The 144179-nt window shown below is 35.3% G+C and overlaps 2 protein-coding genes, 1 long non-coding RNA gene and 1 pseudogene across 9 annotated transcripts; 2 read left to right on the top strand and 2 right to left on the bottom strand.

Moving 5' to 3' along the window:
• Positions 1–32415: 32415 nt before the first annotated feature.
• On the bottom strand, positions 32416–58107 carry LOC138327560 (centriole and centriolar satellite protein OFD1-like). Of its 2 annotated transcripts, none has more exons than XM_069273740.1 (29): positions 57825–58107; positions 56182–56388; positions 55504–55572; positions 55178–55208; positions 54858–54965; positions 53598–53740; positions 53211–53300; positions 52755–52838; positions 52337–52443; positions 51716–51835; positions 49341–49414; positions 47309–47400; positions 46791–46868; positions 43337–43404; positions 42698–42741; positions 42261–42412; positions 41603–41714; positions 41374–41422; positions 40560–40872; positions 40138–40246; positions 39641–39763; positions 39114–39201; positions 37962–38095; positions 37081–37248; positions 36456–36592; positions 35491–35631; positions 33935–33988; positions 33717–33766; positions 32416–33188 (listed from the first exon to the last, which is right to left on the bottom strand). In XM_069273740.1, exons 1-29 carry the CDS (start codon positions 57918–57920, stop codon positions 33155–33157), a joined length of 3075 nt encoding a protein of 1024 aa, XP_069129841.1. In that variant the 5' UTR covers positions 57921–58107; the 3' UTR covers positions 32416–33154. The 2 variants fall into 2 exon arrangements, with proteins under 2 accessions (XP_069129841.1, XP_069129842.1); XM_069273741.1 differs by having other exon boundaries at positions 39114–39197; positions 39652–39763.
• Positions 58108–63814: 5707 nt separating this feature from the next.
• Positions 63815–137691, top strand: LOC138327558 (cyclin-dependent kinase-like 5). 6 transcript variants are annotated; one of them, XM_069273734.1, is made up of 22 exons: positions 63815–64136; positions 67259–67358; positions 70816–70850; positions 92857–92902; positions 93285–93323; positions 103155–103291; positions 103893–104013; positions 105830–105889; positions 106099–106189; positions 106548–106737; positions 115274–115354; positions 115701–115873; positions 119505–120501; positions 122338–122469; positions 122756–122852; positions 123243–123401; positions 124707–124757; positions 126224–126247; positions 130808–130988; positions 131490–131562; positions 131782–132015; positions 134345–137691. In XM_069273734.1, exons 2-22 carry the CDS (start codon positions 67322–67324, stop codon positions 134657–134659), a joined length of 3273 nt encoding a protein of 1090 aa, XP_069129835.1. In that variant the 5' UTR covers positions 63815–64136; positions 67259–67321; the 3' UTR covers positions 134660–137691. The 6 variants fall into 6 exon arrangements, with proteins under 6 accessions (XP_069129835.1, XP_069129837.1, XP_069129838.1 ...); XM_069273736.1 differs by lacking the exon at positions 93285–93323; XM_069273737.1 differs by lacking the exon at positions 123243–123401.
• On the top strand, positions 108456–111557 carry LOC138327557 (uncharacterized). The gene is made up of 3 exons (XR_011209066.1): positions 108456–109535; positions 110755–110865; positions 111417–111557. It is a non-coding gene; the product is annotated as an uncharacterized lncRNA (long non-coding RNA).
• Positions 137692–138375: 684 nt separating the features above from the next.
• LOC138326800 (neuroligin-1-like) lies at positions 138376–141774 on the bottom strand (annotated as a pseudogene).
• Between the last annotated feature and the right edge of the window lie 2405 nt (positions 141775–144179).

Here is a 144179-nt window from a genome sequence, read left to right as displayed (position 1 = left end):
CGATCTTTATACACAGGTCCGTCTGTATTGGTCGCTTATATAATTATAGAAAGACAGGCGATCTTTATACACAGGTCCGTCTGTATTGGTCGCTTATATAATTATAGAAAGACGGGCGATCTTTATACACAATGTCCGTCTGTATTGGTCGCTTATATAATTATAGAAAGACAGGCGATCTTTATACACAGGTCCGTCTGTATTGGTCGCTTATATAATTATAGAAAGACAGGCGATCTTTATACACAATGTCCGTCTGTATTGGTCGCTTATATAATTATAGAAAGACATGCGATCTTTATACACAGGTCCGTCTGTATTGGTCGCTTATATAATTATAGAAAGACAGGCGATCTTTATACACAATGTCCGTCTGTATTGGTCGCTTATATAATTATAGAAAGACAGGCGATCTTTATACACAGGTCCGTCTGTATTGGTCGCTTATATAATTATAGAAAGACAGGCGATCTTTATACACAGGTCCGTCTGTATTGGTCACTTATATAATTATAGAAAGACAGGCGATCTTTATACACAGATCCGTCTGTATTGGTCGCTGATATAATTATAGAAAAACAGGCGATCTTTATACAAAGGTCCGTCTGTATTGGTCGCTATATAATTATAGAAGGACGGGCGATCTTTATACACAATGTCCGTCTGTATTGGTCACTTATATAATTATAGAAAGACGGGCGATCTTTATACACAATGTCCGTCTGTATTGGTCGCTTATATAATTATAGAAAGACAGGCGATCTTTATACACAGGTCCGTCTGTATTGGTCGCTTATATAATTATAGAAAGACAGGCGATCTTTATACACAGGTCCGTCTGTATTGGTCGCTTATATAATTATAGAAAGACATGCAATCTTCATACACAGGTCCGTCTGTATTGGTCACTTATATAATTATAGAAAGACAGGCGATCTTCATACACAGGTCCGTCTGTATTGGTCGTGTTTTAAGCTTATACTTATATACTGTATGTACCATTGTCTTGATTCTCCATTTACTAGGAAGCATTTGGTTATTTTTGTGATTATACATAACTAAAATCTAACCAATCAACTTCACTTTCTGGCTTATTTCAGCGGAGATGAAAAAGCCTAGACGCCCTCGTGTTTTTTTTTTTTTTTTTTTTTTTACGAGAAAGATAATGGCATGACTTTTACACTTAAATGGGAAACGTCTGTAGTCGAATTATAGCGTCTAGAGAGGATGGACTGAATGAATGCAAATAAAAGTTACTGTAAAAAATACGGGGATCATGAGAGAGGGGCACAACATCGAAAGTGCCAAGAAGGGGCAAATAAGCATGGATCCTTCGAGAAAGGGGAAGACAAATTGACGAGACGGAACATTCAGAGAAGGGACAGAGCATCGTAAGTTCCGGAAGGGGGTATGTTACAATGAATCCCACAGGAAGGAATCAATTTGGGAGAAATAATAACATGAATTTTGATTTTGGTAATAATGGAATGAATTCGAAGGAACCGTGTTTTGGTATAGACAGGAGATTATTTCGGTTTTATTAAAGACGTGTAACAGGGTGCAGGATTTACAATAAATTTAATACCTGCCTCTGCCAGGGATCGAACTCGGGACCTCTGGATTACTAGTCTGATGCTCAACCGACCGAGATAAAGAGAAGTTCTAAAGATTGCGGCTAGTATTGACAAGGGTTACACATGCAATTAATTCGAAAGAACTTGATTTAGTAAAGACATTCCATGAATTAGAAATGTCTTATTTTAGAATAGACATTCAATGAATTCGGTAAGACTTGTTTTAGTAAAGACATTCAATGACTCCGAAAAGAGTTTGAGTAAAGATCGACATAGAATGAATTCCATAGGACTTGTTTAAAATCAATACAGGATGTATATTGTAAGAGAAGCATCACGAAAACAGAAATCAATGAGATTCTGCGAGATGTGTACTTTGTAAAACGAACCCCATCAGTAACACGTTATTGTACATGCGCTATATTCTTCTCCTTTCAATTGATATATGAGGAAATAAAAACTAACAAAATAATTCTACAAAGGCGTATTTTGCATAGAAATGTGTTCATCTAGATTCTGGTATTTATTCAAAGGAGCAAATCGATAAAAGATTGAAATAAGACTGAACATGTTTAGTTTATTTTATGCAAATTTAAACATTGAAGTTAAATTTCATCCGCCCTAACTCCCGGTAATAATTAAGATATGCTGGTTTGTGTTTGCTACTCGCAGAATATGGCTCATTTGTAATGCACATCTTATTCTAGATTTAAATGCTGTACCAGCAAATTGAGATTTTAAAATATGAAGCCGAAAATTAACCGTAATAAATGGCATCTGTGATTCTTAAAAAGTGAAAACTAATTGCAATATTCTCTGACTACAGATCAAGTTTAATTTGTTTGTGATCATGAAAAACATGCCTCGTTCTGGCATATATTGCTTTTGTTTTAACGGGGCGTACTGATCAATTGTAAGGCCAACCGCAACATCTCGGAGAATTTTCAAATCTATAAAAAAAATATATATAAAAAAACGAAGGTTATGACAGGCAATCTGAAAACTTATCGTTTGTTTGTCTGACAGGGAAATTTGCAATGGAGCGTAATCGCTAAAATAATCTGTTCTCTTCCGTATCTTAGAAAAATCACGATGTCATCCGGTTGGGTTACCCTTTCAGACATGGTTATAAAATTAGGTGGATTAAAATCCTCATTCTGATATATCGGAGTTACTTCCCTTCGTTTTACTCCGTCAATCTTTTCGGAAAATTCCGGTAATCTCCGAAAATTATCGATCGAAAATTGCCGGAATTTATTGCGATAGATCAGCGTGTCCCTTCCTTTATAATCTAGCTGTGATGTGCCATGTGAAATAGAGTTAGGATCAATTCTGACATACGACCAATAGATATTAAAAAATACAACAAACCGATGACGGCATTTGTTAAAGATCGCATTCAACAAACTAGGTCGACGCAGTAAAATTCGTGAACGTTTATACTCTTCGAAAAGAAATTGCCTCCGGAGAAATAATAATGGAATATTTGTATACATCATACGCGCAAACTGGTGTGGAATCTATAGTAACGACGCTAATTTCCATTGACATCAAACTCATATTTCGTGATTTAGTGAATTTCAGAGGTCAATTTTAATACAAAGGTTCTTAGAATCTTGTTTCTAATATCTACAACATATCAAAGATACCATTAGAATGGATCAAATTTGTCAATATCGCCAAACGTTATAGAGATCATGGAAACAAAAACATCGAGTCACTACGGTTCAACCGAAAATTAGAGTGAAAAAAACCCAGTCATTTACATCGGGACTGGGTGTACAGAAGAAACATTTACATATATTAATAAAGAGAAAGACGATGGTGATAGACGGCTGATACAATTAAATATATTTTCCGGAAGATACCGGTACGTGGAAATATCAGCTATCTGAGATACCTTATACGTGAACTACCCAAATGTCCCGCGCGGCCGATTACATATAAAGAGATATGTCGTGTCACGTGACGTGCATATCGGCCGATTACATATAAAGAGATATGTATTTGTTATTTATTGTTTACAAATGAATGTGGATATAAGAGTTATCTCGATACTGTAAATATTGAAAAATATAGAAAAGCTCTAACGAAGATTAGAACATCATCACATAGATTGTACATAGAAACAGGTCGGTGGCACAAGCCTAATCCAATTCCAGTCGATTTGAGATATTGTTTTAATTGTGCAAAAATTGAAGATGAATATCATTTTATCTTGGAATGTCCTATATATGTAGATATTAGATCAAAACTGTTAAAAAAGAAATTTTGGTTGAGGCCTAATATGACTTAATTTATAGATCTCTTGACTTCAGAAAATAGTAGCATTGTTAAAAATTTAGCTATCTTTGTTCACAGAGCTAATGAAGTTAGAAATTCAATATTATTTGATAATTGATATATTTGTTATGTGCATCCTTTCGCTGATTTCTTTTTTTTATATTTATATATATATATATATAGTGTACATCCTTTTTCCAGAAAAGTCTGTTTACCATTGTCATGTCTGTATTTGTTTTGCACAAAGGCTTTTTAGCCTATTTGCTAAATGAAATAAAAAGATATATAAAGAGATATGCTTGTAGGTTTTGACTGTTTCATGTGACAAGGGGTCTAAAAAACAAACAGTAAAAAATACAATAAACTTACGGATCCAGAGTTACTGTGATTCCGAGTAAAAAATGGTCATGTGCAATTCGCATGCCAAATATTTTATAATAATGGAGAAAGCCAAACGATCTCTCTAGAGCCATGTATTTGTACCAAGAGCCTGGTGGTGTCGCTCGACCGGATACTTTATATATCGTAAAGTCCCCCCCCCCCCCTAACACTTCCCCTTCTTTCGTCCCTTGTTTTCACAGATCGATATATGTGAAGTTATTATAGCTAACAGTTTCATAATTATCTAATTCTCGAGGACTGCAAGAAATATTGTAGAATAGTTTGAGGCCACCAGTACAAAGTAGAATACAAATTTGATTTGTAGAAAGAGCGCAATGTGATTAGGCTGTTATATAACTAAAAACGATTGTCCCCAGGATATCTTTCACAATTTGAAATTCGAAATATACATTTAAAGTGATTTCATTGTACGTAAGTTGTACGTAGGACGTACCAAGTATAAAACAGATCGGATTCCCAAAGGTCCTCTGACGAATGGCAGAACCTCTATTCTAATAATAACTTCACGACCCGTCAGCCAACAATATTAATTTCCTGGCTTCGAAAAATACATATAAAAACAGAAACGCATGTCTTCTTCTTATTTAGCTAATGCATTCAATCTACATAAGTCACTACCAACGTCTCAGCGGATGTCCCGGAGGTGGTGCTCTTGTTCGGAAAATTTCGTTTGTAGCTGACTTAATTTGATTGGTTTATTTGATTTCCGTAAACTCCCGAACTATGGACTCGGTTTGGGGCTGATTGATTGACTAGTCTATACTGTCGTGATGGCCGATTTGACATTTATCAGATTAGAATCGACAGAATAAAATAGACGTACAAAGTAATATGTCAGAGAACTCGAGGCGGTATCACTTCACAATAATCCGTTTTACGCGGTCTCCGGAACTTTTGTCCCAATTCTACATAATGTTGTCATCAGATTTTATTGTCACTTGATGAGTTCACGTTCAGATCTGATCTCGTCAAGATTGCTCGAAACAAAAAAGTACAAAGTAAAAAACGTAAAACTTCAGCACATTTGGTCATCTTACTTCAATTTCACCGTTAAATGTCCAAGTGCCTTGATTCTCCAAAGTAAATAATGAAAAAGTTTTTGCAATTCTGCCGACAAAATACCTATTTTTTTTGTTAAATACACTAGTATCAATGAATTGTGTATTTCAATAAGTACAATGGATCATGCCGTTAATTAATTAAGAAGAATAATAAAAAGTTTTGATAATTGCACCTTATCCATGACCTTTCATATTTCATTCATTTATATTGCGTACAAAGATTAAAATGAGTTTTTTGTATAATACAAGTATTGTTATTGAATTCCCAGATGATACAGAATAGCTCTCCGCGTGACTATCGATATATAGATAGTTTGAGAACAGATCAAGATATGCTCTCGTAATCTCTAACCAAAGTAACATTTCCACAGGATGTTTCATATAATCTCTACGCAAGGGAATTTCCCCGTCATATCGACCATCAGACACCGTAAACCACGGCGTGACGTCACGATATGAATCCCCAGGGATATATATATCACCTCTGGACTTAGACGAGGTGGACATGTTGGCGACATTAAGGTGCTTATCTCGGCTCCATAAGACACATTCGCCATCACCACCGTGCTTATCAGTGTTAGCCTATATGGACTAGGTATAGCTGATAAGTACACCAAGGAGGTGATTAAATATTCATATTAATCAGCAGACTTTTCTTTCAATAATTACAATGGGTAAGTAGAAATACGACATGTGAAAATCCATTTACTCGTAAATCACCTAATATAAACGTTTTCCTCGACAATAAAACCGTCAACATTGGCTTTATCTGCACGATAATGGCGGGGTACCAGAGGCTAAAGAGAGGAAGCTACAGCTCTATCCGTAGTATCGGTAGGTAGTGGTAAGGATATCTGCTCAGAGTTGTTTCCCTTAGTTTCTTCCTGTTGCTTACGGTAACATTGTTCATTCGATACTGTTGTGAAATTAGTTCACTTAACTTTATGATCAAAACATAGAGGGAATACGAAAAGCCATGATACAATGTATGTCACCGCAAGCCTGAACCGCCTCCTAAACGACCTATGAAACTGTGAACTCGAAAAGGAAGGGATTAATTGCACGTGGATGATGGAACCGTGTTATCCGAAGGAGTGGACTCGCTAGCGCTGGACCTGACTGATACATGTAGTCCTGGATTCTGGAACCATGCCAGGAAACCGGACATGGTAGTGTCACATAAGTAGACGTCATATTTGATTAAAGGGACAAGTCCAAGAGTACATTAAAATTTGCATATATCCGAAACAACCTAGTTCTAATAGAAATTAGATTAGTTGGTTTAACTGTGATATGCCAGAAAAGCCAACTGTAGTGAAATGTATGTGAAATGTTCAAACTCGCTTGCTGTCCGCCATTACACATTGTGGTCGGACGTCTTGTATGTCGAACTCTGTCCCTTGCCTGTGTAGAAATGATTTTTTTTGTCTAGAACTACTCAGATCGCTCTTACAGTAGTGTGTTTACGTTATTAGGTGTATGATCTTGTCTAAAATAATGTACGTATGTAATGTGTCTAATATATGTAATGTAATGTATTTACACAGGTGTGTAAAGTATGTACGAAAATATATCACATATTAGCCTAATGTAAGGATGTGTAATGTATGTATTATTGCTAAACTTGTAGAACATTATTATGTAATTGATGTATCTCTGTTCTGTCATCTCTATATGTATTTGTTTGATTGACCTCCTGTTACACACAGATCGTGTGTCTGGAGTGAATAAAATGAATTGAATTGAATTGTCTAAATGTAATCTCACCAACTCCTCAGTGACTATGTATTGCATTTGATTAATGCGCGTGACTTTGGCTCGGGTATGGGTACAGCATACATGCTATACCTGCTTAATCGTATTGTCAATCAAACTACTTATTAATGTCGTGAAAGGAGAAGGTACGTTAAGACTCGAATATGGCCTCAAAATTAATTCTCCAGTAAAGAACAACATATTTTGCCATATAACAGCTGAATACATTTGCTAACACATTACATCTCGAAAATATCCCGCATGTGCCAATTATGTTCACTGTGACGTCATCAACATGCAGTTTCCCGCCATTTTTCACAAAAATCATACTTTTTGAGTGTTTTTTTTTTCTTCTAAATATGAATGTGGCCGCCTTCGTGGAGCAGAAACAGATTTTCACACGTTGTGTAATGTGTATCATGTATTTACGCATATCCATGCAACATGTAAAGTTGCTCCAAGGTGGCGGCCAAATCCATTTCAAGCCTTTTCTAACCTAAAGATGATGAATTTCTAGCAAAATTTGGCGAGAAGAGGAAAATCATCAATTTGATGACGTCATAGGTGGGACACATCGTGTACATGGTTATAAAAAATTATGTTTTGATGAATGGCAAGTATGAGAGTATTAATTGATATGAAATTGATGGGGATCAGAGTTCATTTTTTTCGGCCTAAAAAATTAAGGCCAAATACTGGTCCTATCATATCTACTCCTTTGTTAATATTTCTTGTCATATTTTTCATAAGGAATAAAGCACAATGCGTTTATGTCATATTTTGCTTCATGGTTATGTTATAGTTTAAGGCTCACTGAATTTTGACATTTCGCAAGAATCGAGAGCAAGTTGACCTCTACCCATAAGAAAGTCCTAAATCTTAGTAGAGGCTATGATAGGACAGTGTCCTTTACACACACGAGAGACCTAAATCTTAGTGGGTTATGATAGAGCGGCGTCCTCTAACAAAAAATAGTCAGTAAATCTGAGTAGGCTATGATAGGACGGTATCACTCTACACACAAGAGAACACAAGAGAATCCTAAATCTGAGTAGACTATGATAGGACGGTGTCCTCTACACACAGAAGAGTCCTCAATCTTACTACAGGCTATAATAGGACGGTGTCCTCTACACACAAGAGAATCCTAAATCTGAGTAGGCTATGATAGGATGGGGCAAATTATTTCTGTGTATGAGTTTAAAATCATTGTACACATTACATTTGTCCTTATAACGGTAGAGACTACAATAACACAATACACCTTAGTTACACCGGCGGCGATATAATGGTTTAGAGGATCAGACGAATTTGTACATACTATGTATCACTATCTACATTAACATCAATGGCGTAGCGCCCGTGCATGCTTGCATGCTCAAGCATGCAAAAAATAATTTGACTTACATTTTTATACAGTCAGAACAAACACAACATTTGAATACACGTTACGCTGCTGAATATAAATTACGTATAATTACATATGATATGTCCAACTGTATGCCTGACAAAACTTTGTGCACATTTGACAGACTGGAAGATTGGCCATTCTGGAAATTTATTAGAATAGTCTATATATTTCCGGTTACCACGTGCATTTAGTTGTTAAATTGGATTGTTTGAATCTTGTCGAAGACAATATTAGACTTCTTCACCAAATTCCCTCAAGCAAATGTGGATTTTGAATCGGGAAACACTTACGAATACCACAATAAACAACATCACATGAAAAGTTAAAAATATTCTAAAAACATATAACTATATTAAAATGATAGCAAATCAACTGAAATAGCAATTGCAACATGTTCTTGGCCAAAGTGAATTTTTCAATTTTAGTTCACATCCGGCCCGTTAAAACGCGTGTTAATCCATGATTTTCGGTGTCTACTCACGAAATAGTTGACTTTTATTTTTATAGAATATGAACAGATTGTTGATTTAGAAAATATTTTTCTGTTGTTGTAATTGTTAGAAATAGAACAGAATATGTAGAAAAATAGGTCATAAATACTATGTTTAATTTTTTTATTGAGGTGGTCGAGGACTGGTCCCTTCTTACGCAATTTACGCCATTTTGACAGTGGTCTTTGACTCGCTGTCATAAACAAACCAACACGTAAACTTAATTTCAATTTTGTTTAAAAATATTCGCCATAAGTTTTTCATCAGTTGAAATTACACAAAATTCTCCCATTGCTTACTATTTTAATTTTTACAGACAAAAATCCGTTGTTTTTTGTTCGAGCACTTGTCAGGGGAGTCTAGTATAGTACGATTATATGTATATAAAAAAATCACCATTGTTCTGATTTTGTGTAAAGTTTTGAATGGTTATCACTTAAATATCGTGACCTCCATTTAACCATTGGTATATACGTTAAAAGTTACCATAGCAGTAAAATGGTTACTACATTGTAACAATGTCCCGTCAGCTTCTGGGGGGCTTCGCCCCCCATACCCCCTACCGGGGCTTCACCCCTGGACCCTGAGCAGGGGGCTGTCGCCCTGCACCCCCAGGCATGCAGGCCTATCCATACATAGCTACGCCGCTGAACATCAACTTGTTTTTAATATACCGTTTGGCCCTATTTTATAAGTCTATACTTCACAACAGCGTAGTCAATATCACATTGTTTACGCATTCAAACGTGTGACATGTGCCCACTTTGGAACGTTCCGACATCTTTCACATTTTCCGGTAAAATGTAATTTGGTAGTTACAAGTATACGCATGTCAGTAAAATTAAGCGTTACCAAGCCCTCCTCTTCAGAACCATTCCTATGGACCATTCCTTGGAGATTTTAAGCTGACATGTCACTTATGATGACAATAGAAACTCTCTATGGCTTCAGAACGAGGCCAATCAAAACCGAAAACATGACAGAAAGTGATACTTGACGGGAGTCATGTTTGAATTATTCCGAATGTTATTCAAGCTTGCAGTCAACGTTATAGTTGTCTGGTTTCACAAACGTGAATGTTCATTTATAAAAGACAGCATCTCAATTATATTATAGACAAATTCAAATAAATAACATCGATGGAAATAGTTGTTTTCCTGCTGTGGAGCCGATTGTGTAGAATAAAAGACAGGATTAGAAGAAGCTAACAGTGGCCATCCCCAGGCCTATTAACTACCCCGCCGTGATGTGATGGCATTCATCCTACCAGATTACAACAGCCTTTCCTTTTATGCAACTCACGTACCGATGTCAGCGGTCCTTGTTAGTTGTACCATTGTTTAACGGTAATGCTGTTTGGCGCGTTCTGTTTCTCCCCGAGATCCTACAACTGTGGTACGGCTTATTAATGCTGTGTCTCAAGTAAAAATCCAAATGTCAAAGCATGAGGAAGCTTTGGTATGGTGACAAGCCTCGCCTGACCTTTCTTCTTTCTATATATCTGCTTGATCTAACGCCATTTGGTTTCTATTGTAATACGTTTTACGATATTGCTGGGTTTAGTCTAATAGAAACTGAATCGCTCTCGATATCTGACGAGTTTAATATCCCTATTGATATATCACTTACGTATATAGACTAGACTGGATTCCCTGCCGTGGTTTTTCTTTTCTCCGCTAGGCTTCGCTCCGAAAATATTAGTGGATATGAGCACAGCCTAGCGTAGAGAATTGGTACTAAGGCAGGTAATCCAAGTGCATGATGCCCAATGCTTTTATCGTATGGCGATTCAATGGAAATGCTTATTGAAATCGAATGCATGATTTATGCATATAATATACATATATCGAACAATAGTTTTATCCGTCATATAAAACCTTGACCATCAACAAACCTGTTGGTTCGTGAGCGGAAAACATTAATGAAATTTAATAAGTAAATGCTTAATGAACAGGAAGCAAATATACACTTGAATAAGTTTGAAAATTAAATTAAATATACTTTTATTAGACACGAAATAGTAGTGGTTATTTATTCACATATTTAGACGTTTGATTACAGATTCAGTAACGAGGTCTGGGGAGTCAGAAGAAGTTGCATCCTTTCACGGGAAAATAGGGGAAAGTGGAGCATTAGTGTTTTCTATGTTTATATTTGACAGTCTTTTATACAATAAAGATATGTTACAATAGTATCAGCGAGGCGGTCGATGTTTTAGCGTGTGGTAAAAACGTTTGTTCGTAATCTTCATGTGTTTCTTTCTGTCAGATTTTTTTTCCGAAAGTCGTACTGGTTAACGAGACATATATGATCATTACAATATTGAAAAAGACAATACAAGTAACAAAACAGTATTTAAAGATTGAAATGTTTTAATTATTATCATTGCTTAGATTATCACCGTTATGGTTATTGTATGTGATGATATCGTTATACAACCAGTGGACATTTTATGTGACGTTTTGATGACTAGTACGATGTGAACATTGTCACCTTCATCAGGCAACGTTTTGATGACTAGTACGGTGTGAACATTGTCACCTTCATCAGACAACGTTTTGATCACAGGGACCTGGCACGAAAAATTTTAACCAACAGTATACATATATATATTATAGTATCAAGGGTATGAACTCGGCGGTCGAGAAAAATGGACCTATTTTTTCAAAACCTTGATTATTTTGATAAAATGGCTCTATACACCATTAACGTATATCTTACCTTAAAGAGAAATAATTTATTTTTCCATTGAGTGCTTGATGAAAAAAATTGGCCAAGTATTGACGAAGTTATGGCTTGATGAATCGGGAAATTTACGAAAAATATGCTAGGTAGACATTTCCCTGTCCTGTCGAAATGTCGTCTCGCCTCTAATGGGAACCTCAAAAACCAAGCCAAAATCACAAAATCTACGCTCTTATAGAGCCCATTTATTAAAATAATCCCGATTAAAAAAAATAGGTCCGTTTTTCCTGACCGCCGAGTTCATACCCTTGATACTATAATATATATATATATACTGTTGGATAAAGTTTTCGTGCCAGGTCCCTGTGGTTTTGATGACTAGTACGATGTGAACATTGTCAACCTCATCAGACAGCGTTTTGATGACTAGTACGATGTGAACATTGTCAACCTCATCAGACAACGTTTTGATGACTAGTACGATGTGAACATTGTCAACCTCATCAGACAACGTTTTGATGACATGTATGATGTGAACATTGTCAACTTCATCAGACAACGTTTTGATGACTAGTACGATGTGAACATTGTCATCTTCATCAGACAACGTTTTGATGACTAGTACGATGTGAACATTGTCACCTTCATCAGACAACGTTTTGATGACTAGTACGATGTGAACATTGTCACCTTCATCAGACAACGTTTTGATGACTAGTACGATGTGAACATTGTCACCTTCATCAGACAACGTTTTGATGACTAGTACGATGTGAACATTGTCACCTTCATCAGACAACGTTTTGATGACATGTATGATGTGAACATTGTCACCTTCATCAGACAACGTTTTGATGACTAGTACGATGTGAACATTGTCACCTTCATCAGACAACGTTTTGATGACTAGTACGATGTGAACATTGTCACCTTCATCAGACAACGTTTTGATGACTAGTACGATGTGAACATTGTCACCTTCATCAGACAACGTTTTGATGACTAGTACGATGTGAACATTGTCACCTTCATCAAACAAATGACCAGACTTAGGTGTAAAAAATGCACGAGTTGATGACAGTCATGAAGAATTTACAGCACACAGCAGTGCTGAAATCTAGATCATCGATCCTCGACTTTTGAGCACTTAATAAACTTATGCTGCCTGGTCATTTTGTCTGATCAAAGTGACAGTGTACACACATCATGCTAGTGATATGTAGGCAAAATAGCCAAATATTATAGGCATGTTTAACAGGCTATATTTTATGGTGTAAATTTGACAAAGACCTCTTTCCTGTTTTGGACAACATTAAAGATGCTCCACCGCTGACAAATGGGATTTTTTCACTATCAAAAACAGGAGCAGACGACTTAGTATTTTTCTTCAGTTACAAATGTTACTTACTTTACAACATTACCACCACTGAAAAGTTTGAACTTCTAATTTTACTTCAAGTTAAAGTGAATAGTCGGGCAAAGGAAACCAGTCTAAATGCGTTCTTTGGCCTTCCAAAAGTCATTGTATACCATAATGATGGTCAAGTTCTGCTTACGGTGTCCAGTTTTGACCATTGAAATTTTGGGGAAGCCCCGTGTAAATTTAGCACAGTTCTAAATATAAATTCGCAAAACTCTTTGAAAACGAGGCTGCGTGGAAATGTCAACATGGACATGTGTTTCTCAGTCGTGTCGGTTTCGTTTCGTGTGATAAACCACTAATGCGGTATGCAAATTGTTGTTTTGAGATGATACATTTGATGCAAATGAAGTATTCTTACATTAATGACAATGCTTTGTAATAATTTTTCGATAAAAGCATCTTGTACATGGAAATCGACACAAATATTCGGCCGATGCAGAGATGGGGCCCCGGCAAGGGGCAATTATTGCAGCATCGCATTCGTCGTATTTTACATCAACCGAATCATGAAGGTTAAGTACAAATAATCGTAACATAATTTCCCATTTAAAACCACACGAAAACGTTCCATAGAACGTCCATGCATGTAGCTGTCAAAGATGTGAAAATAAATTAGCTCATACATAGATATTTTACAAGTACAATATATGTGTTCAATTATTCGTGTAGTTTTTTGCAGAGATTTAATTAAATTATCTATGTCTCTGTTTTTTTTTTTTTTTTTTGTAAACAATATTTGAGTTCTGGAGAGAGATGACATGAATGTCCAGCTGGAAGGAAAGAAACTTTAATGATGTATATGTATCGTACAATGTATATATGTAAACGTACATTCCATGTAGCTGCTATAGAATTACAACTAGGAAATTCTCTCAAACATTGATAATATAATTCTTCACATTCATGTAATCATGTAGGCCTATGCTGTGAGAATTAACACATCATATATATTTCCAGAAAACATATAGGCCTACATGTATGTTACTTTCCTTTTCTGTTGTTTCCTGTTCTTTTTTGTGCTCTGGAGAAAAAGATGATTGAGTTGAAGAAAAGTAATTAAGAGAAATGTGTACCACAGTACTTTGTCTGTAGCCGAGGGGTTCTATACTGTTTTAATAGTCCAGTAATTAATAATTAAATTGAAAATTTCAAAATTAAGATGAAATTGTAAATTCCATGCATTTTTGAATGAAGTGGTTCCCCTCCTTTGAGAGTACACAGTGTGTATACCCTTTTTGGTTTTTAGGAATAATACCTGAATAGGAACCTGAAATAACATGACAATCAATCAGGTATGTGTGTGTGGGGGGGGGGGGGGGGGCTAAAAGACAGAAGAATCATGAGGTTGGGAAGTTGTAACTTGAGTGGGGGCTGAAATATAGAAGAAATAGCTACAGATAACTGGAAGTGGAAGGGTGCTTTATCATTGATCTGGTCATTGCATATTTGGGGTTTACATGGCTTTTTTTTTGGTTATTTAGTCTCATTGATTTTGGAGCAACTTTGAATCCATATGGTACTGTATATCTTTCTTTTTTCCATGTGTAGCTATTTCTTCTGTATTTCACCCTCCGCCCAAGTCACAACTTCCCAATAGGTACCACTTTTTTGTTTAGAACTCAAATCAAAGACAGATGTACATAGTACTACATACTACATTTTAGTCTATATGTTTGTAATCACTGTTACTACAGTATTAATACATAAATGGTCTATGTACAAGTTACACATAGACAATAAATGTGAAATTTGGTTCAGACAAAAAGATTTTTAACATTTCAGATAACTTTTTTTTTTGCTAGTTTTATGGTTTTATTTATATGTTGAGTCTACTCTCTTGTAAAGTAGAATTTAGAAATGCTAAGACAATGGTATCTTTATTGCTATATGTAAAAAAAATCCTTATATTTTAAAAGTAATTGAAAAGCTATCTCACAAGCCCTGACAAACAAATGGGCCGGCATATGGATGCAAGAATTATAATCATTGGATCTAGAGGACTAATATAAACAAATATTTCTACAAAGTTAAACAATGAAAAAGTATTGCATCATAATTTTATTTAATGATTACGGTTGAAAGGAACATTTAATAAATTAATACTGTTTAAATGTTCTGTTCATGATCTTCTAGGTCCATATTGGAAATGTTTACTTTCAAGAGCACTCATATCAACATTCTTCAGTCTTCATATGATGCTAATTGTATGTATATGTATACATACACTTGTATACAGGTCCAAGGGATGAACTTTCTGTATTCATGTCACTATGCATGCATGGTGCCTGAAAAAAAGAACCAACAATTTTTTATATCTGTTGAATATGACAAAAATTGAAATGATCAATTTCAAATATATATAAATGAATAAATGTAGGTTCATTCTACAGTTTTTTTTTTATTTTAGAGAAAACATTTTATAAGTTGTGAATGTGTCACTGATGCATTTGATAGAATCAAATATTGTTTCAAACAAGAGGCCCATGGGCCTTAACGGTCATCTGACTATTAGTACAATACGACATAGTCGTTTAAAAGATTTTAGCCTATTTGACCTCTGTGACCTTGATTGAAGGTCAAGGTAATTCATTTGAACAAACTTGGTAGCCCTTCATCCCAGCATGCTACCAGCATGCCACATGCTCAATATCAGTACCCTGGGCCTTCTGGTTCTTGAGAAGACGTCATTTAAAGATTTTAGTCTATTTGCCGCCCGTGACCTTAAATGAAGATCAAGGTCATTCATTTGAATAAACTTGATAGCCCTTCATCCCAGCATCCTACATGCCCAATATCAGTACCCTGGGCCTTCTGGTTCTTAAGAAGAAGTCATTTAAAGATTTTAGCCTATTTGACCCCTGTGACCTTGAATGAAGATCAAGGTCATTCATTTGAACAAACTTGGTAGCCCTTTATCCCAGCATGCCACAGGCCTAATATCAGGTCTCTAGGCCTCTTCGATATTCACAAGAATTTGTTTAAATGATTTTAGCCTATTTGACCCCTGTGACCTTGAATGAAGGTCAAGGTCATTTATTTGAACAAACTTGGTAGCCCTTCATCCCAGCATCCTACAGGGCAAATATCAGTACCCTGGGCCTTCTGGTTCTTGAGAAGAAGTCATTTAAATATTTTAGCCTTTTTGACCCCCGTGACCTTGAATGAACGTTAAGGTCATTCATTTGAACAAACTTGGTAGCCCTTCATCCAAGCATGTCACAGGCCCAATATCAGTACCCTGGGCCTTCTGGTTCTTGAGAAGAAGTCGTTTAAAGATTTTAGCCTATTTGACCCTCGTGACCTTGAATGAAGGTCAAGGTCATTTATTTGAACAAACTTGGTAGACCTTCATCCCAGCATGCCACAGGCCTAATATCAGGTCTCTAGGCCTCTTAGTTATTCACAAGAAGTTGTTTAAAGGATTTTAGCCTATTTGACCCCTGTGACCTTGAATGAAGGTCAAGGTCATTTATTTGAACAAACTTGGTAGACCTTCATCCCAGCATCCTACAGGCCAAATATCAGTACCCTGGGCCTTCTGGTTCTTGAGAAGAAATTGTTTAAATATTTTAGCCTTTTTGACCCTCGTGACCTTGAATGAAGGTCAAGGTCATTTATTTGAACAAACTTGGTAGCCCTTCATCCCAGCATGCCACGGGCCTAATATCAGGTCTCTAGGCCTCTTAGTTATTCACAAGAAGTTGTTTAAAGGATTTTAGCCTATTTGACCCCTGTGACCTTGAATGAAGGTCAAGGTCATTTATTTGAACAAACTTGGTAGCCCTTCATCCCAGCATCCTACAGGCCAAATATCAGTACCCTGGGCCTTCTGGTTCTTGAGAAGAAGTTGTTTAAAGATTTTAGCCTTTTTGACCCTCGTGACCTTGAATGAAGGTCAAGGTCATTTATTTGAACAAACTTGGTAGCCCTTCATCCCAGCATGCCACAGGCCTAATATCAGGTCTCTAGGCCTCTTAGTTATTCACAAGAAGTTGTTTAAAGGATTTTAGCCTATTTGACCCCTGTGACCTTGAATGAAGGTCAAGGTCATTTATTTGAACAAACTTGGTAGACCTTCATCCCAGCATCCTACAGGCCAAATATCAGTACCCTGGGCCTTCTGGTTCTTGGAAGAAATTGTTTAAAAGATTTTAGCCTTTTTGACACTCGTGACCTTGAATGAAGGTCAAGGTCATTTATTTGAACAAACTTGGTAGCCCTTCATCCCAGCATGCCACAGGCCTAATATCAGGTCTCTAGGCCTCTTAGTTATTCACAAGAAGTTGTTTAAAGGATTTTAGCCTATTTGACCCCTGTGACCTTGAATGAAGGTCAAGGTCATTTATTTGAACAAACTTGGTAGCCCTTCATCCCAGCATCCTACAGGCCAAATATCAGTACCCTGGGCCTTCTGGTTCTTGAGAAGAAGTTGTTTAAAGATTTTAGCTTTTTTGACCCTCGTGACCTTGAATGAAGGTCAAGGTCATTTATTTGAACAAACTTGGTAGCCCTTCATCCCAGCATGCCACAGGCCTAATATCAGGTCTCTAGGCCTCTTGGTTATTCACAAGAAGTTGTTTAAAGGATTTTAGCCTATTTGACTCCTTTGACCTTGAATGAAGGTCAAGGTCATGTATTTGAACAAACTTGGTAGCCCTTCATCCCAGCATCCTACAGGCCAAATATCAGTACCCTGGGCCTTCTGGTTCTTGAGAAGAAGTTGTTTAAAGATTTTAGCCTTTTTGACCCTCGTGACCTTGAATGAAGGTCAAGGTCATTTATTTGAACAAACTTGGTAGCCCTTCATCCCAGCATGCCACAGGCCTAATATCAGGTCTCTAGGCCTCTGAGTTATTCACAAGAAGTTGTTTAAAGGATTTTAGCCTATTTGACCCCTGTGACCTTGAATGAAGGTCAAGGTCATTTATTTGAACAAACTTGGTAGCCCTTCATCCCAGCATCCTACAGGTTAAATATCAGTACCCTGGGCCTTCTGGTTCTTGAGAAGAAGTTGTTTAAAGATTTTAGCCTTTTTGACCCCTGTGACCTTGAATGAAGGTCAAGGTCATTTATTTGAACAAACTTGGTAGCCCTTCATCCCAGCATGCCACAGGCCTAATATCAGGTCTCTAGGCCTCTGAGTTATTCACAAGAAGTTGTTTAAAGGATTTTTAGCCTATTTGACCCCTGTGACCTTGAATGAAGGTCAAGGTCATTTATTTGAACAAACTTGGTAGCCCTTCATCCCAGCATCATACAGGCCAAATATCAGTACCCTGGGCCTTCTGCTTCTTGAGAAGAAGTTGTTTAAAGATTTTAGCCTTTTTGACCCTCGTGACCTTGAATGAAGGTCAAGGTCATTTATTTGAACAAAACTTGGTAGCCCTTCATCCCAGCATGCCACAGGCCTAATATCAGGTCTCTAGGCCTCTTAGTTATTCACAAGAAGGTGTTTAAAGGATTTTAGCCTATTTGACCCCTGTGACCTTGAATGAAGGTCAAGGTCATTTATTTGAACAAACTTGGTAGCCCTTCATCCCAGCATCCTACAGGGCAAATATCAGTACCCTGGGCCTTCTGGTTCTTGAGAAGAAGTTGTTTAAAGATTTTTGCCTTTTTGAACCCCTGTGACCTTGAATGAAGGTCAAGGTCATTCATTTGAACAAACTTGGTAGCCCTCCATCCCAGCAACCTACAGGCCAAATATGAGTACCCTGGGCCTTCCGGTTATTGAGAAGAAGTCGTTTGAATAAAAAGTTTACGCACGGCGCACGGCGCACGGCGCACGGCGGACGGCGGACGGCGCACGGCGCACGGCGCACGACGACGGACGGTGCATGATGACAATAGGTCATCCTGACCCTTCGGGTCAGATGACCTAAAAAGATACAAAATTCATTATCTATAGTTCCAACAAAAATTCAGAATAATTATAAATGATACATGGCTGCAGTACATTTTCAACACTCTGTAAAGTTTGTCATATACACATGAACCAGGTACAGTTGTAATAAATATACAAACACTATTTATTATTATGACCAGAAATAATACTGTATGTGTCCTCCAAATATATCTAAAGAACAAGCTAAAACCTACATGTACATATGTATATGTGTATATCAGAACATATACAATACAATTTTAATAACCAATTAACCTACAATGTAAATCCTATATACAATGTATGTGTATAACACTTACCAGAACATGTACAGAACAAAAATTTACAAATTAAAAATCTATAAATATATACATCAGGTCTGTATTGACCGGTAGGCAATAATATTATAGATTAATTGAAACAAATCTTAACTTGATAATGCACTAGCGGTTACGGTACATTTTATAAATATAGGAGATTTCAGAAAAGATGGCGATGACGTCACACAAAGGTACATCCGGGCGCTCAAAGGTACAACTCCTATATCTGTACACATAAACATTGAGGGAATACCGCCGCTTGCGATGTTTGTTTACATTTTATTGTAATAAATAGTACGCCAATCCGAGAACTATTGCGTTATTTACATTTCAAAAAGTGTAAATAAAATTATTTTATAATAATTTACAATTTTAAACATATGGTATTCATATATTTTACTCTGTTTATACTCCAATTTCGACCGCCACGAGAAAACACGGTCGCCATTACGTATAAACATTGTCAGATACATGTATATTGCAAATATCAACTATGAAAATACAAATTAAGAATACAAAGCCCTCCAAAAAAGTAATTAAATAGCAATTTACTCGTAATCGACAGGTGTTATTCTTGATAAAAACACCTACTACGTTGGGTGAATAGTAACAAAAATTAGAAACATTTGCTTTCGGAAGAATACTATACCCCCAAAGACCTCACGGCAGCCCATTACAGTACTAACATAGACCGATGAACCCGAAATTTCGCACCGTTATTCCTGTGTCAAAAAAATACTGTATTTCAGGTTAATATTTCTTGTCAATCAATTTTGGGATTTATTTTAATTTATAACTATACATATGAGTCAGTATTGTAGGTTCACATATATCATAATTTTAAAACAAAACTTGATTGAGTCTTTTTAGCGGATTCTCGAAGCCGTGCGCAATGAATGTTATCCTGGTCGGCGGGCATTTACTTTACAGGTACTACGATCTTTAATTTACAATCAATCTTTAACTGAGAGTCTACCTAATATGTATTCAAATTATATAAAATTAATATCATTTCAATTGGAGACTTAACACAGGAGTCCATGGCATAAAAGCGGCTGAAAATGAAAAATCAAAATGAAATATGCAGCATGAATATGAAAACTGAAACGATTTCACCATATATTATTTTTTCGAGATCGGCAGCCATACGTGTACGTGTAACACAGTAGTTGATACAAGGGCATTCCATTAAAACAACATGTACATATTAAATAACGAAATATATATATATATATCTTAAACACGAACCTTTTGAGATAAAAGTGTTAGTAATCATTCATATGATTTATTTCCCAAACAATGCTTGGGCCTGCGGTGATCTACCAGCGATGAAGCCATACACGAGCGGCCAGGTGGTTCACGTTTTGTTTATATATCATATCGTGTTGTGAACAGCATTTTCATTTTTAACAGAAACATGATACATTGAAATAAATCATTTATTCATAAACACTTTTTCACAACCTCAATTTATACGTATGAACAAAATCGGGTACGTGTGATGGCCCGGCAGCGCTTCGATAGGTGGCTTCGACACTAAATCTACACAAGGATTTATAAGTGAGAAGGATTCGTGTCTGTCTCTTTACATTACTAAACACCACGCGAGACGCCTATGAACCGGGAATAAAAACCGTTTTTCTCAACAAATACTTGTCTTATCGAGTCAAACGAAACACCATTGTAGAGTTTATTAAATTTCACGACGTTTATAACTTGCTTTAAAGACGGAATATTTAGGGGATATGTCTTAAATTTTCGTTAAAAAAATTGACAGCCCATGAAATGACAGCACCGCTTCAGAAAGTAAGACGGTAACCCTCGCACCCGCAAGCTACATCAAAGGCTGCGCCGGCGGATATCAAAGGAAAATCAGTCGTCGCCCAACGTCACGGTCAGTGCACAAGCACAAAAGCGCCTGCCTCGGACTTCCCCAAAACCCAGTGTGACTTATCCTTCTCATATACGTCCTTGATCTACACTTGTTATATTTAGCAATAAACAAATGAAAATGTAAAAATGTTAACAGCCATAACCTGTGAAACAATAAGAAACCATTTCAAAATCAGAATTTGCAAGTATGAAAGTGTAAACTTTTGTCAAAGTATCGATTATGAAGCAGGGATGTACGTATCTGTTATTGTTTTTATCAGTCGCCATACTGTGTTTGTACCTTTGAGGACCCGGATGTAAACTTTTTGTGACGTCACGCCATCTTTTCTGAAATCTCCTATACAGGGCATTCATTACCCCTAAAGAGGCCCCACGAAAGAACCGCTATTTACCCCAGGGCAAGGATTTATAAGTGAGAAGGATTCGTGACTGTCTCTTTACATTACTAAACACCACGCGAGACGCCTATGAACCGGGAATAAAAACCGTTTTTTCTCAACAAATACTTGTCTTATCGAGTCAAACGAAACACCAATGTAAAGCTTATTAAATTTCACAACGTTTATAACTTGTTTTAAGGACGGATAATTTAGAGAATATGTCTTAAATTTTCGTTAAAAAAATATGACAGCTCATGAAACGACGGCCCGCTTCAGAAAGTAAGACGGTAACCCTCGCACCCGCAAGCTACATCAAAGGCTGCGCCGGCGGATATCACAGGAAAATCAGTCGTCGCTCAACGTCACGGTCAGTGCACAAACACAAAAGCTCCTGCCTTGTACTCCCCCAAAACCCAGTGTGACTTATCCTTCTCATATACGTCCTTGCCCCAGGGTTACGTTTTACGCGATTGGGGAACAGGTATGAAACATGTGACCATATGTGACCACTCATTTATGAAAAAATACTGCTAGGGACTATTTACATAATGATCAAAATACGAAGACTCACTCACTATCAGCTGAGCAGGGAGTACCGGGTAGTAGGCCTAGGTACGTACAGTAGCGGTCCGGAGCCGCGTGCTCGTTTGAACTGTTCTCTTCACTATAACAAGTTGTATTAACACTCTCCATGCGTCGTAATGTTTAGCGAGTCAGTTGTTGGGATTGTCGCTGCCTTTCCTTTCGCATTTTAGGTGAGTCAGTTGGTTGTTTTGTCGGAAACCTTTTGGTTCAAAACTACGGTAGCTATGTTTTGTTTACTACGGAGAGTGGTGGGTGTTGCGCATGCGTTAAGGTTGAACTGCACTCATAGCCGGTCGGGAGGACTTTTAGGATTCCCATAGATATTATTATTTTCTTCGCATGTACAGCGATTTTGACGGAAAGTTTTATTTTTCTAATTCATAAGAAATTATACCGGATATATTAATACCATTTTTACCGATTTTACAGTCACTTGCCCGACTATTCGCTTTAAAATTATGAAAAATAATTAATTGCATCCCGAAAAAATTCAGTGGCACTATATCCTATAATGATATGACGTACTGATTGCGCATGCACCAAAGACGAAACAAATTATTTTATATCATTTTTTGTGCTAATTAGGCATATCTATACACGATTAAATACCAATTATTGTTCAAATGATGAAAATCATTTATGCTCTGTCGGCGGTGGAGCATCTTTAACAACTCGAAATAGTCTTAAAACAATAACCTGACGCCCATATAACTGTGTTACGAATGATGTCAAATCAATGATTGTATTGCCATATTCAAAACATTTCTAAAGACACTTTCTTTCCTATCCGTTAAAACCATTTATTGTTGCTTTCCGACGCCCCACGCGGGCCGCAACGTTACTTCAGAGAGATAAATGAATATTGATGGAGGACTACCATACGTTAAGTCTGTCCTTGGTAAGAGATCCGACCAGCCGTATGATGCAATCATTAATTAAAAACGATTACAATCAGGGAGGTTGTGACATGCCTTTCACTAGGAGACAGGAAACCAAGCATTTCAGAACGGATAAATCTGAACCGAACGCAACCCAATAAAGCCAAACCTGAACTGAAGGCACCCCATTACAACAGGACTGAACCGAACGCACCTTGGATGTACATGAAGGATTTATACGCACCAATGAGTTTAAGCCGCTCTCCATCACAATTTACGTCAGCAACACGGAAATGATCGAGGTTCTGCCAATGTTCGTCCATTTCCAGTGAAAACTGCTCGTCATGGAGGAAAGTAGATATTATCACTGTTGACTTCAAAAAAAGTGCTGACTTCCTACATCCTCGATATTCCATGGATTACTATTAGGCTACTGTCATTATATCAATTCCTGGACTATCTTATAGTATACCTGAAGGCAGTTCACGAGGGAAAAAACCTGACCAATCACAGGCCTTCCTTTAATGATTTCAGAGAGAGCGACGTCCAACTTCAAAGCCACGCAGCCAACCAAAATGTACCGTTATTTGATTCTTTTGATGTACGTCAAAGGACCAGACTGCACAGATCATTCAGTTTTGCTATGATATATTTCGGGGTGGATATAATGACAGTAAACCCCTGGAACATCGAGGATGAACTATGACGTACATATGACATTTATGTTTTGTACAGTGCGTGATGTTTGTGGCTTTGTTAGGCCTAATGCATCAATTTATTTTAGTGCTTGCATGGCACGAAACCGCTGATGTTAAACCATTGTAGCTTACAGCGAAAGCCATGGCAACAAGATACTAGAAAAAGGTGAAGTCGAAGAGAAAACCTGAAACTTTTTTTACATTTTAAAGAAAATTAAATACATAAGATACTGACTGCGTAATACTATTTCCAGTTTTATAATCTCCGGCATATACTTAATAAAGGACCAAAAGGGAAAAAAGCAGAAACTTGAAAAACAGATCCCACAAGCTTTTTATGCCGAAATGTCATGATACAAAGCTATAAATTGCCTTAAGAATAAGAAATCTGCATGGACCTATCAAGACGGACCAAGTAAGTCAAATGTGGTCCGCTTCTGTGACTTCAGGTTACTAGACTACGAATGCGACGCCATCTTGCCTTCACAGCACGTCAGCATGTGAGAGGTAAAGAAATGACTAATTTGAGAAGGCGCTCATCATACTCGACACGGAGGTTCTGTCACACCTCAAACACACGTGCTCACCAAGCAATTTGTATTATTGTCGACGCAAGGCTTCAATGGCGTCGAGATTTTTTTGTAAAAATCCAGGAGTGTTTGACGCTTTGACATTTCAAATTAAAATCCATTCTCGGCATCCTTAGCTTTCGTGTTCAGAAATAGGTAGGCTGTAGGTCACGGCACAGCTGTTCTATAGAACCAGCAAATAGAGTTTTAATTGATTACTCTGGGATTTTTTAAAACCTATGACTAAGATACCGTTTTGAATGAGAAAAGCTGCCTTATTTGCACATATCAATACTTCTGCCCACATAGTATGGAGGTATCATTTTGATTGATACAACAAACAGTAAGAGAGTCTTGTTGCCATTCTGTCTCGATAATTACATCGTTTTGAGAAGTATAAATGGAGTATAAAAGATTCCTTAGTACATCATTAACATCCAATCAAATTATTCGACTTTTCCAAGGGATAATGTTACAATGAGGCATTAATTTGACTGCTACTAAGGTACACATATTTGACTGTTACTAAGGTACACGGATTTGAATGTTACTAAGGTACACAGATTTGACTGTAACTAAGGTATACGGATTTGACTGTTACTAAGGTGTACGGATTTGAATGTTTCTAAGGTGCGCGATTTGACTGTTATTAAGGTACATTATTTTACTGTTACTAAGGTACATGGTTTTGACTGTTACTGGGGTACACATATTTGACTGTTACTAAGGTACACGGGTTTCACTGTTATTAAGATACATAGATTTGACTGTTACTAAGGTTCACAGATTAGACTGTTACTAAGGTACGCGATTTGACTGTTATTAAGGTACATTATTTTATTGTTACTAAGGTACATGGTTTTGACTTTTACTGAGGTACACATATTTGACTATTACTAAGGTACACGGGTTTCACTGTTATTGAGATACATAGATTTGACTGTTACTAAGGTTCACAGATTAGACTGTTACTAAGGTACGCGATTTGTACGGTGGCTGATTTGTGCCATTTCGTCTTTTCGTCTATTTGTCTTTTCGCCCCGAAAAAGACGAGAATTAAGAAACCTTAATTTTCGTCTTTTCGTCTTTTCGGCGAAAAGACGAAAATTAACAAACCTTAATTTTCGTCTTTTCGTCTTTTCGCCTTCCGGTCTGGTGTGGAAGTCATTTTGAAATCTTTTTATCTTAATATTGACTTAATTGTTCAATATAGAAGCATCAAAGTAGTTTATGATAACATTCGATTTATTAAATTGATAGTATTACAAGTATCTTCATCAATAACTAAGATTAGAAGTTTTAAAACAGAAGTCAGCATGTTTGTTTACAGCAGAACTTTACGTAGATTTCTCACACGTGGCATATGCCACTTGCCACTAACAGATTCAGCATTCCACAAATCCTTTAGCGTGATTGATACATTTTTTTTAAAATTCATTAATATCTTATTTTTTGTGTTCTAATCGCCCTCTTTAGCAATTACGCTTATCAAAACATTGCCGTGTATATGTAAGGACCATAATGAACTTAAGATGCTAAACATAGCACTTACAGGAGTTGCCTCCCCTACACAACTTGAAAAAAAAAGTTGTCGGCGGGTATCATTTGAAAGCGTTTGAACCACGGATAAACTTGTTAACAAAATAATTTATGAAAGACAACTCGTGAAGACTTTGAGTTTAAAGGAAGGACTTGTACCAAGAAATTGCTCAAGTACAGTTAATTATAACAGTCAATCAGTAGATACAATGTACTGTGTATTATTTGAAAAGACATTTTGACTACATACATGACATGGTCTTCATCATAATTGTACATTAGAAATTACATTGTAATCTCCGTCGTATATGATAGATGACAAAGTATATCAAAGGCGAAAAGACGAAATTTAAGGTTTGTTAATTTTCGTCTTTTCGGGGCGAAAAGACGAAATTTAAGGTTTGTTAATTTACGTCTTTTCGCCCCGAAAAGACGAAAAGACGAAATATAAGGTTTGTAATTTTCAGACGAGATTTTTGAAGGCGAAAAGACGAAAATTAAAGGCGCTTATTAGCGTGCTTCACTTTCGTCTTTCGTGTTTGACTTTTCGTCTTTTCGTCTTTTCGCCGTGCGGCGAAAAGACGAAATTTAAATTTGTTAATTTTCGTCTTTTCGGGGCGAAAAGACGAAAAGACGAGAATTAAGATATTTAATTTTCGTCTTTTCGGGGCGAAAAGACGAAAAGACGAAATGGCATAAATCAGCCACCGTAGATTTGACTTTTATTAAGGTACATTATTTTACTGTTACTAAGGTACATGGTTTTGACTGTTACTGAGGTACACATATTTGACTGTTACTAAGGTACACGGGTTTCACTGTTATTAAGATACATAGATTTGACTGTTACTAAGGTACACATATTTGACTGTTACTAAGGTACACGGGTTTCACTGTTATTAAGGTTCACAGATTAGACTGTTACTAAGGTACACAGATTAGACTGTTACTAAGGTACGCGATTTGACTGCTATTAAGGTACATTATTTTATTGTTACTAAGGTTCATGGTTTTGACTGATACTGAGGTACACATATTTGACAATTACTAAGGTACACGGGTTTCACTGTTATTAAGGTACATAGATTTTTCTGTTATTAAGGCACGCCGATTTGAATGTTGCTAAGGTACTCGGATTTGACTGTTACTAAGGTACACAGATTTGAATGTTGCTAAGGTACTCGGATTTGACTGTTACTAAGGTACACAGATTTGAATGTTGCTAAGGTACTCGGATTTGACTGTTACTAAGGTACTCGGATTTGACTGTTACTAAGGTACACAGATTTGAATGTTGCTAAGGTACTCGGATTTGACTGTTACTAAGGTACACAGATTTGAATGTTGCTAAGGTACTCGGATTTGACTGTTACTAAGGTACACAGATTTGACTGTAACTAAGATATACGGATTTGACTGTTACTAAGGTACACAGATTAGACTGTTACTAAGGTACGCGATTTGACTGTTATTAAGGTACATTATTTTTCTGTTACTAAGGTACATGGTTTTGACTGTTACTGAGGTACACAGATTTGAATGTTGCTAAGGTACTCGGATTTGACTGTTACTAAGGTACACATATTTGACTGTTGCTAAGGTACACGGATTTGACTGTTACTAAGGACACGGATTTGACTGTCATAAGGTACACAGATTTGACTGTTACTTAGGTACACAGATTAGACTGTTACTAATGTACACAGATTTGACTGTTACTAAGGTATACAGATTTGAATGTTCTAAGGCACAGTTATGTAACTGTTACTAAGGTACACATATTTGACTGCTACTAAGGTACACGGATTTGACTTTTACTAAGGTAAACGGATTTTACTGTAACTAAGGTACACGGATTTTACTGTTACTAAGGTACACGGATTTTACTGTTACTAAGGTACACGGATTTTACTGTAACTAAGGTCTACATGAATTTGAATGTTACTAAGGTACAAATATTTGACTGTTACTAAGGTACACAGATTTGACTGTTTCTAAGATACACATATTTTACTGTTACTAAGGTTCACATATTTGACTGTTACGAAAGTACACGATTTGGCTGTTACTAAGGTACACGATTTAACTGTTACTAAAGTACACGATTTGACTGTTACTAAGGGACACGATTTGGCTGTTACTAAGGTACACGATTTAACTGTTACTAAGGTACACGATTTGACTGTTACTAAAGTACACGATTTGACTGTTACTAAAGTACACGATTTGGCTGTTACTAAGGTACACGATTTAACTGTTACTAAAGTACACGATTTAACTGTTACTAAAGTACACGATTTGGCTGTTACTAAGGTACACGATTTAACTGTTACTAAGGTACACGATTTGACTGTTACTAAGGGACACGGCCTTGATTGTTATTAAGGGGAACTATTTGACTGTTACCAAGCAACACAGATTTGACTATTACTAAGTGTCTGCTCCTGCTTAACGCTCAGCATAAAGAGTGTGGGACGACTGGTTAGCTCGTTGAAAATTACAAAGGAGTAAAAGAATCAATGACTTGACAGTCACCAAGGTGGCAATGGTTTGATTGTCGTAAACAATCAATGATTTGACTGTCGTTAAAAATGTTAATCTCGCCAAAATATTAATTTGACTGTCACCAAAGAAACAATGATTTGACTGTCACCAGAGAAGAAATAATTCGACTGACATCAAAGAAGAAATTATTTGACTGACATCAAAGAAGCAATTATTTGACTGTAACCAACGAAGCAATTATTTGACTGTCACCAACGAAGCAATTATTTGACTGTTACCAAAAAATCAATGCTTTGACTATAACCAAATAAACAATTATTTGACTGTCACCAAATAGTCAATAATTCGACTGCCTTCAAAAAATCAATGATCGGTTATCACCAACAACGCAATGGTTTGACTGGGACCAAAGAAACAATAATTTGACTTTCATCAGAGAAGCAGTAATTTGACTGCCACCAAAGAAGCAATGATTTGACTTTCACCAAAGAAGCAATGGTTTGACTCACCAAAAAAGCAATAATTTGACTGTCACCAACGAAGCAATGGTATGACTGTCACCAATGAAGCAATTATTTGACTTTCACCAAAGAAGCAATGGTTTGACTCACCAAAAAAGCAATAATTTGACTGTCACCAACGAAGCAATGGTATGACTGTCACCAATGAAGCAATTATTTGACTGTCATCAAAGAAGCTATAATATGGATGTAAACAAAGAAGCAATGCTTTGACAGTCACCAAAGAAGCAATGGCTCGACTTTCATCAGGGAAGCATTAATTTGACTGTCACCAACGAAGCAATGCTTTGACTGTCACTAAAGAACAAATGATTTGACTGTCACCACGGAAACAATTATGTGACTGTCATAAAGAAGCAGCAATTTGAATGTCACCAAAGAAAAAATGATTGTGACTGTTACCAAAGAAGCAATGGTACGACTGTCATAAGAGCAATTGTTTGACTGTCACCAGAGAATCAATGATTTGACTGTCACCAAAAACGCAATGATTTGACTCACCAAAAACGCAATGATTTGACTGTCACCAACGAAACAATAAATTGACTGTCACAAGAGAAGCGATAATTTGACTGTCACAAGAGAAAATCAATGATTAGAATGTCACCGAAGAAGCAATGATTTTATTGTCACCAGAGAATCAATGATTTGACTTTCACCAGAGAAGCAATAGTTTAACTGTTACCAAAGAAGCATTTATTTGACTGTAACCAAAAAAGCATTTATTTGACTGTCACCAAAGAAGCAATGATTTGACTGTCACCACAGACGCACTATTATGACTTTCACAAAAGAAGCAATGGTTTGACTGTCACCGGAGAAGCAATAATTTGACTGTCACGAAAGAAGCAATGATTTGACTGTCACCAACGAAGCAATGGTTTGACTCACCAAAAAAGCAATAATTTGACTGTCACCAAAGAAGCAATGATTTGACTGTCATCAGGGAAGCATTAATTTGACTGTCACCAAAGAACAAATGATTTGACTGTCACCACAGACGCACTATTATGACTTTCACAAAAGAAGCAATGGTTTGACTGTCACCGGAGAAGCAATAATTTGACTGTCACGAAAGAAGCAATGATTTGACTGTCACCAAAGAAGCAATAATTTGACTGTCACCAAAGAAGCAATGATTTGACTGTCATCAGGGAAGCATTAATTTGACTGTCACCAAAGAACAAATGATTTGACTGTCACCACAGACGGACTATTATGACTTTCACAAAAGAAGCAATGGTTTGACTGTCACCGGAGAAGCAATAATTTGACTGTCACGAAAGAAGCAATGATTTGACTGTCACCAAAGAAGCAATAATTAGACTGTCACCAAAGAACAAATGATTTGACTTTCACCACTGAAACAATTATGTGACTGTCACCAAAGAAGCAATGATTTGACTGTCACCAACGAAGCAATGCTTTGACTGTCACCAAAGAATCGATGATTTGACTGTCACCACTGAAACAATTATGTGACTGTTATTAAGAGGGGAACTATTTGACTGTTTCCAAGCAACACAGATTTGACTATTACTAAGTGTCTGCTCCTGCCTAACGCTCAGCATAAAGAGTGTGGGACGACTGGTTAGCTCGTTGAAAATTACCAAGGAGTAACGATTTTGCTTGTCGCAAAAGAATCAATGACTTGACTGTCACCAAAGTGGTAATGGTTTGATTGTCGTAAAAAATCAATGATTTGACTGTCGTTAAAAAAATAATGATGTTAATCTCATCAAAGAATTGTTAATTTGACTTTCACCAAAAAAACAATGAAGTGGCTGTCACCAGAGAAGAAATTAATTCACTGACATCAAAGAAGAAATATTTGACTGACATCAAAGAAGCAATAATTTGACTTTAACCAACGAAGCAATGATTTGACTGTCACTAAAGAAACAATGTTTTTGACTGTAACCAAAGAAGCAATTATTTGACTGTAACCAAAGAAGCAATGATTTGACTGTCACAAGGGAAGCAATGATTTGACTGTCATCAAAGAAGCAAACATTTGGCTGTAAACATGGAAGCAATGATTTGTCCGTCACCAAAGAAGCAATGATTTGAATGTCACTAGAGAATCACAGATTTGACTGTGACCAAAGAAGCAATAATTTGACTGTCACTAAAGTGGCAATGATTTGACTGTCACCAAAGAAGCAATCATTTGACCGTCGTCGTGGTCTTTGACGTCTTTTAATAAGTAATTATTATCATGTATCTGATTTCTAATCACGGTATCTTTCTAGAAAATGGCTTTTACCAACAGACAAAAATGAGGGGATACAGCAATCGGTTTCTTCCTTCTTACTCTTTTATGGCGCATAGAGGTGCCACGATGTAGCCCCTATATATCCAACTTAGTTACAAGGTCCACAGTCGCATTTTGTTCAAAGAGAGGCAACTCCCACAGAGACCTCGTTACTGTCAGCAAACGGGCACGTCCTTGGAGCGTGATGCTGAAGATCGATGGCTGCCATACTTTAATTGGAGCAGCTAATGTTTTAATGTCGATGTAATTTAATGTCATTCTAAATCTCTAGCCAACAAGTTTGTAGCAATATAATTATACTTGATACACAACCGATTATCTGTAGGAAATTCTGTTAAAGAACAATTATCGTGGACAATTACAGACGAGCGCGACAAGGTCGTCAATAACTACAATTTACTGTCACTAACAACATACCTCATTACCCGGGAAAATTTTACAAATTCAGTCATTTCCTTCATAATCAAGCTATCTAAATAAACATACATTGTACATGTATACATCTTTGTTCTTAATAAAAGATATCTGACCTTCCCTATTTTTCCCAAAATTGAATTTACCACGGACTTTGCAAAATCAGTCTTAAACAAGATACCGAAGAGCGATAATGATATATATATTGAAATAAAAACTATCATCCAATGGTGAGCTATTCAAATCTACTTTGGGCCGTCGTCCGTCCGTAAACAGTTCTTGTTGTCGCTAATTCTCAGAAAGTACTGCAGAGATCTGCCTCAAATTTCCTACGTCTGTTCCATTAGAGCCCTAGTTGTGCATATAGCATTTTGTGACCGATCGGTCAACAGGTCGCCATCTTGGATTTTATTAGTTGAAGTTTGTTACCGCTATTTCTCAGAAAGTACTGAAGGAATCTGTCCAAATTTCATATATATGTTCGCCTAGTTGTGCATATTGCTTTTTTGGACCGCTCAGTCAACAAGATGGCCGACAGTCCGCCATCTTGGATTTTGATAGTTGAAATTTGTTACCACTATTCCTTAGAAAGCACTGAAGGGATCATTCTCAAATTGCATATGTATAGGCTCCTCATAGGTCCTAATCGTGCATATGGCATTTTGGAATTGATCAGTCAACAAGATGGCCGACAAATCAAAGCAGCATATTACAAGTGCTTGCCACTATTTTCACTATTCATTCCTCATCCACTACCGAGAATGACCGCATCATTTACATGTATTCAAAAGCTGTTCCTATTCCCCAAACATTACATACAGATGTACACATGGGTTCCTTGTGTAAGTAACAAAGACAGGAAACTCAAACAGGGATACATATTTATTACTCAAGAAATAAATATAAACAATATTACATATTTACAATTTCTAATATAAAATTATACTGTACATAATTGCTGAAGTGCTAGTTGATATACAGGATTTACCGTAATATCAAAATTACAGTTATCGACATCTCAGTGTCCAGTTTCACTCCTTACAAACACCTAGCTGTATCAGATCATATAACATTCAGTCATGGTACTCAGTCACCAAACTTAACCAAACAGACAAAAACTTTAAAAAAAAATCAAAAACTAAAAATAAGATTACTTAAATAATAAAGTCATTTTACACTAAAATGCTCTGTACCAATAAATGCTGGTATTATCACAAGTTTGCGCCTAAGATTCATTGTCGTCACCACTTACTGTCACAGGACTCTCACATAACGCTCCACCCTTACAAACAACAGATCTCTCCTCAAACACTGGCAAATACACATACACCATCACACATACACAGCCTCAAACATCATATCAACAATCACATACGTAAACACATCTTCACACCTACACACATCATAACACAACCACTCTGCCTATGTACCTCTCCACCTTGTATAAACACATTACGTTAGTGATATGTGCCACATAGACCAGTTACATACTCAATTAACTTTTCTATAACTATTACCACTGATCTAATATATGTAGCATGTCTGAAATCACTAGTACACTAGCAACTGTATATGGCCCCATGCTACCGTTGGCTGTCCATATCTTCACTACCACTGGAAATCTGCCTCTGATCCGTCGTTACTGGAAATATAGATATCAACAGCTGATTATTGTGGAATTGTATGTACAATAATTAATATAAAATTATATTGAAACTGACAAAAAGATATGTAAACAAAAGCTTTTCATAAAGATGCTCGACACTGACAGAGCATTCATGATACCAATCATATGAACATTAACTGATATATAATTATGTTTATATGTGTCTAGTTAACACAAAAATGTGTATGAAATAATTTATTTTGCTTTTATGTGCATGCACCATCAGTACTTTATTTTTGGGACGTAATCAATTATTTTTAATATTTTTATCTTAAATTACAATTAGAAGCTGAAACTTTTAAATGGTGGTATAAAGTAAGTAACTTTTTGTAACTAAAGAAAAATACTAATCATCTGCTCTTTTTTCAACAGAGAAAAAAGTCCATTTGTCGATGGCAGAGCATTTTTAAATTAAGTTTAATGAAAATTCCAATTTACTAGTGTTCTTGGGAGATGAATGTGACAATCTGATTGCAGATTTAGTGTACAATACACAGTAGTTACCTGTAAACATCGGCGGCAGACATCTCCTGCTCGGACTGGGTAAGTGTGTCCTGAAAAGGCAAATAGAAGAATTTGTATACAAACCACAATATATATATATATATGTACATCTGTATATGCAAAATATCAAGGGAAGCCATCATTGTAATAAGACTTAAAGAACTCTAGATTGTGAAGCATACTTTAGTACTTTTCACCAACCAAGGTTTAGTACTTACTGCATGAGAGAGTTTCCTCCCTTTGGACCATGTATCTGTGGCTTTCTTGGCAAGCTGAAAAATCAAACGTAAATAATCAAATGTTGATCATAGTTAGTTATATATAATCTATCACAGACTAACATCATAGGTCCCCATATAATTTTACTTGTTATGACTGAGCATATGGAGCTTCACACACATAGTGTAGACTGATGTACTGTTAGAACTGTAGATCTGTAACCTAAGAGACCTAAAATAGACATTTTAGCCATTTAGAATTAACAACAATTTGACAACTTCATATTGCAATCTGATTCTGTTTGCCATACTGATATTCTCTTTTCTATTATATTATCAAGGTTTGAAAACCAGAAATCTGTACACATATCTACTGAACAATTTTTAATGAATATACATACTGACTTGAGAATTAATTTCTATTACTAATCCACATAACTAGCATTAACCTAATCTATCACATAACTGTCCCGTCTAGCCATGTCATGAATATCATAAGACACAAGTGCAATAACACTATTATGATTTCACATATAATTTTGACATCATAATCTATATATGATGTTGCATGATGGTCTCAGTAGACGGAGACGCAACATCCGAGCCAGATTTCTACTGTTTTATATAGAGACAAAATTTAAAGTTTTACTTATATTTCTATTAATAAAAGTTATGTGATAAATAGAATCTTAAACTTGTGACTAAGTGATGTGAAATTTTATCAAAGTCGTTAAATAATGCAATATGCCACTGGCCTAAAGGCTTGTGGTTTATCAAATTATTGAACTCGTTTAATAAATTTCATATCATATAGCCACTCATGTAGGAATCTCTATATATATAACAGGAGATCTGTACCATCTAACTAGCATTCTATACATCGATCAGCATTACTTCATCATTTTTTATCATTGATAATTTTATATTTACAGGGTGCCCCTTCTGTGTCATCAATGTTTTATCATTGATAATTGTATATTTACAGGGTGCCCCTTCAGTGTCATCAATGTTTTATCGTGCTCAGTGACCAGAGGCCATAATAAATTAACATATAATGTGAATATAAATCATAGATTTTAAACGAAAATGGTGTGACAGAATGATGATTTATACATAGATTCTCCATTGTAACTCTCACACTAGCTATATAAATAAATATGTGACAGTTGCTCATCAAAGTGTCTGAAAATAAGAGGTGTCTAAAGATACGAGACCAATGATGAGTGTCGTGAGGACATGAAGCACACCGAGCTTTTGTTCTAAGTTACCTTTCTGGGCTGTTCAATACAAAAACAAATATAGGATTACATTTAAAAATTGTTATTGGATATAAAATATAGTTTGCCTAGTATATACAGTGTTTAGACATAATTTTCCATAAACGCTACCTATTACAAATGATTTAAATCCATACTTAACTATTCCAATTTCTCTCAGTTCATTTCTTAATCACTATTATTATTGATAGAACAACTATCTATATATGAAATGTTCACTGAATTGGAGCTAGGGAGTTTAACAAAGAAAACAGAACAATGATGGACATTTTTCCTCACCTCCTTTTCTTTTTCTTTCTGTTGAGCCACCATGGCCATGTACTGTTTCATGGTTGGATCAATTCCATCGTCGTCGTCTTCTTTTTCTTCCTTTTTGTCAGGCTCAGACAGCGGATCATCTTCAAAATCATCTGCACCTCGCTACAAATAGGTGGTTAAAACTTAAATAACTTTAAAACAAACTTAAATAACTGTAAAACAAGTTTTAAGATAGGTTTACAAACAATCTGCAACCATTTTAACATCTTTTAACCTTTTTTTTTGCATGAGACATTGAAATTAATGCTGAATTCATTTTTATATTCAAAGCCAACTTTTTATATAAGATATTATTTCAGTTAATGTGGTTTTAATTAAGACCAATCAAAATATCTAATAGCCTAATATACAACATGAAACTATCATAATAGTGTATAAAAGTTTACTTAAAGATGTTCCACCACCGACAGAGGATAAATGATATTCATTCTTTGAACAATTATTGGTGTTTAATCGTGTATGCATATGTCTAATTAAAACAAAAAATAATATTTTTTTTTTTTATTTTGCTTTTGGTGCATGCGCTATAAGTACCTCATTTCATATAGGGTATAATGCCACCAAATTTTTTCGGGATGCAATTAATTATTTTTCATATTTTTAACTTAAAAGTAAAATTAGAAGCTAAAAATTTTCAATGGTGGTAATGTTGGAAAGTAAGTAACTTTTGTAACTGAAGAAAAATACTAAATCGTCTGCTCCTGTTTTTGATAGTGAGAAAATACCATTTGTCAGCGGTGGAGCATCTTTAAAGATCTAACAAATTTTTTTTGTGTTCATATAATCATGATTGTGCAATTGGCTAATCATGAAAGTGTACATAAAATAACAACAAAACAAAACGTTGATAGGCGATGCACATAAAAGATTTGATGTTATGATGATGAAGACAAATCCTCCTTCCTATTGGTTAGCATTATCTTTACCTTTCCCTGTAGTCTTTCCAGTTCTCTCTGCTCACGCTCCCATGCTTCTTCTTCTTTCTTCTTTCTTTCAGCTTCTTTTTTCCTTCTCTCTTCCTCCCATTTATCATCGTCCTCAGGGCTAGCTACTTCTTTCGGGGCTACAAATTAAAGAAAACTCATAATGATGAAAATCTTTGTGTCATCGGGGCTACAAATTAAAGAAAACTCATAATGATGAAAATCTTTGTGTCAGAGTAAAATAGTCAAACATTAATAATGATGATATAGAAAGTGCACCTCTATTTCATTGCTGTCAAAAAGTGATAAGTAGTAAAATGTTCAATTGTCATCAAAGCATCAAAACAATAGTTGCAAAGCTTTTCTTGAGATCTTGCACAAAGGTCAAGATAAACAACTTTGTATTGTTTTCTGTGAAAATGAATTCCGCGATTATTAAGACTACAGGTGTAGTTTAAACTGACATAACATTTGAATAACAGATAGAAATACATGGACTCCAATCCATAAAAATATCTAAACATCAATCGACTGAATCTATCTCAAAATGTGGGCTGATGTAGGAGATGCTTTACTGTTGGATAACAATCCACCATAGACAAAGTATGCCTATTGTCTATATTCTCACCTGTCTGAGATTTCCAGGCGTCCTCCAAAGAAGGGGCCTTCCAGGCATCATCAAGGGACATAGGGGCTAGTTTACCCCCTGGAGGGGGTCTAGTAGGGGTAATGGACTCTGGCTGACTGATAGGGGCCAGTTTAGCCCCACCCAGGGGAGGTAGTGGCTTCCCAAGATCTGTTAGAAACAAGAGTATACACAATGTACATACTATCTTAGGTGATAACGATAATCTTTGCCTAACTTTTACTGTCTCTGTTAGAAACAAGAGTATACACAATGTACATACTATCTTAGGTGATAACGATAATCTTTGCCTAACTTTAACTGTCTCTGTTAGAAACAAGAGTATACACAATGTACATACTATCTTAGGTGATAACGATAATCTTTGCCTAACTTTAACTGTCTCTGTTAGAAACAAGAGTATACACAATGTACATACTATCTTAGGTGATAACGATAATCTTTCCCTAACTTTAACTGTCTCTGTTAGAAACAACAGTATACACAATGTACATACTATCTTAGGTGATAACGATAATCTTTCCCTAACTTTAACTGTCTCTGTTAGAAACAAGAGTATACACAATGTACATACTATCTTAGGTGATAACGATAATCTTTACCTAACTTTAACTGTAAACATAATCAGCTTGATAGACAAGAAAGAAGATTCAAATCAAGGTTTATATCATCAGTTGAACAATATTCAAACAATCAAAAACATATATAATTTAAACTGTACAAATTACCCTTCTTTTTTTGTAACAATTTGTTTCATCAGTGTTAAACTGCATTGTTAAAATTTCAGTTAATATTGAATGTAAAATGTCATAGCATATCTTGTCTTATCACAGATGGTGTATACCATTGCTATGATAACCAACCTTTCACAGCCGGAGTGTTGTCCTCACTCGACGCCCCTGATCCTGGCACCACCATGATACTGGGTGACCCTGGCCGTGCCTCAAGGTCAGAGACTGTGATTGGTCGAGGTTTTTCTATCCTCTCATCCTGATGGCTGAAATGACCAGACAACTGGGGTTATTACAGTTTACATATAAAATATATACAATGGTTTCTCTATCCTCTCATCCTGATGGCTGAAATGACCAGACAACTAGGGTTATTACAGTTTACATATAAAATATATACAATGGTTTCTCTATCCTCTCATCCTGATGGCTGAAATGACCAGACAACTCGGGTTATTACAGTTTACATATAAAATATATACAATGGTTTCTCTATCCTCTCATCCTGATGGCTGAAATGACCAGACAACTCGGGTTATTACAGTTTACATATAAAATATATACAAAGGTTTCTCTATCCTCTCATCCTGATGGCTGAAATGACCAGACAACTCAGGTTATTACAGTTTACATATAAAATATATACAATGGTTTCTCTATCCTCTCATCCTGATGGCTGAAATGACCAGACAACTCCGGTTATTACAGTTTACATATAAGATATATACAATGGTTTCTCTATCCTCTCATCCTGATGGCTGAAATGACCAGACATCCCAGGTTATTACAGTTTACATATAAAATATATACAATGGTTTCTCTATCCTCTCATCCTGATGGCTGAAATGACCAGACAACTCGGGTTATTACAGTTTACATATAAAATATATACAATGGTTTCTCTATCCCCTCATCCTGATGGCTGAAATGACCAGCAACTCGGGTTATTACAGTTTACATATAAAATATATACAATGGTTTCTCTATCCTCTCATCCTGATAGCTAAAATGACCAGACAACTCGGGTTATCACATATACTATACAAAGGTTTATGAGGAAAAGCACTGTTTGTGATTTTTCTATTATTATTGGCAATAAATTTGTAAATTAAAGTGATATTTTACTTGAAACTTTGACAGGTACATCATTGAACTGTTAATCAAGTTTTTAAATTCTACACTTCAACCTCAGCTATTTTGGTTTTGTTATATTAAGGAAGGTATCAAAGTTTGACTATAAAAATCACAAGAAGATATATATGCTAATAAATAGTAGAAACTTACTGTTCTCCATCATCTGACATGTTAGAGATGTCAAACCTGGGAGGTGGGTGTTCTCTGTCGCGGGATCCCGTCAGTTCATGTAGACTGTCTGTAACAGTCCAACAAAAAGCAATATATATCAGTAAAGCGAGGTAGAATGGTGGATTTATGGCAAACGTCTGATGTGATAAGTCCTACAGTATGCTACAGACATCACCACTACACAAGCATGAACATAATGTACTCAACACACTATAGTGCTATAAACCTGCTTTCTATTAAATATCGCGATTTCCATTTTAAAACAAGATTGCAAAGATTAACATTTGTTGATTTAAAAACTGAATGAAAATTCCTATCAATATGAATGGTTTAGATATTAATTTGCAGAGATAATTTTCTCAAAATATTTGAATCGCAAATCTGTGAAAAAATGTTTGGTTACAGTATATCGGTAGAATAAATCTCCAAATTAAGATGAAAATTGTCCTCAGCTTTACTTCTGTACAATACATATCTTCAGATATGATAAAACAACATTGGTTTACCATGTAGATACTCGCCTGCTAGTTGTGAGGATCCACGGCCTGCCTGTTGGTACGGAGTAGAAGACATGGGTCGATGGATAGGACTTTCTCCAGGGGACGCAACAATTTCTACTTTCTTTTGGCCTGCCAATCAAACAGGGTCACAAAAATAAAATTGTATTACTACCATATATCTCAAACTTTCTAATGTTATTTTGTATGCACAAACAAATTAAATTTTTCTCAATTTGTTTTGATAACTTTTGATAAGTATATTCAGACAAAACTATGTACCTCATACATCACAGAGTCTTTTTACAAAGAAATCAAAATGCCAAAGTACCTTTAGAGCAAAATGTATGGACACTTATATGTAAAGTAACCACAGAAGATTAGGTGACTCCTAGACACATTATACACAGGGCTGCTTCTATTGTTGATTATGTCCACTCTCATCTTTACTTGACAAACTTTGCCCACAAAAGATCATCTTATAAGAGTATAAAGCTAGCTCTTACTTTGTCCGTCCTTTGACGGCTGGCTCCCTCTAGGGGCACGACTAGGTTCCGTGTCTACCACAGGGTTGATCATCTGGTACTGGAAGTCTCGGTATACCTTATCTAGGTTCTGGAGTAAAAGGTAGTAATTACCAATTATGTGAAATAGAGTTTTGTAACAAAATTGATGTTCCTCATAATCTGTTTTAAAACTTGCTTATAAAATTAGTAAATTTTAGGTATAGCTTTACTTAATATTTTGGTTGCATATACATATATATACATATCAAACTCCTGTCATGAGTTGTAATAGCAGACTTGAAACCAAAATCTTTTTACATTTCATACATTTATATAAAGGGGATATATATTATCCTACTGTATTGGCGGTTGTATACATATATTCCATAGTGACTGATGAAGTCCAGTGGAATCAGACGTACCAAAGCTTCCTTTTCCAGACTTCGGAGTCGATATTTAGCCTCGGCCACGATGTCCGCCGATCCTAGTGAGCCATTCTCTATGTCTTCCTCTGATAGATCTGTGTAAACCTTCCCACCAGTGGAGGGAAGTAACCCAAAGTCTACATCAATGTCATTGTACACATCATTGTCTTCAAACCTGGGTCGCCGTGATGCACGTCGTGGGCTTGAGACATCCAGTCTCAGGGAGAGATCAGTTGGAATTCTGGGAACTTCATCTCCACCTTCTGTGTTGTCAGGCACTTGTCTAGATGTATGGAGAGATCCACCACGACTGTGTCGGATAAACAGAAAGTAGGATTTTGTTATCAACAGAGCTTTAGAATATTAAACTTGTTTTTGTTTTTGATGTACTCATTATCTTGAACACTAAATACAATGTCAGATTTTTTATTTTGTTTTACTTTTGTTTGATATACTATAAGCTTCAATTGGTAGGGAATTCAAAATATGTAACACTATGAAGGTACATTAGTATGTAAGTAAATAGCTATTATTTCCAACATATTTGAACTCTACACAGAATATATAAGTCTATCTTTAATGACTTTGCAATTGTCATTACGCATGAATTACTCTAATATCTGACCTAGAAGTAAGTCATAAAACCTACACAGAACTACATATTGATTTTGATAATGTAGGTAAACCACAAAATTGGAGAAAATATATTTAAATTTTTAGAATAAATAGAAAAACTTATGATTTTACTATATATCAAATTTCTTTAGAAAAGACAAATTTAAGTTGTTTGAGTTAACCCAGTTATAATTACCTGTCACCACCAGGGCGCACTGGCTTCCTGTACACTTCATTGGTGAGAGCTGTTAGGATGGAAAGAAATAATGCTCTAGATCAACCATAGCTAATAAATCTATCATTTCACAAACATTCCAACAACCATGATTATGTTTATCAAATTATTATTTTTCTCCAACAGACTTTATGTTCTAGTCTATGAACTGTTTAGAAACAAAAGACATTTTTCTGAAAACTCCACCTACCCTGATGAGTGACAGACAGTTGTGACCGAAGGTCAACTATTTCTCGGTTCATATCCTTCATCTGTGATGTCTGATCCTCAAACCTCCGTAGAAGGTCACGATTACGATCCATCTAAAAAATAATGACCATAAACTGAATATGTGTAGGGACTGCTGTATAAAGGCTAGTATACTATCTCTATGGGAGAAGGCCAGACAACCTATACAGGGATCATTATTTGGTCGGGATATACAATAAAATTACTACCAACTATCACTACTCATAGATTATTTTCGCCTTTGAAATTAGTGTACCGTGGGTTATTTATAATACTGAAATGTCAAGTGTCTCCATATCATATTTCTCCCATATAATACCAAATTTTAATAGCAGCCACAGGAAAAGTCGATCATCAACTCTACAATCTAATATTGTTATCAGTCACTAATCATATATACTCCCATACAACAATTCACCTCATCAAGCTGTAATGACCAGTCAAAACTCAGCATTTTGTGAAATATTTTTCTTTACTATGTGCAATCTATATGAGTTGATAACTTTTCGTCAAAAAGATTCTGGATTTGTAGTATGTTGGGATAAAGCACTACACATTTTGTTGAGAATAAATAACCTTGAGATCCATTTATGTTCATTCAAACAGGAGAGATAACTCACTTCTTCCTGTAGGCGTTTCTCTAGCTGTGATGTCTGGGCACTAGACAGGGTGGTTTCCTGTCGCAATGCTTCCTTGGCTTTCTCTAAATCACGTTGTAACATGAGAGTCTCTGGGGACGGTCGTCTTAGTTCTCTCATCATCTCTTCTTGTCCTGTACACAACAAATGGCAATTTCATATCTACACCACATAATTCAATAAGAACACCTATTCAGATAGTATTAACTAATATCCTTTCTGTATGTCTTAGGACGATTTACAAAAACTTTTACTTATTGTTATAATTGTCTCTATTTTCTTGAACAGTACAACATATCAAACAAAGCTATGTTGAACTTTCCAAATTCAAAGTTCTGGCAATAAAAACAGTTAAATTTATTCTGATTTTTTATTTGAATAATAAACAAATTTCTCATCAGTACTAAATCACAACTCACTTCCTCTTTCACGTTCGTTCAGTTGTAGTAACTCTGCAAGCCTCCTGACAAATGGGGAAACAACAACAAACATTAGAAAACTTATCATGAAACAGTCCAATCAGCCAGTATCATGTCATACAGGAGTAAATTAGGAAAATGGATGATAATGCTTATCAGTCTATTTGGTTTATTTTGATATGTTATCAAACGTGGGGGATTTAGAGCATCAGATCATCCTGATGAAATATTAATACAAATGGAACACTTATGTTGGTACAGTACAGTAAAACAGGTTTATAACGAACACACAACAAATTAGGGTTGTAACTAAGTAATTTTCATTTCCTGTCAACTTTCATATCAGATTCTGTAATATATGCAAAACAAATATGCTTCTAAGTGATTTAGTTGAAATTTGTTATAACCCTGTTTTACTGTATACATATGGCATATCATACATAAATGTATTTGTGATGATTGTAATTCACTATTATATAATAGATATCTTAATTATCTCAGAACTATTGAATTTTGATGAACAGTACTGAAATATGTTCATTTTCCTATAATTTTCATTAATTATGATAGAAACCTAACAATTATCAGGGGAAAATGACTTTTAAATTAATTCATTTTACACACAGGACAAAGACTTACGTTCTGAGAGTTTCCAGCTCATTCTTCATCACAGCATTACTCTCCTGTAGCACCTTATAGTCACCCATCTATAGCACAGAGTGACAGTGGTAAGTATACATACATCTCATAGCACCTTATAGTCACCCATCTATAGCACAGAGTAACAGTGGTAAGTATACATACATCTCATAGCACCTTATAGTCACCCATCTATAGCACAGAGTAACAGTGGTAAGTATACATACATCTCATAGCACCTTATAGTCACCCATCTATAGCACAGAGTGACAGTGGTAAGTATACATACATCTCATTGCACCTTATAGTCACCCATCGATAGCACAGAGTGACAGTGGTAAGTATACATACATCTCATAGCACCTTATAGTCACCCATCTATAGCACAGAGTGACAGTGGTAAGTATACATACATCTCATAGCACCTTATAGTCACCCATCTATAGCATAGAGTAACAGTGGTAAGTATACATACATCTCATAGCACCTTATAGTCACCCATCTATAGCACAGAGTGGCAGTGGTAAGTATACATACATCTCATAGCACCTTATAGTCACCCATCTATAGCACAGAGTGACAGTGGTAAGTATACATACATCTCATAGCACCTTATAGTCACCCATCTATAGCATAGAGTAACAGTGGTAAGTATACATACATCTCATAGCACCTTATAGTCACCCATCTATAGCACAGAGTGGCAGTGGTAAGTATACATACATCTCATAGCACCTTATAGTCACCCATCTATAGCACAGAGTGACAGTGGTAAGTATACATACATCTCATAGCACCTTATAGTCACCCATCTATAGCACAGAGTAACAGTGGTAAGTATACATACATCTCATAGCACCTTATAGTCACCCATCTATAGCACAGAGTAACAGTGGTAAGTATACATACATCTCATAGCACCTTATAGTCACCCATCTATAGCACAGAGTAGCGGTGGTTAGTATACATACATCTCATAGCACCTTATAGTCACCCATCTATAGCACAGAGTAACAGTGGTAAGTATACATACATCTCATAGCACCTTATAGTCACCCATCTATAGCACAGAGTAGCGGTGGTTAGTATACATACATCTCATAGCACCTTATAGTCACCCATCTATAGCACAGAGTAACAGTGGTAAGTATACATACATCTCATAGCACCTTATAGTCACCCATCTATAGCACAGAGTAGCGGTGGTTAGTATACATACATCTCATAGCACCTTATAGTCACCCATCTATAGCACAGAGTAACAGTGGTAAGTATACATACATCTCATAGCACCTTATAGTCACCCATCTAGCACAGAGTGACAGTGGTAAGTATACATACATCTCGTAGTAAACGGTATTACCGGTATAGGTGTATAGTCCAGTAAAGATAGGGTGTTGCCCCAAAATAATTGCAACAGAATTTTTTCTTTGTTTTTCATACAAATCTGACTTTGTTTTATACAAGAAAAAAAGTCGCAACAAATAAAAGTTTGGGAAAGTGTTTTTCTTGACCCCCAAAAAATCAGAAAAATAGGGATATTTGCATTATTTGCTAACTTTGAAGCCAAATATAAACTTACATGGTTATCATGAGATACTAAAGAATTACAATATGACAAGAACGCTATAACAATAGCAGGGATTGCCAAAAACATAATAAGTTGAAATCAACGCAGGGAAAAAATATGACAACGTGAAATTGCATAATTATATCCTTGTAACAGCCAAATAGGCTTTTGTTGGATTGTTAAGATAAAAAATTGTTATCATCAACAATACTATTGATACTCATTTTGGTGGAATCTTTTTAAATTAAACTTGTTGATTAAAGTCTTTAAAAGTAAAACATTTTACTTTCACTATCTGAGATAATATGGTTGCTCAAAGTTAGTATTTTGACTTTTTCCAAGGATATTTTGAAGCCGAAATTGAATAATATGTCTTTTTTATTCAAGAATTATTCAGTAAGTACCATCTCAAGTGTTTAGATAGTTATTAATTCAGATTCTATGTAGGCTATTCTCACCTAAAAGAGACAACTATATCAAGATATCCCCAAATATAAAAGATGTGAGGTCGATCAAATCCTCATTTAGTGCCAATTTGAGTAAACTTCTCAATTGGTTAAGTCCTTAAGTTGAAATATCAAACACGTGAATATCTGTTTTGTATCTAATCAGATTGCAAAATCCTTTGGATATTACCATCATAATGGAACGTTCTTAATAAAGTGAGATTGAAGTTTCTTTTTTTATCAAATATTTGAATAGGTCAGTTTTCATTTTTCCATAATGGAACCGGATGAGGGTTACTTAATTTTCAATGAGATAAAAGAATAAAATAAAAGTTCAATTTCAATTTTTTATCTGAAAATCATCACAGTTCTGATTTATTCACTGGCAAAATTTTATGACAAACGAATAAAGCATATTCGAAAAATTAAGATTTTTGTATTGCAGATTTATGGACTTACACATATTTTGGTATTCAGCCAAATTAACGTGATAGGAAGTGTTAACTACTTAATAAGATGTGCATATTTATACCGTTTTTACAACAAACGATCAAGATAACAAGTACAAAATACAAAAAAGGATATAACATATTTGGAAGCATTTGCTTTTTTATTTTCCGAAATATTAGCTACCAAAATAGGTGTTTTGCCAAAAATCTAAATATGAAAACACTTCAAATTGGCACGATCAGTCAACTTGACAGGTTAATATTTAGTTTTTTTCTAGCTATAATGTTTTATCGATCATGCATTAATATCAAAGAAAAAGTAATCCTTTAAGACATAAAACATAAACTAATATTGTTCAGGGTGACATTTTATAAATGTTTACATCTAAAAAGAACAAAAACGGTAATGCTTGCTAAATTCAAAAGGTTTTGAGCCATTTGCATCCTTCTTTATTTCTTGAATTGACTGCAATTATTGTATTATTTCAACGTATTTGTACTATACCCGAATTCATATTTCAAGTATTGCAAAAATAGCAGATATTGTACTTTAAGAGTGGTGAAAAGTGTGATTTCTTTATATTTTCTTATTTTTCGGGTGTTGAAAAAAATGACCTTCCAAACATATGATTTTTGGCGACTTGTTTCATGGTAAAATACTAAGATCCTCCAACCCAAAAAGCAGAAAACAAATTCTGTTACAATTATTTGGAGGTTAGGCCTATATTTTTCTTATTTTTACTGGACTAGTAGGGGAAAACTTTCACAAGGAACTGATTATCTCAATGGCTAGAAGAATTACTGCAGATTACTTACTTCTTCCCATAAGCATTAAAGGAAAAGGAAGTGACATATCTGACAATACTTATAGCTAGTGTGGTAATCACTTACAGCTTGTAGTAAACAGTGTTATGAATCAAAGAGAAGATATCTCACAAGGAGCTGACACTCCTTGCGTCTAGTTGAGTAATATCAGATTTTTAACTTACATCTCGTAACTTGCCATGGAGAAGTTCATTCTGCCGTGAAGCTGCCACTTCTTTGTGCTTCTCTTCTTGAATTTTTGTCTGTAAATAAAATACATGATAGTTTTCACAATTTTGAAATATCATTGTTCATAAGTACCTACGGTAACATCCATTTATCTGTAAATGCATTTCATTGGAAAGAATTCAGAATTGATAAAAAAAAATTCAACAATATGTAACTGAACAAAATAAACCAGAAAACTAAAATGGCTTCTGTATGATGAAAACCAGACTATTTTATTCTGTTCTAAACTGTAAGTCAGGGTGTGGCAGCCATCTCGAATTTCTCAGAAAAACGGACCTTAAACCACTTTTGCACATATACAGGCCCAAGGTTATTTTAATTTAAAACAATGAATTTAACAGTTTTAGAGAACATTTCTGGAAACTAAATGTGTAGATAGTCACTTCAAGAGTGCTCCTGTATTAGAGATGTGGGGCTTTTAAAATACGTTGGAAGCCAAAACTGTAAGTGTTACCTCGAGTTCGTTGATGCGGACCTCTCTGTCCTTTAGCGTGTCCTTTAATCCCTGTAGATGATCCTTGTCCTCACCCACACGTCGTTCATCCTCTGTGACAATTATCAGGCATTGAAAAATATACAAAGTGTCTAATACAGTGTATCAGTCTTATGTAAAGTAGAAGTGACTTTGACTTTATTACTTCAGACATACAAATTTACCAAACAATCTATAGTAAGTGAAAAAAGTGCATGAACCTGTAGATAAATTCCACCAAAGACATTACTACTTCAGTTCTACAAACCAACCAAACAATTTATAGCAAGTGGAAGAAGTGTATGAACCTATAGTTTAATTCAGCCAGATAGCGATGACGTCACACAAAGGTACATCCGGGCGCTCAAAGGTACAACTCTTATATCTGTACACATAAACATTGTGGGAACACAGCCGCTTGCGATGTTTGTTTACATTTTATTGTAATAAATAGTACGCCAATCCGAGAACTATTGCGTTATTTACATTTCAAAAAGTGTAAATAAAAATATTTTATAATACTATACAAATTTAAACATATAGTATTCATATATTTTACTCTGTTTGTACTCCATTTTCGACGGCTACGAGAAAACACGGTCGCCATTACGTATAAACATTAACAGATATATTGCAAATATCAACTTGAAATTACAAATTAAATTCAAAGTCCCTCAAAATGTAATTATAAGCAATTACTGCTTTCGAAGTGTTTCTTGATAAAACACTTTACGTTGTGTGATTAGTGCAAAATTAAACATTTGCTTTCGTAGATTACCCCAAGCCCACGGCAGCCATTACAGTACAGCCGAGAACCCGAATTTCGTCCATTTTCAGTGTCATTAAATTACGTATTCTGGTTATTTTTTGTCATCAACTTTGGGATTTAGTTTATAACATACAAATGAGTCAGTGTGTAGGTTCTTTTTATCATATTTTTAAACAAAACTTTGAGTATTTAGGATTCTCGAAGTCGTGCGCAATGTATCCTGGTCGGCATTTACAGTACTACGATCTGTAATTTACATGTATATCAATTTAAATGAAGTCTACCTAATATGTATTCCAATTATCTAAAAGTAATACCACTTCAGTTTGAGACTTAACACAGCAGTCCATGGCATAAAAGCGACTGAAAATAAAATATTAAAAATGAAATCTGCAGCATGAAAACTGAACGATTTCACCATATTATTTTACGAGATCGGCAGTCATACGTGTAAAACAGTAGTTTAATTACTATTCGTAATTTTGTTATGATAAAGAGTATTCCATTAAAACAACATGTACATATTAAATAAAGAATATATATCTTAAACAAATACTTTTTGAGATAAAAGTGTTGGTAATTATTAATATGATTTATTTCCCCAACAATGCTGTTGCCTGCGGTGATCTACCAGCGACGAAGCCATACACGAGCGGCCGTGGTCTGGTCAGGTGCACGTTTTGTTTATATCATATCGTATTGTGATCAGTTTTTCATGTATAACAGAAACATTATAAATTGAAATAGATAATCTTTTCATAAACACCTTTTCACAACCTGAATTTATACGTATGAACAAAATCGGGTAGGCCTACGTGTGATGGCCCGGCAGCGCTTCGATAGGTGGCTTCGACACTAAAATTTAGCAATAAACAAATGAAAATATAAAAATGTTAACATCCGTAACCTGTGAAACAATAAGAAACCATTTCAAAATCAGAATTTGCAAGTATGAAAGCGTAAACTTTTGACAAAGTATCGATTATGAAGCAGGGATGTACGTATCTGTTATTGTTTTTATCAGTCGCCATACTGTGTTTGTACCTTTGAGGACCCGGATGTAAACTTTCTGTGACGTGGAAGCCATCTGTATGAACCTATAGTTTAATTCAGCCAATAGAAACATATTTAACATCTGAATAAGGCAAATCATGGAGATTATTTTCATTTTTGCTGCAGGAAATACATTTTTATTTGTTACTTTTGATGGACAATCTATTAGCCATTGAGTTGCACCTAACTCACCCCTAAGTTTGGCCTCTCTGATCTCCAGGTTCTGTGTCCTCGCCATAAATTTGGCTTGTTCCTCCACCTTGAATCTGTAAAAACAAACCCAAACATGTCAGTCGATCATGACAGGAAACCAAACTCTCAAAACTACTCAAATATATTTCTAAGATCATTTAGTCCACAGCATTGTGTAGTTAACTATCTAACATCTATATGTAGAAAGATCTTATTAACGAGTACAAATTACAGGAATAGCATGTCATTTAACGTAGATCTAAAATTTAACTTAAAGAATGTAGATCACAGTGACATACTGCTTACTGAAAGACTCATCGAGAAACACACACAATCTGTAGTTAACAACCAAGGGTACCAACAGAAGGGCAGTTTGATATGTGATGCAGTAAAAGCTTTTATAAACACAAAGCCTCATGCCAACAACATCTCTGTGCAGTTCTTGATTGTACTGATGTCTCTGTCATGCCACAACAAAACTGAATTCTAAGTTGAGATTTTCAAATCTGTGCCAAATGTATTTTTACACATGGTGACATGCAAATATCAACGACACACAGGAGTGGCCTGTTCTAACAGGTCATATAGCTATGTCATCATATACCGTGAAACATGTGTGTAAAGACATAATTGTGACATAACAAATACTGTGATGTTTCCATGATTACGTGACATAGCAATATTGTCTTTGTAGAGGAAACTGTACCATCACAACCAGATTAATATGTAAGTTGAATTCGAGATACCAAAATCATGTAGGTAAAGTACAATTTACCGTTGACTTTTCCACTTTCTAGTACGTAGTTGTGACATCACTTTTGACATGATTTTTGTGACGTTACAAAATAAATGTGAAACTAATCAACAGTATATCATATTTATGTAATATTACCCACATCATTTTTGGTATCTCAAAACCTCCATGTAAGAATCCTCTGTACCCAACTCAATTACAGTAAACCCCTTTAACTCGAACAGCAGGGGACCAGGTCAATAGTTCGAGGAATACGGGGTATTCAACTCATCCGAGGTTGGTCACGATCGACAGTCAAAATGTCCGGTCTCAAACTATGACAAACAATGCACGACAATGACATTTTAATTACCCTATCTTTCAACATTTTGGATTTCTTTATTTAAGTGTTTTATTGATAGCAATATCAAGTTGCAAAAAAAATGTATAACATAAATTTAGCGTTTGAAAAAGCTAACGAGAAAGCCCTAAATCATTCACAGCAGAGTAAGCGATCGTCATCTAGGTCAATGTAGAATCCATATTGGTCAACAAGGAGTACATTTCTATTATTTAATTATCATATATCATTTAAAATATTTACAAAATATATACTCACAATAAAGTTATTAACCAGCATATTTACGGACATAAGAAATGATCTTTATAGACGTCTTTTTAGTAAAAGCGTAACGTTGGGTTACATGTCTTTACGAGTAAAGTTACAAAATACAATTTACGAGATACGGAACGCACTGATAAAATGTACTTTGCATATATCGTTTGATATCGTTTACATCTTTCGATAAATAACATTGTGTTAGCCTGTCGAATGAAACCAACAAAGAAATTAAAAAAAATAAACTTTTATAATTAAGCGGACGTCAGCAATATCTTTCGCCTCTTTTGTCATTTCACAATGCGTACTTTCTATTAACACGGATCAACAACTTCCGTATTTTCGTATTTACAGCGAATATTATTACGAGAGAAACATTAATAACTTAATGGCTTTTCTGAAATATTCAAATAAAGTAAGCGTCAAACAACGACTTGCGATCGTGTAGGTACATGTAGGTAATAATGACACCATTAATCTCTTAATTACCTAAAGGCTTGACACACCAACTGTATAAACACAAGATCGTGAGCAATTATCCATGTTGGTCGGTGCAGTCAGGTGTGACACAGGTAAAAAAATCTCAAGGGCTGAACACCTGTTCGACGAATACATGGGTAAATACTATGTATTTGATGAAATGGGGACATATTTCTGTTCGAGGAATAAGAGGTATTCGACGAATAGCTGTTCGAGCTATCCGGGGTTTTGCTACATAGATAATATAGGGAGACGGTCGGGACCGTACGACCAGTTCGACAAATAGGGGGTATTCGAGGAATCCGAGTTCGAGTTAAAGGGGTTTTACTGTAGATGTCCAGCAGTGATGGTATAATATCAGAACTTAAAAATAAAACTTTAAATATTTTACCTCACATAACTAACTGACCTGGAAACCAAAATACACAAGCACTAAAAATAATTTAAAATATCTCTTGATCTTGAGTTCAATCTTTGAGTTATCTAGGCAGTGCGTGAATATGTTAGTGATTGTAAAATTGTAATTTTTCTGTTAGTACTTACTTTGTCATTTCATTGGCTAGTTTCTGTTCATACTCTGTTTCCTGCCGATTGACTAGATGCTCCCGATGTTTGAGGTTAGACTCCTTGTCACGTAGCCTATCCTCCATCAGCTGTTTCTCTCTAGAAATATCAATATATAAAACACACAATACCCCAACAAGTTCCCTGAGACTTTTACAAAGTGTGATTAACATTGCAGAAGGTAATCATTTCTATAATTTCCTTTGATATTATTAATTACTGTAAAAGTACATATTTCAGCAGTAATCTAATTCAGTCTTTTTAGTGTAAGAAATGCTGCACTAAAACATGGTTGCTCTAATGTGAAATTCTATATTTGTTTATATTTGCCATGACAATAACTGACAGTCTTTAAGGTAAGTGTTTTCACATATCATTGATATCTGGCCGACGATTGGCATCAACCTCCCGCCTCCTCAGCTGTTCAATTTCCTCGAGGAAAGTTTGTCTGATATATGATAGTTGTTACATTAAAGTATTCTTACCTATCATTGATATCTGGCCGACGATTGGCATCAACCTCCCGCCTCCTCAGCTGTTCAATTTCCTCGAGGAAAGTTTGTCTGATATATGATAGTTGTTACATTAAAGTATTCTTACCTATCATTGATATCTGCCTGACGTTTGACGTCAGCCTCCCGCCTCCTCAGCTGTTCAATTTCCTCGAGGATAGTTTGTCTCTGGGTGTATATCTCCTTCTCATGCATCTAAAAAATTTTTCTCAAAATCATATATTCAATAGAAATATGACTAATTGTCTTAGTGTCAGGGTGCTATTGTTTTAACTGAAAACTGTGAATAACACAGCCTGTCCCTAAGTGTTGAAGAGAAATCTCACACCAGAGGCAATATTCATGGTTATCTAATATTATAACATGGCGATGACATAAATTTGATCTTTTAACATTGTTCAGTCACAGCATGTATCAACCCCATCACAGTATGTTATCATTCTCAGATAATAAGTGAATATCTGGTTTTGTAAACCAAGCTATTGTGGATGATGATGATGGCATACCTCCTGTTCTTTCTGCATTCTTTCAATAGAGTTACGTTCCCTTGTTGTCATGGAGTCAATTTTATTTTGATAGGTTCTCTCCAGCTGTTGTTACAGAGAAAAAAAACAAGTTAAGTGATCACATATTTCAGAAAATAAAGGCACAAACAGCAATGTAGGTAGAAATATTCAGAAAAATCAAATATTGTGATAAAACCCTTCAATTAACCTATTTAAAAGTGTTTGTGATGTCAAATTTTATGTCAGAAATTTGCAATATTTCAGCTTAGATAATCATTAATTGAAGTCTACTTACCTAAATCATTTTCATCTCAACCCAGTTTTACAAACATTCTTCAACTTTGGAAAGCATTAAATAAGTCCAGGAAAATTATTTAAGTAAATGAGCATTCCTTAAAATTTGCAATGCTGTCTTTATGGAAACTGGGCCCTAGCATAAGTCTGTTTAGCTCTTACCTCTCTTCTAAGTTGATCAATCTCTCGGCGACTATTTTCTTTCTCCTCAACACGAATGCGAGCAATTTCATTGTCCTTCATCCTGCCCAACTGTTAAAACAATTAGAGCATCAATAATATATTTATTACACAAAACAAAATACAGTGGTCGTAATATACTGGTCAGAGATAGTCAGAAAAACTCGCAATCCAGACTGGAACATCAGAAAACAAATATGATTATTGACAAAGTATCAGAATCAAGAAGTCAAGAAAATTTGTAATCCGGATGATTTGGACTGAGAACACATGAGTTCTGATCATAACTATAATTACTTATCATATATACTCTACAGATAATACTAGTCTAGCCTGAAGCTCCTTGTAACCTAACAAACAATGCCTTACCTCGAGTTGTAGATCAGATCTATAACGCTCCTCTAACTGACGCTGAAAGGACAGCAGTCTGTCCTCCACAGCTGTCACTCCGACCTTGTGATGGTCATCTCTTTTGGATGAGTAAAGATCATCCACACCAACAAGTTTCTCATCTATAAGTAGGAAAAGTTTTTTTTAATTCAAATATAAAAAAAAAAAAATAATAATCAACAAGGCCATCTTGTTTAGGAATTTACAAAATGGTTAATTTATTTTTTTATGAGATAAGATAGTAGGATAACCAAATCTAGTGAGGTGTAGGCTGACCTTGATGAGGTCATGATCAGTCAGTATCTTACCTAGAAAGGAGATGGGGTCGACCTTGACAGGGTCAATCAGAATCTTACCGAGAGCAGTGATTGGGGCCGACCTTGACAGGGTCAGTCCATTTCTTACCTAAAGAAGTTATGGGGACGACCTTGATGAGGTCAGTCATTATCTTACCTAGAGAAGTGATGGGGTCGACCCTGATGAGGTCAGTCTGTATCTTACCTAGAGAAGTAATAGAACCAACTTTGAAAAGGTCAGTCAGTATCTTACCTAGAGAGGTGATGGGACCGCCCTTGACAAGGTCAGTCAGTATCTTACCTAGAGAGGAGATGGGGCCGACCTTGACAAGGTCAGTCAGTATCTTACCTAGAGAAGTGATGGGGCCGACCTTGACAAGGTCAGTCTGTATCTTACCTAGGGAGGAGATGGGGCCGACCTTGACAAGGTCAGTCAGTATCTTACCTAGAGAGGTGATGTGGGTCGACCTTGAAAAGGTCAGTCTGTATCTTAACGTCAGTCTGTATCTTAACTAGAGAGGTGATGGGGGGGCCTACCTTGACAAGGTCAGTCTGTATCTTAACTAGAGAGGTAATGGGGGGGCCTACCTTGACAAAGTCAGTCAGTTTTTTACCTAGGGAGGAGATGGGGCCGACCTTGACAAGGTCAGTCAGTATCTTACCTAGAGAGGTGATGTGGGCCGACCTTGAAAAGGTCAGTCTGTATCTTAACGTCAGTCTGTATCTTAACTAGAGAGGTGATGGGGGGCCTACCTTGACATGGTCAGTCTGTATCTTAACGTCAGTCTGTATCTTAACTAGAGAGGTAATGGGGGGCCTACCTTGACAAAGTCAGTCAGTTTCTTACCTAGAGAAGTGATGGGGCCGACCTTGACAAGGTCAGTCAGTATCTTACCCAGAGAAGTGATGGGGCCGACCTTGACAAGGTCAGTCTGTATCTTACCTAGAGAAGTGATGGGGCCGACCTTGATGAGGTCAGTCTGAGTGCCGAAGTCTTGGACTGCGTTGGCATGGAGACTAGCGACTTCACTGAGGAGCTGCCACAGGAATCCTGATATTAGAACATAATTCCATAATAAGATGTGAATATTCAGCATCGATATGATTATACTCTATATTATTTCATCATGATCATGTTTGTTATTATCTAACAGTTATGTATTTTTACTCTTTAAATCACATCGGTAAAGGTTTACTGGCAGTAACTTAGCATTAAATTCCTTTACACTTCAATACCACTTTGTCTGATAAATATCAGTTTACCTTTCTTGTGGTGTTCCCCATGAGGTGAGGCCTGTAAAATAAATAGCAACATTTTTAAGGAGTACAGAAATATATTAATATATATCCTGTAGGAAAACTTCCATTCTTTAAATATAGCATATAACAATTTCCACTCATAATGTAGAACTTTGTCTCTATACACAAAATGTTAAGGGACAGTCACATTGAACCCTTGCTGGGTACGGTGGCTCAATGTTGTTACAAAGAATACTCATGAGACACACTACTATAATGTATCACAACAACATTTCATAAGTATTTATCAAAGCATTTCTAACACTCACAAGACTTTCACTGTCACTCACCATTTTTCTGTACAAACGAGATTGAGAGCTGATTCCCAGCAGCTGCAGTAGATCATGGGTTCCAAAGACCTACAGGAAAAAACCACACATATCTTGAATCTACATTTAAAATTATTAACATTACTTTCAATGATATAGTTTAGCTTTTGCTGTCATTTAAATTTTGCTATTAGAAATAAGCGATCATTGAAAAGAAACACAGGCAATTAATATAGAGCTGTAATTAAGTTATAAAATATGACTAATATAATCTTACTTGGGCCTGTCAGGTGGACAGGGATATCTCAACCTGAGTGAAATTTTTTGACTGGTCAACCAGAGGCTTGCCGAGGGTTGATGGTCAAAATCTTTCACAAGGGTTGATATATCCCTGTCCACCTGACAGGCCAATGTAAGATTATTTTTCTCCCATATTTAAATTAGAAATGGTGAAGAACGTGGCTGAGGGTAAAAATGGTCGCCCCATGTATTGATGACGTCACTGTCTAGCGCGTGTGAGCTGTCTTTTCCCTACCCTGGTAAAAGACAGAGTTAACTTTTCCCTAGCAACCACGGGATAACCCTGTCAAGTATGGGAGAAATGTCTATCATTGTTCAAACAAATTATATATCTACAACGTAAGTTATACTGTTGACAGTTGGACAAAAATATTATAACTATATTACTGTGGTACAAACCTTATCTCTACTGATGCCACTCTCCGGGAGGAAGACACTGAGTGAATATTCATACTGACACCGACGTAAATGGTCTGCAATAAGACTGTTAGAGGCTCGATGGAGCAGTGTACCCTCCTCTGGGACTCGTAAGTCCCTCAGAGTTAGCTGGCCCTGTCCTTTAGCTGTTTGCTGTAGTTCTGATACAATGCTGTTCCTGAGTTGACTCTGAAATAAATATAGATGAGGGTTCGATTTTCTTTAATATGATGTTTACCTTACTGGCTGGCGACATATTATCGTGAAAAAATGCCGATTTTTCTCTATTTTTTTCTAAACGTTGTATTTAAATTTAGATTTTTAGAGTTGTAAGTAATCTTTAGTTCACAACACTTCAAATGAATAAGCTTTAAGTGAATTTATATTATATTTTACAATAAACACAGCCCAGAGGGCCTGTCGGTCAAATAGGTGTTCGTGTCATTTTACTGAACATATTATCGTGATTTTTTTCAAAAAAATATTAAAAATAGCTACGTGTGATGGAATAAATTAAATATGGTATCAACATAAAGATAAACATTTGAACTATTTTTGAAAAATTAATTGATGTAAAAACTGCGTTGCAAAAGAGAGAAATCGTGTATTGTTTATGACATGTCCAATCGTTAGATTACGCTGACACAGGAAATGAAGAGGTCGCCATTTACCGATCTATTTCTGGTAAAATGACAAAAATTTCTCTCATGTTTGTATAGATTATTAGCATTCTGAATAAAATTTAAAGATATTTGAATGATTTCTGGTGGTGATTAATTCTGTAAACAATAAAATAACAAATCAAATCGGCATTGTTTACTACCTTGTATTTTGTCGTCTTGTCAAAAGCGCTTGAGTGACCCCGATCAGCGTTCTTTTCTAACATTGAATTACCTCCCTTACACACATTTCGTTTTTTGAACGCTGTTGTCTATCATCAGAGGAAGCAGACGATATATAAATCGGAACTATTATCTAAGAGTAAGAATAGAGCCGATATCATGCACCCCCCCCCTGACTAATGTTGTACTTGTGAGGTAAGATTTACTGAAATTTGGTGTTTATATGTTAAAAATTAAATTTTCTTCTAAATTTGACAAATATTGTTGGTAATTTTGGTAAGTATCATCTTTCTAAACACAAAATCGTTTAAAAATCGCATTCGGTATGCCACGTCAATCAAAATCACGATAATATGTTATTCACGATAATATGTCGCCACCCAGTATAAATGTATTTGTTGTCAGTTTGCAATGATTTTGATTATCAGTTAAATGGCCTAGTGGAATATGTTCAGTCACAAACATGGACAATATTGAATAATTATTCTGTTGAAAATGTATTTATTACCAAAATGTAAAATAATTATTAACATTAGTCTATGTAATTAAGTGGTGTTATTGTTTAATCCTTTTTTTCGGTCAACTAAACTGGGTACTAGGAGTATAGTTATAGCCTAGGTAATGTAACAAGTGTAAACACGTTTTTCACGCATGGCGGGCACCAGGTGAAATCGTCGTCAACAATAAATGCGTAGCATTTCATTCAAGCTGAAATCAAATTGTAATGTTAATTGTGTATCCCCTTTGTGAAGGCATACAATCATCTAAAACCTAACAAATCACCTTGATATTATCGACTAGACCGCGATCACGGAGGTTGTGGTACAACCGATTTCGAAGTTCCTCCGCCGACAGGTACTCTGGCGCTTCCTTGTCCATTTCTGGGTTCTAGTATAGATTTACCCAGTCTATCGAATCGGCAGCGCTAAAATATTCATCCCTTGACAACACGTACAAAGTTATACGAACATCATAACATTGTGAGTGTCACGTTGACTATCCAAAAAGTGAACAGTCTTCACCTGTCATCTTCTGTCAGCCATGTTTCAAAAAATTGCGCTTTGTTTACATCGGACTAAATGGTTCTAAATTACGCGATTGGCTGAAACCTGAAAGGGGCTCCTTAGGGAAAATCAAGTGCTCGCGTTTTTAACTGTCACGAGAGGTATTCGAAGGAGCTAAAAAAATTTAAACCAGATATTTAGAAAACGTTGACATTTTTTAATATCTGAAAAAAATGTTGATATCTGAAAAAATGTATACCAGTACATGTTTCTGATATTTCCTCAGCGAATCATAGACGTCTCGGCACTTGGTCACCTCGGCTCTTTGATATTCGGCACTTGGTAATCTCGGCACTTTAATTTTCGGCATTTGGAATGTTCGGCACTTAAATTTTAAACATTATAAAGTCTACCACTTTTCGAGAAATATTGACTTCTTAATCCTATAATTTTCTCCGAAATTATGAGGGGAATAACTCGTTGTTTGTGTGCAGATGCACAGCAGTGACGACCGATATAAAGTTGTTATATTTCAGTCATGATACAATATTGTGGAACAAACACATTTATAATTTATAAGCATTTCAATGTTTTAATATATTATTGATATTTTACTTGTATATAATATTTAATGCATTTTGACCATTTTTCGATCGAATTTCACGGTTCGTTTTTCAACGAATTTTTCATAAATTCCATGATAAGTGTCCTTTCATTTGTGAATAGACGATTAAAATACATGTACATTTTAAACACTTTGACGTCAATATCAAGTTCCGCTGGCGATAAAAATGTATGCAACATAAATATCTCTTGAAATAGGCCATGGAAAATTGTATATTGAATTATTACGAAATCTGTAAATATTTTTCTACGATCACAAGTAAATTCGGTTAAAAAACGAACCCGTGACAATCAACAAAAATATGTCAAAATGCCTGAAATATTGTAAAATCGAGCAATGACGACTTTTAACTGAATACTGAAGTTTATACACAAGTGTAGTTAACTTTTGATAAAACCAAGGACGTATTATAAATCCTTGATAAAACTGATCAAAATGGATAAAACACATCAAAATCAATTAGTCATGCAAAGTTGCGTGGTCTGTAAGGTCTAGAATGTATTACGATATTATAATAGGAAAGGCATGCAATGTCCCACCTCCACAAAAGTAATTCAAGTGTAGGAAAACCTAAGATACACACGTGCAGCATCATGTTCGTGTATTTTGACAGATGACAATATGTTATGTAATGGAGATATCAAAGCTTGAATATTGCTATATGCAATATAGTAAACATAATCATGATGATTATCGACCAGTAGGAAAGCCAAGTTACTTTCTATTCTATTAATTCCGATATCGAAATTAAAATTTCTGATATCGGAATTGAAATTTCCGATACCGGAATTAAATTTCTGTTATAGGAAATTAATTTCCGATATCTGAAATATTCCAATTCCGATATAGGAAATCCTAATTCCGTTATCGGAAATTCTATTTTTATATCGGGAATTAGAAAACAATTCCCCACATCAGAAATTCTAATTCTGATATGTGAATTTCTATTTCCGATATCAGGAATTCTATTTCCGATATGGAAAAATCTTAATTATTCCTGATATATATCAGAAATTGAATTTCCTATATCAGAAATTCAAATCCCGATATCTCTCATTCTGCTGCAAATTAACTGGGAGCATTCGTTATTTACATGGTAGATTAACTTGGATTTCCGATATCGGAAATACAATTTCTGATATTGAAATTTGTTTTCTAATTTCCGATATGAATTTCCGATATCAGAATTAGAATAAAAATGTCCGATATCGGAAATTCGGAATAAAAAAAAAATTGGCTTGCCATACAGTAATACATGTACTGCATGAGGTTGTATGGGATCCCGACGGGCAGGGGTAAAGTTACATTTATACCTCCTGCTCCGCTCCACTCCCACCCCCTCATTCCTCTCATCGTTTCACACAAGGGATATTGAACACATTGATTATACTTGTATATATGTAGTGGTGTCTGGGTGAGAGAAAATAAAAATTAAGAGAGCGAAAATTACGTCCATATATATATGTCTGGACGTTCCACCATGTGTCAACCAACGTGATATATTGCAATGGACAGCATAATGCTAATCTTCATATCGTATTCGAATGCATTAATTAAGAAATTAGAAAAAAAATCGTCCTACCCGCGATTTAGATTTCTTCGGAACATACAAATAATCCCTAAATATTTTGTGGGTTTTCTTTTCCAGCAGTTTCCTTTTGTCGACGTAGAAATAGTAGTCGCTAGATTCAGAAGTGGTGGTGTCGGACGTATAGACGGACATGTTTCCAGCTGGTACTCGACTATTAACTGGACATTATCCAGTAAATACATCAATAAAGGCATGTCAGGGGTGCATCGTCTGCAGCATATCAAAGGTCCGCCGTCACCATGCACTCAGGTGTGTACCATTGTATACAGACAGATGGTAACAATCAATACAGACCTGAACAGGGGTAGTCTATCAAATATTCATTAATTTATTGTCGGTTACCTTGTGTGGAGGCGATTCTTACTAACGCGCTATATATAAAGAGGTTTCTATTCCTATAAGGGGACGATTCTTCCTAGTAAATGAGCAACATCGCCATATTGGAATTCGTTCTTAACCAGAAACATAATAAATTGAGGGAGGTTTATTACACAGGATGGTCAATATTCAATATTAATGTGTTTGGAACAATGTTGCTGGATTCAGATCATTAATTTTGAATGAAAAAGATATTTATGAATTATAATCTGAATTCGATCTGTTGAAAATAAAACAAATTGAAATGGGAAAATATATGACTTACATTTGTATGTAGACTGTCCAAAATGAAAGTAACATTTCTATGTAGTTATGACCCCTCTTCAAATAAAGGATTTTCTATTAATTGTATATTTAAAACACTAAAAATTATTTTAACGATTTTTTATTCTTTATTATTATTACACGTATTTTACTATTTGGGGGAATTTTTAATTATGGTCAAACTTTACAACAAGTAATTTTCGCTATCAATCATATCTGAGTATACATGTATTACACGGGTACATACATTTTTATGTAACGGGTCTACATGTACGCACATTTGAATACTTATAAAATCGGTTTTTATAACTACATGAAGCTACATGTAGTTATAGACTTTAAAATCGTTGGTTAGAAAAAAGTACGTTAGTAACATGTTTCTGAATAATTTCTTCATTTCTTTATGATGATGCCATACGCCAATGATGACGCTTGTTGGCATTATTTTAACGTAAGTACATATCATTTTTTTTTTTAAAGCCATCGTTACTGACTGGTGGCCCATGTTAAAATGCGGATTATATTTTCCCCTTAGTGAGCCCCATCAAAGTATCGTGACCTTTCAAAGCGATCCATGCTCGCAATGCACTATGGGTATGTTGGCAAGGAAAATATTCATGGCGGACAGGTGAAGTCGTGAGAGGGAGTTGTTTACATGAGTTACCATTCAGTCGGATATATACGTCGCTGTGTACGGTTTGAGAAGGACCGGTGTTAACTTTTAAACCAGGGATGTAAATTCTACTGTTTCAATCGCTCGAAATTATATTATAATGTAGTTAAGGAGGTTTTCGAAGTAATTTACCGTTTGGAAGTTTCTACTTCAGGAGTGCACTGAATCAGTAGCGTGCCATTTTATGTTTGAAGCTTACGAAACATGGTATTTCCTGAATCGTTTCACAGATGACATTAGTCAAATTATCCTTCAAGGTAATTATTTGTTTAATGACACTTTCGTCCAGTTTCAGTGTGTATGTACGCAGAACTAAAGACACTGGACCTTTATATTACAGTTAAAACGAAATGTCCCGAGAAAGGCTAAAGTTTGCCAAATTTCTATATTGCTACTGCTGAAGTGCCGTAGACATCTGCGATATAATATCATTCAAACCGATAGTTAATGTATTTAATCCTAATCACATAACGTCATTTCATTTATTTTGAAGAAAAAGGGTTATTTTTAATTGCATGATAGTTTATTCATACATGTGGACCTAGATCTACATGTAAAATTACGAGGGTTTGAAAATAGCAACAAACACAGTGTGGGAATAGATGTATCAGAAATGTCTCCCGCCATTTAAGTAAGGTGTAATTTTATTATTTTTTCTTAATGATTTCATAATATTATTTTCCATATCAATCATTAATAATTACCAAATAAGTAAAACCCATAAATTGAACTGTCAGTAATTCCATAGTTCTTTTAAGTTTAAATATTAAAATATTGAAATAAAACAGTATTAGTTAATTTGTTAACATTTGATTTTTTTAATCTTAATGGGAAATAAAGTGAAAGTGGGAATAACGTCATTGTACCCAAATTGATACTGTACCCAAATTGATACCGTAATTGAAAAAATACCTAAAACATTTGTGTTGTTAAAGTTTACCTAATTTCTCAGTGGTGATACCAAAGATGCATCATTTATTGTTAATTACGCTTCGTTTTACGAAACTATTTCTGTTATTTTCTCTGAAAGATAACTTTGATATTGATAACTCTGTCTGAAACGTGTTAATCCCTAGAAATGTGGCCGTGCGACAATTACTATTTGTACTATAATAGTGTTTTTTTCAAAGCGTAAGGCCTCCTCAAAGAAAATTTTCTTAAATAATGAAATTTAAGATATAAACACTTAACAGAAATAGATAAAATATAGTTGCCACACATTATTTTTTTATTTAGTCATGTTCAAATTGCTCTTTGTATAGCGTTATTTCTCCATCTTAATTTTTACTAAAACTGTTACTAGATTCAAGTATTTTGTAACTTGATTGATTCATAATTATGTTTGTAGTTTTTTTACACTGAAATTTGTTACAATCATTAAAAATAATTGATAGTGGTCTTTTGGCATATACACCACATTGGAACTATATAAGCTTAGGTGAATGCCACAGAAAACTGATTTTAAATCATTGAAATATCACACAAGTCATTACGTGGTGTTACAGGGTACCAAATTAGCACAGGTACTGTTGCGAAAACACTTGTACAATTTTTACAGTAAAATGTATAACTGTATTCAGTATAACTTGTTATAATAAACGCAACTGCGTTTCTTTTCTAAAGTAAAATCACAAAAATCTATATAAATTGTTTTTTCTTAATTTTATATATTTTTTCTTGCTGGGTATCAATTTGGGTACACATCATGTGACAAAGCTAGAAATTTCGAGACATGATATTAATCGTTCTAACAATAAAAATAAGCACTGTAATAAGAAAAACAAAGCATCAAAATAAAGTTTGTATGCTCTTTTTGAAAACAAAACAGAAAAAAATGAAGCATACCAAACAACAAATGTCATATAAGAGAAATCTACGTGTATTGGTATCAATTTGGGTACAATGACGTTACAAATTAATCACACCTCAGACACTGTAATGACATTATTATATTGATTGACCTGTGGCCTAGTATGACGTTGGTTAATCAAATAATTATTGAATTATAAATCTGCATTAAAAATGGTTTTCATTTCTTTATGATGATTCAAATGATGATGACGCTTGTTGGCATTATTTTAACGTAAGTACATATCATTTTTTTTAAAGCCATCGTTACTGACTGGTGGCCCGTGTTAAAATGCTGATTATATTTTCCCCTTAGTGAGCCCCATCAAAGTATCGTGACCTTTCAAAGCGATCCATGCTCGCAATGCACTATGGGTATGTTGGCAAGGAAAATATTCATGGCGGACAGGTGAAGTCGTGAGAGGGAGTTGTTTACATGAGTTACCATTCAGTCGGATATATACGTCGCTGTGTACGGTTTGAGAAGGACCGGTGTTAACTTTTAAACCAGGGATGTAAATTCTACTGTTTCAATCGCTCGAAATTATATTATAATGTAGTTAAGGAGGTTTTTCGAAGTAATTTACCGTTTGGAAGTTTCTACTTCAGGAGTGCACTGAATCAGTAGCGTGCCATTTTATGTTTGAAGCTTACGAAACATGGTATTTCCTGAATCGTTTCACAGATGACATTAGTCAAATTATCCTTCAAGGTAATTATTTGTTTAATGACACTTTCGTCCAGTTTCAGTGTGTATGTACGCAGAACTAAAGACACTGGACCTTTATATTACAGTTAAAACGAAATGTCCCGAGAAAGGCTAAAGTTTGCCAAATTTCTATATTGCTACTGCTGAAGTGCCGTAGACATCTGCGATATAATATCATTCAAACCGATAGTTAATGTATTTAATCCTAATCACATAACGTCATTTCATTTATTTTGAAGAAAAAGGGTTATTTTTAATTGCATGATAGTTTATTCATACATGTGGACCTAGATCTACATGTAAAATTACGAGGGTTTGAAAATAGCAACAAACACAGTGTGGGAATAGATGTATCAGAAATGTCTCGCGCCATCTAAGTAAGGTGTAATTTTATTATTTTTTTTCTTAATGATTTCATAATATTATTTTCCATATATCAATCATTAATAATTACCAAATAAGTAAAACCCATAAATTGAACTGTCAGTAATTCCATATTTCTTTTAAGTTTAAATATTAAAATATTGAAATAAAACAGTATTAGTTAATTTGTTAACATTTGATTTTTTTAATCTTAATGGGAAATAAAGTGAAAGTGGGAATACAAATTAATCACACCTCAGACACTGTAATGACACTATTATATTGATTGACCTGTGGCCTAGTATGATAATCAAATAATTATTGAATTATAAATCTGCATTAAAAATGGTTTTAGACAAAGATGTTTCAATTGCAAGAATGCAGGGTAATTCAGATATTTGAATGGAAAGATTCTGAAGTCAAATCCAGTGGAAAAGTAAATACATGTATGTAATACTATGTATACATGAAATTTCATGATATGACAGAGTCCAAGATACTTGTATGAGAATGTGTTAACATTTCAAGAATTTTTTATAAAAAGTTTGATACATTTTTATTCTTATCTTGTTAATCAAAAGTGTAGAGTGAAAGACATGTATTTGGCCTGTATATAGTATTTAGTAATACAATGTCTTTTATAAAACTCATTTTTATAACCTAGTATTTTACCTTTGCAAACTATACATGTACAAGGATAATTTTATTAATTTCTCCCTTTGAGGATGAGATAATAACTTTATAATAGAATACAATGCATCCCTAACACTGATATAACATTCTTTGGTAATTTTTTGAGTGCAAATACATGGGCTCAATACAAAGAGGAGAAAGTAGTTCAAATTTCATGCATTATTGTATCAAGTAATGATTTACCTCTTTCAAATGAACATGTAATAACCTGGATGGAACAGTCAGCTCATTGATGGCAACATTAAAAAATCCTTTGAATATTTTTATCTACTTTATGACCATGAAATGGTACAAAGTTTGTAAGGTATACTTTTAATCAACTTGGTTGGTTAAGTTACACTTGTTTTATCAATAACTCTTAATGTGGACTGGTTCTTATGTAATATTGTTTACAAGTTAACATGTACAATATTGGTACAAATCTATATCGCTGTAGAGTTGTGTATTTGCTGTGTATTATGTGTGTAGAAATGTAAACAAGGTAAGCTACAGTAAGTGTATAGACAGTCAACAGTGTACTGTGGTAATTGATCCCACACTGATTAATATTATGATATCTATAAAAGGTGTTTATAACTGGACATTTTCACCACAAGGCCACAGTTAGGTCATTCAATCTGACCAGAAGCTAAACTATGTTATAAGTTTCCTTATTATTTTGGACTCCACTGCTGAGCAGGGTCACTGAAAACACATGTGGACACCTGGATTCTTCAGTTTTACTGTGGAATCAGTTCATTGAATATGATTGTTAAATTTACCAAGAAAAGAATGGCATTTTTATTTTAACAAATTTTATTGATGAGATCTTACGTCAAAAGGATTGAATAATAGGTATTGAACAATTGCATGGAAGTTTCTTAACTCATCAGCGTCCCAATAAAAAGGAAATTTATTTATGTTTCTTAAGATTGGCGCTCTTCTACCGGTACTTTCTTTTCTTCTAGATTCTGGTTATGGTGTTTTATACCCCAGCTTTTAAATATAATGACCTTATGAACAATAAAACAGGCTTTTAAACCAACAACTTTGGTATTTTACATATCACCACATCTATATATAAATACTAGAGTTTATTAAACTTATCCTAAGGCCCACAGTACATAGTAAAGGCCTAAGATGAAGTTAACACTAATAATATAAGCAAATGTAAGTTCCCTGCATAATCTATGTAAAATTACAATAAAGGCCAATTTTACTGTTTTGCTGCTAGTGGTGATCGGTGGTAACCAACTTCTGCACAGTGATTTGTGTTCTATGTTTAGAAGTGTAGTTATGAGGAATATATATATCAGTCTATATGATATTGATTATTTTTTCCAAGTTGGTAAGAATCAGATATGAAATGAAATTGCATGCATTATTGTCGGAGTATAAATTAAAGTTTAATGAGAAGGCTGTCCTTGTCTGGAGTTACAGCTATTCGTCATGTGAAACTTAACACATTTCTCTGCATTGAAAGTTTTGTTTATACCACCATATATGACCCAATCAGTGCCCGAGGCATTTAAAATTTAGAAAATTTAAGAATTGCTTACTTTCTGCAGGGCACATTTTACCTGTAATGGAAGGCAAGAAGTACAAATATTTACAGTAGGGAGTATGTACCAAATTGAATGTGCAATATTTATATATTAACTTTACACTATCAATAAGGACAAATTATATGTTACAATATTTGAAAAAATCACAGTGAAACAAAAATAGGAGTGGGATATAGGGAGTAATAGGGACATGTCCCAGGTACTTATTATGTTGAATAATGATCAATTCCAGAGCTCATTTCAAGCTTATGGACCTGAGTATTCCACTTATATACGGAGAGTTAACAATACTTGTGAACAAGAAATAGGCCAAGACGAAAAATTTGTTAAAATCAATAAACTGAACTTCGGTTTTGCCTTTTGGCTTATAGTAGTGCTGTGGTAATAACTTTACCAGCAATAAGCAGTTTGTCTAATAATAGGACAAAGTCTTACATTGTGCTGCTATTTGTTTTACATGCGTTAATTATAGCATCATTTTAAAAACAAGATTTTAATTTTTTTAATTTTTGTTTTTTGTTTCAGGATTGGTGAGCTAGATGATCAGCCATTTGAAGTGTGACAGGGAGGGAGAGAGATTGCTATGTGATGAACAAGTACGAAATTCTGGGAGTAGTAGGTGAAGGTAGGTATATCAACATCACAAGATTGGGTTTTATTCAAAAAGGACCTAACAAAAACTTATTGGATTGGGTCATATCCAATTTATACAAAATATAGTATTTATAATTTTTTTCAATGATTTGTATTATATGTATAATTTGTTGTGTTTATTTATCAGATACATTTACAATGTTACTCTATGTATATATGGGTTCTTTCTGTTGTTACCAGGGCCAAACAAGTGATTGAATGTGTAATGAAGTGTTCTATTACCAGCAATCATAATGTTAACTGAATCATTGATGTTGGAGTTTTAGACTTGTGGGCAGTACCACATCCTGATCCAGTTTTCGGATACTGGTACGCAGGATGTCTATAAAAGTTTCCATTTAGACGTAGCTCACAGATATTGAAATCATTAAACAGTCGTTGTATTTTAACCTAATGTCAAAAGTTTATCCTGAGAAGTCACCTCCCAGTACTGGTAGATTAAAGCGTCGACATAAAATCCAATGACTACAACAAGAAACATGTATTGATTTTTTGATTTCCTTTAGAAGTGTTAGTTGATACCGAGTATCTCATACAGACGGATACAATTATGTATGGAGGGAGCCTTTATCAGAGAAAAAACACATTTCATGAGACCCGGTATATAAAATATTGTGCTGTTTCATTGATTTTTAGGTCATTTACAAACAATTTTCACAGTTATTTCCAACAATTACCTTCAATTCTGTAGTGTTTAATTTCCACATCAATTCCTGTAACATCATGACCAGGTTTAAATATTGATACAAAATGCTGGAGGTTTGTGATAAGTCATTGATATAACATCATATCAATCATATAAATATAGTTCATGGAAGTGTGACAGAGATAAATAGCTGTTTATTGATCAGTTACGTTCTCCGACAGTCTTCTATACTTTGTATAAATAAGCTTTCCTTATTCTTTCCAATTGGTCTCCAATATTAATGACGTCTATATAGGGTTTTTGATCTCGTGTTATTGACTTTTGATTAATGCTGTTGACTATCAATGTTGTTAAAACTTGTTTGTTGTCATAAAACTTCAATTTTGGTAACCCCAAAATGACCTTTTCTGTTTACAAGATTAAAGCCAAGACTTATAATTAGGATAGAGCCTTTAGCCCTGAATTCACCCAGTAAAGTAAAATGTATTGAAGTATCTAACAACTAGCTTGATACAAATGTGTTCCTGACATTTTTTGTTTTAGTTGAACTTTAATTCTATTGGTATAAAAGATGACATTTGAAAGCTAAGGAATATTTCAGAAATGAAGGAAAACAATTTAGCAACTGAAGCAAATCTTCTTTAATTCCTATTACTGTTCCTAAGGAGAATTTTGGTATAGGAATTTCCTGAGGACCTGAAAGTATAACTCAAACAGGAAGTGTTGAGACAAGGTTTTCTGTTACAAGGTCATGGTATTTCTGTTATAAACCATATAAAGAGCTTACATAACTGACAATTACACACAAACAGAACTCGTCCCACTACTTATATGATATTGAACATGGTGATTTGTACCCGTTCTGAATGGCAGCTAATATAAGTTGCATCTTAGAACCATATATTTCTATATGAGAATGATATGTTCGATTCCTTTGATAATTTGGAAATTAATTGGATGATCACCTGATAGGCTTGAGTTCCTGGTAATGTATGGATATCCACATTTAACATATTGTATGGCTGTGGTATAATGACCGAGTACAGTTAGTCTGAGCAACTGAGCAATTAACAAGTCAATGTTTTCATTTTTACTATCCTATAATCTCCGGATCTTGTATATAACAATAGGTAGATCAGGTTGTTTGGTACGGACATTGTCCTTCCTAACTTGGTGGTATGTCTATGTTTGGAGAGTTGCAGTGTAATTGAGGTTTTAATGTACGACACACAAGGGCGTTGGTGTGTACTATCAATTACACCTATAAATGTAAACACAGGGTATTGAGTAGGTATTGAACAAGGAGGAAATCGACAGGACTTGTTGATCGCTGTCACTAGGGAGCCACTACCATTTACCGTACATAGAACTGCTTGTCAGGCTTATGTATTATGCAGAAATGATTGTTTTTCTGTGCCTGTGTTCCTTCTTCATTGTTAGGAATCAGCTAACATAGTGATTTACATACAACAATTTCTAGGTCCCCATCATAAAACTTCTTTTCTATAAAACCCCATTTCACCCTCTTTCCCCTGTCTCTCCCTTAACCAATTGTTATGTTATTATAATGTAGACCCCTATTTCATCCTCTTTCCCCCAACTCTCCCTTAAACCAATTGTTATGTTATAATGTAGACCCCTATTTTATCCTCTTTCTCCCAACTCTCCCTTAAACCAATTGTTATGTTATAATGTAGACCCCCATTCCATCCTCTTTCCCCTGTCTCTCCCTTATCCAATTTTTCTGTTATAATGTAGACCCCCATTCCATCCTCTTTCCCCTGTCTCTCCCTTAACCAATTTTTCTGTTATAATGTAGACCCCCATTTCATCCTCCTACCATCCTAGTCCATTTTCATACAGTTGAAACCGCTGTCTAATGGAGACAACCTCTGTATAAAGACCACCTGTTTAACAAGACCACTTACTTAGGGTACCAGTCCCAAATACAATTTGTCCTGTGTATGAAAATCACTTGGCTATAAAGACCACTTTCTTTGTCCCTATAGTTAATGAGTGGCCTTTATAGACATAATAATTTTTCTATCTCCCCCTCTCCTTTTCCTTACCATCCTTACCTCTTTTCCCCCTTTGAGGGTTGCGGTGACTGAGTGGATAAGATGTCTGAGCATATTATCACAAGCCCTCCATCTCTGGGTCGCGATTTGGTTTTTCTCCGGATACTCCGGCTTTCCCCCAACAAACCTGTCACGTCCTTACATGACTCTGGCTCTTATTAGGACATTAAACTAACTTAATAAACCCAAACACCTCTTTCCTGAGGTAAAGGTAAACACAAAAGATATCCTACATTCTCTATAAGGAATTGGCTTTTTATCGCAATCCTTGCAGTTTGCCCTGACTTGTTATTTGGATATATTCATTGCCGCCTTCCTAGCTCTTTATCTAATGTGTTTCTATTTCCCCTTTGTTATCATCTTTGTAGAAATTTCCCTGCCGTTACTGAACATTCATTAACATACACTCATCCTTTCCAATTCCTTACTCTTCTTTCTTTGATGATATATACCATCCCTACTTCTGCCGTTTTCTAGTTGATTTAAGAGATCTTCATTCCTTGAATCCCTACAAGAGCTGTACAGTCAAACTGAATTATCTTATTTTAAGTGAACAATCAATACAGAGGCAGCAGTATTCACATCAGAATCTGAAATTCCTTTCCTAATGATGATAGTCTTGAACTCTTTTCAGGATCTCAGCTTAATGTTATCCATTGACTCTACATTCTATAGCGCTAATTGTAATTTTATTTCTATTACAGGAGCCTATGGTGTGGTTCTAAAATGCAGACATAAAGTAAGTCATTACACAAAGTCTTTTTTTACTTTTGTACTTAAGAAGGAGTTTCCTTCTGCTATTGTGACACCTGGACCCCAGTTAGTAACATTAATGACACTTTTACTGTTTTCAAATGAGAATGGGTTAAATATGTTATACTATTATCCTCCTAAGAAATTCACAGAAATCAAAAGCTTCATCATTACTCATAAGCCAGTCTTTTGTACTTTTTTTTGAAATTACCAGTGAGATGAATATGGTTTCAAGCTAGCGCTAGTTATGAGAGCTTTATTCGTGATTCCCCCATACCGTGTCAGTAAGTGTTTTTGTCTGCTTACTCTTGTTACTGAAGAATCAGGAAGAACTAATACAGATATCATGCAGTTTAGACATCTTTCAGATTTACAGTATAAAGATATTAAATCCATAGATTACACTTTGTAATCACATATATGTACATTGGTAGAAATCAACAACTGTCAACAGGTGGCTTCTCAAAGACAACTCAGTCCCTATAAAACATGTATGTATGGAAATAATGTCTCCGTGAAAAGTATTGATATGCTGAAATGTTGAATCTTCTATACATAAACTGACAGTCAGGAGTCATTGATATGATGCCAGTAGATTCTTTCAAGGGACATAAACAAAGGGTCTCTAAGAGAAACAGATTTTAGGTGATTGTTCTTGCTAGCAATATTAACACATTACACCATGGTTGTTTGCAATGCGTTATATAATTTATTCCAAGGGAAATAAGATGTACATAAATACGAAATGGCATAAGGCTGGGCTGTTTGTTACATGTACCACAAGCTTGGTATTGTAACTTACTCGAAAATATTAAATACCTTTTCCTTAAGTTTGTTCTCATCATATAAAGGTCTTGATTATATGCAAGAGTAGAAATCACCTAGTTCTGGCTTTCGGTCACGTAGACCTGTGTCCATACATGTACGTATGCATTAATATGTAGTTATTCAAGAAAAGATTTGTCACTCATCAAACAAAACTTCAGGTGCTTTGATATTTTTTTTTTAAAAATTCTGTATCCATTAAAAAGTAATTTAGAATAAGGTATGGAAATGGCCATTATTTACCTGTAGAACAATAGAGGTATTTCACCTTGTTAAGTCAGGTAGAAGGACTTACCTAGGCAGTCATCAAAACAAAATTGATTTTACAAGGACTTGCTAGCATTTGATGAAGTAACATCTTCAGATTGTTTGATGCTAGAAAACAGCTATCAATTATTCAAGATGATTAAGATGCCCTTGTACTTGACTATTACACAGAGGACCTTTGTTGTTAGATATAGGATATGTCCTTCAGTGTATGTTCACTCCTAGCTTGGACTTGTATGACTTAGCAAAGGTTTTTGATCCCAATAAACATAATTATACATGTTTAGAAAAAGCTTTAGTTAGAGACCTGCATTTTACAATTAAAAATGCCGTTGTGCATGTAATAATGAACTCCTGGTGGAAATGTTTGGTATGGGAAACCCTTAAGCTGTTAGAGGATGTCTCAGCAAATTAAAACTTATAACTCCTGATAGATTTGATATTAACAAAACAAGATCACATGTTGAGAACAGCTTTAATAGAATAACATAGAAATAAGTTTCCCTGAACCTGTTACTTTTGTACAATGTTTGTATAAGTGTGATTGTGTAAGGTTCCCTGTTAACCTGTTACCGCTGTACAACGCTGTACAACATATAAGTGTGGTTGTGTAAGGTTCCCTGTTAACCTGTTACCGCTGTACAACACTGTACAACATATAAGTGTGATTGTGTAAGGTTCCCTGTTAACCTGTTACCGCTGTACAACGCTGTACAACATATAAGTGTGGTTGTGTAAGGTTCCCTGTTAACCTGTTACCGCTGTACAACGCTGTACAACATATAAGTGTGATTGTGTAAGGTTCCCTGTTAACCTGTTACCGCTGTACAACACTGTACAACATATAAGTGTGATTGTGTAAGGTTCCCTGTTAACCTGTTACCGCTGTACAACACTGTACAACATATAAGTGTGATTGTGTAAGGTTCCCTGTTAACCTGTTACCGCTGTACAACACTGTACAACATATAAGTGTGATTGTGTAAGGTTCCCTGTTAACCTGTTACCGCTGTACAACACTGTACAACGTATAAGTGTGGTTGTGTAAGGTCCCCTGTTAACCTGTTACCGCTGTACAACACTGTACAACATATAAGTGTGATTGTGTAAGGTTCCCTGTTAACCTGTTACCGCTGTACAACGCTGTACAACATATAAGTGTGGTTGTGTAAGGTTCCCTGTTAACCTGTTACTGCTGTACAACACTGTACAACATATAAGTGTGGTTGTGTAAGGTCCCCTGTTAACCTGTTACCGCTGTACAACACTGTACAACGTATAAGTGTGATTGTGTAAGGTCCCCTGTTAACCTGTTACCGCTGTACAACACTGTACAACATATAAGTGTGATTGTGTAAGGTTCCCTGTTAACCTGTTACCGCTGTACAACACTGTACAACATATAAGTGTGGTTGTGTAAGGTCCCCTGTTAACCTGTTACCGCTGTACAACACTGTACAACATATAAGTGTGATTGTGTAAGGTTCCCTGTTAACCTGTTACCGCTGTACAACACTGTACAACATATAAGTGTGGTTGTGTAAGGTTCCCTGTTAACCTGTTACCGCTGTACAACGCTGTACAACATATAAGTGTGGTTGTGTAAGGTCCCCTGTTAACCTGTTACCGCTGTACAACGCTGTACAACATATAAGTGTGATTGTGTAAGGTTCCCTGTTAACCTGTTACCGCTGTACAACACTGTACAACATATAAGTGTGATTGTGTAAGGTTCCCTGTTAACCTGTTACCGCTGTACAACACTGTACAACGTATAAGTGTGATTGTGTAAGGTTCCCTGATAACCTGTTACCGCTGTACAACGCTGTACAACGTATAAGTGTGATTGTGTAAGGTCCCCTGTTAACCTGTTACCGCTGTACAACGCTGTACAACATATAAGTGTGATTGTGTAAGGTCCCCTGTTAACCTGTTACCGCTGTACAACACTGTACAACATATAAGTGTGGTTGTGTAAGGTTCCCTGTTAACCTGTTACCGCTGTACAACACTGTACAACATATAAGTGTGGTTGTGTAAGGTTCCCTGTTAACCTGTTACCGCTGTACAACACTGTACAACGTATAAGTGTGGTTGTGTAAGGTTCCCTGTTAACCTGAGAGATGACACAATATATGCGTAACAAGGATAAAAAAATTGATAAAAGTGACCTTACAGATTCGCCTGTTAGTGTAGAGACCAGGAAGGTAAGGAGGTCTATATCACTGACTGATAAAGAGATGTTTGATCAGGGTACACTGTCTATTTACTCTACTCTCCTACCACAATGTGAGATCCTCTCGTAAAGTAGATCTCTGACACCTTACATTTCATTACATTACATTACAACACCTCACCATTCATTACATTACAACACCTTACCATTCATTACATTACATTACATTACATTACAACACCTCACCATTCATTACATTACATTACAACACCTCACCATTCATTACATTACATTACATTACAATACAACACCTCACCATTCATTACATTACATTACAACACCTCACCATTCATTACATTACATTACATTACAATACAACACCTCACCATTCATTACATTACATTACAACACCTCACCATTCATTACATTACATTACAACACCTCACCATTCATTACATTACATTACAACTCCTCACCATTCATTACATTACATTACAACACCTTACCATTCATTACATTACAATATAACACCTCACCATTCATTACATTACATTACAACACCTCACCATTCATTACATTACAATATAACACCTTACCATTCATTACATTACATTACAACACCTCACCATTCATTACATTACAATATAACACCTCACCATTATACACCTCACCATTCATTACATTACATTACAACACCTCACCATTCATTACATTACATTACAACAACACCTCACCATTCATTACATTACATTACAACACCTCACCATTCATTACATTACATTACAACACCTCACCATTCATTACATTACAATACAACACCTCACCATTCATTACATTACAATACAACACCTCACCATTCATTACATTACAATACAACACCTCACCATTCATTACATTACATTACATTACATTACAACACCTCACCATTCATTACATTACATTACAACACCTCACCATTCATTACATTACATTACAACACCTCAACATTCATTACATTACATTACATTACATTACAACACCTCACCATTCATTACATTACAATATAACACCTGACGATTCATTACATTACAATATAACACCTCACCATTCATTACATCACAATAAAACACCTCACCATTCATTACATTACATTACATTACATTACAACACATCACCATTCATTACATTACATTACAACACCTCACCATTCATTACATTACATTACAACACCTCAACATTCATTACATTACATTACATTACAACACCTCACCATTCATTACATTACAATATAACACCTGACGATTCATTACATTACAATAAAACACCTCACCATTCATTACATTACAATAAAACACCTTCACCATTCATTACATTACATTACATTACAATACAGCACCTCACCATTCATTACATTACATTACATTACAATACACACCTCACCATTACATTACATTACAATACAACACCTCACCATTCATTACATTACATTACAATACAACACCTCACCATTCATTACATTACATTACAATACAACACCTCACCATTCATTACATTACATTACAATACAACACCTCACCATTCATTTACATTACATTACAATACAACACCTCACCATTCATTACATTACAATAAAACACCTCACCATTCATTACATTACAATACAACACCTCACCATTCATTACATTACAATATAACACCTCACCATACATTACATTACAATACAACACCTCACCATTCATTATCATTACAATATAACACCTCACCATTCATTACATTACATTACAATATAACACCTCACCATCATTACATTACATTACAATAAACACCTCACCATTCATTCATTACATTACAATACAACACCTCACCATTCATTACATTACATAAACACCTCACCATTCATTACATTACAATATAACACCTCACCATTCATTACATTACATTACAATACAACACCTCACCATTCATTACATTACATTACAATACAACACCTCACCATTCATTACATTACAATACAACACCTCACCATTCATTACATTACAATACAACACCTCACCATTCATTACATTACAATATAACACCTCACCATTCATTACATTACAATACAACACCTCACCATTCATTACATTACATTACATTACAATACAACACCTCACCATTCATTACATTACAATATAACACCTCACCATTCATTACATTACAATACAACATCTCACCATTTATTACATTACATTACAATACAACACCTCACCATTCATTACATTACAATATAACACCTCACCATTCATTACATTACATTACAATATAACACCTCACCATTCATTACATTACATTACATTACAACACCTCACCATTCATTACATTACATTACAATATAACACCTCACCATTCATTACATTACAATACAACACCTCACCATTCATTACATTACATAATACATACACCTCACCATTCACCATTACATTACATTACAATATAACACCTCACCATTCATTACATTACAATACAACACCTCACCATTCATTACATTACATTACAATAAACACCTCACATTCATTACATTACATTACATTACAATATACACCTCACTTCATTACATTACAATAAACACCTCACCATTCATTACATTACAATACAACACCTCACCATTCATTACATTACATTACAATATAACACCTCACCATTCCTTACATTACATTACAAATAACACCTCACCATTCATTACATTACAATAAAACACCTCACCATTCATTACATTACAATAAAACATAAAACCTCACCATTCATTACATTACAATAAAACACCTCACCATTCATTACATTACAATAAACACCTCACTATTCATTACATTACAATACAACACCTCACCATTCATTACATTACAATATAACACCTTACCATTCATTACATTACAATAAAACACCTCATCATTCATTACATTACATTACAACACCTCACCATTCATTACATAACATTACAAACACCTCACCATTCATTACATTACATTACATTACATTACAACACCTCACCATTCATTACATAACATTACAACACCTCACCATTCATTACATTACATTACATTACAATACAACACCTCACCATTCATTCCATTACAATACAACACCTCACCATTCATTACATTACATTACAACACCTCACCATTCATTACATTACAATATAACACCTTACCATTCATTACATTACAATACAACACCTCACCATTCATTACATTACAATATAACACCTCACCATTCATTACATTACATTACAACACCTCACCATTCATTACATTACATTACAATAAACACCTCACCATTCATTACATTACAATATAACACCTCACCATTCATTACATTACATTACAACACCTTACCATTCATTACATTACAATAAAACACCTCACCATTCATTACATTACATTACAACACCTCACCATTCATTACATTTCATTACAACACCTCACCATTCATTACATTACATACCTCACCATTCATTACATTACATTACAACACCCTCACCATTCATTACATTACATTACAACACCTCACCATTCATTACATTACAATAAAACACCTCACCATTCATAAAATTACAATAAAACACCTCACCATTCATTACATTACAATACAACACCTCACCATTCATTACATTACAATAAAACACCTCACCATTCATTACATTACAATACAACACCTCACCATTCATTACATTACAATATAACACCTCACCATTCATTTACAATAAAACACCTCACCATTCATTACATTACAATATAACACCTCACCATTCATAACATTACAATATGACACCTCACCATTCATTACATTACAATAAAACACCTCACCATTCATTACATTACAATATAACACCTCACCATTCATTACATTACAATATAACACCTCACCATTCATTACATTACAATATAACACCTCACCATTCATTACATTACATTACAACACCTCAACATTCATTACATTACATTACATTACATTACAACACCTCACCATTCATTACATTACAATATAACACCTCACCATTCATTACATTACATTACATTACAATAAAACACCTCACCATTCATTACATTACAATATAACACCTCACCATTCATTACATTACAATACAACACCTCACCATTCATTACATTACATTACATTACAATATAACACCTCACCATTCATTACATTACAATAAAACACCTCACCATTCATTACATTACAATAAAACACCTCACCATTCATTACATTACAATATAACACCTCACCATTCATTACATTACAATATAACACCTCACCATTCATTACATTACATTACATTACAATATAACACCTCACCATTCATTACATTACAATAAAACACCTCACCATTCATTACATTACAATACAACACCTCACCATTCATTACATTACAATATAACACCTCAACATTCATTACATTACAATAAAACACCTCAACATTCATTACATTACAATATAACACCTCACCATTCATTACATTACAATACAACACCTTACCATTCATTACATTACAATAAAACACCTCACCATTCATTACATTACATTACATTACATTACAATAAAACACCTCACCATTCATTACATTACATTACATTACAACACCTCACCATTCATTACATTACATTACAATATAACACCTCACCATTCATTACATTACAATATAACACCTTACCATTCATTACATTACATTACAACACCTTACCATTCATTACATTACAATAAAACACCTCAACATTCATTACATTACAATACAACACCTCACCATTCATTACATTACAATAAAACACCTTACCATTCATTACATTACATTACATTACAACACCTCACCATTCATTACATTACATTACAATATAACACCTCACCATTCATTACATTACATTACATTACAATACAACACCTCACCATTCATTACATTACATTACATTACAATATAACACCTCACCATTCATTACATTACAATAAAACACCTCACCATTCATTACATTACAATATAACACCTTACCATTCATTACATTACATTACAACACCTTACCATTCATTACATTACAATAAAACACCTCAACATTCATTACATTACAATACAACACCTCACCATTCATTACATTACAATACAACACCTCACCATTCATTACATTACAATAAAACACCTTACCATTCATTACATTACATTACATTACAACACCTCACCATTCATTACATTACATTACAATAAAACACCTCACCATTCATTACATTACATTACATTACAACACCTCACCATTCATTACATTACATTACAATATAACACCTCACCATTCATTACATTACAATATAACACCTTACCATTCATTACATTACAATAAAACACCTCACCATTCATTACATTACATTACATTACAACACCTCACCATTCATTACATTACATTACAATATAACACCTCACCATTCATTACATTACAATACAACACCTTACCATTCCATTACATTACAATACCACCTTACCATTCATTACATTACAATAAAACACCTCACCATTCATTACATTACATTACATTACAATAAAACACCTCACCATTCATTACATTACATTACATTACAACACCTCACCATTCATTACATTACATTACATTACAACACCTCAACATTTATTACATTACATTACAATATAACACCTCACCATTCATTACATTACAATATAACACCTTACCATTCATTACATTACAATATAACACCTCACCATTCATTACATTACAATATAACACCTCACCATTCATTACATTACAATATAACACCTTACCATTCATTACATTACAATAAAACACCTCACCATTCATTACATTACAATATAACACCTCACCATTCATTACATTACATTACAACACCTCACCATTCATTACATTACATTACATTACATTACAACACCTCACCATTCATTACATTACAATAAAACACCTCACCATTCATTACATTACATTATAACACCTTACCATTCATTACATTACAATACAACACCTCACCATTCATTACATTACATTACATTACAATATAACACCTCACCATTCATTACATTACATTACATTACATTACAACACCTCACCATTCATTACATTACAATAAAACACCTCACCATTCATTACATTACATTATAACACCTTACCATTCATTACATTACATTACAACACCTCAACATTCATTACATTACAATATATAACACCTATTGATTTTAGAATTATCATCATATTAAAAATTGGGGAGTTGGAGGGGGAGAGGAGACTACTCAGGGTTTAAACCATGTTATACTGGATTCAGGTTGTCTGTTATCTGTCTGTCTAGTTGCAGACACTTTGAACTTCTCTTTCTAAACTAGAGGAAGGAGTTCAGCAAATCTTCATGGCAATAAGCCTAATATAAACTTTATTTATGTTGTTCTATATTATATATTACAAGAAAAAGGATTTACAATATATTTAATTCAGATACAGTATAGGACATGATGATAACACCAGAAATAGGACCTAATCAACTGAAATAACTTGGTGTATTAGAATCGTGATTATCCAGACTAGGTTGAGGACCTAATCAACTGAAATAACTTGGTGTATTAGAATCGTGATTATCCAGACTAGGTTGAGGACCTAATCAACTGAAATAACTTGGTGTATTAGAATCGTGATTATCCAGACTAGGTTGAGGACCTAATCAACTGAAATAACTTGGTGTATTAGAATCGTGATTATCCAGACTAGGTTGAGGACCTAATCAACTGAAATAACTTGGTGTATTAGAATCGTGATTATCTAGACTAGGTTGAGGACCTAATCAACTGAAATAACTTGGTGTATTAGAATCGTGATTATCCAGACTAGGTTGAGGACCTAATCAACTGAAATAACTTGGTGTATTAGAATCGTGATTATCCAGACTAGGTTGAGGACCTAATCAACTGAAATAACTTGGTGTATTAGAATCGTGATTATCCAGACTAGGTTGAGGACCTAATCAACTGAAATAACTTGGTGTATTAGAATCGTGATTATCCAGACTAGGTTGAGGACCTAATCAACTGAAATAACTTGGTGTATTAGAATCGTGATTATCCAGACTAGGTTGAGGACGTAATCAACTGAAATAACTTGGTGTATTAGAATCGTGATTATCCAGACTAGGTTGAGGACGTAATCAACTGAAATAACTTGGTGTATTAGAATCGTGATTATCCAGACTAGGTTGAGGACGTAATCAACTGAAATAACTTGGTGTATTGGAATCCTGATTATCTAGAATTGGTTGAGGACGTAATCAACTGAAATAACTTGGTGTATTGGAATCCTGATTATCTAGAATTGGTTGAGGACGTAATCAACTGAAATAACTTGGTGTATTGGAATCCTGATTATCTAGAATTGGTTGAGGACCTAATCAACTGAAATAACTTGGTGTATTAGAATCGTGATTATCTAGAATTGGTTGAGGACCTAATCAACTGAAATAACTTGGTGTATTGGAATCCCGATTATCTAGAATTGGTTGAGGACGTAATCAACTGAAATAACTTGGTGTATTGGAATCCTGATTATCTAGAATTGGTTGAGGACGTAATCAACTGAAATAACTTGGTGTATTGGAAATCCTGATTATCTAGAATTGGTTGAGGACGTAATCAACTGAAATAACTTGGTGTATTGGAATCCTGATTATCTAGAATTGGTTGAGGACGTAATCAACTGAAATAACTTGGTGTATTGGAATCCTGATTATCTAGAATTGGTTGAGGACCTAATCAACTGAAATAACTTGGTGTATTAGAATCGTGATTATCTAGAATTGGTTGAGGACCTAATCAACTGAAATAACTTGGTGTATTAGAATCGTGATTATCTAGAATTGGTTGAGGACCTTATCAACTGAAATAACTTGGTGTATTAGAATCGTTATTATCTAGACTAGGTTGAGGACCTAATCAACTGAAATAACTTGGTGTATTGGAATCCTGATTATCTAGAATTGGTTGAGGACCTAATCAACTGAAATAACTTGGTGTATTAGAATCGTGATTATCTAGAATTGGTTGAGGACCTAATCAACTGAAATAACTTGGTGTATTAGAATCCTGATTATCTAGAATTGGTTGAGGACCTAATCAACTGAAATAACTTGGTGTATTAGAATCGTGATTATCTAGAATTGGTTGAGGACCTAATCAACTGAAATAACTTGGTGTATTAGAATCGTTATTATCTAGACTAGGTTGAGGACCTAATCAACTGAAATAACTTGGTGTATTGGAATCCTGATTATCTAGAATTGGTTGAGGACCTAATCAACTGAAATAACTTGGTGTATTAGAATCGTGATTATCTAGAATTGGTTGAGGACCTAATCAACTGAAATAACTTGGTGTATTAGAATCGTGATTATCTAGAATTGGTTGAGGACCTAATCAACTGAAATAACTTGGTGTATTAGAATCGTGATTATCTAGACTTGGTTGAGGACCTAATCAACTGAAATAACTTGGTGTATTGGAATCCTGATTATCTAGAATTGGTTGAGGACCTAATCAACTGAAATAACTTGGTGTATTAGAATCGTGATTATCTAGACTTGGTTGAGGACCTAATCAACTGAAATAACTTGGTGTATTAGAATCGTGATTATCTAGACTTGGTTGAGGACCTAATCAACTGAAATAACTTGGTGTATTAGAATCGTGATTATCTAGACTTGGTTGAGGACCTAATCAACTGAAATAACTTGGTGTATTAGAATCGTGATTATCTAGACTTGGTTGAGGACGTAATCAACTGAAATAACTTGGTGTATTAGAATCGTGATTATCTAGAATTGGTTGAGGACCTAATCAACTGAAATAACTTGGTGTATTAGAATCGTGATTATCTAGACTTGGTTGAGGACCTAATCAACTGAAATAACTTGGTGTATTAGAATCGTGATTATCTAGAATTGGTTGAGGACCTAATCAACTGAAATAACTTGGTGTATTAGAATCGTGATTATCTAGACTTGGTTGAGGACCTAATCAACTGAAATAACTTGGTGTATTAGAATTGTGATTATCTAGACTTGGTTGAGGACCTAATCAACTGAAATAACTTGGTGTATTAGAATCCTGATTATCCAGACTAGGTTGAGGACCTATCAACTGAAATAACTTGGTGTACTAGAATCGTGATTATCTAGAATTGGTTGAGGACCTAATCAACTGAAATAACTTGGTGTATTAGAATCCTGATTATCCAGACTAGGTTGAGGACCTAATCAACTGAAATAACTTGGTGTATTAGAATCCTGATTATCCAGACTAGGTTGAGGACCTAATCAACTGAAATAACTTGGTGTATTAGAATCGTGATTATCTAGACTTGGTTGAGGACCTAATCAACTGAAATAACTTGGTGTATTAGAATCGTGATTATCCAGACTAGGTTGAGGACCTAATCAACTGAAATAACTTGGTGTATTAGAATCATGATTATCCAGACTAGGTTGAGGACCTAATCAACTGAAATAACTTGGTGTATTAGAATCCTGATTATCTAGACTTGGTTGAGGACCTAATCAACTGAAATAACTTGGTGTATTAGAATCGTGATTATCCAGACTAGGTTGAGGACCTAATTAACTTAAATGACTTGGTGTATTAGAATCCTGATTATCCAGACTAGGTTGAGGACCTAATCAACTGAAATAACTTGGTGTATTAGAATCCTGATTATCCAGACTAGGTTGAGGACCTAATCAACTGAAATAACTTGGTGTATTAGAATCGTAATTATCCAGACTAGGTTGAGGACCTAATCAACTGAAATAACTTGGTGTATTAGAATCCTGATTATCCAGACTAGGTTGAGGACCTAATCAACTGAAATAACTTGGTGTATTAGAATCGTGATTATCCAGACTAGGTTGAGGACCTAATCAACTGAAATAACTTGGTGTATTAGAATCCTGATTATCCAGAATTGGTTGAGGACCTAATCAACTGAAATAACTTGGTGTATTAGAATCCTGATTATCCAGACTAGGTTGAGGACCTAATCAACTGAAATAACTTTGTGTATTAGAATCGTAATTATCCAGACTAGGTTGAGGACCTAATCAACTGAAATAACTTGGTGTATTGGAATCCTGATTATCTAGAATTGGTTGAGGACCTAATCAACTGAAATAACTTGGTGTATTAGAATCCTGATTATCCAGACTAGGTTGAGGACCTAATCAACTGAAATAACTTGGTGTATTAGAATCGTGATTATCCAGACTAGGTTGAGGACCTAATTAACTTAAATGACTTGGTGTATTAGAATCATGATTATCCAGACCTGGTTGATGACCTAATCAACTGAAATAACTTGGTGTATTAGAATCCTGATTATCCAGACTATGTTGAGGACCTAATCAACTGAAATAACTTGGTGTATTAGAATCGTAATTATCCAGACTAGGTTGAGGACCTAATCAACTGAAATAACTTGGTGTATTAGAATCGTAATTATCCAGACTAGGTTGAGGACCTAATCAACTGAAATAACTTGGTGTATTAGAATCCTGATTATCCTGTGTCAGTTAGACCCTTACCATTGTGAAATACTCCCTAGCTGTGTCAGTAGACAGTTGTGGATCTTACCATTGTGACATACTCCCTAGCTGTGTCAGTAGACTAATCTTACCATTGTGAAATACTCCCTAGCTGTGTCAGTAGACAGTTAGTATCTTACCATTGTGACATATACTCCCTAGCTGTGTCAGTAGACAGTTAGTATCTTACCATTGTGACATACTCCCTAGCTGTGTCAGTAGACAGTAGTATCTTACCATTGTGACATACTCCCTAGCTGTGTCAGTAGACAGTATTAGTATCTTACCATTGTGACATACTCCCTAGCTGTGTCAGTAGACAGTTAGTATCTTACCATTGTGACATACTCCCTAGCTGTGTCAGTAGACAGTTAGTATCTTACCATTGTGACATACTCCCTAGCTGTGTCAGTAGACAGTTAGTATCTTACCATTGTGACATACTCCCTAGCTGTGTCAGTAGACAGTTAGTATCTTACCATTGTGACATACTCCCTAGCTGTGTCAGTAGACAGTTAGTATCTTACCATTGTGACATACTCCCTAGCTGTGTCAGTAGACAGTTAGTATCTTACCATTGTGACATACTCCCTAGCTGTGTCAGTAGACAGTTAGTATCTTACCATTGTGACATACTCCCTAGCTGTGTCAGTAGACAGTATTAGTATCTTACCATTGTGACATACTCCCTAGCTGTGTCAGTAGACAGTTTAGTATCTTACCATTGTGACATACTCCTATCTGTGTCAGTAGACAGTTAGTATCTTACCATTGTGACATACTCCCTAGCTGTGTCAGTAGACAGTTAGTATCTTACATTGTGACATACTCCCTAGCTGTGTCAGTAACAGTTAGTATCTTACCATACTCCCTAGCTGTGTCAGTAGACAGTTAGTATCTTACCATTGTGACATACTCCCTAGCTGTCAGTAGACTGTATCCGTAATCTCCTAGTGTCAGTAGACAGTTAGTATCTTACCATTGTGACATACTCCCTAGCTGTGTCAGTAGACAGTTAGTATCTTACGATTGTGACATACTCCCTAGCTGTGTCAGTAGACAGTTAGTATCTTACCATAGTGACATACTCCCTAGCTGTGTCAGTAGACAGTTTAGTATCTTACCATTGTGACATACTCCCTAGCTGTGTCAGTAGACAGTTAGTATCTTACCATTGTGACATACTCCCTAGCTGTGTCAGTAGACAGTTAGTATCTTACCATTGTGACATACTCCCTAGCTGTGTCAGTAGACAGTTAGTATCTTACCATTGTGACATACTCCCTAGCTGTGTCAGTAGACAGTTAGTATCTTACCATTGTGACATACTCCCTAGCTGTGTCAGTAGACAGTTAGTATCTTACCATTGTGACATACTCCCTAGCTGTGTCAGTAGACAGTTAGTATCTTACCATTGTGACATACTCCCTAGCTGTGTCAGTAGACAGTTAGTATCTTACCATTGTGACATACTCCCTAGCTGTGTCAGTAGACAGTTAGTATCTTACCATTGTGACATACTCCCTAGCTGTGTCAGTAGACAGTTAGTATCTTACCATTGTGACATACTCCCTAGCTGTGTCAGTAGACAGTTAGTATCTTACCATTGTGACATACTCCCTAGCTGTGTCAGTAGACAGTTAGTATCTTACCATTGTGACATACTCCCTAGCTGTGTCAGTAGACAGTTAGTATCTTACCATTGTGACATACTCCCTAGCTGTGTCAGTAGACAGTTAGTATCTTACCATTGTGACATACTCCCTAGCTGTGTCAGTAGACAGTTAGTATCTTACCATTGTGACATACTCCCTAGCTGTGTCAGTAGACAGTTAGTATCTTACCATTGTGACATACTCCCTAGCTGTGTCAGTAGACAGTTAGTATCTTACCATTGTGACATACTCCCTAGCTGTGTCAGTAGACAGTTAGTATCTTACCATTGTGACATACTCCCTAGCTGTGTCAGTAGACAGTTAGTATCTTACCATTGTGACATACTCCCTAGCTGTGTCAGTAGACAGTTAGTATCTTACCATTGTGACATACTCCCTAGCTGTGTCAGTAGACAGTTAGTATCTTACCATTGTGACATACTCCCTAGCTGTGTCAGTAGACAGTTAGTATCTTACCATTGTGACATACTCCCTAGCTGTGTCAGTAGACAGTTAGTATCTTACCATTGTGACATACTCCCTAGCTGTGTCAGTAGACAGTTGGTATCTTACCATTGTGACATACTCCCTAGCTGTGTCAGTAGACAGTTAGTATCTTACCATTGTGACATACTCCCTAGCTGTGTCAGTAGACAGTTAGTATCTTACCATTGTGACATACTCCCTAGCTGTGTCAGTAGACAGTTAGTATCTTACCATTGTGACATACTCCCTAGCTGTGTCAGTAGACAGTTAGTATCTTACCATTGTGACATACTCCTAGCTGTGTCAGTAGACAGTTTAGTATCTTACCATTGTGACATACTCCCTAGCTGTGTCAGTAGACAGTTAGTATCTTACCATTGTGACATACTCCCTAGCTGTGTCAGTAGACAGTTTAGTATCTTACCATTGTGACATACTCCCTAGCTGTGTCAGTAGACAGTTAGTATCTTACCATTGTGACATACTCCCTAGCTGTGTCAGTAGACAGTTAGTATCTTACCATTGTGACATACTCCCTAGCTGTGTCAGTAGACAGTTAGTATCTTACCATTGTGACATACTCCCTAGCTGTGTCAGTAGACAGTTTAGTATCTTACCATTGTGACATACTCCCTAGCTGTGTCAGTAGACAGTTAGTATCTTACCATTGTGACATACTCCCTAGCTGTGTCAGTAGACAGTTATATCTTGTACATACCATGTGTCAGTAGACAGTAGTATCTACCATTGTGAATACTCCCTAGCTGTGTCAGTAGACAGTTAGTATCTTACCATTGTGACATACTCCCTAGCTGTGTCAGTAGACAGTTAGTATCTTACCATTGTGACATACTCCCTAGCTGTGTCAGTAGACAGTTTAGTATCTTACCATTGTGACATACTCCCTAGCTGTGTCAGTAGACAGTTAGTATCTTACCATTGTGACATACTCCCTAGCTGTGTCAGTAGACAGTTAGTATCTTACCATTGTGACATACTCCCTAGCTGTGTCAGTAGACAGTTAGTATCTTACCATTGTGACATACTCCCTAGCTGTGTCAGTAGACAGTTAGTATCTTACCATTGTGACATACTCCCTAGTTGTGTCAGTAGACAGTATTAGTATCTTACCATTGTGACATACTCCCTAGCTGTGTCAGTAGACAGTTAGTATCTTACCATTGTGACATACTCCCTAGCTGTGTCAGTAGACAGTTAGTATCTTACCATTGTGACATACTCCCTAGCTGTGTCAGTAGACAGTTAGTATCTTACCATTGTGACATACTCCCTAGCTGTGTCAGTGTGTCAGTAGACAGTTAGTATCTTACCATTGTGACATACTCCCTAGCTGTGTCAGTAGACAGTTAGTATCTTACCATTGTGACATACTCCCTAGCTGTGTCAGTAGACAGTTAGTATCTTACCATTGTGACATACTCCCTAGCTGTGTCAGTAGACAGTTAGTATCTTACCATTGTGACATACTCCCTAGCTGTGTCAGTAGACAGTTAGTATCTTACCATTGTGACATACTCCCTAGCTGTGTCAGTAGACAGTTAGTATCTTACCATTGTGACATACTCCCTAGCTGTGTCAGTAGACAGTTAGTATCTTACCATTGTGACATACTCCCTAGCTGTGTCAGTAGACAGTTAGTATCTTACCATTGTGACATACTCCCTAGCTGTGTCAGTAGACAGTTAGTATCTTACCATTGTGACATACTCCCTAGCTGTGTCAGTAGACAGTTAGTATCTTACCATTGTGACATACTCCCTAGCTGTGTCAGTAGACAGTATTAGTATCTTACCATTGTGACATACTCCCTAGCTGTGTCAGTAGACAGTTAGTATCTTACCATTGTGACATACTCCCTAGCTGTGTCAGTAGACAGTTAGTATCTTACCATTGTGACATACTCCCTAGCTGTGTCAGTAGACAGTTAGTATCTTACCATTGTGACATACTCCCTAGCTGTGTCAGTAGACAGTTATTAGTATCTTACCATAGTGACATACTCCCTAGCTGTGTCAGTAGACAGTTAGTATCTTACCATTGTGACATACTTCCTAGCTGTGTCAGTAGACAGTTAGTATCTTACCATAGTGACATACTCCCTAGCTGTGTCAGTAGACAGTTAGTATCTTACCATTGTGACATACTCCCTAGCTGTGTCAGTAGACAGTTAGTATCTTACCATTGTGACATACTCCCTAGCTGTGTCAGTAGACAGTTAGTATCTTACCATTGTGACATACTCCCTAGCTGTGTCAGTAGACAGTTAGTATCTTACCATTGTGACATACTCCCTAGCTGTGTCAGTAGACAGTTAGTATCTTACCATTGTGACATACTCCCTAGCTGTGTCAGTAAATTAGTAACGGTACCCTACTGTGCAGTAACAGTTTATCTTACCATTGTGACATACTCCCTAGCTGTGTCAGTAGACAGTTTAGTATCTTACCATTGTGACATACTCCCTAGCTGTGTCAGTAGACAGTTAGTATCTTACCATTGTGACATACTCCCTAGCTGTGTCAGTAGACAGTATTAGTATCTTACCATTGTGACATACTCCCTAGCTGTGTCAGTAGACAGTTCGTATCTTACCATTGTGACATACTCCCTAGCTGTGTCAGTAGACAGTTAGTATCTTACCAGTGTAACATACTCCCTAGCTGTGTCAGTAAACAGTTAGTATCTTACGATTGTGACATACTCCCTAGATGTGTCAGTAGACAGTTAGTATCTTACCATTGTGACATACTCCCTAGCTGTGTCAGTAGACAGTTAGTAGTGTATCTTACCATTGTGACATACTCCCTAGCTGTGTCAGTAGACAGTTAGTAGTGTATCTTACCAGGGTGACATACTCCCTAGCTGTGTCAGTAGACAGTTAGTATTTTACTAGGGTGACATACTTCCATAGGTGAGTAAGTTTAATTTAGGACACTAGTTTTACATTTTAAAACAGGTGTACTTGCTTTGTTTTGTAGAAGGTTGTGTATTTAGCACTCTAATTTGTGACTTTATGACTGTAATTTGTGCTCAAGCCTCATATTTTAATTTATGACTTTACAACTGTATACCGTACTCAGGTATGGAATGGTTACTTGAGTCCACACAGGTAGAACAAGCCTTATTGACAAACCTAATGAGGTTATAGCTGTAGTAAGAATGTATCGATTATCACAAGAATTCAGCCAGGTAACAACTTTAAAGGTAAATGGTATAACAGGTGTATAAGATTTAAACCTGTCAGTGTGTACCGTGTCAAGCTTCACTCAATAAATATCAAGCTGTTTTTATTGCTTGTCAATTTTTATAAACCGATTTAGCATGTACACAGGTGAAGATATGTTATGTGATTTGATTTTAATATCCCATCAAATGACTCCCAATGATATATACTTTAGTATTATCCTGGTACCCTATGAATTATTTAAGGGTTTTATATCCATGTAGGTTTTTACCAATATTTATACATTTCCAGTGGTGCATATATCCAGAGAGAGAGCCATGCTACCTTCATTCTGACTTTGAGATGTTTAATTTAAAACTTCTTTTTGGCCAATTAAACAAAAAACAATCTGTATTTAGTACTTTTTTACTAATTGGTACACAGATTTGATAGATGTGATCAATAGCATTGTGTATGTGATCAGGTATTTAGACTTGTAGATGTCATATTTATTGGATTTGATAGAATCACTTAATCATCTGAGCGATATAGGACTAAAAGGCTTATATCTCCTAGATGTCAAATTATTGAACACATAGTACAGGTCATACAGAATAAACTTGAAATGATTTTCGATTTTGATGAGATATATTTATTAGATTGCTGTCAGAAGTGTAAAGGTGAGAACACAAGTGTTCAGATAAAGACTGTGCCTAATCTGCTGTAAAACTTGTGGTGAAATTGGATTATATCGGTAATGACAGGACCTTGTACAGGTCTGTACAGGAGCTGGAGAGCGGCCAGATTAGTGTAGTATTATTAGGACTGACCATGTAGCTGGTTAGCGTTTATAAAAACAAGTATTCAGAAGTTTGTAGGCACAGAAAGCCTGTCTGTGGGTGTTGTATAATATGTACAGGTGCTGAAATAAAAGCTCTATTGATAGACATACACTACAACGCTGAAAGGCATGTTTCTATAACATGCCTTTAATTTGATTTCGTGAGGTATATATTATATATACCTGACAGGTTACTAGGAATGTACAGCTGATTTATATTGAATTTACAAGTTTAAGTATAATTAAATAACATTGGTTTTTGATAATACTGTACAGTGATCCAGATAATTTTTGTATGGAGGGAATAACTTACTCCTGTTTTTTTCGTGATCGAGTAAATACGAAATAAAGGAGGACAACCAAATTAAATTACTTAAATTAATTAAATTACCATCAGAGAAGTACTCATAGTGGAAGTATTTGCAGTTGTATTATAGCAGAAAACACTTCAAAGTTGTACTTATATACATGATGATAAAGGAAATAAACTGTTTCTAGTTTGTTTAATGTCAATGTTTTTGTAAACTTAATCTTTCAATGATTCAGAAAGATTTCAGAGATGAACCATTAATTTAGTTTCAAGAAAATTCCTTACTCTCGAAAATGGAACACAATTCTATTCATGATATAAAGGGAGTATAAGTAACAAAAATGTACCGTTCCAGAAACTGAGTATTTAGTTATACATTGGGAGCATTTTATAATCACTTAATCTATCTGGAGCTCTGAATATATGTTAAAAAACCGGATAAAATTTAAATCGTATATCAAATAGGATGGAAAAACTTAATAAGCAAATACTTTCTGTGTTTTTAATAATTAAGATGGTATATCATTTACTTAATTATTGTATTAGGATCCAATTTAGATTGGGTACGTCTTCGTGATCACATGTTTAACATCCATAAAGATCAGATCAGATCGATTTACAGTCTTAGTTTGGTGGAAAGGATTAATTCATTTCATATGCAAGAGTGGCTAATGAATATTTCATATCCAATATTTTATGGTGAAAACATTGATTAAAAAGCTAAAAAAAAACAAAACTATTTTACAAGGTAGGTAGTTTATCTTAGTTTCTATATAAATGGGAGCCTTAGCAACTATTACAAATCTGACAAACGAATATCTAATTATCGACTTCATCCTTCCCATGTCACGCAGTTGTGATTATATTTAAAAAAAAAAAAAATAATAAAAAAACAACATTTTTTACTCCATATCAGGTACTATTGTTTGATAATAAACGTAAATGTAATGTGTCTGGTTTATCGTCCATTAGTCAATACTAAGTTTTCACAGTTGGTTTTATTCTACAATGGCTCATTAATTCAGCTGGGTGTAGATTCATTTAATTATTCATAGATAATTAACTGACACCATCTCTGATTGTCAAATGATTAAAATGATAATAGCAGGAAAAGTGATCGACACCTGAGATGGTATTGACTTTAATACAAAATACATGGGGCAAAAGAACAGGTAACAGGTAGATGTTGGTATATGGATTATTATGCATTTAATTTAGAAGAATAACATTCACTGTATGGTTTATAGTAGAATTTACCATGAAAAAATGCAAATGAATTGCTATGCAGTATACAGTTAATGAAGCATGGACTGTTAAGGGCGTATCAGTGATACAAGTATACAGCTACTAATGTCTGTAGCCACGACTGTTTAGAAATATTATTGACCTCGCTAGGCAACTGCTACCCCTTCATGTCCATCAACACTCCAAGTAACTCTTGTTATTGTGGCTCCATGCAAGAAGTTGTTTGGATGCGCTTTTGATGTTGTGTCCGATGCTGAGGCGAGATCGTTAGGCGTACCTGTAGAGGTCTCTGCCATGCATAATTAATTGTTAAGCCATGTGATTAACCGTGGCTGGGTAGTTTATGAATGTGGATGTTATTTAAACTCATGTCTTGTTCCCTATATAAATTATAATCTTGTTTACATTTAATATTTTTTCTGCTTTTTCAGGAGTCTGGTGAAATGGTAGCTGTGAAGAAATTTAAAGACAGCGAAGGTTTGTATTGGTGTAACTTCAGTTAGAGTTTGTTGGATGACTTACTCATATAAAAAGTAGAAAACACAAATTGTATGTCCCTGTAATGACTCGATCCTATTATCTCTCTACTGACAATAAAAAGGCCTGGGTGGGAGACTGAGTGGTGTTTGGGGGTATTGAAAACATCTTGTCCATGAATGCACTCATTGTAAGTGCCCTAGAAATACAAACACATACCTGAAAATATTAATTTACCCTCCAGTAATAGAACAATTAAATGTTATTGTCACATACTGAATGATAGAAACCATTGTGGGAGCGAACATGTCTTTTGAACACCCTGTATGTGTCCCCCTGATCACTCATTACTCTTTGACCATTGACTGGAATTGTGTTTCAGGAAACAAACCTGATGTAGATTTTGATGATTTATATTTTGGTATGTACCAGGAATATCAGCTGACATTGGCTGTATAAAGTAAAGGTTGTCTTTATACTGGGTAATTCCACATCACTGTAAATCTGGTCTTGCATCAAGTTTTAAAGAGTACTGAAATGCATTATAGATTTTTGCAACATCTAATTAAAGAAATCCAATTCTATTGGGGAAAATGCTTACATCTAAGAACATTCAATTTCCTTAAAAAAAGTATCTATGTTTTAAGTTATTTCCACACAGTTTATAACATTAGTATGTTATTGGTTACAGACCAGCTCTTTCATACATACAGGTACTTTCATGATTTTTAGGTTCTTTTTCAGAGAAATATATGTCATCTGACCCTATACATAAAGGCTTTATCTTAGCTGAAAAGAAAACAAGGTCAAGGATAAAAACTGGAATCTAAGTTTATGAAGTTTATACTTGTGTATGAGTAGTTATAAAACTGGACATTTACACTGGAGATTTATAACACAGCTTTATCCCCTTTACACTGTCACTATGTATTATGTACCAGTATAATACAGTGTGTTGGTGTATGCTCTTTGTAGATTATTGTAAGATCCCTAAACAGGCCCTGGACCTTCATGTTCAAGTTTGTAAGATCCCTAAACAGGCCCTGAACCATCATGTTCAAGTTTGTAAGATCCCTAAACAAGCCCTGGACCTTCATGTTCAAGTTTGTAAGATCCCTAAACAGGCCCTGAACCATCATGTTCAAGTTTGTAAGATCCCTAAACAAGCCCTGGACCTTCATGTTCAAGTTTGTAAGATCCCTAAACAGGCCCTGAACCATCATGTTCAAGTTTGTAAGATCCCTAAACAAGCCCTGGACCTTCATGTTCAAGTTTGTAAGATCCCTAAACAGGCCCTGGACCTTCATGTTCAAGTTTGTAAGATCCCTAAACAGGCCCTGAACCATCATGTTCAAGTTTGTAAGATCCCTAAACAGACCATGGACCTTCATGTTCAAGTTTGTAAGATCCCTAAACAGGCCCTGGACCTTCATGTTCAAGTTTGTAAGATCCCTAAACAGGCCCTGGACCCTTCATGTTCAAGTTTGTAAGATCCCTAAACAGGCCTTGGATCTTTATGTTCAAGTTTGTAAGATCCCTAAACAGGCCCTGAACCATCATGTTCAAGTTTGTAAGATCCCTAAACAGGCCCTGGACCTTCATGTTCAAGTTTGTAAGATCCCTAAACAGGCCCTGAACCATCATGTTCAAGTTTGTAAGATCCCTAAACAAGCCCTGGACCTTCATGTTCAAGTTTGTAAGATCCCTAAACAGGCCCTGGACCTTCATGTTCAAGTTTGTAAGATCCCTAAACAGGCCCTGGACCATCATGTTCAAGTTTGTAAGATCCCTAAACAGACCCTGGACCTTCATGTTCAAGTTTGTAAGATCCCTAAACAGGCCCTGGACCTTCATGTTCAAGTTTGTAAGATCCCTAAACAGACCCTGGACCTTCATGTTCAAGTTTGTAAGATCCCTAAACAGGCCCTGGACCTTCATGTTCAAGTTTGTAAGATCCCTAAACAGACCCTGGACCTTCATGTTCAAGTTTGTAAGATCCCTAAACAGGCCCTGGACCTTCATGTTCAAGTTTGTAAGATCCCTAAACAGGCCCTGGACCTTCATGTTCAAGTTTGTAAGATCCCTAAAAAGACCATGGACCTTCATGTTCAAGTTTGTAAGATCCCTAAACAGGCACTGGACCTTCATGTTCAAGTTTGTAAGATCCCTAAACAGACAATGGACCTTCATGTTCAAGTTTGTAAGATCCCTAAACAGGCCCTGGACCTTCATGTTCAAGTTTGTAAGATCCCTAAACAGACCCTGGACCTTCATGTTCAAGTTTGTAAGATCCCTAAACAGGCCCTGGACCTTCATGTTCAAGTTTGTAAGATCCCTAAACAGGCCCTGGACCTTCATGTTCAAGTTTGTACCAAAGCTTCATGTTCAAGTTTGTAAGATCCCTAAACAGCCATGGACCTTCATGTTCAAGTTTGTAAGATCCCTAAACAGACCCTGGACCTTCATGTTCCCTAAACAGTTCATGTTCAAGTTTGTAAGATCCCTAAACAGACCCTGGACCTTCATGTTCAAGTTTGTAAGATCCCTAAACAGCCTGGACCTTCATGTTCAAGTTTGTAAGATCCCTAAAACGACTGGACCTTCATGTTCAAGTTTGTAAGATCCCTAAACAGGCCCTGGACCTTCATGTTCAAGTTTGTAAGATCCCTAAACAGACCCTGGACCTTCATGTTCAAGTTTGTAAGATCCCTAAACAGCCCTGGACCTTCATGTTCAAGTTTGTAAGATCCCTAAACAGGCCCTGGACCTTCATGTTCAAGTTTGTAAGATCCCTAAACAGACAATGGACCTTCATGTTCAAGTTTGTAAGATCCCTAAACAGGCCCTGGACCTTCATGTTCAAGTTTGTAAGATCCCTAAACAGGCCCTGGACCATCATGTTCAAGTTTGTAAGATCCCTAAACAGGCCCTGGACCTTCATGTTCAAGTTTGTAAGATCCCTAAACAGACCCTGGACCTTCATGTTCAAGTTTGTAAGATCCCTAAACAGACAATGGACCTTCATGTTCAAGTTTGTAAGATCCCTAAACAGGCCCTGGACCTTCATGTTCAAGTTTGTAAGATCCCTAAACAGACGGACCTTCATGTTCAAAGATCCCTAAACAGCCTGGACCCTCATGTTCAAGTTTGTAAGATCCCTAAACAGACCCTGGACCTTCATGTTCAAGTTTGTAAGATCCCTAAACAGACCCTGGACCTTCATGTTCAAGTTTGTAAGATCCCTAAACAGGCCCTGGACCTTCATGTTCAAGTTTGTAAGATCCCTAAACAGACCCTGGACCTTCATGTTCAAGTTTGTAAGATCCCTAAACAGACCCTGGACCTTCATGTTCAAGTTTGTAAGATCCCTAAAAAGACCATGGACCTTCATGTTCAAGTTTGTAAGATTCCTAAACAGACCCTGGACCTTCATGTTTAAGTTTGTAAGTTTAGGGGGACCTTCATGTTTAAGTTTGTAAGATCCCTAAACAGGCCCTGAACCATCATGTTCAAGTTTGTAAGATCCCTAAACAGGCCCTGAACCATCATGTTCAAGTTTGTAAGATCCCTAAACAGGCCCTGGACCTTCATGTTCAAGTTTGTAAGATCCCTAAACAGACCATGGACCTTCATGTTCAAGTTTGTAAGATCCCTAAACAGGCCCTGGACCTTCATGTTCAAGTTTGTAAGATCCCTAAACAGGCCCTGAACCATCATGTTCAAGTTTGTAAGATCCCTAAACAGGCCCTGAACCATCATGTTCAAGTTTGTAAGATCCCTAAACAGCCTGAACCATCATGTTCAAGTTTGTAAGATCCCTAAACAGGCCCTGAACCATCATGTTCAAGTTTGTAAGATCCCTAAACAGGCCCTGACCACATGTTCAAGTTTGTAAGATCCCTAAACAGGCCCTGAACCATCATGTTCAAGTTTGTAAGATCCCTAAACAGACCCTGGACCTTCATGTTCAAGTTTGTAAGATCCCTAAAAGCCTGACCTCATGTTCAAGTTTGTAAGATCCCTAAACAGGCCCTGAACCATCATGTTCAAGTTTGTAAGATCCCTAAACAGGCCCTGAACCATCATGTTCAAGTTTGTAAGATCCCTAAACAGGCCCTGAACCATCATGTTCAAGTTTGTAAGATCCCTAAACAGGCAGCTTGGATCTTTATGTTCAAGTTTGTAAGATCCCTAAACAGACCCTGGATATTTATGTTCAAGTTTGAGACTAAGAGAGGCAAAGATTAAGACTAAAAGTATCAACAGAAATACCTTGTCATAAAACATGTTTACAATGTATATAGGCACTATATATCATATCAACATGAATTTAGGTCTTAAAGCAACCCCTTTTGTTCCTTTTGTCCCAAACCAAAAATACCAATGCTTGTTGCAGGATTAATAGGACTATAAGCCATTTTAATAAAAGATTTGGTCATAAAAGATGAATTTATCTAGATCATTTAATCAAATAAATAGAAGTACATGTGTATATGAATATTTGTACATATAGAGTGAATGGATAAAGAAGGTAAACACATGTAATATACTTTGTGTGTGGAATTACCCTGTTATGGAGTATTTGTGTTGTCTATTTTGTTGAGAATTTTAAAGAGTATGTAAATCATTGGCATACCATAAAGTTCATTGTTCCTGTTATATTTCCTTGATGCATGCACACATACTGTGTCTAGTTTTGTATCCTGTCTGATATTGACTAAAAAAAAAACAACAAAAAAAGCAAAAAACCATCAGTTTTATTCATCTAATATATTTCAAATTAATGTTAATCAATTCCTTCACCATAATGTTGAATATTAGGTATGACTACAGACTGAATCAACACCTGGTTGTAGACTGTATATCTAGTACATTATATAAATTTCTTGTGTATTAATTTCCTCACCTGTATTGACAATATTTCTTTATTAGAATATCGTTATACCGTAACATGTTTATAAACCAGGTGAGCAATACAGGCCCTCTGGGCCTCTTGTGTTATTAGAATATCATTATACGATAACTGTGTAGATCAGGAGGTAAATAATTAAGGTCTTAGTAAGTAAAATCCTAATCTGGGTAAACACAATACACACTGGCGATACCACGTAGTTAATTGGTATTTAATATATGTGGTTATTAAGGCGTTTAAGTTTGAATCAACAGTATACACTAGTCCCTGTAATGATGTCTGACATGGTTGCTACTTTCCCCCGATTTAGATTAGGAAATGAGTTTAACACACTTAATATAAGTAGTTCATAGATTTAGTTTGTAATCAGGAATGGATTTGTCTTATAAATCCTATTGAGGTTTAAAAAGTTCTATTTAAAATACATTTAGGGATACTAATTATACCAACAAAAAACAAAGGTAAAAATAAAACCATCAACCGTTAAAGCAGCATGCAATTATGAAGAGAAATGGAAAAATGCAACCCCTTATCATCAAAGGTGATATTAACACTACCAGCTATGGAAACATAACATCTAAGACAAAGGAATTCTGACATCTATGTCTGAATCTTATCGAACAATGCAATGATCATTGTTATTTATAGTTATTTGTTGGTGATATGACATGTCCAATCTTGATCTTGATTTTAATGTTGGGTGTAGACCCTCTGTATCACTGTCTCCTGTTTTAACACAAAACCCTTGTGATCTGCCGAGACCCGTCCAAGCCACCGTAAGGTACACGCATATTATTTATTGTTTGTTTGTCCCGTTACGCTTCCCGTAACTCAACAGTTCAAACTAAAATTTAAATTCATTCAGTGGTGTGTAAGTCAAGCATGAATTAGTGAACATTTTTACAAGGCTGCTAGAGTTTTTAACAATTGGTATAGTGACCTAGAGTTACTTAAGTTCCATCCTAACCTATAATGCCTGTATCTACCTGGAGTATTTACTGACTTAAAGGGTATCAAAATCTGTTACAAATCTTTCAAGTATTGACAACGATGAACTAATAAGAAACTGATATACCTTCGTACAGGTACCTCAAATCTATAAATACACATGAGGTGTTATATATTATCATTATTCATAGATCTAATGTTGTATTGGCATGTTCCGTTACATTTTTTACACTCTACTGTGAGCTTATAATATATACTTAAAAATTAAAAATCTCTATTTATCATTATTATTTTATAGATTGTAAGTTTTAGATCTTTCATCCTTATACCTGGTGAGGTTTGGATCTAAATGTTTTGCCACTGTTTAATGTTTATTTTAACCCATTTACTACAAGCTTAGATAATAAGTAGCAAAAGTTGCTCCTTAGTGTATTAGGTAATGCAACCTCCATAATATGAAACTCGTATACATATAATAGGAATGAGCTCCAGGAGTTCGGTGCTACTATAGTCAAACCATGTTACCTTGAAGTCAACATATGGAATTTATGTCATGATAACTTGTATATTTGTGGGTGTGAATTTTTTGGAAGTCCTGACCTAGAAGTTCAAGTCATAGTATCAACAGCATGGAAGCATGATTTAAAGGCTTGTAATCTGTTGGTTTGTGTTTTGTTTAATCCTCCCTGAGGTATGTACCAGTATATGAAGTGTGGGTAGGATTATTGGCCTTTAGTTCTACAGTAGTGAGCTCATGTTTAATAACCGGTGTACAACATTTACACCTTAACGCCTCAATAACCACACCAGTGCTGACCAACTGGCATATTGTTCCATTGCTAATTAACTTAAAACATTATTAATAGCAGATATAGAACTGAAGGATCGTCAATTGATGAGTAGACAGTTGAGGTATTGAAATCTTTGAGATGTATATATAAAGAGTTTGGTATACTGTAATCTTTGAGATGTATATATAAAGAGTTTGGTATGCTGTAATCTTTGAGATGTATATATAAAGAGTTTGGTATACTGTAATCTTTGAGATGTATATATAAAGAGTTTGGTATACTGTAATCTTTGAGATGTATATATAAAGAGTTTGGTATACTGTAATCTTTGAGATGTATATATAAAGAGTTTGGTATACTGTAATCTTTGAGATGTATATATAAAGAGTTTGGTTACTGTAATCTTTGAGATGTATATATAAAGAGTTTGGTATACTGTAATCTTTGAGATGTATATATAAAGAGTTTGGTATACTGTAATCTTTGAGATGTATATATAAAGAGTTTGGTATACTGTAATCTTTGAGATGTATATATAAAGAGTTTGGTATACTGTAATCTTTGAGATGTATATATAAAGAGTTTGGTATACTGTAATCTTTGAGATGTATATATAAAGAGTTTGGTATACTGTAATCTTTGAGATGTATATATAAAGAGTTTGGTATACTGTAATCTTTGAGATGTATATATAAAGAGTTTGGTATACTGTAATCTTTGAGATGTATATATAAAGAGTTTGGTATACTGTAATCTTTGAGATGTATATATAAAGAGTTTGGTATACTGTAATCTTTGAGATGTATATATAAAGAGTTTGGTATACTGTAGTCTTTGATAATTGGTATAGATAATTGGTAGTATTTGTGATGGGGAAGGAATGGGAGTCAATAAGTACAGCACAGATTATAACAACTGTGTAATGATAGCAGTGAAATTATGTTGAATTTAATATTGTAAATAAAGTTTATTGAAAAAAAATTAAATACGGTTTATTGATCAAGCTTTTGATTTCATTATTAATCACTGATATTTATGAGTACCTAGAGAAATTATAGATAATTGAAGTGAATCTGATAAAGCAGACACAAGAATTTGATCCCCTGTGGTTAAAGTAACTGTAATTTAAAGCCTTTCACTGCGTTGGTCATATTGGCTAAATCTAAGTCAATAACCGATAGCTTAAAACATGAGTATAATGTCAGCTGGAAAAAGTGTCAAGCGGTAGATTTATATCGGAAATGATAGTGACAGATCTGTTATACCAACCATAAAATCCTACAGAGTGAGAATCAAGAAACACACAACTACAATTGGTACACAAATGTGAAAAACCTGCAAAGTCTCAACATTTTAAATGCAACTGTTGCATGATAAATGAAATGAATTTATTTATTTTGATAAAAGATTCAGCATTTTTTGATTAGCAAAAAGGATTTTCTGGCTACACATGTTAATTCTGACATTAAGAGCAAATGGACAGGTTTTATTTGATTATACATATTTACTTAATTATCAAGTTGTGGATTACTCATCATCATTTACTGTCTTGAGAATTCCAAGCCACCTTCACCAGTAGCGGACAGACTCTACTTTTATCAAAACTGTGAAGTAACCTAGTGTTATACAATCACAAGCAATAAAACCTGTACATCTGTATTGGGAAACAACTTGTGTTGTCAACAAAGTACAATCTGACATGGATACTAGCTGTTTTTACTGTTTCACTTAGCAGGTTTATTAATGACTCCAGTAAGTGATGGGAGGGAGGTGGGTGTATTTATGAGTCTGGCTCACTTTACTTCATATATTGACTTTGTTTGAGGTTAATTTAAGTGGTTTGAAGAGAACATTGAAGTCTGTATTGTTAGGAGGGGTGATTTGAGGTTTTTGTGAGGATTTTATGGACCAATATTATAGATGTTGTTATAGTGACCATCAAGTCTCTACCTGTAGTCACACAGTCCAGATCAATGAACACTCATGTTTGTTGGCTCAGCCATTTAAAACACACTGTTAAATCCGACCGCAGATTCTGGCTACAATTTGTCCACAAACTAATATTCTGATAAAACAGGATGAAGTAGCTGAGGTGCTGAACATAGCTGATATATCTGTAAACATATTATTTAATTGTGTAGTAGCTATATAGGTCAAAGTTCACCTGTGGTAGAGACTCAAAGCCTCAAGCTGTATCTAGCTATAAAATCTGGTCAAAAATCACTTAATCACCTAATCTGAGATATTTTGTAGGAGGAAGTCAAAGGTTATAAAAAACGTACAGATCACAGGTCACCAATAGAAATAATGTTTATGAAACAACCATGTTTAGAAATAAAATAGAGCCTAGTGGTTTAGAAATAGGTCAGAGTTCAGCATAGTGAGTCAAGTCAGATATCAGCGATGAAAAAGGACAGAGGTCAGAGATTAGTTTGAAACCAGGGCAGAGGTCAGTGAACAGGTCAGAGTTCAAATAGCCTGGTCTAAGGTCACTATTGGCATAAATTTGATTAAGATGTCATGAGTATATAAAGTCAACTGTTGTTCAGGTCAAAGGTTAGCTGTGGGGTCCAGTTACTTGGTGGTAAAAATATAAATATATGTAGAAAGTAAAAAATGTCAAAGGTCAGAATGAAATAGTCAAGTAGCTGTATACATACATATGTAGATTTAAAGCAGTGTGTGTTTACCTGAAGTCTAGCTATAGAAGTGTTGTTAGCCTTCACAAGACTTCTGAGACACTTATACAGAAAGGGCTTTTAACAGACTTCTATCCATGTGTGGTGAATGTGAAACTTATTTACAGATTTTAGAGTTTAAATGCTATACCATGTTTGGCTTTAATTCTCAAGTCTATGTAAAGATCTAATAGTTCATTGAAATTTATATATTTGTAACACTAGCTAAACTATCAAACAGAAAAATACATTTGTATACAAAAAAACTACATATATTTCACATTGTAAAGAAAGTTTATTAAGTAAACAAATGTTTAGTTTATGAATTCTGCTTTCCCAGTATTTCATTTAAAGTCACAAATGTTAAATATGATGTTTGATTAGAGTTGAGTTATACCTAAGTACACAATTTATATATATAAGTGTGTGATGTTGTACTATTCTTTGTCTTTAAAGATGGTCCACCGCCGACAAAGCATAAATGATAATCATCAGTTGAACAATAATTGGTGTTTAATCCTGTATATAATAGTCTAATTAACACAAAAAATAATATAAAATGATTTATTTCGCCTTTGGTGCATGCGCAATCAGTACTTCCTTCCATATAGGATATAGTGACACAGATTTTTTTCGGGATGCAATTGGTGTAAAGTAAGTAACTTTTGTATCTGAAGAAAAATTCTTAATCGTCTGCTCCTGTTTTTGATAGTGAAAAAATACCATTTGTCAGCGGTGGAGCATCTTTAAGGGGAGACAGGTCTGTTATAAGTTTGGTTAATCTTGTATCTGTTACTGTATTACATTTATCTATCCTTTTCTAAACATATTGATATGTGTGTGATTGTTGTACGACACTATATATGTTGAAGGAAGATAAATTTTGACTCTCTTGGATAAACATTTATCTCTTATTCTCACAGAAAATGAAGATGTCAAGAGAACAACCCTACGAGAGCTCAAGATGCTCCGCACCCTCAAACAAGAGAATATTGTGGAGTTACGGGAAGCTTTCAGAAGGAAAGGCAAACTCTACCTTGTGTTCGAATACGTGGAGAGGGTGAGACATATTACATATATACTGTAGGATGTAATTCTGATGTAATAATTTGTGGATGATGAAAATTACCAGGTACATTAACACTACCACATCACTGGTCCTTTATCAACTCATAATTTGATTAGGTAATAAGGCAAACCATTAAACTAAAGTAAGATGACATCTGTTGTATTACTACATTCTAGATATGTAATCTTTTCAATAATCTTGTCTTCTCGGTAACCGAAAAACCTCATGATTATATTAACCCAGGGGCTATCATGTTTATACAAACAAATCTCCTTGACCTACTCTTTAGGTCACAAGGGTATATTAAATGTCTTAAGGTCTTTTTCATAATTTCTTTTCAATTAAGAAGCCTAGATTTTATGTTGCTTGAGAAATATGTAGGCAACATAAGTCACATAACAGTGCCACTAATTGTCAGCATCACATACTTCCTGACCTACAATGCCTTCCTATGATAAAATCAAAGGTCAAGGTCACCTGTTACTCAAAATGAAAAATTAAAGTTTTGTACTACAGCTCATGTTGCAGACGACAAATTGCCATATGTTCCAATTTCACAAGATCTCATTTAGTGTTGTGCTTTGTGTTGTAGAATATGTTGGAATTGCTAGAGGAGATGCCGAATGGTGTTCCGCTGGAGAAAGTACGGAGTTACACCTACCAGCTGTGTAAGGCCATACAATGGTGTCATAGCCAGGACATCATACATAGAGGTGAGTCAAGGTCATACAAACCAGAATATCATACATAGAGGTAAGTCAAGGTCATACAAACCAGGACATCATACATAGAGGTGAGTCAAGGTCATACAAACCAGGATGTCATACATAGAGGTGAGTCAAGGTCATACAAACCAGGACATCATACATATAGGTGAGTCAAGGTCATACATGGAGGTGAGTCAAGGTCATACATGGAGGTGAGTCAAGGTCATACAAACCAAAAAATCATACATAGAAGTGAGTCAAGGTCATAAATGGAGGTGAGTCAAGGTCATACAAAGCAGGAAATCATACATGGAGGTTAGTCAAGGTCATACAAACCAGGACATCATACATAGAGGTGAGTCAAGGTCATACAAACCAGAAAATCATACATAGAGGTGAGTCAAGGTCATACAAACTAGGACATCATACATAGAGGTGAGTCAAGGTCATACAAACCAGAAAATCATACATAGAGGTGAGTCAAGGTCATACAAACTAGGACATCATGCATAGAGGTGAGTCAAGGTCATACAAACCAGAAAATCATACATAGAGGTGAGGCAAGGTCATTCAAACCAGGGCATCATACATAGAGGTGAGTCAAGGTCATCCAAACCAGGGCATCATACATAGAGGTGAGTCAAGGTCATCCAAACCAGGGCATCATACATAGAGGTGAGGCAAGGTCATACAAACCAGGACATCATACATAGAGGTGAGTCAAGGTCATAAGTACTAAATCTATGGTGTAGAAACAATGACTTGTTGTCAGCCATACATATGGTAGTTTGGCTGCCTAATATCCACACATCACCTTCTTTAGGGTGAAAGGCCTCTAAAGAAATCTGATCGGTATCTGATCACCATTGTAAACCGTTCAGGTTGTCTTGATATGGCGCCACTGGAGCTCTCTGATGTAGGAGGTATAAATTATAGATATGGCATGGAAAATAAGACATAAAGAAGGTCATTATTTATTCATACCATGGATTCTGTATTGATCTGTAAAAGATGATACACAGACTTCAGCCCCACAGATTTATCAGCTCACAGTTAGAGGTAACAACTCCTGATTGTAGTATTTATGATATGTCTGAAGCAATCTCAATCCATATTTTAAACTGTTTCAATAATGGTTACCATGGAAACATAAAGGAGGCTTTTGATTAGTAAGAATTTAGATTTTATCCTATCAAGTTGGTAAATAGAGTTTTGAAGGATGGCAAAAAACAATACTGTTATATGTAAGTTATAGTTTTCAAAACATCAAATGTCTGGTTGATTATTGTTACCATGGTAACTAGGTCACTATAGACAGATTAACAAACAGAACATATTTCAATAATGGTTTAAAGATGGAAACATAATGAATGCTTTTGATTAATAAAATTTAGATGTTGTGCAATTCAGCTGAAAATTGTTTATAGGGGTTTTGATGGATGACAAAAACAAAGACTATAGAATTCTAAACATAAAGGGCCATTTAGTTGTCATGGTTACCGAATGAAACAAATAGAAATTTGTGTGTGCATCAAAGGCGAACATGTTTGGTTTTAGGGGAATATAATGATCCTATCTTCAATATGTTATGTGGTTGTCATGGTCTTAAGTGATATGTGGTTGCCATAGTCTTACGTGATATGTGGTTGCCATGGTCTTATGTGATATCTGGTTGCCATGGTCGTACGTGATATGTGGTTGCCATGGTCTTACGTGATATGTGATTGCCATGGTCTTACGTGATAGATAACGGGACACATTAACCATTGGTTTACTGTTCTAGTTATATGTACTAAATTCTGATCATTTTATCTCTCCTCAGACATCAAGCCAGAGAACCTACTGATCAGTAAACAAGATACACTCAAGTTATGTGACTTTGGTAAGTATCAATTAGGACGTATAAATTCTTTCAGAAAGTTTAGGTGAGAGTCAATTCTTGTATGCAGAATTCTGCGATCTAGATTCCAACGACAATAAGTATTTATTTATGAAGATTTTTGAAATAATAATCTTTATCATAGGAAGAACTGAATGAGTTGTAAAGAATGATTGTCATTGATGTTTGTATAAGGTGACATTTTTCTGTAGGTTTTGCCCGGAGTATAACTGGAGGTTTAGTGGGAGTGTATACAGACTATGTAGCCACGAGGTGGTACAGATCACCTGAACTCCTTCTCGGGTAAGTCTCTAGTCTGATGTTGTTAAGGGATATAGGGTCAAGGCTACAAAACCAAAGTTCAAGGCTACAAAACCAAAGGTCAAAGCTACAGATGTACATGTCAATGTCATGAGATCATCTTTTAGGTTTACAAGTTGATTATAAATTGACTCCTCTATCAAGGAATAAAGATAGTGAATCTATCTACACATTTTCAAAATATTGTGTATCATGATACTTGAGCAATCCAGCCATCTAGATACAGATGTACATAGTACAAAAAGTATTTTAAAGTAGAATGTCCCCAGGACTTTGTCATGTACAATGGACACTATGTTTTAGAATATAATTATAACAGTTAAATATTTATGGTTTTCAGATCAGCTTACGGTAAATCTGTGGACATCTGGTCAATCGGCTGTATAATGGGAGAACTCTGTGACGGTCAGCCTCTGTTTCCAGGCGAGAGTGAGATTGACCAACTCTATGTTATACAGAAGGTCATGGGTCAACTGCCCTCTGAGCAGATGAACATGTTTTTCCACAATCCTCGCTTCTCAGGTCTAAAGGTAAGTCAATCTATAACTCTCAGTCGGTAAGGTAATCCTCTAAATCATGTTTAAATCAGAACCATGCATCTCTGGTCTAAAGGTAAGACAATCTATAACTCTCAGTCGGTAAGGTAATCCTCTAAATCATGTTTAAATCAGAACCATGCATCTCTGGTCTAAAGGTAAGACAATCTATAACTCTCAGTCGGTAAGGTAATCCTCTAAATTATGTTTAAATCAGAACCACACATCTCAGGTATAAAGGTAAGACAATCTATAACTCTCAGTCGGTTAGGTAATCCTCTAAATTATGTTTAAATCAGAACCATGCATCTCTGGTATAAAGGTAAGACAATCTATAACTCTCAGTCGGTAAGGTAATCATCTAAATTATGTTTAAATCAGAACCACACATCTCAGGTATAAAGGTAAGACAATCTATAACTCTCAGTCGGTAAGGTAATCATCTAAATTATGTTTAAATTAGAACCACACATCTCAGGTATAAAGGTAAGACAATCTATAACTCTCAGTCGGTAAGGTAATCCTCTAAATTATGTTTAAATTAGAACCACACATCTCAGGTATAAAGGTAAGACAATCTATAACTCTCAGTCGGTAAGGTAATCATCTAAATTATGTTTAAATTAGAACCACACATCTCAGGTATAAAGGTAAGACAATCTATAACTCTCAGTCGGTAAGGTAATCATCTAAATTATGTTTAAATTAGAACCACACATCTCAGGTATAAAGGTAAGTCAATCTATAACTCTCAGTCGGTTAGGTAATCCTCTAAATTATGTTTAAATCAGAACCACGCATCTCAGGTATAAAGGTAAGACAATCTATAACTCTCAGTCGGTTAGGTAATCATCTAAATTATGTTTAAATCAGAACCACGCATCTCAGGTATAAAGGTAAGACAATCTATAACTCTCAGTCGGTTAGGTAATCCTCTAAATCATGTTTAAATCAGAACCACGCATCTCAGGTATAAAGGTAAGTCAATCTATAACTCTCAGTCGGTAAGGTAATCATCTAAATTATGTTTAAATCAGAACCACGCATCTCAGGTATAAAGGTAAGACAATCTATAACTCTCAGTCGGTAAGGTAATCCTCTAAATCATGTTTAAATCAGAACCATGCATCTCTGGTCTAAAGGTAAGACAATCTATAACTCTCAGTCGGTAAGGTAATCCTCTAAATCATGTTTAAATCAGAACCATGCATCTCTGGTCTAAAGGTAAGACAATCTATAACTCTCAGTCGGTAAGGTAATCATCTAAATCATGTTTAAATCAGAACCACGCATCTCAGGTATAAAGGTAAGACAATCTATAACTCTCAGAAGGTAAGGTAATCATCTAAATTATGTTTAAATCAGAACCACGCATCTCAGGTATAAAGGTAAGACAATCTATAACTCTCAGTCGGTTAGGTAATCCTCTAAATCATGTTTAAATCAGAACCATGCATCTCTGGTCTAAAGGTAAGACAATCTATAACTCTCAGTCGGTAAGGTAATCATCTAAATCATGTTTAAATCAGAACCACGCATCTCAGGTATAAAGGTAAGTCAATCTATAACTCTCAGTCGGTAAGGTGATCCTCTAAATCATGTTTAAATCAGAACCACACATCTCAGGTATAAAGGTAAGTCAATCTATAACTCTCAGGCGGTAAGGTAATCCTCTAAATCATGTTTAAATCAGAATCATGCATCTCTGGTTTAACCCCTTAACTCCCAACTACGCATTTCTACGCATTTTCGTGTCGGTGTTAGAAAAATCGCAATATCTCCCTTATTTGTTGAGCTATCGGGATACTGTTTACATCCTGTAAAACTACAGATAATAGCCGACAACTTTTGTTCTGAGAAAAAATTCATATGGCATCGTCTTTTTTCTCTTTCAATGAGTTAAAAATTCATGCCAACTTAATTCCGAGCATTTTTAAATTGTTGACGTCGTGTGTCAGACGGCGTAATCGCCGGAGCGAAGATTCGACATTGTATCTCGAATTATGCAACAAGTAGCAAGAAATAATACTTGTATTTCACGGATTTTGTAGTTGATAATGTCAATTTTATGTGTGACTAATTATATTGAAAGAAATTCGTTCTAACATTATTTTTTCTCGTAGCATTAGTACATGTAATAAGTACCATGTGTACTACACAGTAAACTTCGACGAAATCCTAATACAAAATAAGCAAAATATCTATTTACCATACATACCAAGAAAGCCGAGAAACCACTGGTCAAAATACACAAATTTGTAATTCATTACATGCCGAAATAAGTTTTCTATTGCCTCTACAAATCTGCTAGTAGTTTCGACGGAAATCGCGGTCCGGTACAATTTCTAATATGTTGACGTCATCGGTACAAAACAAGCACCTGTGCGATGAAGATGGGCATCGATTCTGAGTTGATTTTCTCAAACGATATAAATATAAGATAAAATTTACACAAGAAATATATATTAAATTTATCATTAGAATAATGAATTTTAAAACATTGTTTGACGAAGAACAAGAATTATATGATGCTGACGACAGCGATATCTATTTATAGTAGTAGGGTATTTCCTGACCGGGACAGCCACTTTCGATTTACAACACGGGCCTTTACCTAAATCGTTACCAAAACAACATGACCAACCTTCTGATTAGGATATTCAACAAACAAACTTTGAAGTAATATCGACGTTATTGATGATACAAGCCTACATAACAGTTGTTATGAACTTACATTGACAGCTGAATTATACTGTAACTGCACCAAGGATTCCAAGGCACATTTATGTTGAGTAAGTATATTTGAATTTCTCTTTACAAAAATATACAAAATGCATTATCAGGTTGTAATTCTAGAGCAAAATTCATAAGCATGAACTGCACTGTGATATCATTCATTGTATATAAAGTATAGCATGTTTCATATTATAAATATAGGTACACCCCCCCCCACCCCCCACACACACACACACACACACACTATTTGTCTGTGGGCCTATTGGAATAACATAACAGCTGTTTGTATGGGTTTGTGTGAGTAATTATTACATGAATGAAAAGGCTCTGTCATTTTACAAATAAATTCTACAGATTTAGAACATTATTTGACCAATATACAGTGTACATATGTTGTGGTCACAATCTATTTCCACCCCTACATGTAGATGTACAATGTATAGTGTTACTGCACATTCAAGTTGCTAAAATGGTGTTAACATGCATATGTTTGATATGTCTTTGTCCAAATTCAAGCAATACATGAACATTTATTGTCATGTCAGATTTTGTTCTAAAATGGAATGTACAACAAATATAAATAATTAAGTAGCAGATATACAGTGCATATACACAATTGTATATGGTTTCAGTTATATTTTATGTATAACTGGTAAGATGTATAAGTACTGTGTACATGGACCATGTATACATTTGTAGGCGGTATTCAAACTTGAAGTTGATCAATCCCTCAGTTCAAGGTTTACATACATGTACTTCAATGATCTGTCTCTTCATTATTTACTATAGAATACCAGAAATTGATACCCAGAGGATTTATGTACAAGAAAAACATATTATATTACATTAGTTAAATTGTGAAGAAAAAGATAAAATAAAAATACATGTAATCTGCACCTGATGCTCAGAGTAACCAGAGTTTCTTCTAACTCTAACACCACATAATAGACATTCTATAGTATGATATGTCACTTCACTTAGTCTGGCAATAGATCTAGAGTCATTGGAACCAGAATAATCTTGCTATGCAGATGGAAACTGGAATGGTGATTTTATTTTTAATTTTAAACATTTTAAGAGATTCTGTACCTGAACTTTATATATATGGATGGAATACCTGACCAGATTAAAAACACCAATGCATCTGCAATAGCTGAATATGATTATTCATACTGTATTATGTTTTTCAGTCTCTAATATGTCCAAGCCTTTTGAAATGAGAGTAATGTAAAAAAAAAAATCAAATCTGACATGAATATTTCATCTTCTTTTCAGGATTTTTTTCTTACCTGTAATGATCAATTATTGAATTATACTGCCAACCAGAAGTTTTAATGGAAGATTAGTGAAACTTTGAGAAATCTGCTAGATTGTATTACTGCAAAGGTAAGAGCAAACATATTTCTTAAGTTCAATTAATCAGTAATGGATCACAGGGACCTGGCACAAAATTTTTAACCAACAGTATACATATATAAATTATAGTATCATAAATAGGTATACTCTGTCTGTTGGGTAAAAAACAATCCGTGCCAGGTCCCTGTGTCAAGAGTTTTTTTTTTTTTTTTTTTTTGGGGGGGGGGGGGGGTTGGAAACTTATTTTGGATAATTTTTTTTATATATATAAAAAGGTGTTTTCACCATTTCTTATATTCATTATCACACCTTGGAATTTATACCAAAAGTTTTATCTTTATCAGTCTAAGATCTATTTTTAAGTGTAACTTTCTAAGCTGTAGTGTATTCAATATGAGCAAGATTTTTTTTAAAAAGTATTTAATTACATACATATAACATGTGTACACATGTATTTATACTTAGTTACTTAGAGTGTACCATACATTTCATTTGATGTTTGTACAACCAGGGACTGCCATTCAAATGATTTTATGATTCTGGATGTTTTTTACAATGTTTGTTTTATTGAAAACTTACAGGTACATCAGTTTGGACTACATGTATATGGACATCAGTGGGTGACAACCTTAGGAAGATAACCAAACTCCTGTTATGAAACTGAAACTCAGCCAGTTCATCACCATTTTCCAATCTGCATTATTAAAAATACCATACCTGTATCTGACTTTTGAGTTCTTTCTGATTTAATTCATACAGTTGTGAACTTTTACAAGTTACTGTGTTAAAAAAATAAAACATGACAGACACAATATATAGATACATGCACATGGATATTCTATACATAAATAATGCAACCAAAGGCCAAAGATACAAGATATATGTATGTGTCTACAATTCTGACAAGTCACAACACACATGTGCATGTATAGATATACGGACACCTCATAATGTGTAATACAGTATTGCCCGTAAAAAGAGGTGTCTAAGGCCTGTGGTAGACGCCATATATAAATATATATATATCTGCAATATGATCAAGACAACATACATGTACATGTATATGTTTGTAAATACAGCAGTGTATCTATGAAATGGACAAGACATATATATACGGTGCAGTGTCTACAAACTAAACAAGACATATCACAGTACATGTATGTACATTTGTATACATGTATATGGGGATTTAGTGGATGGGGGCTCCTGTCCTATAAATTACAATGGACATGTATATGTAGTAATGTTGATACTGCAATATGGTCAAGACATAAAATATACATGTATAGACACTGCAGTGTACACATATCTACAATATTGTCAAGACATAACACATAGATGTATAGACACTGCAGTGTATCTACAATATGGACTATACATAAAACATACTTGTATAGATACTGCAGTGTATCTACAATATTGACAGTACATAAAACATACATGTTAAGTGTATCTACAATCTAAATAAGACATAAACATACAATATACATTTACATGTAGATACTGCTGTATGGTCAATACATATACATGTATGTAGACACTGCAGTGTATCTACAATAAGGTCAATGTATAAAACATACATGTTTGTAGACAATGTATACAATGTAATATGGTAAAGATACATGTTTGTAGACACTGCATGCAATGTATCTATAATATGGTACATATAAAATGTAAAGACATAATACACAAGTATGTGTATTACATGGTGTCTACAATAATGGCAAAGTATATCACACATATACACACGAATATGCACGCTGCATTTTGTTTGTAAATGCATGCATGTATATTTGGGGGAAAGTGGGGGTTCCTACCATATAAACTTGTCTTTTTGGTTATGAAGCAATATAGGACCGGACATAGAACACACAGATAATAAATGATGAATAGAGATGTTTTTTTTTCTTTCAATATAAGATATGTACATGCAAATTATCATGAGTGCATGTAAAAGTAAAATACACAATTTTTGTCCATGAAAGCACACTTGTCTACTTGTCTTTTACTCTGAATTGATTTATTTTGTTGATGGATATTGATACTTTTGTATGGATAAATTAAAGAAACTGACACTATATAAAATGGATAAATAGTTGCCTTGTTAACTTAAAATTACTGCAGTATACGTATGTCTTGCATTGCATTTTTTCGCTGAGTACATATATATTTAGACATCTTATCTAAACATCTTGATTTGGGAGAACACACGCATACCTATTTGTAAGTCGTCTTGCTACGATGACAAAGGAAATGATTAATATGAAATAATGTTATACTGGTGATTGTTGGCGTTCCAAAAAAAAAATGAATTGATCTGAGTATGAATATAAATATTTAATGTTGTAAACAGCAACATGTCAAACAAACAATTTTGCAACACAATTTATTTTTTTCTATGTGTTATTCGACTGAAACCCATGGAAATGGTTCTATCAGCGCAAAACTGCATTTTTTCGTTCGTAGTTTATATATTTTGGTTGCCATGGTAACATTTTTTACGCAAAAAAATAATGATTTGATACTCATTCTGGCCACGTCCTCTTTTGAAATTAATATGAAAGTTAAAAGATTACTAAGCCTGATATATAAATTAAACTTTCTGTAGTTAAAGCAAGACAGGTAAAACACTAATTTTAACATTTTCAAAAATCTTCGGTTTTAAATGTTGTTGGTTTCCATGGTAACATTCAAAATTAAATTGAAATTATGGCATTCAATAAAATTTTCAACCCTTCTGCAATAATATACTTGATGATCAGGTTGATAAATGGACATTTAAATAAGTTTCGTTATCTTAAGAGTGATAAATGTAGGAAACTTTAACTTTTTTGTCAGATTCCAAAGTTTCGGTTGCCATGGTAACATAATTAATGTGAAAACATTATTTTTCTTACAAAATTTGAAAAGGTTGTGATCTAAAGTTTCTAAATATATATGGGTTGATTACCAAAATTGTTGATGCAAAAGGGTGAAAAATCAATCTTTGAAAGGAAATGTCGGATTTTCAGGAACTCTGCTAAAAATTCTCTTGGGAGTTAAGGGGTTAAAGGTAAAACTATCTATAACTCTCAGTCGGTAAGGTAATCCTCTAAATCATGTTTAAATCAGAACCATGCATCTCTTGGCCCGGCACCATAAAACTTTCTCAGACAGATTTTTTACTCAAGTATATGATTTTCCATAGGTTTGAGTAAAATTTTGTCTGAGAAAGTTTTATGGTGCCGGGCCCTGGTCTAAAGGTAAGACAATCTATAACTCTCAGTCGGTAAGGTAATCCTCTAAATCATGTTTAAATCAGAACCATGCATCTCTGGTCTAAAGTTTAAGATAATCTCTCAAATTCTTAACATGTAAAATCAATTAAATTACAGTGACTATTATAGTAGTATAATATCACACTATTATTGAGCCTTATTGATACCACTAGATGACTTGTATTTACAGTTTTGGTCAGTGATATTATTGTGCCTACAGTTTTGGTCAGTGATATTATTGAGCCTGTAGTTTCTGTCAGTGATATTATTGAGCCTACAGTTTGGGTCAGTGATATTATTGAGCCTACAGTTTTGGTCAGTGATATTATTGAGCCTACAGTTTTGGTCAGTGATATATTATTGAGCCTACAGTTTTGTCAGTGATATTATTGTGCCTACAGTTTTGGTCAGTGATATTATTGATCCTGTACAGTTTCTGTCAGTGATATTATTGAGCCTACAGTGTTTCTGTCAGTGATATTATTGAGCCTACAGTTTGGGTCAGTGATATTATTGAGCCTACAGTTTTGGTCAGTGATATTATTGAGCCTACAGTTTGGGTCAGTGATATTATTGAGCCTACAGTTTGGGTCAGTGATATTATTGAGCCTACAGTTTGGGTCAGTGATATTATTGAGCCTACAGTTTGGGTCAGTGATATTATTGAGCCTACAGTTTCGGTCAGTGATATTATTGTGCCTACAGTTTGGGTCAGTGATATTATTGTGCCTACAGTTTGGGTCAGTGATATTATTGTGCCTACAGTTTCGGTCAGTGATATTATTGAACCTGTAGTTTCCGTCAGTGATATTATTGAGCCTGCAGTTTGGGTCAGTGATATTATTGTGCCTACAGTTTCGGTCAGTGATATTATTGAACCTGTAGTTTCCGTCAGTGATATTATTGTGCCTACAGTTTGGGTCAGTGATATTATTGTGCCTACAGTTTCGGTCAGTGATATTATTGAACCTGTAGTTTCCGTCAGTGATATTATTGAGCCTGCAGTTTGGGTCAGTGATATTATTGTGCCTTATTGATACCACTAGATGACTTGTATTTACAGTTTCGGTCAGTGATATTATTGAGCCTGTAGTTTCCGTCAGTGATATTATTGAGCCTACAGTTTGGGTCAGTGATATTATTGAGCCTTATTGATACCACTAGATGACTTGTATTTACAGTTTCCATCGGTAACGAAGCCCCAGACTCTACAGAAGCGGTACCAGGGAGTCCTAAGTAGTGTCTACCTAGACTTCATGGAGGTAATTTCTACATACTGAGTGATGTATTTTCAAGGAAGGGACGTCTATAGGCTTGGCCTGTTGTCCTTTATTCAGATATTAAATGTAACTTCACTGGTTTATACTTCATTCTTTTGGTAAAATAATTGGCTTTGTGTACCTTCACCAGTCCTTTAAATCTGTCTTGTCATCAGTGACATTGTTGTTAATTTTGTCTATCATTCCCTCTGCTATGTCGTCATACAATAGTAAATTTGGAGAGAGAAAAATTTATCCCAATATATTAAAGATACACAATGCATTGGATTTTGCATTGTCTGTATCAATTGTTGACATATTGTAAGACCTTTTTATTTCCGTTTAACAGAACACACTACAGCTTGACCCTACTGACCGCTTCCTTATAGAGGAATGTATAAATCACCCAGCCTTCCAGACGGAGCAGCTCCTCAACCGCACACAAAATATCCCCATCAAATACGCCCGCACTGGCAGCAGTAAAAAACGCAAGAAAGAGTACCCTGACAGTAACATAGACAGGTGAGTCCTCCATAGGGCATATCTATCTAACACTTTTTTATAACATAGACAGGTGAGTCCTCCATAGGGCATATCTATCTAACACTTTATTATAACATAGACAGGTGAGTCCTCCATAGGGCATATCTATCTAACACTTTATTATAACATAGACAGGTGAGTCCTCCATAGAGCATATCTATCTAACACTTTATTATAACATAGACAGGTGAGTCCTCCATAGGGCATATCTATCTAACACTTTATTATAACATAGACAGGTGAGTCCTCCATAGGGCATATCTATCTAACACTATTATAACATAGACAGGTGAGTCCTCCATAGGGCATATCTATCTAACACTTTATTATAACATAGACAGGTGAGTCCTCCATAGGGCATATCTATCTAACACTTTATTATAACATAGACAGGTGAGTCCTCCATAGAGCATATCTATCTAACACTTTATTATAACATAGACAGGTGAGTCCTCCATAGAGCATATCTATCTAACACTTTATTATAACATAGACAGGTGAGTCCTCCATAGGGCATATCTATCTAACACTTTATTATAACATAGACAGGTGAGTCCTCCATAGGGCATATCTATCTAACACTTTATTATAACATAGACAGGTGAGTCCTCCATAGGGCATATCTATCTAACACTTTATTATAACATAGACAGGTGAGTCTTCCATAGGGCATATCTATCTAACACTTTATTATAACATAGACAGGTGAGTCCTCCATAGGGCATATCTATCTAACACTTTATTATAACATAGACAGGTGAGTCCTCCATAGGGCATATCTATCTAACACTTTATTATAACATAGACAGGTGAGTCCTCCATAGAGCATATCTATCTAACACTTTATTATAACATAGACAGGTGAGTCCTCCATAGGGCATATCTATCTAACACTTTATTATAACATAGACAGGTGAGTCTTCCATAGGGCATATCTATCTAACACTATTATAACATAGATAGGTGAGTCCTCCATAGGGCATATCTATCTAACACTTTATTATAACATAGACAGGTGAGTCCTCCATAGGGCATATCTATCTAACACTTTATTATAACATAGACAGGTGAGTCCTCCATAGGGCATATCTATCTAACACTATTATAACATAGATAGGTGAGTCCTCCATAGGGCATATCTATCTAACACTTTATTATAACATAGACAGGTGAGTCCTCCATAGGGCATATCTATCTAACACTTTATTATAACATAGACAGGTGAGTCCTCCATAGAGCATATCTATTTAACACTTTATTATAACATAGACAGGTGAGTCCTCCATAGGGCATATCTATCTAACACTTTATTATAACATAGATAGGTGAGTCCTCCATAGAGCATATCTATTTAACACTTTATTATAACATAGACAGGTGAGTCCTCCATAGAGCATATCTATCTAACACTTTATTATAACATAGACAGGTGAGTCCTCCATAGGGCATATCTATCTAACACTTTATTATAACATAGACAGGTGAGTCCTCCATAGAGCATATCTATCTAACACTTTATTATAACATAGACAGGTGAGTCCTCCATAGGGCATATCTATCTAACACTTTATTATAACATAGACAGGTGAGTCCTCCATTAGGCATATCTATCTAACACTTTATTATAACATAGACAGGTGAGTCCTCCATAGGGCATATCTATCTAACACTTTATTATAACATAGACAGGTGAGTCTTCCATAGGGCATATCTATCTAACACTATTATAACATAGACAGGTGAGTCCTCCATAGGGCATATCTATCTAACACTTTATTATAACATAGACAGGTGAGTCTTCCATAGGGCATATCTATCTAACACTATTATAACATAGATAGGTGAGTCCTCCATAGGGCATATCTATCTAACACTTTATTATAACATAGACAGGTGAGTCCTCCATAGGGCATATCTATCTAACACTTTATTATAACATAGACAGGTGAGTCCTCCATAGGGCATATCTATCTAACACTATTATAACATAGACAGGTGAGTCCTCCATAGGGCATATCTATCTAACACTTTATTATAACATAGACAGGTGAGTCCTCCATAGGGCATATCTATCTAACACTTTATTATAACATAGATAGGTGAGTCCTCCATAGGGCATATCTATCTAACACTTTATTATAACATAGACAGGTGAGTCCTCCATAGGGCATATCTATCTAACACTATTATAACATAGACAGGTGAGTCCTCCATAGGGCATATCTATCTAACACTTTATTATAACATAGACAGGTGAGTCCTCCATAGGGCATATCTATCTAACACTTTATTATAACATAGATAGGTGAGTCCTCCATAGGGCATATCTATCTAACACTTTTATTATAACATAGACAGGTGAGTCCTCCATAGGGCATATCTATCTAACACTTTATTATAACATAGACAGGTGAGTCCTCCATAGGGCATATCTATCTAACACTTTATTATAACATAGACAGGTGAGTCCTCCATAGGGCATATCTATCTAACACTTTATTATAACATAGACAGGTGAGTCCTCCATAGGGCATATCTATCTAACACTTTATTATAACATAGACAGGTGAGTCCTCCATAGGGCATATCTATCTAACACTTTATTATAACATAGACAGGTGAGTCCTCCATAGGGCATATCTATCTAACACTTTATTATAACATAGACAGGTGAGTCCTCCATAGGGCATATCTATCTAACACTTTATTATAAACATAGACAGGTGAGTCCTCCATAGGCATATCTATCTAACACTTTATTATAACATAGACAGGTGAGTCCTCCATAGGGCATATCTATCTAACACTTTATTATAACATAGACAGGTGAGTCCTCCATAGGGCATATCTATCTAACACTTTATTATAACATAGACAGGTGAGTCCTCCATAGGGCATATCTATCTAACCTTTATAACATAGACAGGTGAGTCCTCCATAGGGCATATCTATCTAACACTTTATTATAACATAGACAGGTGAGTCCTCCATAGGCATATCTATCTACACTTTATATACAGACAATCTCCATAGGGCATATCTATCGTAACACTTTATTATACCCCTCCATAGGGCGCATAGACAAAGTTAATAAACACTTTATTATAACATAGACAGGTGAGTCCTCCATAGAGAGGGCGGGTAATTATACCCCGCCAACAAAGTTAAAGGGGGCGGGTAATTATACCCCCGCAACAAAGTTAAAGGGGGCGGGTATACTGGAATGGGGTTGTCCATCTGTCTATAGACACAACTTTGTCCGGCAAATTCCTCCTAAATGACATGACAGATTTTAATAAAATTTGGTACACAGAACCCTGATATAAAGGGGAGTTGAGTAAGCTATATAGGGTTCTGTAATATCACTTATTAATGAAGTAAATACTAAATTTGTGCCGCAGGGGTATTAGTCGTCCACTCTGGCGACAGTTTTTATTTAAATCTTCTGTAATATTAAGACATTTATGATATCAAATAGTCATTTGAATATTATCTTCAGTTAAAGATAGAAGATTTAGAGAAATTCCTTCGTACTTTACATCTGATTTTGTATTCAGGCAAAATCATAAATATGATAATAATATGATGATTGTATTCTTGATATTTTTAGTGAAAATTTGAAGAACCTACATAAAAGTCGACCTGACACAGCAGTATCAGAAGAAACAAAGCCTTCTTACAGTGCACCACAAGTGCAGCGAGTGATGGTTGCCGTGGGAACACAGGAAGAGAAAATGGACACCAGTGAGGACAGTTATATACAGATGCCAGCTACTAGTAAATATATTAAACAAGCAAAAAACTTATCGAAAAGTAACGCGGACAGACTTTCCAAAAGTAACACTGACAAAGTGGCAAGTCAGCTAGAGACAAATAAACAACCAGTGCCACAACATGTGCAAAGGGAGGCAACTCGTGTTGAGAAATATGATTCTCGTTCACGAACACCTAAACCTGCATTAGAGAGAGGGGATACTAAAGGTCAGTCTCAGGACAGTGGTGGTCAGTTTGACCGTGAGAAAACTCTGGTGCTTGATAATGGATATAAGATTAGAATGACGACGGATAAATCGCCGAGTGTGGAGGAGAGTGTGACAAAGGGAGGGAGGCATAATAGTACTACGAGTGAGAGAACAGTGGAAACGAACAATAGATCAGTGTCGAGAACTAGTCAAGATAGTCGCCATCACAGCACATTTGCTGATTTCCGCAATGCAAATGTGCTGGAAAGTGGCTTACAAAGTGCATCTACATTAACCACTGCCCATAGTCAAACAAGTTCATCCAACATAGACAGTGCTTCTCCGCGTACAGAAGATCTAGACTCACCGGGACTACACAGCGAGTCTAAGTACCTCAAACGTAAAGACAATGCAAAAGTGGTGCCCGACTTGTCTGGTGAGTCTAAGGCTGTAAAACAATCGTACTCTAAAGAAAGTCTGTCGGATTCACCGACAGCCACACCACGTGAACCAAAGGGAAGTAACTCTCAGTATAAATCATCCACTTACACCGTCAACTTACAGGCGCCAAATCATTCCCATAGTCAAGAGTCATCAGAAAATTCCAAAGGCCAATTTGGTAGTCCGCAGGTTGAACGCAAAAAGGTTTGTATTATTGTTTAATCTATAGAAAAACTGTAAAAACTGTCAGAGGAATGAAAAAAATAAAAAATAAATGTATTTTTGATGCTGTGAAACAGCATTCTTAGGTACGCTCGGCGAGCCTGTGCACATCAAAACAATGAAACCACTCCGCGATGAAATTTAAAAGTTGTTTTGTTCATTTCACGTAATACTTGATAGTATGAAAAAATAAAACCCCAATATTCAAAACCACAGACATAGAATTTGTACATACGTATACACCATGAATGGAGTGTTTTAAGTATTCAGTTGGGACTCTATGATATTTGTATTACTCCGAGAACACTGGTCTCCCGAAAATCACGAACAACGCCTTCTTCGCTGTCTTCCTCCGCGACAGACTTTCGATGGATTTTGGATTGTGTATGTTTATTTAAATTTTACGTAATTCATGCTAATGATCGATTATTGTAATCAAATGTAAGGAAGGTAACTGCAAAAGAAAGTTCTTATAACGCTTATAAAGTTTTTTGTGTTGGTTGTATTGACGAACTATATCTGAGATATTATTGCGCAGTAAAAGTTAATAGTTTTTAGTACGTACGTTTTCCTCCCTTGATCTGTCACTGGGAGTTCTGTCTTTTGTTTATCGACAACTGCGGTATATTGAAAGGGGAAAAGTACCAAATCTATCAACATAAAATTACAAAATATAATGATAATATAGATCTATTTATGTACGGGCAACTTAAAGTGACAAATAAACTTATATTGCCGTGTAATGTACGGTAGCCTTATGAAGACTTGCTAAAGTCCGATGTATTGCAGGGAGTTTTCATGATGTTAGCGTTCTTATGGATTCAAAAGAAATTTGACTGTTATAAGTAACCAAATAATGTACCCTTTACTTGACACACGATAAATGTTCTGCACGATAATATCTCGCCAACCAGTTACTGTTAGGCTTACGAAGACTTGCTAAAGTCCGATACATTACATGAAGTTTTCTTGATGTTAACGGCTAGCGTTCTTGTGAATTTAAAAAGAAATCTGAGTGATATACGTAATGAAATAGTGTACCTTTTATTTGGCAAAAGTATCTGGCTATGATTTATTAGTCAAAAGTCGTCAAAGCAACCCATGTTAGTTTTCTAAAAAGGAAACCAAAACATATCCGGAAATGGTGATATTTCTAATGTTATATATTTCCGAAAATATTCTTCAATGTTAAGTGGATATCAAGATACGAAAATGTTCACTTATTATTTTTTTTGTCTTTGAAGAAACATTGATGAAATTGATAATTTAGTAATTAATAAAGAATTATAAAAAATGATACTCAGATTCTGAACGGTTTTATTAGAAACATATATACATATATGTATTTGTGTTTCTGGTTTCATTGGTGTTGAAATCGTTATTTCAAAAATAATTTAAAAATAAAAAATTACAGTTTTTTCAGGATAATAAGTTATTCGACTTATTGTTCTTGAAAAACTTCATATATCATAAAATAAATAGGGTATATCGTAAATATTTTTTGTTAAATTCCGAAATTCAACACTGCACACTTATGTATAGTTTACTAAATTCTATATTTAAATGAATAACCAATTTCTTTATTAATTCCTTTGTTTGAGTCCTTCATTCACAGCATCTATGAGTGGCCTTGGCACTTTGATTTATTTAAACTATTATTCTAATAATGTTTCCATAAGACAATTAGTGTTATTGTAGAAGACTTATTTGGTTTACATTTTATTGACATTCAGATGTAAATATTTTTATCATTTTTACTTTAGAATACATACATGTATGCATTAATATTTTTTACAACATTGTGTATGATTTTTACAGTTTCTAGATAAAGCTATGCAGGAAGAGTTAAAACGGATCAAGTCCAGTACGCTCGGCCGTAAGAAGAGTCAGGATAAGATTCATCAGGGATCGTTTATACAGACAATCACAGACAAACTGTCTGATGCTAAAGTGAGTTATTTCCCCTGTTTTGACCAACATACATGTATAAATTAATTTCATCTGTAGTAGCTTAAGAAGACAATTTGATTCTGGAATATACAGAATGAACATATGTGTTATACAGTGTATATCTATCCTCTGTAATATATTGGTTTAATATTTTGCCATTTGTGAATTGCTGTCATTCATTCAGAATTTTTGGGTGTTCTTAAAAAATCAATCATATTGCTATTACAATGCCCTACATGAGTTTGAATTTGACATTTTTAATAAGGATATTTTTATGTCTTTCTAGCTCCAAACAGCAGATTCCAAATACAGGGAAAGCAGCTTTGTCAACTACAACGGAACAAATAAAACAGTGAACAAACGAAATCGCAATCAATATTACGGTAAGTTGTGGACTTGTAATCGGAATCTGAGACAGCAGCTGTATTTATATATAATGCTATGAGTAATACCTATATGTAATGTATCTCATCCACTGTTCATATACAAGTACACGTCCTCCAGCATGTCCGTTGTGTATTGTCTCACTACAAAGTGTAAATACACAAAGGCTGTAGTACAGTTATAGTATGGTGAGGAATCAAGTGTTTCATTTCATCATTACATAATAATTTCTGAAGTCACTTTCATTCTACCAATATCTATTGTTAATTATTACATCAATTATCTTATTGAATTTAAGGATGTTAGGTCTGAACTATCGATAGCCCATCATTATAGGAATAACCTATGCTTAAGCCTTCTAATCCTAATGGTATTACCTTACTACACAGAAGATGAGAAGACTTTGATTAACATTCTGTCCACTGGCAGTCCGCGGCCATCCAAGACCCGTCAGTGTGCACAGACACCTCAGCCTAATATCGTCTTCCCTAGTTTAAGATACATGCATGCTGATGATAGTGAGGAAGGCCAGAGCGATGTTGAGCAGAGTAAAACATTTTGGCCCCTTATTTATGTTTTATCTGGCATTGGTAGTTATCTCCCCTGCTATTAATGTAGATGTGTATTTGCTTACATCATCATTTATTTTGTTGTTTAGTTATTTTATTCTATTTATTCCAAGAGAGATATGCGGGTTTTTTTTTACTTATATTTTTAATAACTATTCTGTCTTTACATATTACAGAGTAAGCTCCCTTGTCGGTAGGTATCGATTGTTACGTCATTATTATGTGAGCGTGATTCACGTCGTTTTCTCTGAAAAGTATGATGTTACGGTCAAAAACACATGACGTCACAATCAATACCTACCCGCAAGGGCAGATAACTCTGTAATATGCAAATACAGAATATCTTGGTTCTGGGTTTTACTCCTAATACTATATGTTAAACTTTTTATGTTCTATTTCTTAATGACTTTTAATCCCCGTTGATTTTTTTCTTTTAACGAAGTTGGTGATGGTAATATTTTTTGAGTGTTTTCTTTTATCTTCTGTTAACTGTTATTCCCCCATCTGCCTGTCATCGTGTTTTTGAGAGAAATTTAATTTTTCTTTACTTTATATTATACATTGAATGGACACAAGTTGAAAAAGATAGAACACTATTTGAAGGGGAACAAAAAAAATTTAGGATCTATATATCAGACTTTTAGGTTTCAAGGGAGGTAATTCATTGTTGGAAGGGGAAGAAATCAATGCCATAATTTGCTATCCTGTCGGTCTATTTATGATTTGATTATTAGAACTTTGCATCCTTACCCACGCTGTGTGTATTGTATATTGAAGTATAATAAAAAGACTTTAGTAATTAGAATCCCAAACTTGTTGTAAAGCGGAGTATAGATCTGTAGATAGCTTTTGTTAAACTTCTGTCATCCTTTTGATGTCCTTCTGAGACTATTCAGCAAACACCTGGTAATGTCCTTTTTCCCGAATGACTTTTTTTTATAATCATTGGATTTTGGTCTTGTACATTAATTTTCTGGTACATGATATTTCTGTCAATCACAGGTTCTTATTGTGTTGTGAGATGACACAAAACTTACCATCCTCATCCTTCAGTTTCTTAATTATCTTTAAGATATTTTGTTGGTAACTTTTACTATATATTACCCTACCATACAAAAAAAGTGAACAGTTATATTATTATTTAGCCAGGTAAAGAGGAGTACTAATTCTGGCCTGCATGTATCCATGTTTGTTGTTTGTATGTGTACTATTTATAAGTGTATGGTATACAAGTATACTACAATGTATATATAAGTGTAAGTATATGTTGTATTATATTAACAGACGGGAGCATGACTGCACGAGAGCGTGCGGGTAGCTACAGTCCGACCCCAGGTATATAGACACTGCAGCCGTTATTTTTACCTTCACCGTTTGTTGTTGTTGTGTGACTATAGATCTATGGCCATGCTCCATATCTGTTTGTTATCACTGTCAATACCTTACACCTTGTCTTTACTGTTTTCTGCCCCAGCGGCTTCTCAAAACTCTGCCATATATAGCACAAATCTCTAGGTTTTTTTTTTTTTTTTTTTTTTTTTTCTGTTTTAAGAAATGCAGCACTTCCTTATATTATAGCACTAAGAATATAAAAATATAACAGTATACACATTCAGAGCTAAATTATGTACATCCAGCTGTCTAGTACAGTTCTGAATTTTTTTTTTCAGAGTCAGTTTGGAATTAGAATTTACCCTATACAAACTCTTGTGCACTTCAACCTTAAGTTCAATTACCTTTAGTTAAAAATAATTCTAATTTCTATCCATATTTGTAGTATTATTTGGAGGTGATTTGCTGTTGGTGCATTTTAGTGTCTGGCTTTTCTTTTTGTAGTTGAATTTGCAAAAAAGACTCCTTACATACTCATTTGCATCATCTTAAATGCTTTCTTGGTACAGATGAAAATAAAGTCAGGTGGTATATGATTTTATTAGTAGACCTACTCATAAATCTGCAGTTGTGCTCCTCTGAGAGTATGACTATATACATGCATATACTTTAAATGTCTTCCTGTAAATGCATTGCACTTCGGTAGCTTGATGACTTTAGGTAGTTTAGACTACTAATGTCATTTTAAAATATTCTGTTTGAGAAAAGTTTTAAATTTAGATTCTGCCTTCCTGTTCTTGGAGACAGTGTTAGATTATGACTATGGCCTGACAACAATCCTCTTTTGCTTGAAGGAATTTGAAGATTGTGCACTCCTGCTTGAGGGAAGATTGTGCCTTTTTGTGCTTTGCAGCAGCTTAAGAATGTCTCCTGCTCCTCTTAATGTTTATACAGATGTCCTAGACTGCTGTGCTTGAAGGCAATTTTAGACTTGTCCTTTTGGTTATCATAGATATTCTGGGATAAAGGGAGTTAGATTGTGGTGGACATTATAGATCTGCTGACTGCTTGATTTCCTTGTGTTGAGATAAGGGACATTTAGTGTTTTATTGTTAGCTTGGTGATATGGTGTTAACCATGCCTGCTAGCTATTACAGATAACATTCTGTGCAAGGGAAACAGGTCTAATGGGCCTCTTGTTACGCTTGCTGTATCATTTTTATTTAATTTCATCTCTCTTGTGTATTATATATTGTGTAAATGGTAAAAAGAAACTATTATGTGTAATGACAACCAATCAAGTGTTCAGTGTCTGAACATCCTCTGGACATTAGTAATCAACCAGTTTACCCAAAGCTTTATAAGAAAAGCCAGCTTCTCCAATATGTCATTGATGAATTGACCAATTAAATGTATAGCTTCGGAACATCTCTTGTCATTGATGTCCTCATGTTGTGTTTACATTTCAGGGTCACTGATGCTTAGTGTTGTTGGTAATTATTGCTTCTTCTAAACAACTATAGACCTCATAATCAACATTGCTCAGGAAATCCTTTATATTGTAGTCTGGGTAGGAAAATAAACAAATACAGGATAATAAATACAAAGTAATACACACAAATAAGGTAATTAAATACACACAAAGTAGTATATGTAGTGCACACAAATTAATACAAAGTTAATATACATTGAAAACAAGGTTATATGTACATCTGATCTGTTTAACACTTCATCCAGTTAGATCAATAATCCTTATTGGTAAATAAATTACATGAAAGCTATTTGAAACATTTGATAATGGTATCATAGGGATTATAAATTTATACCTTAGGTCAGAGGTCACACAATAAATCACACGTTTAAACTGATAATAGAAAAATTTCAAGTCCTACATCGAAATGTAAAGGATTTCCCTGGGTTTTAGTCAGTGTAGACTGGTATTTTGAATCCAAATAAATGACTTTAGGGTCAAGAATATCATTTTAAAAACCTCCCTGTCCTTACTATCCCCTTCTTGAAAATCTTTTATTTTGGAGGTCAGAATGCCAAGCTACTCTGGTGTAGCTATGTAGACTGATGTATATATACTCCCAGCCATGTAGGTTGTTTATGCTTCTTAGTATCTAGATATCATAACAAAACCTGTAGGGTACAGGTGTGACATTAAACACACAGGTGTGGCATTGTGGTATACAGGTGTGATATTAAACACACAGGTGTGGCATTGTGGTATACAGGTGTGACATTGCAGTAAATAGGTGTGACATTGTGGTATACAGGTGTAACATTGTGGTATACAGGTGTGACATTGTGGTATACAGGTGTGACATTGTTGTATACAGGTGTGACATTGTAGTATACAGGTGTGATATTACCTTTGGTGTACACGTGTGACATTGTGGTATACAGGTGTGACATTGTGGTAAACAGGTATGACATTGTAGTATACAGGTGTGACATTGTGGTATACAGGTGTGACATTGTGGTATACAGGTGTGACATTGTGGCAAATAGGTGTGACATTGTGGTAAATAGGTGTGACATTGTAGTATATAGGTGTGACATTGTGGTATACAGGTGTGACATTACCTGTGGTATATAGGTGTGACATTGTAGTATACAGGTGTGATATTACCTGTGGTATACAGGTGTGACATTGTGGTATACAGGTGTTACATTGTGGTATACAGGTGTGACATTATGGTATACAGGTGTGACATTGTGGTATACAGGTGTGACATTGTGGTATACAGGTGTGACATTATGGTATACAGGTGTGACATTGTGGTATACAGGTGTGACATTGTGGTATACAGGTGTGACATTGTGGTATACAGGTGTGACATTACCTACGGTATACAGGTGTGACATTGTAGTATACAGGTGTGACATTGGTATACAGGTGTAACATTGTAGAATATATGTGTGACATTGTGGTATACAGGTGTGACATTACCTGTGGTATACAGGTGTGACATTGTGGTATACAGGTGTGACATTGTAGTATACAGGTTTGACATTGTGGTATACAGGTGTGACATTGTAGTATACAGGTGTGACATTGTGGTATACAGGTGTGACATTGTAGTATACAGGTGTGACATTGTGGTATACAGGTGTGACATTGTAGTATATAGGTGTGACATTGTGGTATACAGGTGTGACATTACCTGTGGTATACAGGTGTGACATTGTGGTATACAGGTGTGACATTGTAGTATACAGGTGTGACATTGTGGTATACAGGTGTGACATTGTAGTATACAGGTGTGACATAGTGGTATACAGGTGTGACATTGTGGTATATAGGTGTGACATTGTGGTATACAGGTGTGACATTGTAGTTTATAGGTGTGACATTGTGGTATACAGGTGTGCCATTACCTGTGGTATACAGGTGTGCCATTGTGGTATACAGGTGTGACATTGTAGTATACAGGTGTGACATTGTGGTATACAGGTGTGACATTGTAGTATACAGGTGTGACATAGTGGTATACAGGTGTGGCATTGTGGTATATAGGTGTGACATTTTGATATACAGGTGTGACATTGCCTGTGGTATATAGGTGTGACATTGTGGTATATAGGTGTGACAACCTGTGGTATACAGGTGTGACATTGTGGTACATGTATATAGGTGTGACATAACCTGTGGTATACAGGTGACATTGTGGTATACAGGTGTGACATTGTGGTAAATAGGTGTGACATTGTGGTATATAGGTGTGACATTGTGATATTTAGGTGTGACATTGTGGTATACAGGTGTGACATTACCTGTGGTATATAGGTGTGACATTGTGGTATATAGGTGTGACGTAACCTGTGGTATACAGGTGTGACATTGTAGTATACAGGTGTGACATAGTGGTATACAGGTGTGACATTATGGTATACAGGTGTAACATTGTGGTATACAGGTGTGACATTGTGGTGAATAGGTGTGACATTGTAGTATACAGGTGTGACATTGTAGTATACAGGTATGACATTGTGGTATACAGGTGTGACATTGTAGTATACAGGTGTGACATAGTGGTATACAGGTGTGACATTGTGGTGAATAGGTGTGACATTGTGGTGAATAGGTGTGACATTACCTGTGGTATACAGGTGTGACATTGTGGTGAATAGGTGTGACATTGTAGTATACAGGTGTGACATTGTGGTATACAGGTGTGACATTATGGTATACAGGTGTGACATTGTGGTATACAGGTGTGACATTACCTGTGGTATACAGGTGTGACATTGTGGTGAATAGGTGTGACATTACCTGTGGTGTATAGGTGTGACATTACCTGTGGTGTATAGGTGTGATATTACCTGTGTTTTACAGGTTTTATATTACCTGTGGTTTACAGGTGTGACATTACCTGTGGTTTACAGGTGTGACATTACCTGTGGTATATATTGTGGTGACAGGTGTGACATTACCTGTGGTATACAGATGTGACATTACCTGTGGTATATAGGTGTGACATTACCTGTGATGTACAGGTGTGACATTACCTACGGTATACAGATGTGACATTACCTGTGGTATACAGATGTGACATTACCTGTGGTATACAGGTGTGACATTACCAGTGGTATACAGATGTGACATTACCTGTGGTTTACAGATGTGACATTACCTTTGGTATACAGATGTGACATTACCTGTGGTATTCAGGTGTGACATTACCTGTGATATACAGGTGTGACATTACCTACGGTATACAGGTGTGACATAGTGGTATGTAGGTGTGATATTACCAGTTGTATACAAGTGTGACATTGTGGTATACAGGTGTGACATTACCTGTGGTATACTTGTGTGACATTACCTGTGGATTACAGATGTGACATTACCTGTGGTATACAGGTGTTACATTACCTGTGGTATACAGGTGTTACAATACCTGTGGTATACAGGTGTTACATTACCTGTGGTATACAGATGTGACATTACCTGTGGTATACAGGTGTTACATTACCAGTGGTTTACAGCTGTGAAATTACCTGTGGTGTACAGATGAGACATTGTGATATACAGGTGTTATATTATTAGTGGTATACAGGTGTGACATTATTTATGTGGTATACACAACTGTGTATTACCTTGAAGTTTTAAGTTTATATTACCTTAGTTTTATATGTTCCAGTTCTATGATGGCTAGTATATATTCAATGTCTCCTTCAAACCATTTGTTGTCTATAATATGTCTGTCACTAACATAGTGTGGAGTAAAACCAACTTACTGGTATCTGCCTTGGCCATTTCATTTTTGTTTTGAAATCCAGAATTACCTTCCCTATGTCAAAGTTGCTGCTCTCGAAATCTAGGTGAAATCAGTGATGTCAATTATATACATTTTTTTGTGATATTGAGTGGTGTACCTCTGTGCTCTACTCCAAACTGAGGTTGTTTCATTTTTGTCATATGTGGCTTCAGACATTATGTAAGCTTGTGTTTAACTGAAAATTTATTTTTGTCAATTATTTGTTACTTTGTTACTGATAATACAAAAAGGGAACTACACAATACTGTATTATTATAACCAGAAATGCATGTTAAAATCAAGAATTTCTGTACATGTACATTTATTTCAAATTAAATGTAAGGAAAGCAACTTGTACTTCACGGACAAGGATAATTTTTTTTTTTTTTTTTTGCAGATTAAATGCCATTAATATGAATTGCGTAGTTTCTTTTGACATAAATACTTATTTTCAGGTCATACCAATAATGAACTGAAGTTTGTATGAAATAATGTTATGTTTGATTCACAATGAAGACCTGAATACCATTTTGACCAATGCAGGGTTACTGGTAGTTCCATGGAAAATTATGTAGATTTGTTCAAAAGAATCATGTGTAAAAGTAATTGGCATTTTGTAGTTATTCTCAGTAAGTTATTTGATTATAATGCAGAAATCTGACCTCTAAGTGTTGTAGAATGTGAATTTGTTGTAGGATCTGATTTATATTGATGTAGTCATTTCTGTATTTCCGACGTAAGACATTTACCCACTGTGATATGAGTTGTGTACTGTATGTGTTGCAGATCTGAACTTCCATCGAGAGCCGAGTTCCTACACCCACACCCCAGCAGTCCAGACACGTACCCACAGTAAATATATCTCTATGCAGACTTATCAGAACAATGCAGATGCTGGTCAGTCCCCTGGGTACTCCTCCCATCAACGAGGTGGCCCGGGGGGTGGGGGATATCAGCAGGATAACTGGTATGTATAACACTGGGAGAAATTTTTGCTAGGGCAATCAAAAGTTATAAGACTTTTTAATATATAATACTGTTTTAGACTCAAACCTGTTTCGTGATTTGAAGGCCAGGTCAAATGGACGAATTTTTTTCAACATTTTCAGAAAACGAGTTATTCCGTATTTGCATATTACAGAGTGATCTGCCCTTAGGGGTAGGTATTGATCGTGACGTCATTTGTTTTTGAGCGTGACGTCATGTGTTTTTGAGCGTAACGTCATACTTTTCGGAGAAAATGACGTGAATTGCGCTCACAAAATAATGACGTAACAATTGATACCTACCTACCTGCAAGGGAGCTAACTCTGTAATATGCAAAGACGGAATAAGCCATTTGAAATTAGTGATAAACTTACTGAATATTTTAATGGTAATGCTTTGTTACTGTCTCACCAAATTTCCAACTTTGTTCCCAATAATATTAAAAATGTTGAGGATGATCAGTGATTATTTTAACCCACAGGCGAGCCGCTGATAGTAACCAAGACTGGCAGGCACAGGCCACGCGCAAGAAGAAAAAGAAAAAGTTCCTACAGGTAATTAAGTTAAAAGTTACTGTTTTAGTTATTTTCTTCAGTGAGAGATCATTAGTCTAAAAGGAACTCTATTACTTGCATAATCATTATAATTTTAGTCAAACAAAGATATTTTCATTCACCCATCGAAAAACAATATATTCATAAACAAAAGTTTGAAAGTTTAACTTAAATAGAAATGCGCAGAACTGATATGATTTGTCATTTATCACCTGACAGATTCTAGCCAATGAGAATGCTGGTAGGATGACTCCTACGACCCGTCTCCACCTCAATCAGTCAAGGGCGAGTCACCTTGACTTTGATGATGATGTGGAGGATGGTCAGATCTCAGCCAGGGAACCCTTACAGAACTGGGAATACTCCACAAAAGATGGGCTCTACAGCAGTCGCCATCAGTACGCCAAGGCTGCGGCCTCGCTCCGCAAACAAACCCGCACACCGGTAGATAAGGTAGGTCATTGTATGGCTCTCAACATACAACTCTGTATACCAGTAAAAAATATGCCTTTGTATGGTTCAAAGCGACATGTAATGTCTACTCTGTATGCCAGTCAAATATATGCCTTTGTATGGTACAAAGTGACATGTAATGTCTACTCTGTATGCCAGTCAAATATATGCCTTTGTATGGTACAAAGTGACATGTAATGTCTACTCTGTATGCCAGTCAAATATATGCCTTTGTATGGTACAAAGTGACATGTAATGTCTACTCTGTATGTCAGTCAAATATATGCCTTTGTATGGTACAAAGTGACATGTAATGTCTACTCTGTATGTCAGTCAAATATATGCCTTTGTATGGTACAAAATGACATGTAATGTCTACTCTGTATGTCAGTCAAAAATATGCCTTTGTATGGTACAAAGTGACATGTAATGTCTACTCTGTATGCCAGTCAAAATATATGCCATTGTATGGTACAAAATGACATGTAATGTCTACTCTGTATGTCAGTCAAAAATATGCCATTGTATGGTACAAATGACATGTAATGTCTACTCTGTATGTCAGTCAAAAATGCCTTTGTATGTATGACATGTAATGTTCTACTCTGTATGTCAGTCAAAAATATGCCTTTGTATGGTACAAAATGACATGTAATGTCTACTCTGTATGTCAGTCAAAAATATGCCTTTGTATGGTACAAAGTGACATGTAATGTCTACTCTGTATGTCAGTCAAAAATATGCCTTTGTATGGTACAAAATGACATGTAATGTCTACTCTGTATGTCAGTCAAAAATATGCCTTTGTATGGTACAAAGTGACATGTAATGTCTACTCTGTATGTCAGTCAAAAATATGCCTTTGTATGGTACAAAATGACATGTAATGTCTACTCTGTATGTCAGTCAAAAATATGCCTTTGTATGGTACAAAATGACATGTAATGTCTACTCTGTATGTCAGTCAAAAATATGCCTTTGTATGGTACAAAATGACATGTAATGTCTACTCTGTATGTCAGTCAAAAATATGCCTTTGTATGGTACAAAGTGACATGTAATGTCTACTCTGTATGTCAGTCAAAAATATGCCATTGTATGGTTCAAAGTGACATGTAATGTCTACTCTGTATGTCAGTAAAAAATATGCCTTTCTGTCAGTAAAAAATATGCCTTTCTATGGTATAAAGTGACATGTAACATATTAACTAGTAAATAGAGGTTACACAACAAGTGGCTTTTTGATATGGAATTTATTCCATACGAGTAAGTTATTTTTTAAAAGTTACAAAAGACACGAGCTTAGCGAGTGTCTTTTGTAACTTTTAAAAAATAACTTACGAGTGTGGAATAAATTCCATATTCAACAACTACGAGTCGTGTGACCTGTTTCTACCACAATTATATCCGCTTTTAGCCAATAGAAATACGACGAGGATAAGTACGCTATCCAACAGCAGTTTTGGTGTCAAGCAGCGATCACAGCATAACATGACGTCACTCGATTATTGATGACGTTGACAAATGATGACACGACACTCAGAAAGACGTAGTTCGGTCAAAGTTCACCGTGTCAGCCAATCAGAATGTGTACAGAGTTTATACCACGTGTGGTATAAACAAATTGTTAATCAACAGCTGCATCGTTTATTTGATACCCTGAGAGTTGAATAACACTGACTATTGTGGTAGAAAGTAGCATTAATAATTATTTAAAAAAGTGACATGTAACATATTAACCAGTAAAGTATATAGCAATAATAATTATTATTCTTAGTTTATGTTAATTTTTTTGATAAGGATATTATTTCATAACAAACCACAGGACTCTTCAGACTTGTATTAAAATTAGGCACAATTTTTTCACAAATGAATAATTAATTTTATTTGTTTTCATACTAAATTCAACTGTCTTATTGACAGATTCTTTTTCTTCATATAATATGTAGAAAAAAATCTAAAAATGGTGCGAAAATCCGACGTAATCATGCTTCACAATAGAGACGTTGATGTTGCCTATTGATTTAGAAAAAATAATCCATTGGAAAGTTAATGGAATTGTATGTTTAAACGTGATTTATATTATCAAGTAGTCTGAAAAAATTAATTATAAGCATTGATGTATCAATTTTTTAACTTCATCGGGTTATGAAATAAATTTTGTATGTAAATTTTTGGGAGAATCGGCTATGCAGATTCACACAGATTGCATACCAAATTTCTTTCATACCCTTATGGAGTTAAAAAAAGTAACATTAATGCTTAAATACCAGGTATAAACACTACTTTTTTGGTATCATTGTTGTGAATGTTTTACTGTGTGTTGTAGGGGACGCGGCTACAGCCCCTACAGAAGCCACCCCCACACCTGGGTACTCTGGCCCCGGGGACCAGTACAGCTACTACCATGGACCCATCCTGGCAAGGACACCACTCCCACGGCAAGTCCGACTCAGACACACGTCTCGTCAACAACGCTGGAACAGATCTCCGTACAGGCTGGATGTCTCGGCCTCAGTCCGTTTTAGGGGACGATTCCTCAGACATATTTCACTACACACCGCGGGAACCTACAGAACTAAAGTCTCTCAAGGGAGGCAAGCAGGGTCGACACCATATGGATTTACGAGGAACACGAGATTAGTGTGAATGTTTATTAGGGGGTGAAACAATTCAGATGTGCATTTATCATTTGTTTTGATCTGTCATACGTACAAACACTGGTGAGAATGATATCATAAAACTTGTATGTGGAATTTCTATAAATATTCTAATGCCTCTTTATACCCATACTTGCATACTCATTTACTAAATCAAAATTAAGTTTTATTGTTTAAATTGGAATGGCCAGAGATTACATTGTTTCTAATGTTGGGACGATAAGTTTTACATTATTTATATATACTATTTATATTTAATCCAAAATGTATACAAATATTTATCTAAATATATATACACAGGACAACAAGTATAGATTTTTGTGAAGTTTAATCATAATACCTCTTTTGAATCCAAGTGAAATAATAAATCAATACTAGAAGAAAAAATATATTGTATAAGCTGTGTGAATCTTCAAATGAAATTATATCATTTAAATACATATTTGTTGAAATTGAAAATTACTATAAAAGTTACATAGAAAAATAAGTTGTTTGTTATGAATGTATATGTGATTAAATTGATATTGATACTTTGGGCTTTATTTGCTGTTAGGTTGTGCAAGGCCTGATGTCATACAATTAGTTATTGAAATGGTATTCATTCTCCATAATAGCAAGCCTAGCTCCGATTTCTTGAAAAAAAAGTGCAGACTTAAGCCAAAACTTAATTTTTTCTCCTTATGTAACCTATATGAAAACTTAAGAATTCGGTTTGGACTAAGTGTGTTTCGAGGCCTGGGGGCCTGGTCCGCCTAATAAGTCTGCCAACTAAGATGGACATAAGAAGAAAAATACTAGTATGTGTACACATATTTGGCTCATATAAAGGATGAACTTGTATTTTGATTTAAACACATTTTATTTGCACATAATATACTAATGGGATTAGACACTTATAAGTGTGTTGTATTTCCTGTTAAAATGAAGGGCAAAATATAATATTATTGTATAAGTAGATACCCCAGGTACTTTTGTTTTGGAAATTAGTATACAATATGTACTTTTTTTATTAGTTGAAATGAATTATACCCCTTATCAATTGCTGATATTTCGCAGGAACATTTGCAATCTGTGTATCTATAACTTATAAAAACTAATGTACTACTATGCTTCAATTTAAGCACAGATTCTTAGCCTACTAAACAAAAAATGTTCAGGTACAAACCTGAACTATTGTTTAGATTCTGAAGAACATACTCATTATTTACCGAAACATTCAGTATTGAATTATCACTTTTTATTTCCGTCCATGAATATTTTCATCACCTATTTCTTTCTACCTCGACTTGATAGCCATTTTTGTCACAAAAACCTTTCATATGGTCAGTTGTGCAGAGGTTAAAATTAATTTGTTGACTATTTAATTGAAAGGTTTCTTGTCTGATGTTAATTTCTTTACGGATAAATTATGTTCCATATACCTACACTGTTATAAGTTTTACTGTATTGTTAGACATGGGATGTGAATTTCAATGCTAAGATAATATCTTAACAGAATGTTTTTCTGCATACTCACAAATCTCTGTTCGCAACAGAATAAAACTACTTAAATGTAAAGTAAATGGAACGGTGTGTCTGGTACCCGTCAAACATCATTATGGGCCCTGTACTTTAGACATGTAGACAATCTGATTCTTTCCTATTCTTACATTCAATGAGACCTACTCGGTCAGTTGTTCACTTACATGTATTTATTTTTTGCCAAAGACGTGTATATGTTTATAAGTGCTGCTCTGTGTAAAATGAGATATTAACAACTGTTTAAGAGTGAGAGAAAATGGATGAGATATTTGTGAAGGTGTTGAACTTCATGAGGGCAAGATAACTCAGATTTGTGAGGTACAGATAAGATAATGGAAAGATAGAAGAGGATGATTAGTAGTTTTTAAGTGCTAGAAGGTAATATGTCCAAGAGTTTAGGTGTGAGAAGATTAGAGAATGTGAATTAGATATATATATACAATGACCAATAATCACTCTAGAAAGTGTTTCATAGTAATGCTTTGTAATTGAGTGTGTGAAATCTAAGGTAGTCATGGTATTTATTTGATGTTGCCCTGGTAGATGTATTTGATTGATGTTACCCCTCAAATCTAACACCATGTCAAATTAACTTCTGCGATATAGCTCTGGTACCTTACAGTATTCCTATAACGTCTGATCATTTTGTAAGAATCAAAACATTGAAACACACCTGTAGATTAAATTGTTGCTATTGTGGCGACCACACAAACTGAATGAGTATCCTCTAAAATGATGTCCCTAGATCTTTTCTAGGATTGAAACTTAGATGTTAAAAGCAACTTTTTGTTCATCATCAGGAGAAGCCAGAAGAAAATGAAAACTGATGAGATAATAAGCTCAAAATAATGAAAGAACTTGAACTTGGTCATCCGTCTTCATGCATACTGTATGAGATATTGTGTTCATGATAGTTTCTTGTAAAATATACCAACGTACACAGTACTATAGCAACCCATTGGAATAAATCATAGGGCCACATAATATCATCAACCGACCCGCCAAAATATAATGTTTGTTTGTGTTGTATAATCAAGGGTTGGTTGTGTAAATGCTGTCCGTTTTAGTCTGTACTTTTTAGGATCCGTCCTTTCATCTGTCATGGTCCCTTCTCTGTGGCCCTTAATAGTCTGAAACATTCCAGATCCGTCCTTTCTCCACCTAGTCCCCCTCCCTTGGTGATAATCCGTCCTCGTCTTTGTTACAATATTTTACATATCTCCGTTATCACCTATTTATAGATTGATCAGGCTGACACATGTGTTTTTCAGTTCACTACATTGCCTTATTGTTGTTATGTACAAAATTCTATATTTTCTTTTTCATTTTTTTTTTACTTCCAAGAAATGTGTATGTTATTTAATAAAATCAGTTATGATTAATATAGATATATTATATATACAAATTTTCATTTCACATATTGACTACAAACACAACATCAAATGTGCCATTTATATATTCAATATAAACAAAAAATAAACAATATTGAATAATGTTTTGTTGTCTTTTTTTTTGTATACAGTATATGACTGTCTTGGTTTTCTTTCCCTTTTTCCAGCATTAATAAAATTTAAATTTTTCAATTTGTTTAGCAGGGTTTTCAAAATGGATGTCAATTAGATTTTAATATTAATTAATGACCACAATTTTAACTTGAATTATTTAGTAAAAGCTGAATCAATGCTCTTGTACCAATAATCTGAAGGGTTCTGATTTTGAATTGGCTTTGAAAAACAAATTTGCATTTATTTTAAACAGGTAAACAATGGATAACAACACCATGCAAAACAAAATACCAGCATAGAGCGTCACTTGATTTCAGTTTGTTAAAAAACCTTGTAAAACCTTAACATTCGGTAATAAGACCCTCCCCATAAAACCCCAACATAATTAGGGCATATTAGCGTAAGATACAATATGTGGACATATCAGAGATTCGACATTAGAACCATCAGATTATTGTACCAGACACTATATAACTCATTACACTGGCATTTGACTAATATTGTGGTGAATGTTTTATAACAGCTAGCAAATCACAAAAAAATCCCTCAAGTTACCAAAAAATATTTAATATGGAAATCAACAACATTAACATTTAATATACCATAACTACTGGTTAAGTAAACTATATCTACACAATTCCACGTAGGTATAATCAAATATGTTACATGTAAAGGCACATTATACATCCAATCTAACTGTTATGCACAACATTTACTGCGTAAGTTTACATATTCATCGGCAGGACACATAAAACCATTTACTATATGGCAAGGTCAACAAGGGTCAAAGAAGTAGGGTTCATTTAGTAACCAGGCACCCAGTCACAAGCAGCAAAAGCAGAAATGAACTCGTATGTAGCTGATAGTGTCCACGATCAGGACATACTGAAATCCATATAAGGAATAAATACCCGGCCTACTACACCTTTCGGCTGGGATCATGTCTGAAAACCATATTCACTATATATATGTGCAGTCTATATATAATAAGGATGTTTCCAAGATCAAGTGTCGTACGTCATCTAACTAACCCAGTGATCTCTTTGACAACAGCCAGAGATGAACTACATGTGCCTGAACTAATGACGCTGATGCCAGACAGAATCACCTTCTGACGACATGTAAGTGAAGAAGTTTCTATTTCACCATCATCAAACAGCATGACTACATAAGAAAATAGTTACTAACCAAAATGGGATTGGTGAGATCTATGCTGATGAGACTATAAAACTGGATTCTTTTATGGTCCAAGTAAGATGGCAGACGGCAACTCTAAATCTAGATCTGATTGAGAGAGAAAGACGCAGTTTAAAAAGCAGATGTTTGATTGTACTGATAGCAACATCTATGTTTTTTTAAGCAACCTTATATACTTTAAAATAGTTCACACCAAGATAACTTTAGTCGAGAAGAAATTGTAAGAGGACGAACGAACATGAGGAAACTTGTAATTATGGTCAAAGGACCAACCGGCCGGTGGACTGTCAGTGTGACTAAGTGAAGATTGGATGGAGTGGAGGCGATCGTGTGGCACTTTTGACTACTATGTGCGCTTTTCCACAACAACATTAACTGCCTAAAGAATACAACTTAAAAAAATTACAACAAGAATACATGTGAAATTCCTACATTGCTGCAGCTTATGTTACTGAACTAATTGCATAAACTAATTCAATTTATATTGAATATTGTGTAAGTGACACTATGCGATTGACGGTTGATTGCTAAAATAAAGTCTACAACTGAATGCATGGTTACAAGTATGCTAGTTTTACTCTAAATATTCTATAGTTCAGTCGTTGTACTTTGTCGGATCTGTTTAGGCAGATCTCCCCATAGAAACTGGATCCGTTCTTTGAAAACGTCCTGACGAAGGGATAGGTCGTAGTTTAGATCCATGTAGTAACGCCCCCTGGACCATACGACTTCCACGGAACCAGACCTGGACCATTAGGGTCACTGAAATTAAAGATAATAAGATTTTTCACAATGTCCTGGTGACATCTTATTCTGAGATATATAACATTTATCAGCGTTACATACACTTCTGTTATTATACAAGTTGTTACACTAGAAAGATTTACTTTTATTACTTTTATTATGACAATCTATTCGACAACTATAACCGACGATATCCGTCCTACTGTGTTTTGGTGTCCAATTCTACAACAAACCCATAATAAGTTAAGAGAACTATCTGGTGAACCTTTACTTCTCCACAAGATGCCGTGAGACCTAGCGTATTGACATTCTGATAAGAACTTCCGTCTTTTTGTGTCGAATTCCATAACACATACCTCACCATAAGACGCGAATAACACAAAATGTAGTGGTCAACATTACATGATAGACCCTACAAAAAGACGCCAACAGACTTACCCTGGTTTGGCGTCCCTTTCTGCAATATAGAAGCAGAACCAGTTGTGGACAATTATTTGATGTACTGTCCAACGATATACTCGAGCGAACAGACCTACCCTGATTTGGCGAAGTTGGTCCAGTATGTTACGATGGTGTCCCGGAATTCTATCCCCTCCGGACTCTGGAGGGACTCATACTGCTGACTGACGCCTGATGGACCAAACATGTATAAGCATTCAGCGCCATGACCAGCCCCCTCAGACCAGGGGAAAGAGGGAACTAGGAAATAAAAATCGATTTCTTGCGTGAACATGAACTGGTATGTGTTGGACTTGGTTCTTCCCTTAGAATGGAAGTCGAGAAGTGATACTGTTGGACCGACAAACTGGACGTCCCCATACAGAGCTGCTAGAGTCTTGGCCTGGTCTGCCATGTTGTCCCTGGCATACCGCTGGCAGAGGAGGTCAGACACAACAGTGTCATCCTCATAGATGTCTTTGGCGATAGCTGGTGTGAACAGGCCACACAGAACTGTGGTAGGTATACCGTCCGAAAGGTTAAAGTTCATAGGGCCCTGGAGGTGGAGGAGTATGAACGGAAGTAGCGAAGCCTCGTTATCTGTATTTCCTGCTATTAGATCAATAGATTGGAAATACTGAAACTCTTGGGATCGAGGATCGTTTAAACTGTCGATAGGTCGACGGACAAGAAGATCCCCATCCACAACTGGCCAGAAATAGACCTCCATCGTGAAGCCACTAAAGAACAGCGTTGAAGGGTCTATCTGTGCGTTCAGCAAATCCTGGGCGGATTTTCCCTTCAGACACTTCACAATGGTCTCCTTATCATTCGCTGTATCGGTTATGCATCCGACATGCCGGCCAACCTTCTTCGTTACTCGGAATGGGTCCTTGCTGATAAACATATTACCAGCTGCAGATCCACTCTGGACAATAACTCTCCGGAACAATCCCTTGGTACTGGGAATAACGGTTAAGAAAGTTGCACAGAAGCCTCCTGCTGATTCTCCGAAAACAGTGACCTCATCTGGGTCACCTCCAAAGGAAGCTATGTTTTTGTTCACCCATCTTAATGCTTCGATCACGTCCCACAGTCCATAATTTCCAGGAAGTGCGGCATCTCCCGAACTAAGGAACCCAAACAATCCAACGCGATACTGGATGGTTACCACGACAACGTCTTTTAGCGCAAAGTATGATGAATCGTACAGAGCCGCGGAGCCACTATTAAATCCGCCTCCATGTATGTAAACCATCACGGTCCTTTTGGTTTGCGGTGACACAGTATCAGGTACGTACACATTTAACTGTAGACAATCTTCAGAAACTTCCTTATTCTCTAGCTGTTCCCACACTTCTGGTAAAAGCTTGTTATTTTGGATACAGGATGGACCGAACTTCGTGCCGTCCAGCGTGTCTGACCACGGTTCCACAGGAACTGCTTTCTCAAACCTAAGTTCGCCCACTGGAGGCTTAGCGAACGGTATCCACAGGAACTGCTTTCTCAAACCTAAGTTCGCCCACTGGAGGCTTAGCGAACGGTATATTCCGGAACTGTATGACGTCACGTCCTAGGACCGGGATATTCACGCCTTGAATGGGGCCGGAAGGAGTATGAACCAAAGGGACGGACTGACTTCCGGAGGACATTGAGATAATGGAGCCCAATAACACTGCTAACGTCAGTAGCATGGTGATTTCTGTAAATAAATAAGATTCTAATAATCAATGTACTCAAAAGCATGTCGAATAGATTAACACGATAAACTGATAGATCTAAAGTAATATTATCGGTGAAGATAATCACACAAAATGCAATCTGATTTAATGACATTCGCTGATGAATTTTAAATGCTTTAAGAATATATGTGCTTCGCTCCACATGCTCTTCAAGCACACGATTTCGACATGTATGATTTCCAAAGACTAACATCGATTTCAAGTCAATTTCTTTTACTGATCTTAATAGCAGTACGTAGTTGCCTGTTTCAAATCAAAGTGTTGCTCGACTTGATCTATCATATATTCAAATGGAACACCATGACTTCACAAATAAATGACAGTTTTTCGGAAACGGACTGATGCTACAATGATCAAGTGAGTATCGAGGATGCCTTTACATGTACATTTGTATAAAGCATAGAGGTTATTTTTACCGAATTTCATTCCAAACTGGTCTAAAATGCACTCCATGGGCACTAAGACTTAATTAATGGTCAGCTAATGTCGTGACACTTCTGACGAAAAGTCTCCAGAACTTTTCTTGTGTCATTCCTTCTTTGCTACGCTCGCATTTTAGGATACGATCAGAGTCGCGTTCAAGTGACTTTTTTGTCATTGGCATCATATATCTGAATTGCAGACGCCGACAAAACGCTGTTGAGGTAATCATAGTAACAATGGCAACCACATCCAAGGTCTCAAATGTCTACACATGACTTTTTGTGTATTTCTATTCACTTGTTTTTGTTAAAAGAAAAATGATGTTTGTGCTCTTTAAACCCCGTCGTCCTTTCGTTGCTAGGGTCACGTCAATTTGATGGATTTAACACCAAACAGTTGACATTCTTAGACCCAATCAAAGTAAGTTCGAGCTCATAGAAGTTCGGGTATGACCAGTCAAGGGAAATGGACATGGAATGAGTCTATCGCAAATTATATATAAAACATGGTGACCTTGACCTTTGCAATCGGACAAGGAAAACATTACTTCCTAAATAAATGTATGTACTTGTCCTAAGTAAGGTATTCACGACGTCTGATTATAATGGGCAGCAGTTGCAATTGAAATTATTTGATTTAATGGACATGAATGAAATATCTACCTGTATATATAGTACAGTAATCTTGACCTTTGACCTTAGGACATAAAACAATCCCAACCCATTGCAAGGAAGGTGTCCATGTAGTTGAGTATGGTCAGTTCGAAGCGGAACTTTACTTATCGTGAAGAAACTTTATTTTCATTCAGTAATAGTGAACTTGATCATGACCTTAGGTCATAGGTGATGGTCCAAGGACGAACACGATCAGCTTAAGTATACGGATTTCCATTCTCAGCAAACATGACCTTGACATCTGACCTTAGGACCTTTTAACAATCTCAAGCAATAGTTCCATTCGAATTAAACTAACTTTCAGGTCTTTGTGCGACCAGACTGCACGTATATTGATTAGACTATCTCGGCATATTGTATACAATATCAGGAAATAAAAAAAAACATGGCGTTACCATGGTTACAGTGAGCAGGTTTACTTACACCTTCACAGTAAGATTGAATGCTGATTGGCTAAGAACATAAAATCAATCATTGCCGATAGATTGTACAATAGAGTAATGGAGTTGTGTTTGTGAGGTTTATATAGTGTACCTAGTGGACCTACTCGTTACTGGGGTTGGGTACCAAACTATAACATGCTGATAAAGTGAGTACACTAAATAGCACTACATGTAGGCCTACAATCATAGAGGCCATGGGCTAGGAGGGTCCCACATGCACACCCCCCCCCCCAAACCTCCGAACCAATATTTTTCTGAACCCTTATGGACCCACTGATCACAAATCCAAATGTTAACATTGCATAAGTTGGGATGAACTTCCGGTTATGACGTCATCAAGATGGCCGCCATCTCGAATTTCACTAAAAATTGAAAAATAGTCATAACATTAACATTTTTCAACCGAAGTAGACAAATGAGGTACCAAAATGACCACAATAGAACAACAAATACATATCAGGACCAAAAAAATCCAATATATGTAGTGATTTCTACGCAGGAAATGAAAAAAATCGGATTTAAAGCTCAAAAATGGTGATTTTTCAGCAAATTTTTCATATTTTGTTTGACGCAGCAAAAATGTTTCCCAACAGCAATCTATTATTTCTAATAAGTTTTTGACCACTTGTCAATCAGTTTAAGCAACAAAAACAACCAAAACCAATGTTAACATCGTATAAGTTCCGGTTATGACGTCATCAAGATGGCCACCATCTCGAATTTCACTGAAAAATGAAAAATAGTCATAACATTGACATTTTTCAACTGAAGTAGACAAATGAGGTATCAAAATGACCACAATAGAACAACAAATACA

Source organism: Argopecten irradians, chromosome 7 (assembly GCF_041381155.1).
Source record: "Argopecten irradians isolate NY chromosome 7, Ai_NY, whole genome shotgun sequence".
In the NCBI taxonomy this organism is placed as follows: Eukaryota; Metazoa; Mollusca; class Bivalvia; order Pectinida; family Pectinidae; genus Argopecten; species Argopecten irradians.
This window is presented reverse-complemented; position numbering and strand designations above follow the sequence as displayed.

Bases quoted from the DNA above. Each gene is read 5' to 3' on its own strand.
- LOC138327558 (XM_069273734.1), top strand. From the start codon at position 67,322: ATGAACAAGTACGAAATTCTGGGAGTAGTAGGTGAAG. The intron at 105,890-106,098 runs GTAAGTATCAAT...ATTTTTCTGTAG, and splicing joins ACTCAAGTTATGTGACTTTG to GTTTTGCCCGGAGTATAACT. The intron at 131,563-131,781 runs GTAATTAAGTTA...ATCACCTGACAG, and splicing joins AAAAGAAAAAGTTCCTACAG to ATTCTAGCCAATGAGAATGC.
- LOC138327560 (XM_069273740.1), bottom strand. From the start codon at position 57,920: ATGGACAAGGAAGCGCCAGAGTACCTGTCGGCGGAGGAACTTCGAAAT. The intron at 41,715-42,260 runs GTGAGTTATCTC...ATTATTTTTTAG, and splicing joins AGAAACGCCTACAGGAAGAA to ATGGATCGTAATCGTGACCT. The intron at 35,632-36,455 runs GTAAAGATAATG...ACCTATTTGTAG, and splicing joins TGGAAAGACTACAGGGAAAG to CGAGGTGCAGATGATTTTGA.